This window comes from Hyperoodon ampullatus (genome assembly GCF_949752795.1).
Source record: "Hyperoodon ampullatus genome assembly, chromosome: 4".
Lineage (NCBI taxonomy): Eukaryota > Metazoa > Chordata > Mammalia > Artiodactyla > Ziphiidae > Hyperoodon > Hyperoodon ampullatus.
Genome location: NC_136917.1, coordinates 133,761,368 through 133,905,546, shown reverse-complemented (window position 1 = coordinate 133,905,546; position 144,179 = coordinate 133,761,368). Strand labels below are relative to the sequence as shown.

Below are 144,179 nucleotides of genomic sequence, written 5' to 3'. Positions count from 1 at the left end.
ATATTGGCAACTGTGACCAAAAATCACTTGTGTTTCTTTGAAGACATATTTAGAAACCTTTAAGGATTTTTTTCCCTCTCTTTATGCTGAATGGAATGACTGAGAACATGGTAAGCATCTAACAAACATCATTCACTGATGACTTGCCTACCAAAGTGTTCTGCTTCTCCAACGAGAGGAAGGTCAATGACCTACATTTATTTCACATGAGCCTTCCAGGGGAAGGTTTTTTCCTGAAATAACCTCTTTCTGAAGTTAGATCAAGGTGTTCCGTTTTGAATTAAGCATTTAAAATTAGTTGATAGACACTGTGATACACCACCTAGTCTTTAGGAATGAAGTGCTGTTCCCAGCCACTGGGAGTGCTAAAGGCAGAAGCCTTCGGTATCAAACACTGAGTTGAGATTTTGGAATTGAATCACGCGTACGTACTTGGCAAAGAGGACCCCATTGCTGGTGATAGTGAGCAACAGCTAGCCCCTGGTACTAGGTAGCAAAGCAATTGTTAAAACTTTCAACCAGTGATGAACTGGGATGATATACTGGTGGCTAGGAATTCATTAGATGGTGTTGTATATCAGGTATTTGAGAAATATGGAGGGAAATAATAAGAACAATGCAACTGGATGGCTATTGGTCAACTCAGTTGATGATCTAGGAAAAGATTTTCAAAAGCCGAGAGTGATGAACTGACAGTTATAAGCTAAGAGTGAATGCCAGAGAGATCGTCCTTGGTAGCATATAAAGAGGTATCATCTCTTATAGTGAGAGAGCTGAGAAAGCTGAGAAGCAGCCTCAGGAATTATTTGACATTGTAGTTGACTCCAAGGAAATTTAAACTCCCAGCTAAGATATTATATGGTGCCAAGGTCGTGGCCCTCGCTGGGAAAGAATGAGATTTAGAAATGTGGAATAGGGACATCTTGGTTGATGCCACCCAAACTATTGACTCTCCAGATTTCTCTTAACCTTCTGAGCCTGTGAAGGTGCCTCCATTGCTGCATACTGAGGGATAATATGCTTGCTTACTTGAAGAAGACACAGAGGTCTTTCTCTCATAAGACAACATGTTAACTCCATTACCCACAAGGCTGCTTCTACTCCCTTCCTGACACCAGACCAATAGGTAGGATTAAGTCATAACGTAATCGGGCTTTCCAGCTTTACATAGTATAACCACAAGGTCCCTTCTCTGAGCCTTTTACTTCCCCTTCCTCTGCATGCCACAGCAATCTCTGACCTTTTTACTTCATTTGGTTGGGCCATCCCTTTTACCATCCTTCTAGGAGTCATCCTATCTGCATCCTTGAACAATTTCCTGGGGCCTTCTCTAGGTTATTTAGGGTGTATTCTGGAAGAGGGCTCCCCAATCAATAAACTCTCTCTCATCCACCTTTATATTTTACCCCTTGCAGACGTGATGGTCATCATATCTCCATTTAATTTACCAGTCTTCCCCCTACAGAAATCAGACAGATATTGAAGGATGACAGTGGACTAGTGCAAACTCAACCAAGAGGTAGTCCCAACTGCAGCTACTGTGACAGCTAGAGCAGATTAGCATGGTCTCAGGTTCATTGTATGGGGTCAGACATTCTTTATGATCAGAAAAGAAGGTTAGATTGCTTCACATTTATTTGGAATATACAATAGTATGTGTTCACTGTCTTTCCCCAGGTCTATGTGAACTCTCTCATAAAGTATAGTCTGAAAAGACCTGGATGTCCCATAGAACCTCATGTTGTTCTACTCTGTTGATGGCATTATATTAATCAGACCAGAGGAGCACAGTGACTAGTTAGTTCACTGGCGGCCTTGGTGAGACACACACACTCCAGAGAATGTGAGATAAATTCTTTGAAGATTCTAGGGAGGGCCACATCAGTAAAATTTTTAGGTTCTTTCCAGTAGTCTGAAGCAAGCTGGGACATACGCTCCAAAGTAAAGGAAAAACTATTGCTTCCTGCAATTCCAACCATGAAGAGGGAAATATAACACTTTATAGGCAACTTCAGAATCTGGAGGCAGAATATTCCCCACCCAGGAATACTGTTCCAACCAGCAGAGTGTGTGACATGAAAGGCTGCCAGCTCTGAGTAGGCTCCAGAGTAGGAAAGCGCTCTGTAGTAGGTCAGGCTGCAGTTCTTGGATCATATGATCCAGCCCACAAAGTCACAAAGTAAGGCAGGGCCAGCAGCAATCTGTTATGAAATAGAAGTGCTACATCTAGTTTTGACCACAGGTAGGTCCATAGAATACAAGCAAGCTATGTAGGCAGATAGCCAGATTCCCATGTCATCCATTATTCTCATACCAGCACTGCTTCTTCAGCTCACACCTGTGGCCACATGTGGGATCCTTTATGACCAGCTGGTGGAGGAAGAAAAAGACTGAGCTTGGATGACAGTGGTTCAGCCCAGTATGTGTGTGCACACTGAAAATGAATCATGGCTGCGCTACAGCCCCATCTGAGGGAAGCCTTGAAAGAGAGTGGGAAGGAAAAATCATCCCATTGCACAGAGCTTTGGGCAATTCACCTGGTTATTCATATTGCGTAGAAGAAAAAGTAATTTGGTGTTAGAATATACATGAACCCATGGAGAGTGAAGAATGACTTGGTTGGCTAGGAAAGACCTTAGAAAGAGAAAGATTAGGAACAAGGAGATCTGGAGTAAATAGTTGCAGATTGTGGTAGGCAGAATAATGGCTCCCAAAGACGTCCATGCCATGATCCCTGGAACATGTGAGTATGTTACCTTACATGGCAAAAGTGACTTTGCAGATGTGATGAGGGTTATCCAGGTGGGCCCAATCTAATGGCACAAGTCCTTAAAAGTGTAGAATCTTTCCAGGCTGCAGTGAGAAAGACACAACAATAGAAGAAGGCTAGGAGAGATGACAACCTGAGAAGGATTTCATGCTCCATTGCTGGTTCTGAGATACAGGGCTGTGAGATAACATGTGCAAAGGCCAGAGGGAAGCCTTTTGGAGCTAAGGTCAGCCCCCAGCTGAGCCAGCAGAGACATTGAGCCCTCAGTCCTACAACCACATGGAACTGAATTCTCCCAAAACCTGAATGAGCAAGGAAACATACTCTCCTAGACCCTACAGAAAGGAATGCAACCTGCTGATACCTTGATTTTAGTCCAGTGAGACCCATACTGAAGTTCTGAAGTACAGAACTATGTGATAAAAAATTCCTGTTGTTTTAAGCCACTAAGTCAGTGGAAATTTGTTACAGAAGCCATAGAAAATGAAAACATGGATAGACATATGGGTCAGTGTTTTGCTTAGCTGATTTTAAGAAATCTGTAGATGAGATCATTATGTAGCTGTCTACTTTAAGTATCATTTCACTCAGTTAAACTCAACTTTCCTCTACTGAGCGTTTATTCCAGGCCTCCTATAAGGTAGGATTTGGTTCCTGCTCCAAGAAACTGACAATTTGTTAGAAGAGGTAGGTATTTACATAACGCCTTATGTAAGTATTACGATACAAGCAATATGTATCACCTGCTATTGCAAAGGAGAGAGAGAGAGAGAGAGAGAGAGAGAGAGAGAGAGAGAAGGAAGGAAGGAAGGAAGGGAGGGAGGGAGGGAGGGACACAGGAAGGGACAAAGGAAAAAAGGGAGGTAGGGAGGAAAAGAAAACCAGTATCGGGGAGGAAGAAAATTTCCTCCATCATTCTAGGTTTTTCTGACTAGCCAAAGAATTAAATTGACATGATACAAATCAAAAGGAGAAAATCAAACAAAAATTTAATAACATACAGACATGGCAGAAACCCAGGAAAACTGAGTCATTTGCCAAAATGGCTGAAGCCCTCGCCCTAAACACCATCTTCAGCTGAAGGCAAAAGACAATGTTGGGGATAGGTGTTCAGGACTTCAAAGGGGAGGAAAGCAATTTACATGGAGATGGAAAAGCAAATGTTTAGGAAACAAATGTTTGCTGAGCCAGGCAGAGACAATGGGACACCGAAAAGAGTTTTTAACGAACAGAATTTGCTAGGTCCCTCCCTGTCTACACACCTAGTTCATACTATAGTTACCTATGGTGATAGTTCCCTTCCTGGAACAGAGCCTCCATCTACATTCTTTTAGGCAAGAAAGGGGAAAGTCAAGGATTTTTCCTGAGGCTTTTGAGCCATAAAAGTAATCGGCCTAAATTAATTCTCATGAAAATGAGACATATTTGGGGGCAGCGAATTTTGCTCCCCTACACCAGATATGATGATAAAATATGGAAGAAAAAAATCATCTTTAAACAAATGTTTAATATTGAAAAGGTGATGCGGACTAGGAAGGCTATCCTGAAGATTATCAGTAGAGAATATAATCCTCCCCTTAAAAAAACTCACCAAATGTGGTATATACATCCTCTGGATATTATTCAGCCTTTAAAAAGAAGGAAATTCTGACATATGCTTTAACTTGGATATGCTAAGTGAAATAAACCAGTCAGAAAAGGACAAATATTGTATGATTCCACTTATACGAGATGCCTAGAGTAGTCAAATTCATAGAGACAGAAAGTAGACTGGTGCTTGCCAGGGACTGGGGGGGAAGGGAGATGAGCAGTTTTTATTTAATGAGTACAGAATTTCAGTTTGAAAAGAAGAGAAATTTATAGAGATGGATGGTAGTGATGGTTACGCAACAGTGTGAATGTTCAGCCTTAATGCCACTGAAATGTAGACTTAAAATGGTTAAAATGGTAGATTTTATGTTATGTAAATGTTACCACAATTTTTTTTTAATCTAGAACTTAAACGAAAAACCTCTCCAAGATTCATATAATTTGACACTCTCGTTATAAGTTCAGAAAGCATGATCAAATCCTGTTGAATTATGAAATGGACTGAGTCTCTTCTGTTTCCATGTGGATTTGGATGAGAAATTTAACTTCAGGAAGGGACAGGGCAAAATGTGTTCTCTTTCACTGGCAGTCACTTTCTGAAAGGAAGTGGAGCCTGAGGATGCATTCAGTTCCGTGACCCCTGTCCAACTGGAGAGCTGAGGGTCAGCGAACTTCACCTTTTTCCTCTTCCCCAAAGCCTGCCTTTCTCAGAGACACAACAGAGAAATGTCTACTGTTTTTGTTTTTTTCTTTATAGATGAGCCTTGAGACAGGTATTTTAATTTCATATCTCAGTCCCTAATCCTGAAGCCCAGTCTCTGACCTCTCTGGAGGCTGTCATTTAAATTGACTGCAGAGTAAACTTTTTTCCCTCCTGTGAGAAAGAGCACATTTCAGATACTGCTTAATTTATGGTTTCCCCCTCCTGTGTTTCAAACTTTCAGAATGGGTTTATATAAGGAAATTTTTTTATCAGAAGTGTATAAAAATAATTACAATAAACTTTGAGAATATACTTTGGTTGACTCTCTTTAAAAAAAAAAAAAAAAAGTAAAACTGAAAAAACACTCTTCTAACTTCCAGAGAGTATAATTTCTTTTGCTAATGCAGAATTAGGGTTCCGTTTTAAGTTATGCAAATTAATCGTGACCTGCAGAAGACAAATGAACATGCTCAGAGCAGAGCAAGTAGAGGGAAGCTGCGCTGTGAAAGATGTGTTCTTTCTTGAAAGTGATCCTCCCACCCCTGTGTGTGGTCTCCTATTAAACACCACTGCAGAATCTGTTTCTTTAACCAGCTTTCAAGCTCAGCCTCCTAAGTTACATAGCTAAACTTCAACTTGTGCCCAAAACCTCTTTGTAACACTTCTGAAATTTTAGTTTTTAGGTTTTGCTGAATTGAGAATCATTGCCCAAGCAATTAATCAGAGAAAACAGACATATGTTTCCTGGATAATACTAGACTACTCATGATGTAGCAAATGGAATTAGTGAAATTAAGATCCTTTTCCATTTGCTATTTATAATAATGACTCTGGCTTCAATTGTTCATATACATGTATATTTATACACTCATGGGAAATTAACTTATCCTAGAATGATTGTAGTGGGCCGTGGTATCTATTCATCTTGTCTACCCAGCAACCTTTCACATCTCTTCTTCTTCAGTAACACATTTGCTCCCCTAATCACAATACTCCAATTGCCAGGCAACTGGTCCAATGGACAATTATTTATCTATTGCTGCACAACAAATAACTCAAAACTTTGTGACTTAAAACATAAATAATGTTATATAATGGCTCATGGGTGCTTTGGGTCAGGAATTCAGACAGGGCAGAGCAGGATGGCTTGTCTCTGTAACACAGTGTCTGGGGTCACAGCTGGAAGACCTGAAGGCTAGGGCTGAAGTCAGGTGAAGACTCACTCATGTGTCTGCATGTTGATGCTGACAGCTGGCTAGAGCACCCATGTGTTGCCTCTCCGTGTGGCCTGGGCTTCCTCACAATGTGGAGGCTGGGATCTAAAGATGAGTATCCTGAGAGAGAGAGTGTATGCCAGGCATAAACTATTTCCTTTTGCTGTCCTAGCTTCAAGAGTTCCATGTCGCCATTTCTACAGTACTTTGTTGGTTGGAGCCATCACAGCCCCCACCCAGAGAGAAGGGGAGGGAACATAGGACCTCCCAACCCCCGCCCCCATCCCCTGCTTGGTGGAAGGCATGTCAGTCACGTTGTAAGATGAACGTGTGGAATGAAGAGTGAATATTTTGGTGTGACCATCATCACACCAATGAAAATATCATCTGCCATGGTAGGGCATATGACTCAAGCAGAGCCATTCCAAATATTTCCCTCAGAATGGTTGATAGATGCTGAAAGAAAGGAGCTTCCTTTTATCTTGGAGTTTCTAAGCTGAAGGGTGTAAATCAGGGGCAGCAGAAGGCAACTTCTCTACCATTTGGAAAGAATCTAAATGAAAAACTAAGGCCAAGTAAAAATAAGAAGAGAAATGATCAGAGAAGAAGAGTTCTGGTGGCATTGTCACTGTCCTTCCAGAATCTAGCATTGAGTGACTGCCATATAGCAGGTGGTCAATAATATTTAGTGAAGGAATAAATGAAAGTCTTAACAATGGAATATTACTCAACCATAAAAAAGAATGAAATAACGCCATTTGCAGCAAAATGGATGGACCTAGATATTATTATACTAAGTGAAGTAAGTCAGAGAAAGACAAATATCATATGATATCACTCATATGTGGAATCAAATCTAAAAATGATATAAATGAACTCATTTACAAAATAGAAACAGACTCACAGATTTTTGAAAACAAACTTATGGTTACCAAAGGGGAAATGTTGGGGGAGGGATAAATTAGGATCTTGGGATTAACATACACACTCTACTATATAGAAAATAGATAACCAACAAGGACCCACTGTACAGCACAGGGAACTCTGCTCAATATTCTGTAATAACCTATATGGGAATAGAATCTGAAAAAGAATGAATATATGTATATGTATAACTAAATCACTTTGCTGAACACCTGAAACTAACACAACATTGTAAATCAGCTATACTTCAATAAAGTAAAATTAAAAACTTAACATCACTTGTTAAAAAAATGAAAGTCTTAACAATCAGAACATACTGAAGGTGTCTAATACCACTAGAAATGAGAGCTCAAAATATTGGAGCTAACTGACCCATGTTCCTTCCCTGAGGCATGTTGTGTTTGTCTAAATATATCCCTTCTCCTTGAGGATGGATGGGTCTAATATTACCCACTTACCCAACCTCCAGGGATGAGACTTTTTATCCTCTCCCCCGCGAGCTGAGCACTATCTCTGCAGCTAGAACACAATTAATTTTAGTCAGTGACTATCTCTGTGGGCTAAGGTAGTTTTCCTAGAATAAACAGCCCTACTCCATGTGTCTATACCTGAGGCATTTGTTCCTGTCTACTGTAACTCTTCCTGGTTTTATATCCTCCAGTCTTTTTAGATGGGCTGTCGCCTTACCTTTGTACTGCAGATTTCCACTTAAAAGAGTTTTTTTCCAGTGATTTTAGAATTCCACCCTGGGGGTGGTTTTGATACACATCCCAGATGAGAAAACTGGCAAATACACAAAACCACCGGCAGGAGAATCACTGTAGAACTTTACAAACTACACAAATGCTAAGGTCTTGCAGTGCCCTTTCTACTGAATTAGAATATCTGGGCTCGGAGCGTGGCAATTATATTTCTAGAAAGCTCCGTAGATGACTCCAATACATACCTAAGAACTAGGATTTGCAGGGCACTTGGGACTAGAAGTAACACAAGAACTCCATGTTCCCTCTGCCCCCAAACCTCTAACACCACTTTAAAAAAAAAATTCAGGCTTCCCTGGTGGCGCAGTGGTTGAGAGTCCGCCTGCCAATGCAGGGGACGTGGGTTCATGCCCCGGTCCGGGAAGATCCCACATGTCGTGGAGCAGCTGGGCCCGTGAGCCATGGCCGCTGAGCCTGCGCATCTGGAGCCTGTGCTCCGCAATGGGAGAGGCCACAACAGTGAGAGGCCCGCGTACCGCCAAAAAAAAAAAAAAAAGTCGAACATTTATTTATTTGCCTTCATTTAGTAGTATTTTCTTTTCACTTTTTTCTTCTGGTTTTATTAAGATATAACTGACTTACAGCACTGTATAAGTCTAAGGTGTACAGAGTAATGATCTGACTTGCATGCATCATGAAATGATGACCACAATAAGATTAATGAACATCCATCATCTCATATAGATACAAAATTAAATAAACAGAAAAAAATTTTTTTTCTCATGATGAGAATTCTTAGGATTTACTGTCATAATAACTTTCAGTATATAACATGTAGCAGTGTTAACTGTATTTATCATGTTGTGCATTGCATCCTTAGTACTTATTTATCTTAAATCTGGAAGATTGTACTTTTTGACCACCTTCATCCAATTATCCAACCCCACCTCCTCTGATAATACAAATCTGATCTCTTTTTTTATGAGTTTATTTGTTTGTTTATTGAAGTATAATTGATGTACAATATTATATAAGTTTTGGGTGTATAACACAGTGATTCATATTTTTTAAAGGTTATATACCATTTATAGTTATTATAAAATATTAGCTGTGTTCCCTGTGCTGCACAATATATCCTCGTAGCTTATTTATTTTATACATAGTAGTTTGTACCTCTTAATTCTAACACCACTTTTGATGTCAAACTCTTAGGAGCACAGTTTAGAGGGACTTGGAAGAGTTGTTTCGCCCCTTCCCACCTGCGCTTCCATTGAAAGGGGCAGATTCCGCCATTTATTCCCACCAAGAAAAATGGTCTTCTTCTCCCCCACAGACTGGGTTGGAGTCCCCTAGAGATGGAGCTGGGCAGTCTGTGTACTGCAACACCAATGGGGACAATGGGCTTTCGTAAGACCTGGGGCAAATCTGATTAACTTTGTCCCCTCCCCTTTCGTCTACAGGCCAGCTTTTGGAATCGATTCCTAATGTCCCACTTTCCGCCAGGGAGGGTAAGCAGGCACATCTGAAGCCTGAAGCAGATGCATACGAGACAGAAATGCAGCCCTATAGCCAACTTTCCAGAATGTTCCTTAGGAGACACTGGAAGAAAAGTCCTCAGCTGGCCGGCCTGCCCTAATCAGGCTGAGGAGAAAGGAGCATGGAAACTCCAGAGCATAAACTGGAAGAGCATTTCGTTTAAACTTCAGGCTTCATTTTAATTTAATCTTGATTGAAAAAGGGCCAACTGGGAAACAGACAGGTTTTTTTTAATTTCCCTCTGAATATGGCCAATGAGACTGTGGATTTGGAATAGCTGTAGGGAGCAGTGGGCGTGTTGCAGCTCGGCAAGAATAGTTTGCACAGCTGCAAAAGGGAGTTTTCTGTGTGCTTGCTCCAGTCTGAGTGGGAGGGAGGTGAGGGTTTGACGTCAGCCGTGGCTCTGAGTATAGCAACCAGGTCCCACACCCTCTGCCAGTACTCACAGAGCCCTCCACCCCACCTTGGCTTCTCCCCTCCAAATATGGAGCTTCCGAAAGGTGCCAGAATTCTGCCTATGAAACGGTGGGTTCCAGCGTTTGGGCAGGGATCAGAGGCACGCTCTGTCACGTTGCCGAGCTGACTCTGAGGGAACTGAACAGATTTTGTGGTGGCTGGAGTTTTGGCATAAGACCTTTCTTTCCATCTTGTACTGCTTTGAGCTGATTTAGAAAGTTTCTCTTTTCTAAATAGGAATGTATTTTAGATGTGCAGAATCTGGTTGCCATATTCCATTGGCTTATTTGCCTCCAACCAACTTTGAAAACCTACTTTGTCCTAATTGTGCCAACTCCTAGGCCATCCAGAATGTCCAGTGTCCCATAAATCCACATGTTGAGAAGCAAAGATCATCAGTCCAAAACATTTTCTTTTGTGTGATTTTCACATCAACTAGATTGTCGATGATGTTCACGACATCACAGGGACAATGTAGGTCTAACTTGGCACGGGGCACGGTGGCAGGGAGGGGCTGTTTCCACAGAACCGTATTAACAATATGAGCATACCCTTGTCATACTGGTCTCTTAGCTCCCAGTTCATTGCTTTTCTGTTATGACTCTGCCACTAATATTAGTTACTGTACGTAATCTTAGCAAGTCATTTAAACTGCCGGGCATTCAGTTTCCTCGTTTGTAAAATGAAGATAAATTCTCCCATTACTAAGTTGATATAAAATGAAATTGTGGATGTGGAGGTGCTTAAAAGTTCAAAATGCTACAAGAATGTTTAAACGAATTCAGCAATAGAGAAATGGAGACTGTGAGGAAAATTCCAAGGGAAGCCAAGAGTTCAAAAGCACCATCTGCCAGGTGCTTACTCAAGGTGACTTCAGATTCCCCAACCCTGTGGAGAAATGGAAGAGCCACTTAGACACGTCACAGGGAAGCAAAGGAAAGATGCTTGGGCGGATCTTGCTTTTTTATGGCTTTTACTTTATGGAGCTAACGGACCAAGGAATAGCACATTCTATCCATGCCTGTGGTCCTGCCTGCTCCAGTTCCCTCCATCCCCTGCTGTCAGACCAGAAACAACTCAGATCATAGAAGTCAGAAATGCTAGATGGGAAAGGAATTGTGAAATCATTTTATGTATAAGTGGGCTGATATTTGTGTCTGTTGCTAATTCTCTAACTCCAAAACCTAAGTGGCTACCTCAGACAGTTACTATTTCTATGATCTGGACCCAGTTTTCTTACTATTTTCCTTCAATAGTCCAATGCTCTAGTCAAACTAGAATACAGTCTACTACCTAAAAATCCTACACTTCTTCAGGACCAAAAAAGGTGGGAAGGGAAGTTGACATAGAGGGAACAGAATGGGCAAGAGCACAAAGGAAGAGGATACAAATATATTCAGGTGAGGTCAGGGATGTGAACTAGAGAAGGGGGCTTGAAAAGGTGAGTATGATTAGATTGGAGGTGAGGAAAGGTAGCACAGGTAAGGACACACAGCATTTCAGAGCAAGGAGAGAGCTCAGAGCCTGTCTAGTCCAGTGATTTTTTAAACTATATTCTGCAGATTGTTGGGAGGAGTAGGGGGTAGTACCCTCTTCCAACCCCAGGGGTCACAGTGAAAAGGAGTGGGGAGTTCGGGTCAGAACAGCCCCAGTATGTGAGAATCTGAACTCCATATTGTTTGTCAATTAAAGTGACATATTTTTCTTAATCTGCTCTACTTACAAGATTTCACATGAAGAAATTGTTTTGCACCAAAGGCAAACAAGCAAAGATGATAGAACCAAAGTAATTGAGCTGGAAAGGACCTTTGTAATGACTGGAGACATTTTAGTAAAATAGGAAAATTTCACCTGTATCTCAATTCTTCTCACCCAATAACTCTTCTTTGAAGCCTCCCTTTCACAAATTTTCTCCTTTCTTCCATTCCTGATTAATGTTCAAATATAGTGTTAAAAAAGGTTGAAAAGGTATATGTGAAAACAAAGTTGATAAGGTAGGGAAATGAAACAAGAAAAAGAAGTTTCCAGATGAGATTAAAAAAAGATAAAACAGGCTACTTTCCACAACTGGAAGAATAATCCAGAGACACTTTTCAGAATGTAGATGAAGTGGGAAAGGTCCTGAATTATTGGTATAATAGGATGGATGGGGGAATAAAGTATCTGATCAAAGAATTTGAAGAAGGTAAAGTTTCTCTGCACCATTAAAGATAAATGAATAAAAACTTAGTTTTAAAACTACCTGTTAAGTCAGTTCAGGCAAATAAGCTAACATAGGCATCTTTGTAGACACAGACTTAAGAGAGGTTGTTTGCAAGTAGAATGGATACAAGGAAAATAGGAAGAAGGAGGGACTCACTCAACTTTTACTGTCTCATTAAAAAAATGTTTTTTAATACTGTGATATTTTCAGTGGATAGAGGAAAGAAGATGGGACTAAATGCCAAGTTCAAGTAAAATAACATGACATTTTCCCTTCACCCTGACACACACACACTCATTCATGGTATAGCAGTTGACTTCTCCAGTGATCCGAGAGAGAGTGAAAGAACAGTCTTTTAACGCTTCTCTTCTTGCTGTCTGTGCTCTGAATGAGGATGTGCACAAGGCAGTTTTTCCAAAATGGGGAAGCATCATACATACCAAACCTTAGCTAATACCATCCCAAGAAGTTCCCATTTTCATATTTAATTCTATGTTCCTTTTAAAGAAGGAACATGGTAGTAGAGAAGAATCTGGGGGAAAATTCTTACTCACCAGACACATCACCCTTTCTAAACAATATTTCCAAATAACTTCTAGACAGAAGACAAGCATCATTAAAAAGTACTGGAATTGTAATATTCACAAACAGCAATCCATATTCATCAAGTAGAAAGTTGTCTCTAGTCACCAGGATTGAACACATGCATGTATATACACAAAATTACCCCAGTTACTTAAAATGAAGCCTGAGTATTATCTTACTTACCAAGTTTTAGTTACAATTAGTATCCACCGATAATGTTCTACTGGTTGTCAAGAGTGGTATCTCAGAGAAAGGAGTCCAAAATATAGAGAAGAGAGATGGGGTATGGTGGCTAGCCTCCAAAATAGTCCCCAATGGTCCCTGCCCTTTTGTATTTACATCCTTGTGTAGTCACCTCCCACACTTTATCAGGATTTGTCTTATGTGACCAATAGGATACGTCAGAAATGATAGTATGTAATTTCTGAAGCTAGGTCATAAAAGACATTATTGTTTCACTGTCTCTTGCTTCGCTTACCCTGGGAGAAGCCAACTGCCATGTCATGAGGACACTCAAGCAGCTTCTGGGCAGAAACTTATGTGGTAAGGAACTGAGCCTCCAGTCAACAGCCATACTCTTCAGCTCCAGTCAAGTCAGCATCTTAATTGTAATGTCATGAGGGATCATAAGTCAGAACCATCTAGCTAAGCCACTCCTGAATTCGTGACTCATAGCAATTGTGAAGTAATAAATGTTTGTTGTTTTAAGCCACTAAGTTTGGGGGTAATTTGTTATATAGCAATAAATACAGAGGGGCTACATGCTCAGTAAAAAGGATTCTCACTTTGTTTCTGGGATGTGACCCAGAGTAATGTTTTAAATTTAACATTTTAAAAAGAAAAAATGATTGGGGAAGCTATCTATGAAGCAGCATAACACTAATATAAAACCCGACAAAAATGGCACACAATAAAGAAAAGTATAGATGTCTCACTTAAGAATATACAGGCAAATATCCTAAATATTACATAAGAAAATAGAATATAATAATATATCTTTAAAATACATCATAATCGGGCTTCCCTGCTGGCACAGTGGTTGAGAGTCCGCCTGACGATGCAGGGGACATGGGATCGTGCCCTGGTCCGGGAAGATCCCGCATGCCGCGGAGCGGCTGGGCCCGTGAGCCATGGCCGCTAAGCCTGCACGTCCGGAGCCTGTGCTCCGCAACGGGAGAGGCCACAACAGTGAGAGGCCCGCATACCGCAAAAAACAACAACAAAAAAATCATAATCAACTAGTTTGTTCCAGGAATTCAAGGATGATTTGATTCATTCATCTATGCATTTAATATATTTTGGAAAATCAATTAATAGAATTTATTATATTAGTATATTGAATGAAAAAACTATATAATTATCTGGGTAGATGTCAAAGGACTGTCAACGAAATTCAACATCTATTTCTGATAAAATACACACACATATACATAAATATACACATTTTTAAAAAAAAGATATGGACAGCAGTTTCCTTATTCTGACAAGATTTTTTTTTAACATCTTTATTAGGGCATAATTGCTTTACAATGGTTAGTTTCTGCTTTGTAACAAAGTGAATCAGCTATACATATACATATATCCCCATATCTCCTCCCTCTTGCGTCTCCTTGCCACCCTCCCTATCCCACCTCTCTAGGTGGTCACAAAGCACCGAGCTGATCTCCCTGTGCTATGCGGCTGCTTCCCACTAGCTCTCTATTTCACATTTGGTAGTGTATATAAGCCCATGCCACTCTCTCACTTCGTCCCAGCTTACCCTTCCCCTCACTGTGTCCTCAAGTCCATTCTCTGTGTCTGCATCTTTATTCCTGTCCTGCCCCTAGGTTCTTCAGAACCTTTTTTTTTTTTTAGATTCCATATATATGTGTTAGCATACAGTATTTGTTTTTCTCTTTCTGACTTACTTCACTCTGTATGACAGACTCTAGGTCCATCCACCTCACTACAAATAACTCAATTTTGTTTCTTTTTATGGCCGAGTAATATTCCATTGTATATATGTGCCATATCTTCTTTATCCATTCACCTGTCGATGGACACTTAGGTTGCTTCCATGTCCTGGCTATTGTAAATAGAGCTGCAGTGAACATTGTGGTACATGACTCTTTTTGAATTATGGTTTTCTCACGGTATATGCCCAGTAGTGGGATTGCTGTGTCGTATGGTAGTTCTATTTTTAGTTTTTTAAGGAACCTTCGTACTGTTCTCCATAGTGACTGTACCAGTTTACATTCCCACCAACAGTGCAAGAGGATTCCCTTTTCTCCACACCCTCTCCAGCATTTATTGTTTGTAGATTTTATATGATGGCCATTCTGATCAGTGTGAGGTGATACCTCATTGTAGTTTTGATTTGCATTTCTCTAATGATTAGAGATGTTGAGCATCCTTTCATGTGTTTGTTGGCAATCTGTATATCTTCTTTGGAGAAATGTCTATTTAGGTCTTCTGCCCATTTTTGGATTAGGTTGCTTATTTTTTTTTAATATTGAGCTGCATGAGCTGCTTATAAAATTTGGAGATTAATCCTTTGTCAGTTGCTTCATGTGCAAATACTTTCTCCCATTCTGAGGGTTGTCTTTTCATCTTGTTTATGGTTTCCTTTGCTGCTTTTAAGTTTCATTAGGTCCCATTTGTTTATATTTGTTTTTATTTCCATTTCACTAGGAGGTGGGTCAAAAAGGATCTTGCTGTGATTTATGTCATAGAGTGTTCTGCCTATGTTTTCCTCTAAGAGTTTGATAGTGTCTGGCCTTACATTTAGGTCTTTAATCCATTTTGAGTTTATTTTTGTGTATGGTGTTAGGGAGTGTTCTAACTTCATTCTTTTACATGTAGCTGTCCAGTTTTTCCAGCACCACTTATTGAAGAGGCTGTCTTTTCTCCATTGCATATTCTTGCCTCCCTTTATCAAAAATAAGGTGACCATATGTGCGTGGGCTTATCTCTGGGCTTGCTATACTGTTCCATTGTTCTGTATTTCTGTTTTTATGCCAGTTCCATACTGTCTTGGTTACTGTAGCTTTGCAGTATAGTCTGTGAAGTCCAGGAGCCTGATTCCTCCAGCTCCCCTTTTCTTTCTCAAGATTGCTTTTGCTATTCGGGGTCTTTTGTGTTTCCACACGAATTGTGAAATTTTTTGTTCTAGTTCTGTGAAAAATGCCTTTGGTAGTTTGATAGGGATTGCATTGAATCTGTAGATTGCTTTGGGTAGTATAGTCATTTTCACAATGTTGATTCTTCCAGTCCAAGAACATGGTATATCTCTCCATCTGTTTGTATCATCTTTAATCTCTTTCATCAGTCTTTTAGTTTTGTGCATACAGGTCTTTTGTCTCCTTCGGTAGGTTTATTCCTAGGTATTTTATTCTTTTTGTTGCAGTGGTAAATGGGAGGGTTTCCTTAATTTCTCTTTCAGGTTTTTCATCATTAGTGTATAGGCATGCAAGAGATTTCTGTGCATTAATTTTGTATCCTGCTACTTTACCAAATTCATTGATTAGCTCTAGTAGTTTTCTGGTGGCATCTTTAGGATTCTCTATGTCTAGTATCATGTCATCTGCAAACAGTGACAGCTTTACTTCTCTTCTGATTTGGATTCCTTTTATCTCTTTTTCTTCTCTGACTGCTGTGGCTAAAACTTCCAAATCTATGTTGAATAACAGTGGTGAGAGTGGACAACCTTGTCTTGTTCCTGATCTCAGAGGAAATAGTTTCAATTTTTCACCATTGAGAATGATGTTGGCTGTGGGTTTGTCATATATGGCCTTTATTATGTTGAGATAAATTCCCTCTGTGCCTACTTTCTGGAGGGTTTTTATCATAAATCAGTGTTGAATTTTGTCAGAAGATTTTTCCGCATCTATTGAGATTATCATACGGTTTTTATCCTTCAGTTTCTCAGTATGGTGTATCATATTGATTGATTTGCATATATTGAAGAATCCTTGCATTCCTGGGATAAACCCCACTTGATCATGATGTATGATCCTTTTAATGTGCTGTTGGATTCTGTTTGCTAGTATTTTGATGAGGATTTTTGCATCTATGTTCATCAGTGATATTGGCCTGTAGTTTTCATTTTTTGTAACATCAGTGTCTGGTTTTGGCATCAGAGTGATGGTGGCCTCGTAGAATGAGTTTAAGAGTGTTCCTCCCTCTGCTATATTTTGGAAGAGTTTGAGAAGGATAGGAGTTAGCTCTTCTATAAATGTTTGATAGAATTCGCCTGTGGACCCATCTGGTCCTGGGCTTTTGTTTGTTGGAAGATTTTTAATCACAGTCTCAATTTCAGTGCTTGTGATTGGTCTGTTTATATTTTCTATTTCTTCCTCGTTCAGTCTTGGAAGGTTGTGCTCTTCTAAGAATTTGTCCACTTCTTCCAGGTTGTCAATTTTTTTGGCATATAGTTGCTTGTAGTAATCTCTCATGATCCTTTGTATTTGTGCAGTGTCAGTTGTTACTTCTCCTTTTTCATTTCTAACTTTATTGATTTGAGTCTTCTCCCTTTTTTTCTTGATGAGTCTGGCTAATGGTTTATCAATTTTGTTTATTCTCAAAGAACCAGCTTTTAGCTTTATTGATCTTTGCTATTGTTTCCTTCATTTCTTTTTCATTTATTTCTGATCTGATCTTTACGATTTCTTTCCTTCTGCTAACTCTGGGGTTATTTTTTTTGTTGTTCTTCTTCTTTCTCTAATTGCTTTAGGTGTAAGGTTAGGTTGTTTATTTGAGATGTTTCTTGTTTCTTGAGGTAGGATTGCATTGCTATAAACGTCCCCTTAGAACTGCTTTTGCTGCATCCCATAGGTTTTAGGTCGTCGTGTTTTCATTGTCATTTGTTTCTAGGTATTTTTTGATTTCCTCTTTGATTTCTTCAGTGATCTCTTGGTTATTAAATAGTGTATTGTTTAACTTCCATGTGTTTGTATTTTTTAGAGATTTTTTTCCTGTAATTGATATCTAGTCTCAGAGCATTGTGGTCAGAAAAGATACTTGATATGATTTCAATTTTCTTAACTTTACCATGGCTTGAGTTGTGACCCAAGCTATGATCTATCCTGGAGAATGTCCCATGAGCAGTTGAGAAGAAACTGTATTCTGTTGTTTTGGGATGGAATGTCCTATAAATATCAATTAAGTCCATCTTGTTTAATGTATCATTTAAAGCTTGTGTTTCCTTATTTATTTTCATTTTGCATGATCTGTCCATTGGTGAAAGTGGGGTGTTAAAGTCCCCTACTATGATTGTGTTACTCTCGATTTCCCCTTTTATGGCTGTTAGCATTTGCCTTGTGTATTGAGGTGCTCCTATGTTGGGTGCATAAATATTTACAATTGTTGGGTATATAAATATTTACAATTGTTATATCTTCTTCTTGGATTGAATCCCTTGATCGTTATGTAGTGTCCTTCTTTGTCTCTTGTAATAGTCTTTATTTTAAAGTCTATTTTGTCTGATACGAGAATTGCTACTTCAGCTTTCTTTCGATTTCCATTTGCATGGAATATCTTTTTCCATCCCCTCACTTTCAGTCTGTATGCATCCCTAGGTCTGAAGTGGGTCTCTTGTAGACAGCATATATACAGGTCTTGTTTTTGTATCCATTCAGTCAGTCTATGTCTTTTGGTGGGAGCATTTAATCCCTTTACATTTAAGGTAATTATTGATAAGTATGTTCCTATTACCATTTTCTTAATGTTTGTTTTGGGTTTGTTATTGTACACCTTTTCCTTCTCTTGTGTTTCCTGCCTAGAGAAGTTCCTTTAGTGTTTGTTATAAAGCTGGTTTGATGGTGCTGAATTCTCTTAGCTTCTGCTTGTGTGTAAAGGTTTTAATTTCTCCATCAAATCTGAATGAGATCCTTGCTGGGTAGAGTAATCTTGGTGGTAGGCTACACAGGCTCCCGGGATGGGAGGTGTGGATAGTGACCTGTGTTTGCACACAGGCTTCTTGGTGGCTGCAGCAGCAGCCTTAGCGTTTCATGCCCGTCTCTGGGGTCCACGCTGATAGCCGCGGCTCACGCCCATCTCTGGAGCTCCGTTAAGCGGTGCTCTGAATCCCCTCCCCTCGCGTACCCCAAAACAATGGTCCCTTGCCTCTTAGGCAGTTCCAGACCTTTTCCCGGACTCCCTCCCGGCTAGCCGTGGCGCACTAGCCCCCTTCAGGCTGTGTTCACACAGCCAACCCCAGTCTTCTCCCTGGGATCCGACCTCCAGAAGCCCGAGCCTCAGCTCCCAGCCCCCGCCCACCCCGGCGGTCGAGCAGACAAGCCTCTCCGGCTGGTGAGTGCTGGTCGGCACCGATCCTCTGTGCGGGGATCTCTCCGCTTTGCCCTCCGCACCCCTGTGGCTGTGCTCTCCTCTGTGGCTCCAAAGCTCCCCCACTCCGCCACCCCCATCTCTGCCTGCGAAGGGGCTTCCTAGTGTGAGGAAACCTTTCCTTCTTCACAGCTCCCTCCCAGAGGTGCAGGTCCCGTCCCTATTCTTTTGTCTCTGTTTTTTCTTTTTCCTTTTACCCTACCCAGGTACGTGGGGAGTTTCTTGCCTTTTGGGAAGTCTGAGGTCTTCTGCCAGCGTTCAGTAGGTGTTCTGTAGGAGTTGTTCCCCATGTAGATGTATTTCTGATGTATTTGTGGGGAGGAAGGTGATCTCCATGTCTTACTCCTCCGCCATCTTGAAGGTCTCCTGGTCATTATTTGCAATATGATTATGTCTCAAAAACAATTAGAACTAATAAGAGAGAGTTTAGGAAGATGTTCAGATAACAGAAAATACTTAAATATCAAACAATTATTAATATATCAGAAATAGTTTACGTATTAATATAAATATTTTACAAAGTTCCAACAATAGTTTTATGCTATTGTAAATAGGATCTTTTTTAGAGTTATATTTTCTTTTTTTTTCAGAAATAATTTGCAGCTGTGCTTCTTTTTTGTTTATTTATGTATCTATGTATTTATTTGTTTTTTGGCCACATTGGGTCTTCTTTGTGGTGTCCATGCTTCTCATTGCAGTGGCTTCTCTTGTGGCAGAGCACGGGCTCTAGGTGCCTGGGCTTCAGTAGTCGTGGTGGGCAGGCTCAATAGTTGTGGCTCACGGACTCTAGAATGCAGGCTCAGTAGTTGTGGTGCATGGGCTTAGTTGCTCCGCAGAATGTGGGATCTTCGGGACCAGGGATTGAACCCGTGTCACTTGCCTTGGCAGGTGGATTCTTAACCACTGCACCACTAGGGAAGTCCCTAGAGTTATATTTTCTTAAGACTTCCATGAAACAAAAAACTTTATTGAATTACATGAAGGATTTAAATAAATGAATTTCTGTATTACATCTGCTTAGGACTATTCATATAAATTTCAGTTCTTTCTAAATTAATTTATAAATTTAACACAAAGTCCAATAGCAATTTTTTTTTTTTTTTGGTGTAGGGAATCTACATTGAGTCTAACTTTCATTTGAGGTATAAATGCACAAGAAGATTAATGAGTGGAAATCTGCCTTCCTAGAAATCAAAACATACTTTAAAGCCACAGCAATTAAAACACTCTGGATTTGAATTAAGTATGGAAAAAGAGATCAATGAAATAGAATATAGGGTCTAAATTAAAATCCACACATGTAGGGCTTCCCTGGTGGCACAGTGGTTGAGAGTCCGCCTGCCGATGTAGGGGATGTGGGTTTGTGCCCCGGTCCGGGAAGATGCCACATGCCGTGGAGCGGCTGGGCCCGTGAGCCATGGCCGCTGAGCCTGCGGGTCCAGAGCCTGTGCTCCGCAACCGGAGAGGCCACAGCAGTGGGAGGCCCGCGTACTGGAAAAAAAAAAAATCCACACATGTATAATTTGTTTTTAAGTATAAAACAGAGATGAATTATAAAATAACTGTAATATTTTAATATTTCACATTTCAGTATGTAGCATTGCAATGATTGGCTGTCTACTGTCTAAAGAAATAAGTTAACTCCATTTTGGAGAAATTTATTTTTGTATATGATTAAAGGCAATATTCATAAGTTCTTTTCTTTTTACATAGTTTTATACTCTTGAGGTGGAAAAGGCTTTTCCAAGCATGTCACAAAGCCAGAAACATTAAAGCAGAAGATTAACTTTGTGACTTTTGCTTTTATAGAAGTATGTAAAGCTGTAACTCAAATCTTTCAATATGAGAAAATAATGAAAAGTATTATAAAATATTTTCAACGTATATCGCAAAGGTTTAATATTTGTAAAATATACAGAGCTTTTATCTATCAGTTAGAAAATATAAACAAAAGAAAAATGGACAAAAATTAAACAGTTAGATAAAATACAGATAATCACTATTATCCAAAAAGATACTGCTTAAATTCAATAATAAACAAAGAAATGCAAATTTTTAAAAGCAAGATTTATTTAAACCTCTCAGAGTGATTGGAGTGGTAATATTCAGTGATCTAAAGGTGTGGCAAAATAGGTACTCTCACACTAGTTGCTAGGAGTATAAGCTGTTGCAACATTTCTGGAAGATAATCTATTAACAATTTGAAAATTTTCCTGTACATGCCTTGTGAGCTAATATTTCTAATTCTAGCAGTTTATCATAAAGAAATTATAGGACAGATGTATAAAGATATACTGTATAAAGATGTTTATTGTAGGATTAGTCATAACAATAAGTGAATGGCAATAACCTTGTGTCTATCAAAGGAGAGTTAAGTAAATGCGTCATGGTCCATCCACATAATAAAACACTCTGTAGATTTTTTAAAAGATGAGTTAGATCCCGTTGACATGGAAAAATGTCCCAACACCTTAAAATGAAATAAAAATGAAAGTTACAGAGCAATATCTGTAGTATGATTCTATTTATATTTTTAAAAATATGAGGATATATGTTAGCATAAAAACATGGAAGAATATATGTCAGACTGTTCATTTACCTGTTAGAGATTCAGGACTAGAAAATGACCTTCTCTTTCTATTGTATTGCTTTAATCTTTACAATTAAAACATATTAGATTTTTCAAAAAGATAAATGTCAGGAAAATAACAAGGTATTTGTGACAATAACTCCTTGGTTTTATATATAAAATGCTGGGCATTTGCTGGATTTGCTAATTATTTATTAGCTAATTATTACATCTACTAGAACCACTTGAAGACTGTGTCATTATTAGTGAAAATGGAAGAGATCAGCCCAGTTATTGGAATTTCTCATGTAATCTATATGATCAACCACCACAGAATCCCCTTCCCGCTGTATCACGTCCTGTTCTCCAAAGAGTCTGCATGCAATGAAACCACTAACCATGACCTTAAATAGTCAGCCTTATCTAAAGCTAGGTGAGATGACGATATGAAAGTCTGGCCTTGCACCTGGGATGTGTGTCCGTGATCATCCATGGGAGAGTCGCTCGGAAATAAGATGCCATCTGTGGAGGGAGAAAGGCACAGGCAACCTAGCTCTCCATCAATGGACCTCACCACTTTGGGTGTGCTAGGCTCAGTAGCAGGAATGCAAAAGTCTACAAGGCCAGCTGGCCAGAATTCAACATTGGGGCCAGCAATCCATGTTTTAATTTGAGGTCCTACAGCCAAAAGTCACCCAGTTATAGCCACAAAACCAACTGCCCAGCAGGGAGGATGTCCTGCCTTTCCTCTGTCTTATTTCAAGCGTTCATTTAGAGTCACAGCTGTGCCCACCAGGGGAAAAGGGTATGAGTTCTTAGTTCAGAGTCAGGTCCTGAGAGGCCCACTGCAGGTGGGGGCATGAAGTGGGGTCTGGAGAAGAGGTTTCATAGAGAAGTCTCATTGGCTCAGTTCCTCCTACCAGTTCCTAGTGCACTTGTGAGAGGGGATGCAGCTGGGCTCAGGCTGAAAATGTAATGTGGCCACAACCCATCCTAGTTGTAGAAAGAGAACTGAAGAACACACCACAGCTGCCTAACTTAGCCTTCTCTACATCCATGGAAATTTGATTTCCTGGAGTAGGAAGGTGCACTCAAGTAGCGACTAGTCTTCTTTTCTCAACCTTGAAGCTCGTGCCTTCTCTCAGACCTTCTGCCTCTGAGTTGAGCAACAGGTGTCCAAATGATGAGGATCACATTCCTATTGACTTCTCCCAAAGGGTGGGCTGCTGTTGCCAAACCTTGCTCCTTATGTCTTGTTCTGGCAAACTGGCCCAGAAGTAGAAGCCCATTGACTCGGTAGTGGATTCTAGCTGTCTCAAAGCTCAAACTTTTGGAAAATCAGTGGCTTCAGAGAGCAGTGGTTTATTTCATGCTCAGGTAAAGTCTCACATTAGTTGGGAGGCCGTCCTCTGTCTTGTAGCTTTGCTGAATGTTCCACCTGATCTCCAAGTTCTCCTTTGTAGAGCACATGAAGGATGGAGAAGGAACACTGACCTGAACTCACTAGCCTGGATGAGGCTCATACTCCACTTCTACTCACAGTTCAAGCCAGATGGTCACGTGATTCCAACCTAACTTCAGAGGAATCTGGGGAGTGTTAGAGGAACACCTGGAATAATCACTGTGCACCAACTGTCTCTGGCACATTCATCATATTGGAAATGTTTCGTGAAATCTCAAAATGGAAGAGCAGGGCAGTAGAAAGAGCCCTTGAGGGTCAGTCCAGGTACAGTGTTCCAGAGCCATTTCTGCCCCTGGTTAGCTGGGCGAACCCTCTGCTCCTCCATACTTCAGTGTCCTCATCTGTAGAAGATGAAGCGGGGTTGCATGACCAGCATTATTCCCACGTCAAAAAGACAATTCTATGAGGCTTCTGAAGACAGTACATGGATGATCTCTCAGCTCTTCACCAAGGATTCCACACTTAGAAAGCCCTAATGGAGAAAGCTGTGGTGGCTTCTGCCCTCCTGCTAGTGCCTGCCCCTCCTGCTGTCCTTTACAAGGCTATCAATTCGCAGGAGCCCGACTTTCACTGAATTCAAGCTCTTAGAGGCTCAGTGAAAAACCACAGAGGATCTTAATTCTACTAAGATGGGCAACAAATCTCTATTCATATCATTAAAACATACACAGGGATGGGGGATCCTCCTAATTTCCTAATCCAAACACCATCCATACTCCCCCTCTTAACGAACAGAAACAGAGTATCTGCTATAGGCAAGACGTTATATTTTCAAATAGTATTTTGAATTCTACGCACTACTATGGTGTTGTACTCCCTGACTTTAGGGCCCCTTCCACCTTTAACAATTACATCTCTCTTGAGAGTTATTAGAATGCATTGGCTAAGAGCATGGCCTGTGGAGCCAGATAGCCCAAGTTCAAATTGCAGCTCTAGCACTGTCATGGCTTGGGTTCCCCAGAAAGCAGACTCTGAGTTAAGGGTTTTAGAATATTGGAGAGTTATTAGGGAATGTTCCTGGGATCAACCACTATGGAAGGAAAAGGAAATAAGTAGGATTGGGCTAAGGGAGAAGTTAAGCTGCAACGTAATCTCAGTGAAGGCCTGAGTCAACCCTTCAGGATTCTGAAGCTGAGATGGACTTTCAGAATTATCCTGAGAGGGACCGAGGGGCCTGAGCTTTTGTACTTCTCTGTCAATCAGTCACTGGATATGAGCTGCCCTGGGAAGTGAGGATAACCCTAGGCTTGATGGCTGTCTTCAGCCAAGGTCATTCCCAAAGAGGGCTGAGAGTTAAGGGCTGTCTGTAGCCACACTCTCAGCAGTTGGAGGTATATGTCCTTCATCCCTGAAGAGGGATCTGAGCAGCACATCTCAACATCCCTATAAGCACTCATTAGGACTTCAAAGCAGTTCACATTCATTCCTAAGGTTACAACCATAAAAGCTCGAGGAAGTAATTTTACCTAAAATGTCCTTTTTAATGCTTCTGCATGTGATCAACTCTGATCTCTCTCCGATATCATAGAGAAAATGTTCTCTCTCTTTTAAGGAAGGCTTTTCAGAGCCCTGTCTTTTGAATTTAACCCCCAGATTCTCTGGATTCTTCAAGGTACGGGAAGAGTATGTCAGATCCCCTGCAGGGACACCCAGCCCCATCCCTGCAGGGCTGGGAGAGAGACATTGCTCAGGAGGGAGTTTGTTCCAGGTGTGGACCTAGTTGGCAGAGGCTTTGCTGGCATCTGCACTTGGCGTGGGCCATTTGCTTAGGAACAGAATTATCATTAATGAAAAAGCATCTAAGGCCAGAGAACATGGGGCCTGCAGGAAACAAAAGGCAAAGGCTATGTTGGGATGAGTGTTCCACCTTCCTTGTTGAAGTGAGACTGATAACTGGAAAGGTAATGGGATCTTTCCTTCTAAGGCTGGGAGGATATCCCCTGTATCTTCTATGAACTATCCCTATAGCTCTGTGAACTAGCCTCTACTTCTCCTCTTTAAAATGTGCATGGCAATGCCTATCTCTAATTGACTTGCTATGAAGAAACTAGGGTTCCTGTCCTGGACTCGCCTTCTTACCGCCTGGATCTGAGACTATGTTGTTACTCTGAAAGGTCACCCAGCTTTTCTCATCCACAGTCTATTTTGCCATCAGGGCAAGTCAGACAGAAATTTATTCGACATGGAAACCTCCAATTATTTTCCTTCCTTCTAACCAATAAACCTTTTCTTTCCCCCCCGCCCCGACCTAACCACTATTTTCGCTTCCCCTCCTCCAAACCATTCTGCTCCTACCCCCTCCTTGATTCTCTGCCAATGTTGATTTCAACTCCCTGCACATTTCAGTAGAAGTAGAACAGTTGTTTTCAATAACATTCCACAGCATAGGCAAGCATTTCTGAAAGCGGCTTCCTAGTTTTCAACCGACTGTGGCAATAGCAGCCTCAGGAAGAAAACGCTTTCCAGGAAGAATGCAAACCTCACTTACTCAGAAAACAATTTGAGGCTTCTTTTTCCATTGCACAAAAAAAATTATTGGGGGCTTTCCTGTGCTCATAAGGAGGGGTTTCTCAGCAAAGCACTCCATCTAGAAGGAAGTCGATCAGAGGTCAGGATGGAGGGGACATAAGATAGATTTCTGGCCTCCAGAGCTGGGAGGAAACCCAAGAAAAGCAGGAGTGCAGGCCCAGGTCTTTCATTACTGGACTGTGTAAAATGCAGGCCAAAGTGGGGCCCTCACAGTTTGCAAAACCAAGCTGCTCCTTCATCTGTAATATGAGAAGAACTTTGGAGCAGCTGCCCTAGAGTGACAGGAGAAAATGAGAAGAAGGCAGAGTTTTGAGGTGAAAGAGCATGATAATACAAGTCAGGAAAGTGGGAGGCTAGGCCAGGCTTGGCCACAAACCATCTGTCTGTCTTGTGCTGGATGCCTTCCTTGTGTTTCTGCAGATCCGTTCCCCACCCTCTCCACCCTGCTGTCTGTCCTGGGAGGCTGTTCTCTATGGTCTAAATCGAGGGCCACCTGGCCCTCTGGCTTCCCACTGGGTTCGGTGGATGGCAGCCAGTGGCAGGAGGTCAGAAGGGAGGAGGGTGGGATGGGGTATCCGTTCCCCCAGCTCTCTCCCTTCCACTCTCTAAGGTTGGCCGCTTCTCACCACGACACAGCACTCTCTCCACCTCTAGGAACCACTCCTCCCTTTGTCCTTTCTACCTGAGGGGCTGTGATGGCTCCCCGCCGTTGCGAGCCCCGGGAGTACTGAGCCATACTAATTCTTCCTGAACCCGGCCCACATCTCTTAGAGTCCGTTATTAAACACTTCTCAGTGACCTAGCTTGGGTGTGCCTTCTGGGACCCTGAAGATTATATTCCCAAATTCATCTTTATGATGTTTTTAGAGGCAGGGACTCCGAATCTCCCAGGGCCCCACAGTATAGTCTCATAGAGGAGAATGATAGATGAAAGCAGTGACTTCTTGTCCTTCAACTTGAAAACTGAGGCCCAGAGAAGTAAATCATTTATCTGGTCTACCTCCCTTAAACCATATTCTGAAGGGGACCTTGGCAGCCACTGGGGAGAGGATGGAGAGGCTGAGAGGGTGATGTGATAAGCCCCTGCCAATGTTTCAATAACAGCTCTATTTTGTCTGCTTCACAAAATGTTAGGCAGAAACTCCAAAATATTCGAGAAAAAAGATCACTGAAGAGCACTGTGTGTTAAGCAGAAGAGCCCGTATGTAGACTTTGAAATGAATGCAACCTTGCTTGCTATTTTAGTAGTAGAACCCTTAATCCAAGAAGAGCCAAAGGAAAGTGAAGCAGGAGCATTCTGCAGTGCCAGCCCATCATACTCCCGTTTTAGAATTCACTCCTCCTTAGAGCTCTTACAGAGAGGTGACAAGATGATTATGATTTTTACCAAGTAATTCCATCCCACTGCTGGCTGCAGCTAATTTAATTCAAGTGGACACCTGGCCCAGGAAGAATGAATTTATAAGCTAGGCTGAGAAAATGAGTTATTTTCTGTTGAGAATTTGAGCCAGGCACCCCCAATTGTAGTCGGATGATGTTATGCCCTGGCGCTACAGTCATGTAGCCTGGAGGCAAAGGAGAGGGTCAGGCCACCTAGAGGCTTTGGTTAGTTGAAACCATGAGGAAAGTAAAACTAAGAACCTTGTAGCAGAAGCCAGTCCACTGCCAAGGGAATAGAGCAGGCCACAGAGAGCATCTCTCTTGTTTTCATCATGTAGTCTCTTGTCTCAGTTTGTAATATCTCTGTAGACCCTATCATGCTGGCTATTTTTCCTGCCATTGGGTCCTAAGATTTCTCTCTGAATTTTTACTAACAAATGCCCTTTTCTTGTGCTAGATTGGGAATTGGATAGATAGATACATACATACATATGTACATACATACAAACATACATACATAAATGAAGGAGAAAGGACAAATCTTCCTTACAGAAGAATTCCAAATATGTGAACACATGCCCCCTCCAGCAGGTGGAACTTAACTTCCCTTTCTCCAACTGTGAGCTGGACTTAGTGACTCCCTTCTAACAAATAGAGTATGGAAAAGGAAATATAGTAGCTTCACAGTGGAGAAACCTGGCAGACAGTACTTTAACGAGCCCATCAGTGTTAATATCACCAGTGATAAGTCATGTGGATATCATGTACCCCCTGATATTTAACACCTGAAGGAAAGAGACACTTCACCTCTGTAGTGTTTTTCCCCCAAACCCGTAATTCCAGTCAAATAATGAGAAAACATCAGATAAGTCCAACTTAAGGAACATTTTATAAAATAACTGACCAGTTCTCTTAGAAAACAAGGAAAGACTATAAGAAACTGTCACAGATGAAAGGAGACCCAGGAGACATGACAACCAAAAGGAAAGTGGTATCCTGATTTGGATCCTGGAAGAGAAAAGAGATCTTAGTGGAAAAGTTGGTGAAATCCAAATAAAGTATGTAGTTTAGATAATAGTGTCGTTCCAACTCTAGTGTCTTAGTTTTGACAAAAGTACCATAGTTATATAAGATGTTAACATTAGGACAAGCTGGGTGAGAGGATATGAGGATTCTCTCTGCTATCTCTGTAGCTTTTTTGTAAATCTATAATTACTTCAGAAAAAAAATGAAAAAGATGACTGAGAAGCTCATTGAATCTCCAGGAGCACCGGAGAGTCAGGTGTGGTGGCCACAGAGCCAGGAACTGTTGCCAAGCCCACATGGCAGAACTGGGCCAACAAAGACTCCACGGCCCCCTCTGGCCACAGACACTGCAGGTTCCTCCACCCACACCACAACACCAGGCCCTCTTCTCTCTCACTGCTGCTACCACTCTCTGCCCAGAACGGAGTCCAGACAGCCCCTGCCTCCTCCCATTGCTGGCTACGCTTGTACAACCACTGCAGGGAGGTTGGGACTTGAGTACCTGACATTTCAGCTTCCATCCCTGGAGGGGGCTCTACTTCCTAAAATGGGAGATTTCCCAGACATAGGAAGGACGTTCCAATGCTCAGTGGCCAGAAAGAAGGACATATATCCATTGCAGTGATTGAGGTCATCTAATTGGAGTGGTCAGACAGGGCCCCTTGGAAGAAATAGAATATAGATAAGGCATTATTATAGTGAAACCGAATTTGGAATAAAACTCAATAGCATCTGGCACTCAGCCCTGTGGCCATGGTGTGGTTCTGACAAATAGAAAGGCATCATTCTCATGCAAACACTACATTGAACAAGCAGTACATAGAGTGTCAGCAGAAAACAACTTCATGTTTGTCTTCTACTGTCCCCCCACTGTCAGCTCTGAGGGGCCATGTCTGCTGAGTTTTACGCCCAGGGTAGGAGAAGTCTTCAAGAATTTTCTGGTCACTCCTGAGTAATACACACAACTGTAGGGTCACTTCAAGTCATAAATCACAATTTCAGATTAGCATTAAAATGTCTAACCTTATGTAATAGTCAAAATTTCAAATCTGCTTTTAAGTTGTGGCTTCTCCCCCTCCTTCAGTTTGGGTCTGAAGTCAAGGAAGGAAAGGGTCTGTCTTCTCTCTTATCTGTCCTTCCTCTGGCTTTTATGGTTTCAACCCCTCAAGAGCTGAAGTACAGTCAGGGTGAGTCGGCCAGGGGAGCAGAAAAGTTCCTACCCCCCTGGTACTCTCATAAAGTTTAGAATTTGTGATCTTATTCCCCCACATGTTTAAAGTTGACTTTTTTCACGGGCTGTGACATGGTTCTTCAGAGATCTTAGAGGTTTCTCATCTGCAGTTTCTTGGAGGGCAAACGCAACTCTTTTCTGACTGGTCACTTCCTTTTCTCCTCATTCCCTAGAAATCCAGTGTCCCTCCACTCAGGTCTTAGGTCTCCATGCCTCTCTAGACCACTGTCTCAAACAAGATAACCACATGCCAGCTTGCTCTCTGGATCCACATCTGGTCCACAAGAAACACTCATGTGCCATTCTTCCGCGACTTACGATGGGGTTACATCCTGATAAATCCATTATAAGTTGAAAATATTGTAAGTCGAAAATGCATTTAACCTATGGAACATCATAGCTTAGCCTAGCTTACCTTAAATGTGCTCAGAACACTTACGTTAGCCTGCAGTTGGACAAAATCACCTAACACGAAGCCTATCTTAAAGTGTTGAAATCATGTAATTTATTGAATACTGTACTGAAAGTGAAAAGCAGAATGGTTGTATGGGTACAGGATGGTTATATACGTATTGGTTGTTTACCCCTGTGATCACATGGCCGACTGGGAGCTGCAGCTCGCTGCCACTGCCCAGTATCATGAGAGAATATGTACCACATATTGCTGACCTGGGAAAAGATCAAAATTCAAAATCAGAAGTATGGTTTCTACTGAATGAGTATCACTTTTGCACCACTATCAAGTCTAAAACTCGTAAGTCAAACTATGATAAGTCCGGGACTATCTGTACTCACTCAATGGCCTGTACTCACTAAATGGCCTGACATCTCTGGAAATCTTGTATCTCTCCTTTTAACCACCATGAAGGCAACTAGTAGGTCTCTCTCTCACCCTTTAGATTATTCTGTGCTCCTCAGATGCAGGAGACATATATTAAGCTCTCTAAGTAGATCCCTTGAAGCTCCTTTCCATAAATTTGAAAGTTCAGATACTCCTAGATCTTCCTTTGAAGGTAAAGGTTGTGTAGAACTCATGGCAAAAGAACAGCTTTCTCTCAAATTCTTCTTCACCCATTTCCAACTTCTGACTATTTTCCACCCAAAATGCCAAGGAAGAGTTTAAGAGTCATCTAGCCTGTTTTCTATCACTTCTTTTGAAAAGATTTTATTGTGGTGAAGCTTTGAACTGTGATATTGATTGTCTTGGTGTTTCAACTGAATGTTCCATTTTAGTATCCTGTGACCTTGAATCCATCCTCAAAGCAAACAAAGGTTGCCTTCCTCCTGGCTCTCCCAGCTTGCTAGAACATCCTAACCTTCAACAGTCATGTGGGGTGAGCTGGGGAAGGGGCAGCAGCAGACACAGCCCCCTAGTGTAGAACGGTATATGGTCAACTTCTCCAGCATTGTTCTGGTGGTTACTCCTGTCCCAGAGGTCTACTGAAATACCAGTTACCTTTCCAAATGTGATCTGTGCACTAAAGCAAGACAAATATTTCAGCTTCTCCCTTACAGACTCAAACATTTTAAATGCCCAAATACATTCTATTTTTATTCCACAATAAAACAAACCTTCCTAGATAAAAATTGTTTGATGTCTATTCAATACACATTCTTCTTTTTGAGCTCATGGCCCTGAATGAGAGCTTATAGCGAGAGTACTAATACCAATAGAATGCAAAAATCCTCCAAAATACTGACAAAATAAACACAGAAATATATATATATATATATATATATATATATATGATTTTATATATATAAAGGATTATATACCATGACCAAGTGGGATTGGTTGGTTAAATATCTAAAAATCAATTAATGTAATACACTATATCAATAGAATAAAGGACAAAAATCACATGATCATCTCAATAGATACAGGAAAACATCTGACAAAACTCAATATCCCTTCATAATAAAAACATTCAACAAACTAGGAATAGAAGGGGGCTTCCTCAACCTGATAAAGGGCATCTACAAAAACCCTATCGCTAACAATATACTTAATGGCAAGAGAGTGAAACTTTCTCCCTAAGATCAAGAACAAGTTAAGGAAGTCCACTCTCACCACTCATATTCAACATTGTACTGGAAGTCATAGTAAGGGTAATTAGGCAGGAAGATGAAATAAAAGGAAAATAGATTGGAAAAGTAAAATCATCTACATTTGCAAATGAAATAATGGCTTATATAGAAAATCCTAAGAAAGCCATTGAGAAACAATTAAAATTAAAAGATTTCAACAAAGTTGCAGGTTACAAAATCAACACACAAAAATCAGTTGTATTTCTGTACATTACAAAATTAAGAAACAAAAATGAAAATTAAGAAAACAATTTCATTTACAACAGCTTCACAAAGAATAAAATACTTGGGAATAAATTGAACCAAGGAAGTGCAAGACTTCTAGGTTGAAAACAACAAAACATTGTTGGAAGAAATTTTAAAAGACCTAAATAAGTGGAAAGACATCCTATGTTCATGGATCAGAAGACTGGTTAAGATGTAATAGTCCCCAAATTTATCTACAGATTCAATGAAATCTCTATCAAAATCTTTGCTGCATTCTTTGCAGAAATTGACAGCTGATTTTGAAGTTCATATGAAAATTAAAGAAGCCCAAAATAGGCAAACCAATCTTTTTCTTTTTATAAATATCTTTATTGGAGTATAATTGCTTTACAGTGTTGTGTTAGTTTCTGCTGTACAACAAAGTGAATCAGCTATAGGTATACATATATCCCCATCCCCTCCCTCTTGAGCCTCCCTCCCACCCACCCTATCCCACCCTTCTAGGTCATCACAAAGCATCGAGCTGATCTCCCTGTGCTATGCAACAGCTTCCCACTAGCCATCCATTTTGCATTTGGTAGTGTATATATGTGCATACTACTCTCTCACTTTGTCCCAGCTTCCCCCACTTCATTCCTGTGTCCTCAAGTCCGTTCTCTATGTCTGCATCTTTATTCCTGCCCTCCAACTAGGTTCATCAGTACCGTATTTTTAGATTCCATATGTGTGCATTAGCATACGGTATTTGTTTTTTCTTTCTGACTTACTTCACTCTGTATGACAGACTCTAGGTCCATCCACCTCACTACAAATAACACAGTTTCGTTCCTTTTTATGGCTGAGTAATATTCCATTGTATATATGTGCCACATCTTCTTTATCCTTTCATCTGTCAATGGACATTTAGGTTGCTTCCATGTCCTGGCTATTGAAAATAGTGCTGCAATGAATATTGTGGTACATGTATTTTTTAAATTATGGTTTTCTCAGGTTATATGGCCAGTAGTGGGATTGCTGGATCATATGGTAGTTCTATTTTTACTTTCTTAAGGAACCTCCATACTGTTCTCCATAGTGGATGTATCAATTTACATTCCCACCAACAGTGCAGGAGGGTTCCCTTTTCTCCACACCCTCTCCAGCATTTATTGTTTGTAGATTTTTAGGTGATGGCCATTCTGATCGGTGTGAGGTGATACCTCATTGTGGTTTTGATTTACATTTCTCTAATGATTAGTGATGCTGAGCATCCTTTCATGTGTTTGTTGGCAATCTGTATGTCCTCTTTGAAGAAAAGTCTATTTAAGTCTTCCGCCCATTTTTGGATTGGGTTTACTGTTTTTTGATATTGAGCTGCATGAGCTGCTCGTATATTTTGGAGATTAATCTTTTGTCAATTGCTTCATTTGCAAATATTTTCTCCCATTCTGAGGGTTGTCCTTTCATCTTGTCTATGGTTTCCTTTGCTGTGCAAAAGCTTTTAAGTTTCATTAGGTCCCATTTGTTTATTTTTGATTTTATTTCCATTATTCTAGGAGGTGGGTCAAAAAAGATCTTGCTGTGATTTATGTCATATAGTGCTGTGCCTGTGTTTTCCTCTAAGACTTTTATAGTGTCAGTCCTTACATTTAGGTCTTTAATCCATTTTGAGTTTATTTTTGTGTATGGTGTTAAGAAGTGTTCTAATTTCATTCTTTTACATGTAGCTGTCCAGTTTTCCCAGCACCACTTATTGAAAAAGGCTGTCTTTTCTCCATTGTATATTCTTGCCTCCTTTGTCAAAGAGAAGGTGACCATATGTGTGTGGGTTTATCTCTGGGCTTTTGATCCTGTTTCGTTGATCTATATTTCTGTTTTTGTGCAAGTACCATACTGTCTTGATTACTGTAGCTTTGTAGTATAGTCTGAAGTAAGGGAACCTGATTCCTCCAGCTCCATTTCTCTTTCTCAAGATTTCTTTGGCTATTCGGGGTCTTTTGTGTTTCCATACAAATTGTAAAATTGTTTGTTCTAGTTCTGTGAAAAATGCCATTGGTAATTTGATAGGGATTGCATTGAATCTGTAGATTGCTTTGGGTAGTAGTCATTTTCACAATGTTGATTCTTCCAATCCAAGAACATGGTATATCTTTCAATTTGTATCATTTTTTATTTCTTTCATCAGTGTCTTATAGTTTTCTGCATACAGGTCTTTTGCCTCCTTAGGTAGGTTTATTCCTAGGTATTTTATTCTTTTAGTTGCAGTGGTAAATGAGAGCGTTTCCTTAATTTCTCTTTCTGATTTTTCATTGTTAGTGTACAAGAATGTAAGAGATTTCTGTGCATTAATTTTGTATCCTGCTACTTGACCAAATTCACTGATTAGCTCTAGCAGTTTTCTGGTGGCATCTTTAGGATTTTCTATGTATAGTATCTTGTCATCTGCAAACAGTGACAGTTTTACTTCTTCTTTTCCAATTTGAATTCCTTTTATTTCTTTTTCTTCTCTGATTGCCGTGGCTAAAACATCCAAAACTGTGTTGAATGATAGTTGTGAGAGTGGGCACCCTTGTCTTATTCCTGATCTTAAATATTTCAGTTTTTCATCATTGAGAATGATGTTGGCTGTGGGTTTGTCATATATGGCCTTTATTATGTGGAGGTAAATTCCCTCTATGCCTGCTTCCTTGAGGGTTTTTATCATAAATGCGTGTTGAATTTTGTCGAAAGCTTTTTCCGCATCTTTTGAGATGATCATATGGTTTTTATCCTTCAGTTTCTTAATATGGTGTATCATATTGATTGCATATATTGAAGAATCCTTGCATTCCTGGGATAAACCCCACTTGATCATGGTGTATGATCCTTTTAATGTGCTATTGGATTCTGTTTGCTAGTATTTTGTTGAGGATTTTTGCATCTATGTTCATCAGTGATATTGGCCTGTAATTTTCTTTTTTGTGACATCTTTGTCTGGTTTTGGTATCAGGGTGATTGTTGCCTCATAGAATGAGTTTGGGAGTTTTCCTCCCTGTGCTATATTTTGGAAGAGTTTGAGAAGGATAGGAGTTAGCTCTTCTCTAAATGTTTGCTAGAATTCACCTGTGAAGCCATCTGGCCCTGGGCTTTTGTTTGTTGGAAGATTTTTAATCACAGTTTCAATTTCAGTGCTTGTGTTTGGTCTGTTCATGTTTTCTATTTCTTCTTGGTTCAGTCTTGGGAGGTTGTGATTTTCTAAGAATTTGTCCATTTCTTCCAGGTTGTCCATTTTATTGGCATATAGTTGCTTGTATATGCCCAGCATGATCCTTTGTATTTCTGCAGTGTCAGTTGTTACTTCTGCTTTTTCATTTCTAATTCTGTTGATTTGAGTCTTCTCCCATTTTTCCGTGATGAGTCTGGCTAATGGTTTATCAAGTTTGTTTATCTTCTCAAAGAACCAGCCTTTAGTTTTATTGATCTTTGTTATTGTTTTCTTTGTTTCTTTTTCATTTATTTCTGATCTGATCTTTATGATTTCTTTCCTTCTGCTAACTTTGGGATTTTTTTGTTCTTCTTTCTTTAATTGCTTTAGGTGTAAGGTTAGGTTGTTTATTTGAGATTTTTCTTGTTACTTGAGGTAGGATTGTATTGCTATATACTTCCCTCTTAAAACTGCTTTTGCTGCATCCCATAGGTTTTGGGTCGTCGTGTTTTCATTGTCATTTGTTTCTAGGTAGTTTTTGATTTCCTCTTTGATTTCTTCGGTTACCTCTTGGTCTTTTTGTAGTGTATTGTCTAACCTTCATGTGTTTTTATTTTTTACAATTTTTTTCCTGTAATTGATATCTAGTCTCATAGTGTTGTGGTTGGAAAAGATGCTTGATATGATTTCAACTTTCTTAAATTTATGAAGGCTTGATTTGTGACACAAGATGTGATCTATCCTGGAGAATGTTCCGTGTGTACTTGGGAAGAAAGTGTATTCTGTTGTTTTTGGATGGAATGTCCTATAAATATCAATTGAGTTCATCTGGTCTAATGTGTCATTTGAAGCTTGTTTTCTTATTTATTTTCTGTTTGGATGATCTGTCCATATAAGTGGGGGTGTTAAAGTTGTCTACTATTATTGTGTTACTGTTGATTTCCCCTTTTATGGCTGTTAGCATTTGCCTTAATATTGAGGTGCTCCTATGTTGGGTACATAGATATTTACAATTGTTATATCTTCTTCTTGGATTGATCCCTTGATCATTATATAGTGTCCTTCCTTGTCTCTTTATTTTAAAGTCTAATAATAATCTTTATTTTAAAGTCTATTTTGCCTGATCTGAGTATTGCTACTCCAGCTTTCTTTTGATTTCCATTTTCATGGAATGTCTTTTTCCATCCCTTCGCTTTCAGTCTGTATGTGTCCCTATGTCTGAAGTGGGTCTCTTGTAGACAGCATATGTACGGGTCTTGTTTTTGTATCCATTCAGCCAGTCTGTGTCTTTTGGTTGGGGCATTTAATTGATTTACATTTAAGGTAATTATTGATATGTATGTTCCTATTACCATTTTCTTAATTGTTTTGGGCTTGTTTTTGTAAGTCTTTCCTTCTCTTGTGTTTCCCACTTCGAGAAGTTCCTTTCATTTGTTGTAAAGCTGGTTTGGTGGTGCTGAATTCTCTTAAGTTTTGCTTGTCTGTAAAGCTTTTGATTTCTCCATCAAATCTGAATGAGATCCTTGCTGGGTAGAGTAATGTTGGTTGTAGGTTTTCCTTTTCATCACTTTAAAAATATCTTGCCACTGCCTTCTGGCCTGTAGAGTTTCTGCTGAAAGATCAGCTGTTAACCTTATGGTGATTCCCTTGTATGTTATCTGTAGGCAAACCAATCTTGAAAAAGAAGGATAAACCTGGAGAACTCACTTCCCAATTTCAAAACTTACTACAAAACTATAGTAATCAAGACACGATGGCACTGGCACAAGGATAGATATAAATATCAATCAGTTAGAATGGGGAGTACGGAAATAACCTCTTATGTTCAACTCATTTTTGACAAGGGAACAAACACAATTAAATGGGGAGATAATAGTCTCTACAACAAATGGTACTAAGACAAATACATATCTACATGCTGTAGAATGAAGTTGGACCCCTACTTCACACCATATACACCATGTATAAAAATGAACTCAAAAGGAGTCAAAGGGCTTCCCTGGTGGCGCAGTGGTTGAGAGTCCGCCTGCCGATGCAGGGGACGCGGGTTTGTGCCCCAGTCTGGGAGGATCCCACATGCTGCAGAGCAGCTGGGCCCGTGAGCCATGGCCGCTGAGCCTGCGCGTCTGGTGTGCTCCGCAACGGAGAGGCCACAACAGTGAGAGGCCCGTGTACCACAAAAACAAACAAACAAAAAAAACAAAAAGGAGTCAAAGATCTAATTTTAAGACCTAAAACTATAAAACTCTTACAAAAAAGCAGAGGCATTAATGTTCATGATTTTGGATTAGGACATATTTTCTTAGATACTGCATCAGAAGTACAAGTGACAAAAGAAAAAATAGATAAATTAGACATCATCAAAATTAAAACCGGGCTTCCCTGGTGGCGCAGTGGTTGAGAGTCCGCCTGCCGATGCAGGGGATACGGGTTCGTGCCCCAGTCTGGGAAGATCCCACATGCCGCGGAGCAGCTGGGCCCGTGAGCCATGGCCGCTGAGCCTGCGCGTCCGGAACCTGTGCTCCGCAACGGGAGAGGCCACGACAGTGAGAGGCCCACATACCGCAAAAAAAAAAAAAAAAAAAATCTTTTGTGTTTCGTAGCACATCATCAAGAAAGTAAAAAGACAATCCACAGAATGGGAGAAAATTTTTGTATATCACATATCTGATAAGGATTACTATCCATAATATATAAATATTTCTTATAACTCAAGAATAAAAAGGCAAATAGTGCAATTAACAAAGGATCTGAATAGACATTTCTCTAAAGAAGATATACAAATGGCCAATGAATAAATGGAAAGATGTTCAACATCATTAGTCATCAGAGAAATGCAGATCAAAATCACAATGAGGGAACTCCCTGCAGTCCAGTGGTTAGTACTCGGCGCTTTCACTGCCAGGGCCTGGGCCCAGGTTTGATCACTGGTCAGTGAACTAAGATCCTGCAAGCCACATAGCACAGTCAAAAACAACAAACAAACAAACAAGCAAAAAACACAATGAGATACCACTTCATACCCACTAGGATGGCTAAAATCAAAAGGACAAATAATAAGTGTTGCTGAGGATGTAGAAAAATTGGAACCCTCACACATTGCTCGTGAGAATGTAAAATGTGGCAGCCACTTTGGAAAACAGTCTGGCAGTTTCCCAGAAGGTTAAACATAAAATTACCATATTACCCAGCAATTCCACTTCTAGGTATATATCCAAGAGAAATGAAAACATATAGCCACATGAAAACGGGTTCATGAATATTCATAGTATCATTTTTCACAATAGCCAAAAAACATGGAAACGACCCAAACGTCCATTAGCTGATGCATGGATAAATAAATGTGGTGTATCCATACAGTGAAACATTATACAGCCACAAAAAGGAACTGATACTTGCTACAACATGATGACCCTTGCAAATATTATGCTAAGTGAAAGAAGCCAGTCTCAAAAGACCAAGTATTGTATGATTCTATCTATGTGAAATGTCCAGAATAGGCAAATCCATAGAGACAGAAAGTATATTAGTAGTTGCTTAGGACTGAGGGACTTGGGGGTAAATGAAGAGTGACTGACAATGGGTACAGGGCTTTTCTTTTTTTTTTAATTTTTATTTACTTATTTATTTATTTTTGGCTGCTTTGGGTCTTCATTGCTGCACACGGGCTTCCTCTAGTTGCAGTGGGCGGGGGCTATTCTTTGTTGCGGTACACAGGCTTCTCATTGCAGTGGCTTCTCTTGTTGCAGAGCATAGGCTCTAGGTGCTTGGGCTTCAGTAATTGTGGCACACAGGCTCAGTAGTTGTGGCTCGCGGGCTCTACAGCGCAAGCTCAGCAGTTGTGGCGCACAGGCTTAATTGCTCCACGGCATGTGGGACCTTCCTGAACCAGGGTTCTAACCCATGTCCCCTGCATTGGCAGGCCGATTCTTAACCACTGCGCCACCAGGGAAGCTCCCAGGGCTTCTTTTTGAGGTGATGAAAATATTCTGAAGTTGAGCATAGTGATGGCTGTACAGCTCTGTGAATATACTGTTGAACTATATGCTTTGAATGAATTGTATGGTATGTAAATAATATCTCAATAAAACTGCATTTTTTTAAAAGTGCTGATGTAGTCTTTGCTATGCAAAAATACAAGCAATGCTGAGATGAAATGCAGAGGAGTCTTTAAAATATTACAAAACGCATTAAATCTTGGACTTGCTAAAAGTTGTGGTGAACAAGTTATTATTTCTGGGACCTAACATGACCAGCAGAGTAACTGTAATTAAGAGTAAAGGGATTTTCAACTAGAAGGTGGTTTGGGAAAAGCCTAGTTTCTCAGCATGATGCCAAAATGGCCAAGGCTCCCACCAGCACAAGGCCTCCTGGCTCCCACCTGCAGACCTGAGCTGCTGCCGATAAAAGGTCCTGCAAGGAGTGGTCCCTAGAGGCAAGTAATCCAGAGGGTAACTGTGTGCCTAAGGCTCATGCAAAAACCAAGAGCCCGAGGTCCATGGTCCTGGAGCACACAATACTAGGAGAATGTGAACTATTATTTTAGCCTAGGTTTCCTCCAAAGCAAAGGCTCCTCTGTGAGAGAGACAGGGATAATAAATAGGACCGGAAGTGTCCATACCAATGTTTTTATGCTCAATCTTCTGGACACTCTGAGAAGTCTCACAGAATGCATTTTACAACTGTTTACCCATGGGATGAAAGGGGGAAGTATTTATTTGTCAGCTCTACTTTGCCACTGGCCAAGGGCTGTTTTGTGGGGTTATCTCTCCCTACTTCTGGGGTGTGCAACCAAAAGTTCCCACAGGCATGCTGTGAAGACAGAGGGATCCAGGGTAGAAAGCACAAGGCACACCATACACTCATTTATAGCTGTGAACACACCTGGAACTGGTAGCCTCAGCCATAGTTAGAGGAGGAAGCCAATTTTAGAGAATTTGAAACAATGCTTAAGAGGTGTCTGATGCAACTGTCAACTAAGTTCTTTGAGGTCTCAGAATCAGGTACAGAATTTTCAAGGTCCAATGAAACATGAAAATGTGGGGTGTTTGTTCCAAAATTATTAGAATTTCCAGGTGGTGACAGCAGAGCATAAGCCAAGCCCCAGGTCCTTCTGAGAGTGGACCCTGTGTGACTGCACTGGTTGTACGTGGCCATGAAGCTGGCCTTGTCTGGACTCTAAAGTAGCAAATTACCCTCACCCTCACTCCTACACACACACACACACACACACACACACACACACACACGCACACACACACACCACGTACTCCTGACTACATCTCCATAAGAAACACTGACATTGAGGGGCTGAGTTCCCTCTTCTTTGCCTCTCCTTCAGCTCTGACCACACATCCATAGGCAAGGCAGGGGGGTTCCTGACCCTGCTGGTGTGTGCTAAGGTTTTTCCAGGCCAAGGTCAAGTCTGGAAAAAGGAGAGAATTTTTCATAAAGCTGCTTATTTTTTCCATAAGTTTCTTTATTATAAGATTCCTTCCTTACCTTAGAAATGAAATCATGGTGATGGTAAGCAGCACTTTTCTTTTTTTTCTGCCAAGGAAGGATATTAATTTGTTTTCAGTGTCAGTCCTTTGCCAATTTTGGACTTGAAAATTACTGGCTCATGAATGTCTGAAGATACTGTGCTGGGAGGAAGAAGAGGAGGTAGGTGTTCGAAATCAAGAGGCTGGTTGACGTAGGGATTGGAGGCCACTTGCATAGGCAGAGAACAGTGCAGGGTATTTTATCAGCAGCTCAGGACCCCCTACAAGATAGAGAACCATCAATACCTCCAAGCTCAAGTCTGCCCCTTGTGAGTGTTCCTGGCTTGCTCTTTCCTTCATCCATCTTCTTGCCAAGGCTCTGCGTAAGGATGAAGGGGAAAGCCCTGCCTGTAGGTAGAGTATGAGCATTTGGGAAGCTCCTCTTCTTAAAAATATGAGCCTCTGGTTTACTCAAGTGACTTAATGTGTTAATTCTTTTAAAATGCATTAAAACCCTAGGTAAGAAAATTCCTCTGTAGCACTTTGTATAGTGCCTGATGCATTGAAAATACTGTACACATATGATGATGATGATATTAACATCAAGTGATTATATCACTAAATCCTAACAAAACCCAAAGAAACAGGTGCTAATATTATCCCCATTTTTTGGCTGAGGAAACTAAAGTTCAGAGAGACTGAATAAGTTACTCATGTTACACTGCTTGGAAGCAGAGGGCCAGGATCCAAAACAGACCCAGAGTCTATTGTTTAACCACACTGCCATGTCACTAGGTCTGTGAGAATATACAAGGTCGGGCTGAGAAATGTGGAGGCCAATGGGCCAGTGAGCTTCCTAATTCTTCCTAATTCTTGCTGCACCACTGGGTAGGCAGCATTTACCTAAGAGTGCTTCAAGTAAAAACACAAAGCCCTTTCCTAACCTCTGTCTCCCTTTGTCCTCTTTCTGTACCCTCTTTTCTCCTGGCATTCCTTGTGTGATTCTGGAGGAGCCAATAGAGGAAACAGACCAAAAAGCTCCTTTCAGGACAAAATCTTGCATCTTCAATATCTAGAAGCAGTATCAACTATCTAGCATCTCACATACAGTAGGTGCCTAATAAATGTTTTCAGATCACTACGAGAAGGCAGCCTCTTCCAGGTCCCCATTAAACAGCCAGTGGTGTTCTTGAGCAGGCTAGCAAAGTCTCCAGCATTCAGCATGCCACACAGTGGGCTCCATGCCCACTTTTATTCCCACATCTCTCCCTACGCAGGTCCAAACCAAACCTCATTATTAATTACACCTCTGAAAGATGCAGGAGGTGTGTAGTGCAGCCCCATCCCCAAATTCAGGGAATATCATCTGATATATTCTATCACGTCCCATTACCTACCACCCACTCTCCAAATGTGTCCACTTCAGCCTCATAAATCTGAAGAACAGCTTCTGTGTCATCTCCATTTTACCTAATTAATGCACGACTCTAAGGAAATACCCCCAAGTGTCTGAGCAGGATCTCTGAAAGTTTAGAATCTGCCAAAGCCTCCAGATATGGAAAAACATTAGACCCTCCACTCCGAGCCCACCCCAAAGTATACCTTCTCTTAAGCAAAATTAGCTACTCTTCTGATATTACCCCTTAGTATCCACTTATTAAATCACCAGTCATTTGTTAAGAAGCACTGAATTCGTTATGAATTCAGAATTGAGACTAGGCAGTTATAGCTCTACATATGGGAGAAACCATTTCGGACTGATTTTCAATTTCCAATACTAAACAAGGCTTTGCCAAAATGTTTTATTTCATGTTTTATTTGAGCCAGCACCAAATGATAGGCATTGTTGCCTTTTAAATTGAACCCATATGCAAATCAGTAGACTATCCCAGATCCTCTGGAAGAAATCTTCCCAAGCTCCATATGAATTACATGATTAATGACTGATTCTTGACATCTGGATCTCACACTGATGTTCTTGCTGTAGCAGGCACACTCATAAACAATGTGAATTATCATTTTAAAGCATTTGTGTGTGTCTCATTCCAATATGGACACCAAATTTATTTGCCTGGAGTTGCAGATTTAACAGGAAAAAGAGGAAGGAAATCAGACTTTTTTGTTTGGCCAGGCTGGTAGTCCTAGCTCCAGAGATTTTATGGCTGAAGCAAGGAAGAGGCCAACATGGTCACAGAGCCAAGTATGTCTGGCTCTTCAGCAAAGAACAGGTATTCTCCTTGCCCAGTCAAGGGAGAGCAAAGGCCCACTTACTGGATGCAAAGATGCTCCTCAGCCTTCTTTCTCTGTGCAGTGCTTGCACTGCCATTCTGCTTCTTCTGAGTGCCCAACTGCTTAGAACAGGCCTAAGAACAATTCTGAGTTGCACAGTGATCAAGCCAACCTTGGGTTAAGACTCTCATTCCTCCTCCTTTATAAAGGGATCAAATTCAAAAAACACTTGAGGGGGCTATATAAAATTGAGGAATTCAGAAATGCAGGAGGGAATCACTTTTGGAAGAGGAGTAGAGAAGTCGTCTTCAGCAACAGTTGTCCATGGCCAGGGATGGTGGCAACAGTTGTCTGGGGCATTACATCCAAGGATCTAAGACAAGGGTAGTTGTCTCTAGGCCCACATAGGCTATGCTTCCATTTATTCTGTAGACTGTGAAATCTGTTTCCACAAAGAACAGTTAAAATTGGGTTGGGAGAGAAAAGCAACCTAGAAGAGCAGAAAGGAAGAAGGTGAGAAAAAAGCCTTTTCCGTATGGAACACATCAGGGGCATCAGAATTTTGGGGACACTTTGACCTCATCTTTACCTTTGTAAATATCCTACCCCCCTTTTTTTTCTTTTTCTCCTGATGTGCTCCACCTGTTAACACAAGGCAAGTGTTTTTCCTTAGGCAAGGAATATAAAGAAATGAGTCTGTTCAAGTTTTGTTTGGTTTTTAATATGTTCTCTAAAAAATGTTCATGTTTACCATTAGCCAATAACAATTTCAAACATACTACGGAATTTTCACCCTTCCATTCTGTTTTTAGAATACAATTTTTTGCCTAGACGTGGTAATGGATTTATTAATCCTTCACTGGGTATACAAGAAAACTCTACATCATGGCTTTAACGAGAGTTTCTCAACCTTAGCATTATTGACATTTTGGGCCAGGTAATTCTTTGCCATGGGGGCTGTCTTGTACAGTGCCGGATATTTAGCAGCATCCTTGGCCTGTACTCATTAGATGCCAGCAGCACCAGCTGTGAAATCCAAAAATGTCTCCTGACATTGCCAAATGCCCCTTAGGGGGAAGTTCCTCCCCCCACGCTAGAAACACTGGCTTTAAGAAAATCATTAAAATATGAAAAGGAGATATTAAAGTAGATGCCAATTTGAAAGATTAAATAATTTCCCAAGTGTTTCCATACTTGAAGAGTAGATCCTACACATTGCCTATCTAATTGCCATTTCCCAGCCTTCCCTAATTATATGGTGGGCTGATTCATTGATCTCTGACCTGGCAGAATCCTCTCCCAGCCCCAGAAGAGATGTCAGTCACACGAATCCCATTTCCCTTTGCCAACGGTTGGTGAAAGGATGGGAATCATGTTACTCAGTTCTAGACAATGAGATGAAAAAGTGGGGAAATATTTGGGAAGGCCTCAAGACTTTAAAAAATATTAATAAATAATAATAAATAAGATTCTCTCTAAGAAAAAGTCTCTCCTTTTCCCCCACTAGGATTTCTGCCTTTGAGTGGGACTGTATTGCTTGGAGCTTCAGCAGCCATCTCACAATCACAAGGAACTAAACAAAAGGATGAAATGCCAATAGCTTGAGGAAGGTAAAGCAGAAAGAATAAAAGAGCTTCAGTTCTCAACGACATCTTTGAACTGTTGAACCAGCCTCGGAATGTCTACCTCAGGCTGCTTGTTTGTAGAAATAATTGAACACTTTTGTTGCTTAGCTAAACCAATGATTGGCAAACTATGGTCTGTGGGTCACATTCAGGAAATAAGAATTGTTTTTACATTTTTAAAAGGTTGTTAAAAAAATTTTAAAAAGCAACCATATGCGTCCCACAAAACCTAAAATATTTTTACTATATGGTCCTGCACAGAGCAAGTTTGCCAATCTGCAACCTAAACCCCACTCGTGGCAGATGTCTTGTGATTTGCTACCCAAAGTATTCCTAACTAATAGAAGTACTGATGTCACCATTTTACAATTACAGAAATTGAAGCTGGGTCGGCCAATGGTAGGCTCAACTAGACAAGTCAAATACAAATTTGCCATTATTTCAGTTCATTGTAAAGTGAAGCCAAATTGAGGTATCACAAAAGCATTAAACCTATTCTTTAGGGCTTCAAATAATATTTGTACTATAGGCTTGATGTTACAAATCAGAATAGACAGAGCCTCTTGATGAAACTCAATGTATTCAATGAATACTTGCAAAGGGGGCCAGACTGTCATACTATCTGGAGCACCAAGGCATTTCTTGCATTAAGAAGTCAAAGCTAGATACTCCAAGGAGGAAAAGTCGTTACAGAAAAACACTAGAAACAAACTCACTGATATGATAAATTACCTCTCCTACTTGCAGAAACAGCTCTTGTACTTCCTCGTTGAATCAGTCAGAGTGAATCCTCAGTGAAAAACAGTCAAAGCCTTCCTCCACTAATTCTAGCTCCCATGTTAATCTGCAGTCGGGCCAGCATGTTCTGTCACACCTTGGTAAAGGGCTTAAATAGTGGCAAAATCTTACGTACAGTCAGAGCATCAGGTCCAGAAGAGGGTACACAAAGCTCATTGTGGACAGCCCATAACATGAGTGTTGTACAAAAGTTACAGTAAACACCTGCCAACACATAACCATGGAGCTACAACAGAACACCAAGGGATGGCAGGGCTGGGCTTTTCTCAGTTGATCCAACCAGCATTTCTTTGTCTTTGTATCCCAGTATCTGACACACAGCAGGTGGTCAGTAAGGAACAAGCACCCTCAGTCTACACCCAGTACTGATTGTGCTTCAATGTTGGGTTGGTTTGTTGGCAGAGCTTGACCATGTCAGGATCCAGATTCACCCATGTCTCCCAAGGAGCACATTTTTTCACTGGCTCAATGACTGAAGATTTTTCCATGTGCTCACATTGTGGGGCCCTGAAAAGACTGACCGGAGGACTGTTGGAGCTTTTTAGAAGAGCCATCACTGTGACAGTGGGAACAACTATGCTCCTTTCCGGCCTAGGACCTGGGGGTGTGGGTTCTAGGTTGATCTGGGGCTTAATAAGAGGTTTTGCCTTTTCTATCTTCTGGCCCAGCAGCCAGACACACAAGGCCACTGCAGTTACTATTAGCAGGAAGACCACCACTGCCAATGGTATGATGATTATCGGAAGGAGACTGCCCTCCCTGGGCTGGGTGGGTGCCCAGGGCTCGCTTTGGTGGCATCTGGTGGCCAAATGACTCTGGTAGGAGAGGCCTTGACATCCAGAGTGGGCTCTTCACCACTGTGTTGTCCCCAGGGATCTGCTTCCTGCCATCTGGTCTGGGTCAGCTTCCCCAGAGTTCCTGTCTGTGCTGTAGGTCCTGAGGAAACCACAAGCTTTTCCTGAGACCTGAAGTCACAAGGTTATCTGCAGTGACTAGGAAAGAAACATCAGGGGTAAAAGTCTGCAAAAGAAAGGGGTCAGGTGGCACTATGGTGAAGGGGAGACAACCTGTTGCTGGCTGTACGTGGGCTGCCCTGAGCAGGAATGTGAAGGAGTCATTCAGCCTATAAGTGCCAGTTAGATTGGCATGTGGCTCGAGCATCAACAGTCCTTGTTCAACATCCTTCTGAGTGAACAGAGTCGTGTCTTCCATTGCAGTGCCCTGGGCCACTCTTCGTACAAGTCTGCCATGGACGGGGGGTTCTGTCACTTCAAGTTTGGGATCACTGTTAGTCCCATTAGCAAGCTCAGTAGCATCAAGGTCCTTTCTTCTCAGCTGATGGGCCACTCTGTTGGCAATTGTCAGATCTGACATAACCCGCAGTAAAGGCTGCACCCTGATGCGCGGTGTTTGTCCTGTCAGGTTGCTTTCTGATGTAAACAGCAAGAACCGTAGCTGGTCCTCTGAGGCAGTGAGGTCTGTCATGTGGTAAGAGAGCTTTCCTGAATTCAGATCCTCCTGTCCAAAGCTGATGACCACCTGGTTTTCGACGAGCAGATACCCATGTTGCAGGGTCCATGTTATCTTGTAAGTGACTTGGGGGCTCCTCCCATTGGTCACTGCTGACAGGTGAGCACTGGTGATGGGAACGGTTGTCTGGCCTTGTGGGAGAAGTAGGTCAGTGAGGTTCACGAGGGTGATGGAGATGGGGATGACATCCAGGTGGAAGAGCTTGTAGAGTGGGCGGTGCTGGCCATCGGTCACCCTAAAGTAAAACACTCCAGAGAATGGGCTTCCATCTTGTATGAACCACACCTGAGAGTTACCAATGTAGGCTTGTGTGAAATGCTGAACAGGTATGTGTGGATGGTGAGCCATTGCCAAAAAGCCATTATTAGGATTACGGATAATCATATATCTGATCTCCTCTGGAAGACTGTCTGGATCTTCCACTTTTAGGTTTTCAGGTCCTAAAACCAACCTATTGCCCTGCAGAACTTTCATCCGAAGCCCTTTTGTCCTTAATTCTGGTGCCTGGTCATTTATAGGAGTGATGGTGATGTTAAACATCTCTTCAAGAAAGTCAGCCTCTGGCTTAGTGGTGGACTTGCTCTTTTGGTTGGGCCAAACGGCGAAGGTAAAACGATCAGCTAGTGATTCAGAGTCATCGTGAAGGTATGTGATTCCAAGTTTATTAATTACATACTGAGAGAAATTGGGTTTGCTTTTGGTAATATTCCTCTCTCCAACCATGATAGTTCCATGGTGAGGAAGAGATGTAACTTGGAACCAAATTTCATATGCAGAACGCTGAGATTTGGGCAATTTAAATAAGAGGTTGGAAGCATCCAACTTAGATTGGCCAATGAGAACTTTGTCTCCTTCCTTGACAACAGCTCCTGTTAAAAACAAACGTAAAGACCAAAGTGACGTTTCGTTAGAATTTTCAAATGACAGCTGTAAGGCTTTTTCTCCCTCAGATTTGCCTGTCCTAGTGGATAATTCACAACACCTTGGTATCTGAATTAGCACTGCTACCCAAGGCATACGAAAAAAGTAAAATTTAAATACACACGCCCACACTATTAAGTCAACATTTCACGTAAGAGAGTTTTAAAACCTTGAGATTCACTTATAAAGTGTTCATCTCCTAACTTACCTACTACTGCACTTTCTCTTGCCATGGAAACAGGTGCAGCTTTCAATACCCCCTTTCCTTTTAAGAACTTGCCCTATTTGTTATTTTCATTTTCCATCAACAGTGTTCAGTCATGGGCATGGTGAAGTCCCCATTTGGAGGTACAAATAAGAATTTTGTAAAGCTAATTTGCCATCCTTCCCCACTACAACTATTGAGGCATATGAGAGGAAAGAGCAGAGGCCCAGAGAAAGAGCACACATAAAGAAATAACAAATTTTTATAGCCATATAGGTTTTATTTCAAAGGTGGATACATTGGCATTGACAATTAAAAAGGAAAAGATGGGGGCTTCCCTGGTGGTGCAGTGGCTGAGAGTCCAGGCAGACACGGGTTCGTGCCCCGGTCCGGGAAGATCCCACATGCCGTGGAGCGGCTGGGCCCGTGAGCCATGGCTGCTGAGCCTGCACGTCCGGAGCCTGTGCTCCGCAACGGGAGAGGCCACAACAGTGAGAGGCCCGCGTACCGCAAAAAAAAAAAAAAAAAAAGGAACAGATGTATTTCCAAACTGTTCCTACTTTAATAATTAGAGATAAGGTACTGACCGTATCATGGTGGAATTACCTGTATTTGCGAGCAGATGACTCTGCCGACCAGGTTCATTAATTTCCTATGAAATAGCTATAGGAAACTCCTCAGGGCCTAGAGCTGCTGGTGGGGAGGACACTCTGAACATGAAAGAGTCTTCTGCAGTCCAGCCTGTATTTTCGTGGTCTACATGCTAGTATCATACCAGCGGCTCACTCACCTGGCCAGATAGTAAGAAAAATCAGCCCCTGGTTTGAGGGCTAATACGAGAATTAACGTATATCCTAATTGGAGGAGATACATGTCTTTTCAGGGTTTACTCTACCCCTCCTCAAACTACTGCACATTTCCATGCAAATTCAGGAACATTAAAAGTGTGCTGGGGCTTCCCTGGTGGCGCAGTGGTTGAGAGTCTGCCTGCCGATGCAGGGGACATGGGATCGTGCCCCGGTCTGGGAGGATCCCGCGTGCCGCGGAGCGGCTGGGCCCGTGGGCCATGGCCGCTGGGCCTGCGCGTCTGGAGCCTGTGCTCCGCAACGGGAGAGGCCACAACGGTGAGAGGCCCGCGTACCGCAAAAAAAGTGTGCTAACTTATTGGTCAAACCTAAGTGATTCTATTACCAAAATGATCTACTTATCAGAGAAAGAAAAGTACATTGATTCTGAGATGACTAATGCCTAAGATATATACATTATAAAAAGTTTATAATGAACCTTCACTTCCATGTCAGCATCACAACTACCAGCTTCCAACCAATCTTGCTTCATATGTACTCCTACCCACGTTTCTGCCCAAGAGATTATTTTGAAGCAAATCACAGACATCATATCATTTCATCTGTAAATGCTTGAGTATTAGTAAAAGATGACTTTTTTCAAATATTCAGTTAGTGTAGTGTTCAAATATCTCTGGTGGTCTAGTACATGTCTTTTTTTTTTTTTTTTTTTAACATAGTTGCTTTGAGTCAGGATCCTAAATCCACACCTCACATTTGTTTGGTACTTCTCATTGGTTTCTTTTAATCTATAGGTTCCCTTTCTTTACTTTTTTTCTTCTACTTTATTTGCTGAAGAACTTGGGTTATTTGTCTTTTGAGTTTCCTACATTCTGGATTTTGCTGATTGCATCCATATGGCGTTGTTTAGCATGTTCCTCTGGTCCCTGTATTTCCTATATACCACCGGTTAAATCTAGAGGCTTAACAAGAATCAGGTTCAATTTTTTGGTAAGAATGTTTTACATGTTGTATTGTATATTTCCTCTTGCATTGCATTGCAAGGCAAAATAATGCTGGGCTGCTTCTCTTTTGGATGTGTTACAATTGATAAGTGGCTTCAAGTGCTGCCAGATTGATCCAACTATCTTAAAGTTCCCCATAAGCCTATCAACTAATAGTTTTACATACTCATTGATACAATTGCCTAAACTCATTATTTTTGCAGTGGCAAAACACTGATATTATTTATCTTATCATTCCTTCTTCATTCTTATCTGTAATTCTTCTATTTATAAAGAACTTTCCCTTATCAGCTATTTGGTTGCACAGTACATGCAGGAAAGACAGGATAAGTGTTTGATTTTTTCCCTTTATATATCATTTTTCAGAAGATGAGTCCCCTGGCTCCAATCTCCAAACATTGTTCTCTTTGTTTGTTTAAGAATCATCAACTCATGAATTTTAATATATGATGTATTTCATTCCACTGCAAGTATTATTTTCATTGATTTTCAAACTGCCCCACCTGGCTTAAGATATTTTTCAAGATGTAATCCAAGTCCCTAGTGCCTGTGGCCTATCAATGTCCTTTTTATCTCATCGGATGGAGATGGGTTCTACCCAGTGTTGTGTTGTCCAGATACCATGTGGGCAGTCCCTCAACAGCAGTGATTGAATGTTCTAAAACTGCAACCACAGAAGGGAAGGCTAGAGAGAAAATATTCGACCCTTAATCCTATAGGTCACATCTTTTTCTGACCTGCTCTCTGTTATAATATCTGAACGTACAGGTAGGTTCTGCCGAAATACTTGAGTGTCCACGTCAAATGTGCCGAGGATAAATTATCACATAATTTAGAGAGAAGTTGAGTTTGTTTCATCAGCCAGTATCAGAAATGTGGCCCTTCATATCCACAGGTTCCTTATCCACAGATTCAACCGACCGTGGATCAAAAATATTTGGAAAAAAAATTCCATAAAGTTCCAAAAAGCAAAACTGGAATTTGCCACATGCTGGTAAGGATTTACATAGCGTTTATATTGTATTAGATATTGTAAGTAATCTAGAAATGATTTAAAGTATACAGAAGGATGTGTGTAGGCTATATGCAAATACTATTCCATTTTACATACAGGACTTCAGCATCCTCGGATATTGGTACCCATGGCAGTGGGGGAGGAGGGGGCGGTTGTCCTGGAACCAATCTCCTGCATATATGTAGCGATGACTGTACTGTATTAATTAACAGAGGTTTGGTGATGCATTACTCTGACTCTCTGCTTGTTACAGTGGATGTATCTAGAACCAGAAAGGCTTTTGACTAGTGAGTTTCATGGAAGAAAAGATCTATGTTCCTAGAGTGGCCAAAACTGTTGTTGAGGAGATTTTTTGTTTCTTATCCTATTCAAGGATAAAGCAAGGAAGTGCTGTCACTTGGGGATTTTAAGTAGGGAGAAGAATATATCATCTCTCAATATTTCCTAATAGAAAAAGCAAGGTCACTCGTGAGAAATTGGAGTTTCTCCAAAGATAGTAATTTCTGGTACTAACTAGTAACTTAATTCCCCAGAAACTCCTGGGGAATAAAGTCAGTTTTATTTAGTAAATCTACCATTTCTATTCCTAGCTTAAGATTTATGACAAAAGATCAATCATAAATATATTCCTCCTCCAGGAAGCGGGTGACTGTGCCATGGATTTCAGACCAGAGGATGGTTCCTTAAAGGTTCCCATTATGCTTAAGAGTCATAATATTATAAGGCAAAAGAGACCCAGTTTCTTAATATTAAAATAACAGAGTCTATTAACCAGGAGGGAAGATTTTCTTGGATGCAGGTCATTGGTGCCCATTGCTCCTTTGGTGTTAAGTGAAAATTAGCTTCCCTAAAAAAATATAACAAGTTATTAGAATAATCTAAGGTCTTCTGATATCTACTGTAAGGAGAATGATTGTCCCAGGGAAAGAATGGTTCTCATAGATGGGAAGAGTGGTGGAAGGTCAGAAATCTTCTGAAGGAAGTAACTGGGGGAGAGTCTTAAACATAGTTTTGTATTTCAGGAGCCTAGTGGAGGAGAGGTCTGTTTTAGGTTCTATTTTCGAAAAGTCATTTTAAGAGTGAGAAATTGTGGAAAACAAAGTGACTTATTTTACATGGGAGAGTGTGAGAGAGAAATGAATTAGATTCACCTTGAGCGTCTGAGCTTAAAGACCAGATAGCAGGTAACTGAAAGTGCTGAGCTAGAAGTCAAAGGGAGTAAGGGCGCCTTTGGAATGTCAACTTGCCAGTCATGCCCTGAAAGAGGTTTGAGGTGAGTAGAGTCTCTAATGTTTAGAAAACAGCTTTAACTTCACCAGCTTTAAGAGTCAGGTTTTATGGGGGTGGGGGGTGGTGGGGGTGGTGTGTGTGTGTGTGTGTGTGTGTGTGTGTGTGTGTGTGTGTGTGTGTGTGTGTGTGTGTGTGTGTGTACTGGGAGAGGTCCAGGAAAGGGAAAATAATAAGACCAAGACTTTATGGGAAAAAAGTATAGGTTCTCAGAGAAGATTAGGAATTATTTGTTACCTTAAATAGAAGGCAGCCTTAGCAACAACTTCCAACAGCTCTGCGTATTTCCACTGTGTTAAATATAGACAGATAAGCCACTCAGCAGAATACCTGGGCTCTGGGACTAAGGAGAGGGGAGGGGGTGTTTTTATTTCCTATGGATTTAGATTAGCTCAGATATTTTCTCTTTTACAGAGTCTTTCTGGAATGTCATTAGCAATTCAATGGTGCAGAATTCCAATGTAGAATGAAAAACAGAAAATTAGAAAAATCACCATTTGGCAACCAACTAGTAATAAATGCCTCAGGCAAGAATCCTAAAATGGCTGCTAAAACTAGTGAGCTAAATTGTGATGAGAAACAGGATATTTAGATAGTTCTAAAGTATCTCCTCACAGATTCTTATAGAATTCAAAGGGGAAAATACAACCTTCACAGTGGAGAAACCTAAAGGACAGCAGTTGACCAACTGATGAAAGAAATCACCATCAGTGACAGGGCAAAGCGAGCACCAGTGCCTCCTGACAGGAAGCTCTGGGAAGAACCCAGCCTCTCTCATGGCTTTCCCGCCCCAAATGCATAACGTGAATTATGAGGAAACATCAGATAAAACCAAACTGAGAGACTTCCTACAAATCACTGGCCTGTTCTCTTCAGTAAACTGGCCTGTTCTCTTCAGTGTCACAAAAGTCAACAGGACTGCGGAATGGATCCAGATTAAAAGAGACAAAAGGCTCCTGAGAACTAAATGCTATGGTTTATGCTATGGGTTTTTCCTGTGCTATAGAGGACATTCACTGAAACAACTTGTGAAATTTGACTAAGGTCTATAGATTATAAAATAGCATTGTATCAGTGTTAATTTCATGCTTCTGAAAATTATACTGTGGTTATATAACAGAATGGCCCCTTGTTTTTAGGAACTATACAGAGCTAAATATAAATGTACTAAATATAGAGGTAAATAAATATATTACTAAATACAGTAGTAAGGGGGCATCATGTTTGCAACTGGCTCTCAAAATTTCAAGTTGTGTGTGTGTGTGTAGGGAGAATGATAAAGCTAAGGTAGATAAAAGGCAGTAAACGCTAAAATTTGGTGAATATGGATGAAGAGTATAAGAGAATTTTTTGTATTCTTTTGCGACTGTTCTGAGTCTGAAATTATTTCAAAATAAAAAGTTAAAATAATTTTAAAAAGTAAATCCCATGGTGTTTTACTATACCAACTTCAAGAATGGACCAATAGTCCCTTTTCTCTGATGACTCAGTACATGCAGAATGGGAGAAGGAACCCACAAATGCCTTGGGCACTATGAAATCAAGAAGTGGTTACTGCCTATCCCAATATGGTCCACCCCTCACCACCTCCAGCTTAGTCCATTTCTCTAGGACTTTAATGAGGCTGTATTCCTACCTGACTTATGAATGGGTGGATATGTGGTTCCAAGTCCTAGACCTTCTCAGAGTAGTGCTTTTACTAGAAGGGATAATATGATAACATCCCTTGGATCATCCCTTGATTCCTATAGAACCACAAAGAAAAACATTTGTCTGAGGCTAAAGAGACATATTTGGCTCTCAGATGGCCAGGGACCCTATTGACTTTTGTGTGATGGGTCAAAGTTTACAGCTGAGAGGCTACTGAGATGCTCAGAGAAGTTGGGATTCCAGGTCATTCTGATGCTGAAAGCTCAGCCTCTCTGCACTGGTGCCGAAATGAATCTCAGAGACAGAGTTTTGGGTGAAGCAGAAAAGAATAGCTTTACTGCTTTGCCAGGCAAAGGGGGACCCAGTGGGCTCCTGCCCTCAAAAACAGTGTGTCCCAACCTGGGAGGATTTGATGAAGAGTTTTATAGCAGTAGTTCAAGCATGGGGTTGCTGACAGGATTAGGGTGTGTGCAGGGCCTGTGATGCCTTAATCTTGTCTCAGGTGGTCTCCTAATCTGGATGAGCTTCTCTGGTCCCTTTAATCTGGCCTCAGGTGGTTTCTTAGCTGCTACTCCCCTGATTAGCAATTGTTCGAATCTGCCCTTTGGAACTCAGGGAAGGTCATGGAGGCTGGAGTCTTGCTTACAAGAAACAGGGGGCAAAAAAGGCTTCTGTGCCCAGGGTCCCCAAGGGTCCTTCTCGGTTTCAATTCCTCTCCCTCCCCCCAGTGGCAGGGTTAGCTGGGAGCAGAGATGGGTCCAGAAGCCAGATCTTCAGACTTGTAGATAAGAGCTCTTTCTTTTTTTTTTTTTTTTTTTTTTTTTTTTTTTTTTGTGGTATGTGGGCCTCTCACTGTTGTGGCCTCTCCCGTTGCGGAGCACAGGCTCCGGACGCACAGGCTCCGGACGCACAGGCCCAGCGGCCATGGCTCACGGGCCCAGCCGCTCCGCGGCATGTGGGATCTTCCCAGACCGGGGCACGAACCCGTTTCCCCTGCATCGGCAGGCGGACTCTCAACCACTGCGCCACCAGGGAAGCCCAAGAGCTCTTTCTTTAGCGCTCATTACTGGGGCCATTTTGGCTCCAACTGCTTGAATTACTACCGTTCTTCCTCCAAGAAGGAAAAGGACATTCATTAATATAAAAATCTAAGTATAGGAGTGTAGTAGAATTTGAACCTTGGATTGATCAGACCTAAAGTCAAATACAAATGCTACCAACTGCCAGCTCTGTGGCTTTTATGCAAGTCATTTAATCTCATTGAGCCTCCATTTATGCACTAAAATATAGAATAATATCTCACTTGTAGATATGCATTTGACCTAATTGGTCTGTTGCCATATCAATGTTCAAAATGGCAGGCCTTGGGCATTTCTACGTCTTTCAAGAAAGGATCTAAGTCCTCACTAACCAATTCCTTACAGTTGGAAAGCTATACTCATTTTTATAGTGAATCATGGCATGAGAATATTAAGCAATCAGAAAGTTCTAAAATATGCCTAATAAAATAAATATTTTCCCGTAAAACAAAGGAATTTGTAGGCTGGAATCCTGGCACATAGTTCAGAAGCTTACTTCCAGTTGCTTTGTAAATGAGTATTAGTTCACCATTCTACGTTTGGCATTTCAATAAATATTTGTTTAATGAATAAATAAACTACTTGAAAAGTACTTTACAAAATTTAATTATAAAGTATACATTTACATCATGAAGCAGTAGAAATAAGGCAATCCAAGACATTTCTTACCCATTTGTTTAACAAAAACACACTGACAATACCTAACTTTAATTGTGCCCTAAATAATATGCCAGGCACTCTGCTAGGCACATTATGTAACTCATTTTATTTAATTTTGTTTTAGGCAAGAATCGTTGTGTCCATTGACATATTTTAAAAAAACCTGAGGCTCAGAAAATTTAAATAATTCACTCTAGCCAATAGGTGCAAGAACCCAGTTTTTAATCTAGTCCTGTGTGACTCCAGAGTTCATACTTTTTCCACTGCACTGTACCTATGTGTGGAAAGCTCAGTGAGACTGTGGTTGACCAGAAATTCACAAGACATGCTCTCCAACCCCAAGGAGTCTAGTAATGGGGAAAGTCAGTTGGTAGGTATGACTAGGGCAGACAAATGCCATTGTAGTCTGGCCTGTCTAGGCCACAGTCACTATTGGCCAGAGCTTTTAAGGATCCAAAGAAATAGCTCCACATATTGTATCTATTACAAATGGCAAGTTAAGGGAAGGTTGTATTCCAGTTCTTCACAACTGCCATTGTAGATCAGGTAGACTTTCTCACAGGACATTGAGGGAAAGAGGGTAGGAATGAGGGGAAAGGAGTTTCCACCTGGCTCCAGGCTGAGGACAATTCCTGTCTAAAAGTACATGTGGTCAGAACTGAGTGTTGGAGAATAAACTTGTCAAGCTTGGCCAAAAGCCAGGGCTAGAAAGCTCTGGATTATATCTTCATTCCAGGGGTCTTTCTAAATATAGCCCTCCATAATCCTGATAAGAAAACCAGAACATGAGTCCTTTACACTGATCTATACCAGAGCGGGGCCTAAAAGTCAATCACAGCTTTGAAACTCCCACTGGAGAAGAGAGTAACCAAATTATCTTAGAGTCAACTGGGTGAACACCAATTGTACTGAATTTATGGATGATGCCCTAGTCTTTTTCAATATGAATTTTCAACTGGGTGAAAAGGGAGGGAGCACGCAGTCCACTCGCTTGATTCTCCACATGATGGCTTTGCCAAAGGGCCAAAGTCTCTAGCAGGACAATAATTGGCCAGAAGGAGCAAGGGAAAGAGAGCTGGCCAAAAAAATCTCTATCTTGGGCAGATAATCATGGGGAAAGGAGACAGTTCAAAAAGCCAAACAGTTCAAAAAGATAAAGTCTCTGAGGTTCCGTGTAGGTTAACCGAAAAGTCCTAAAGGCTAAGGTTTGGAAAGCAACAAGCTCCTGTGCTCCTGAATGATGAGCTCAGAGAAATGACTCCTTTCTATGTGCCCTTTCTTGTTTCCACGAGGACTGGTACCATCATGTTTGCAGAGAGCAGCCGGGCCTGGAGAGTTCAAGGTTCCCAGAAGAGGTTAGAAGTCCGGGGCAGTCCAGCAAACCACAGATTAGAGGGTGCCCAGGTATCAGGCTAAACACAATGGGACTGGGGTAAGTCCCAGGAATAATTCCCCTTAGTGGAAATGGATAGAAGAGGCATTTTAGGAAACTTAAGTTCCTAAATGGTGATATCTGGAAATCTCCAGCTAGAAATGGGCAATTGAAAACCAGGTCCAAATAATTATCCATGCCCCTCCATACTGGGTCAGTCTCTGCATAAAAATATTAGAACAAAAAGCTTTTCAAGGAGCCTAGCAATATATCCACCTACAGCCCTACCTGGCAGAGAGGTCCAAATCCACATTTATATGAAAGTAGATATAGATTCTCATAGGCCTTATACCATTACAAGCATGGAGCTTTTAAAAAACTACCAAGTGAGATCATTTAAGAGGTGATTCATTATAAAAGCATATGGGACACCTTGCTTTTGTTATATATGAATGTAGTAGGCTAAAAATGTCCACCAAAGATATCAGGTCTGAATCCCTTGAACCTGTGAATGTTACCTTACATGCCAAAGACTTTGCAGATGTGATTAAGTTAAGGTTCCTAAGATTGGAAGAGTATCCTGGATTATCCAGGTGGGCCCTGACTGCAATCACATACATCCTTACAAGAGGGAGGCAGAGAGATACACGATACAGACAGAAAAGGAGAAGGCGACGTGACCATGGAGGCAGACATTGGCATGATGGGGCCACATGCCAGGAAATGCTGGCAGCTACCAAAAGCTGGAAGAGGGAAGAAGGAAGAAGGAGTTCTCCCCTAGAGCCTCCAGAGGGAGCATGGCCCTGCTGACACCTTGATTTCAGCCCAGTGAAATGGAGTTCCAACTTCTGGCCTCCAGAACCGTGAGATAGTAAATTGCTGCTGTTTTAAGCCACCAAGTTTGTGGTAATTTATTACAGCAGCCTTAGGAAATTACTACAAGGAGCAAGGATAAACCACACTCACTGAAATGGGATTTGGTTCTATCTGCTTTTTCAAAGAAAGAGCCAACAGTTTAAGAGAAAGAAACATTGTTGGGTATTCAAAGCCATTGGACTAGGACACATCAGCCAATTTTGTCTGAACAATGAATAGGTGACTAAGTGACAGTGCAATACAATAATTTCTACACATGGAGAAATATGCTAGCACATAATTCAGTGAACCGTAAGGGCCAAAACAAAACTGCCAAAACACAAACCTAGTGGAAAATGTTCAAAATGACTACTGAGTGTAGTTGCCATTGAGCTTGTCACTGAAGAGACCCCAAGAAAGCGGGGACGTGGGGCAGAAGTGATCACTAACACAAAGAAACGTGTCCTTCTCTGTTCAGCAAAGTAAAGGGCCAAAGTTTAGTGATCCCATTGCACTCTCCATTAAGTTGTAATAAATCAGCTTCTGTCCTATGGGAAATGTGTTTGCAATTTCTTAAAATGTACGTGTTGTCTTCAGAGTCTAGAAGAGGAGGTAATTAGACAAAATTCATAACCCAGAGTCGATTATATTATTTTCTAAATGTGACCCTGGAAACCTATATCTGTGTTGCAGCAGCAGGCAGAGACGAAGATGGATGATCTACCCACAACAGCACAATGGCTAAAATGCAATTACTGGCTTTATGGAAAAGCAAAAAGGCCAGGCGTCATAAACCTCAAAACCAGAACACTTTGCTTTTTAATGATTCTAAATTATCTAAACAAGTGCTGATATGAAAATCACTCAATTAGTCTTGTGCTCTACAAGGAAGAGATTAGTGCTTTAGAGAATTCAATGTATGTGCTTTGTTCATACATTCTTTGAAATGAACAATAATTTCTCTAAATTTGTAAAAAGCTTTCATTTCATTTTAAAATTTGATGATTCACCTTCTCTGTGTATTTGTATGTTTAATTCTTCAGGATATAAGATTTTCAGCACAAGTTTTTGTGGTTTAGCTTTTTCCCTTTTAGGCAGATGTAATATTATGGTGAAAAACAAGATGTTACGTGTTTATCTTGGTAGGTTGATATGGTATGGTTTGAAAATCATGAATTTATTCCAGGATAAGAAAGTATTTTGAGCTATAACATAACAAATGTTTTCCCCACAATTACTTTGCTAAAGGATGCTATTAAGCATAGTGGAGAACATCTAGATTTCTTTCACAAGCTACAACCATCCAGAGCCACTGATTAAAATGGTCATTTTTGACAGAAGCAGACTCATAGGCAGACAGAAAAGACTTGTGGTTGCCAAGGGGAAGTGGGGGAGGGAGAAGGATGGACTGGGAGTTTGGGGTTGGTAGATGCAAACTATTACATTTAGAACAGATAAACAAGATCCTAATGTATAGCACAGGGAACTATATTGAATATTCTGTGATAAATCATAATGGAAAAGAATATAAAAAAGAATGTATATATGTGTACAACTGAGTCACTTTGCTGTACAGCAGAGATTGGTGCAATGCTGTAAATCAACTATACTTCAATAAGAAAAATAATTATGATTAAATATGAAAACAGCTATAGCGGAAAAAAACAAAAACAAAAAAATGGTCATTTTTGTTTATCCATCAAAAGCAAAAAAGGGTGTAGGTTTTATGTGCAAATGGTATGATGTTTTTGCCTCCCCCAGCTGAGGGTGGTAGAGAGCTGGAAAGACTTTAGTCCTTTAAGGTACAGGTATGAAAAAGGACTCAACCATCAGGTGCCTCAAGCACTCTCCCCCTTGGACACTTAGCACGTTATGGGCTGGAACTGACTCTTGAAATTAGAAAAACTGATCTAGAAAGCTAAAAAGCAATTGAAGCCATTTGATTACATGAGCATGGCTGAACAGCTCTGAGCACCTTTTACAATGAAAATTGTTTCCTCTGTTAATATCTCTTCTCACCAACTAGACTAAAGAGGACTAGTCAAAGCACATAATATGTGTTCAATAAATGTCCTTGGTAAGTAATTTCAGAAAAAATGTCTTCATCATCTTCACTGCCTCCAAAACCTGTCCCACCCTTTCTTTTACTTCCCCAAATGTTCTGGAGCTGCTGGGGAGGAAACTGAGCCATCATAAAATGGCTGAGAGTTTGATCAAGGTCCTGTTTGACACAGGCCATAAAACTGCAGATTTTAGGAAAAGATTCACATTCCATTTGCATGTGAAGAAGGAGACAGGACCTGAAAAGAGGAAAGTCAGGGAGATAATAAGTTTCTTCTTCTTCCCAAGTCACAAATTAAAATGTGCCTTCTGAACACACAAGCTAAACGGAATTGGAATGCCTTCAGGTGAACACCAATTGTACTGAATTTATGGATGATGCCCTAGTCTTTTTCAAAATGAATTTTCTGCTTTACTGTTTTCTAATTTTATTTTTACAATAAGCGTGTGATATGTTGGTACTCAAAAAACCACACACACTAAAAGAGCCAGAGTTAGCATTTGCGTTTATATCCTTGCAGAGTTTCCTCTGCACTTTCTCCTCTCCCCACATGACTGATGTTCTTCATGACTATGGAAGTGGAAGGGAAAGACAGGGTATTTCAATGAAATTTATTCATAGAAGTTTAGAAATTTAGCCAAACGTATCCTGCAAAAGCACCTCAACTTTGTACAGCAGCTCTCAGCTGCTCTGGTGAGCCGTCCTGTCACTGGGTCTTCCTTGCTCTGACCCTCTGGGGTGGGATATTTGGAGCTGCCCCAGCCCCAGGCCTCATTGTGTCTCCAGCCTGTGCTCGGCCCCAGGATGAAGTACTGCTGAATCCAGGCACGAGGCCACCTGACATTTTCCTCAGCCACCTCCTCTCCTCATCACTCAAGGAAATGTATTCCAGAACGCCAGGGACTCTCCAACAAAAGGGAAACAGTAAGCAGGTTACAGGGTGAAGTAAATGTCATTTTCTTCTAATGACCTCATTTCCATTCATAAAATCACTGCAGCACATTAGGGTAAACACAGCAGCCAATTCCAGTGTCCCAGAAAATTGCCTGCCCCGTGAAACTAGTCCTTTGGCTACTATGAGAGGAAAGGAACTTCTCACATTTTCAAGGGCAAAAAGATAATCACAGCAGCCTTAGCTACTATTTATTTAGCATCTGCTACATGTGGGGCTGTGTGCTAAACGTTTTGTATTCACTTTCTCTGTTAATTCATTACGGCCAAGAGGAAAGTAGTCGAGACCCTGAGTTCAAATCCTGACTCTGCCACTTCTCAGCTGTGTAGCGGCGGGTGAGTCGCTTAACTTCCCTGTGCTTTAGGATCCAAGCCTGTAAAGTGACATAATGAGTGGTATAGAACAAAGCTTAGAATGGCGCCTGGGACATGCGGAATGTTCAAAACGATTTCAGTTGTCATTACTACTATTTTCCCCCTTTTACAGATGAGGAAACTGAGGATTAAAAGATATGTCATTTGCCATAACTCACAGAGTTAATCCAGATCTTCCGACCTTAGAGGCCAAGGCACTGTCCTCAGTCATCCATGGTCAGCAGTGGATCAAACAGCAGCAACAGGGCGCCCAATTCCTAAATTATATTCTCTCTCCACACTCACACACCAAAGGCAGAGAGCGTGGGCTGCCGTGCTGAATTCCTACAGACTCGAAACATATCTTAGACGCTGCTTTGGGGAGACAGGAATTGTCACATCCAGGAGTGCACTTGCATAAACGGCCTGATACACAGTCTGATGCCTCGTATACCACAAAAGGCGCTCTCCTCTGTCCCCTGAGTGAAAGCACTGGGCCAGGCCGCTGGCACGGCATGCTTTGGAGAGGAAAGGGCTGTGTGTGGTGAGAAGGGCTGCTTTCCTGGTCCACTCGAGGAGGAGAACACACTCCTCTCTCCCCACGCCTGACTTGTGACATCGCCCAGGCTGTGCCTCCACACTGGAGCCTGCCCCTGCCTCCACGAGGACCGACAGTGGGTTCTAATGCCCCTCATCCCAGACACCCCTCTGCAGGCCCTTTACAGCCCTGAGCCCCAAGGCAACACATCACCCACAGACTACCACCTGCCATTGATGATATGTTTTCTTGACTCGCCTCTTGGTTCGTAAAGTAGAAGGAATAATGAGCGGAAAAATAAAACCTTAAAATCATTGGATTCCAATCAATCAAGACTTTGCCTGCCCTGTGACCTTATAACTAGCTAGGGGCTTTAATTCCTGCTGACAAATGTGTTGTCTGTGAGGGCGGTTTGTTTTTACAGGAAAATGTACTCAATGTATCATAAACTATTTTGTGATTGCCAGGCTAGCCCACCGTGGTGGACTGTTCTATTGTTTCAGTGTCTCCTCCCTATGAGATGGTTCTCCTTCCCTAAACCACTGACACCAGGCTTGCTCACGTGACATTCTTTAGTCAATGAGACGTGAGCACAGTGATACATGGCACTTCCGAGCATAAACGTGTGGAGTTGTCGCATGCTTCCACCATCACTTCTTTTCCCCCTGCTGCAAATACAGCAATGCCCAAGAGAGGGGTTGCTCCTTCAGTGTGGACCCTGGAATAAGGGACAGATGTGACCCGCAGCTAACCCACAGGCCATGTACAACATACGTGAGAAATAAGCTTTTGCTGTTGTAAGCCATTGAGACTGGGGAGTTGTTTGGTACTGCAGCATAACCTAGTGGATCTCGGCTACCATATCCACTAAAGCCTATTTAGACCATATTAATCTAAAATATTATATATTTGCAATGAAAAGTAGTGGAAACTAATGCTTGAAATGATCATCATCAAAAAATATATATTTTTTAAAGAACTAGGGCTAGACGTAAGGCATCTTAATATGACTGACATCATTCTTGCTCGTATTCAAAATGTAAGCTGAACCTGGGCAGGTTTTGATGCCTTTGGGCATATTAAGCCCCCACACACAATGTACTTTTCACCCTAATCCCTATTTTCTTCCTCCAGAGTTCATCTGTGAACTAGAGAATTTATACTTCCTCTTTTCAGTGTCACTTTCAGAACTTATGCTAACCTCATGATCTGTTCCCTTAAATGCACCCCAGACAAAGGCAATAGCAAAGCAAAAGCTCAATTCAATTCTGCCACATCACCCTGGAGAAAAATGGTTCAACAGTTAAAGGGCAGACATGTGGTTTACTCTGGCTATTTCCTCTAAACTTGACTTTGGATATTTTATTCCTTAGTCATGTAAAGCTATAGACAGATCAGCTATCAGCTCCCTGTACACACAGTTTAAGAATGGAAAAAGAAAGCTGAATGGCAAGCAAGAAAAGTTATATGCAAGAAGATGGTTTGGAAACATAGACATTTAGAAAATGAAATCACACAGAAGCAAACATGACCAGTCAGATTCCTAGGATGCAAAAGTAAAAAAAAAAAAAAAAAAAAATCAAAAGACTTGAAGGCTTATGCATTTAAAAGAGGGCATGTGGATGGTGGTAGTGGTAAAGCACCAGTGAAGTTGGAAACAGATGGCTCTGGGTGCAGCTTAAATACACACCCTCTCCTTACATATGCACATATTTATATAAACACAACAATACATGAAATTATGTATATAATTTTACATATTAAGCATAAATGGACAGACATATCCTGTAGGATTTACTCCTGCAACTCTGCTTTGGGTTTCCTTTTAAATTCATCTCTAGTGATAAAAGGATCCCTTCTTATTTATTAGACACAGCGTTTGAATTTGCTTGGTGCTTTCTGACAATTGTGTTCCATCCTGTGCTCACTACAAAGTGTCCGGTTTTAAAACCAGCACAGCGGGAATGAGTAACTGCCTGGGCAAACGGGCACGTCTGCTTGGCTTCACAGGATGAGGACAAGCGAGGGGTCCGCCCTGCAGAGACGCCCAACCCTGCCCAGCTGCACGGACAGATGTCAGGACTCAGCAGATGCTGCGTAAACATGGAAACATCCTCTGTGCTGTTGTCAGAATTGACTCGCACCAACCTCCCGAGTCTAGGGGAACTTAACAACTGTAAAGGTTATAGTTCTGTTTCCTGCACTGTCCACATCATTGGTCACAGCTCTCAGGTCACGAGCTGAAAGGGGCTTCATGGAACCTAAGTGAAGATTGAAACATGCATGTAAGTATAAAGCATATGAAGGCTATGGTTAATGAAATGATCTTTACAGACCCCTGAAAACTGGAAAACACATAGTTATGTATGGGGGGCTGGCTAGCTCGAACTTGAAATTGGGCTATGAGGGGCCAACAGATCCATGCACCTGCTGTTTGTGGATGTACTTTGCTACGGGGGCCAGAGATGAAGGAGGAAAATCCCATGAAAAGAGCCCCTCGGCCCCCGCAGTCCTGCATGTCTAACTGATCTCGAGAGAAAGAAGGCAAGGCCAGGCGAGTGACACCCAGCTCGGCTCTGAGCACAGGAAGGGGGCGCCGGCTAAACTTGGGAGAACAGATGCATCCTGGCCTGACAGTGGCTGCAGGTGCTCAATGGAGTGTCCATCTGTGGATGCCTGGGGGAGAGGTTGGCTCTGAAACAAATGGTAGCGGTCTCCAGAGGAGCCCCCAGATGTGCAGTTTGCATGGACAACGTGGGGAGGGAAGGGCCTGTGTGGATGTTAAGGAAAGAAGAACCAGTGAGTGGTCAGTGTGCTAATGTGACCTCATTGATAACTAAGGGCCAGAGGGACTTGGGGACATTCAGGTTAGCGCAGTGCTTCTCAAATACTCTAGTGAAGGATCAGTGTTTCCCACCAAATCCATTGTGGATCAATAATTTTATAAAATACAATAAAATGTCGCAACAATGTCAAATTGCTATAAAATTTTCTAAAGACCTCCTTTCACTTCCCATTCTTATCAGTTCACAGACTAGAGGTCCATGGACCACAATTTGAGGAATATAGGGCTAGAGTTTCTATCACTTTACTTTGCATGGGTTTAGGGAATATCCCCAACCTGATAAGATGGCAGATCTGAGAGAGATTTACAGTCATCCTGGCCCAGAATCTCACCTTCTCTTTTCTGTTTTAGCCCTTGCTAAAGGGCTTTAGCATTAGGTCTTGCACAGGGGCCTTGCACTAGCTCTTGGAGTCCGCACTTTATAAGTTGTCTATGAAGTTGAGCCAATCACCCAATAATAACTAAGCCTCCTAAATGACATTCATTTTGCTTTCCTGACTCAACCATTATAGCCTTGGAGAGTGAGGGCCACTGACTGCAGTATTTAAACCACATTAGGTACTTAAAGGCAGGACCTTGACTACAGCTAATACACGAGGAAGCCAGTTTTCAGTAAGATTTTCAAACATGCAAAGATTGTTCTGAGCCTTTAATTTAGAGGCTCCCTTTAAAATACCTGACAACAAAACCAAAAATAACAAGTGGGACTACATCTACTCAGCAAAGGAAACCATCAACAAAATGAAAAGGCAACCTATGGAATGGGAGAAAATATTTGCAAACCAATATCTGATAAAGCGTTAATATCCAAAATATACAAGGATCTCATACAACTTAGTAGCAAAAAACCCCAAATAACCCAATTTTAAAATGGGCAAATGACTTAAATAGGCATTTTTTCCAAAGAAGACTTACGAATAGGCAACAGGCACATGAAAAGGTGCTCATCAACGCTAATCATCAGGGAAATGCAAGTCAAAACCACAATGAGATATCACCTCACACCTGTTAAGATGTCCATTATCAAAAAGACATGAAAGAACAAATGCTAGTGAGGGATGTGAAGAAAAGGGAACCCTTGCACACTGTTGGTGGGAATGTAAATTGGTGCAGCGATATAGAAAATAGTATGGAGGTTTCTCAAGAAATTAAAAGTAGAACTACCATATGATCCAGACATCCCACTTCTGGGTATATATTCAAAGGAAACAAAATGATTATCTCAAAGAGAAATCTGTACTCCCATGTTTATTGCAGCATCACTCAAAATAGTCAAGGTATGGAAACAACCTAAATGTCAATCAGTGGATGAATGGATCAAGAAAATGTTGTAAAATGTGATACACACACACACACACACACACACACACACACACGATGGAATATTATTCAGCCTTAAAAAAGAAGGAAATCTTGTCATTTGCAACAACATGGATGAAGCTAGAGGGCACCAGGCTAAGTGAGACAAGCCAGACAGAGAAAGACAAATACTGCATGGTATTACTTATATGTGGAATCTTAAAAAAAAAAAAGTCAAACTCATGAAAACAGAGATTGGAAAGTGGTTGCCACAGGGCTGGGGGTGAAGGAAATGAGAGTTTGCTAAAAGGGTATAAACTTTCAGTTTTAAGATAAATAAGGTCTGAGGATCTAATGTATAACATGGTGATTATAGTTAACATTGTATAATTGAAATTTGCGAAGAGAGTAGAACTGAAAAGAAAAAAGTATGTGAAGTGATGAATGTATTCATTAACTGGATGGGGGGAATCTTTTCATAATGTATACATAAATCATCAGGTTGTATATTTCAGGTATCTTACAATTTTATTTGTGAATTATACCTCTATAAAGCTGAAAAACAAAAGATAAAATAAAATAAAATACCGGAGCTCTTGAGATAGGCACTAGGTCCTGGGGCTCCTGAGGGGTAGGCAGGAGTACCTGGACATATCAGCCTCAGGAACACAGTTCTGCCCCAGATTCAGGACTGCCTTGGTACAACCTTTGTTGTCACACACAAAGATGCTTTAACTCCCTCCCACATTTCTCTTAGTTCTTGCTACTGAAAGTTTTGCAGTCACTGCCACCTTCTAGCTTCTGCAGCTGGGGACCCAGGATGTGAGGTCAGCCCGGGGAGGCCAAGAGGAATTATTCTGTATGCTTAGTCAACATTACAGAAAGTCGTAACTGAGGCCCACTCTCTGCTGCCTGCCAAGGTGGCCCCCATCCTGTCAAGTGGATTATACCTCTTTTGTGTGCAGTTTCTGGGCTCCCCAGCATCCAACTTCTCATCTTCAGTTGTGATTTGCAACTCTTCCCCAACGTGCCTTCTTAACTATTTCCTTCTTATAAAGGACTCAACTTTTCATTTATTCCTTCACCTCAAGGATTACCTTTGGCAGGTGTGTGTGGGGGGGGGGGGTAGGTGGGAGGGACTCTTTCAAAGAATCATTTCATTATCTTATTTAGCCTTTTGGGGTAGAGGCCACCAGAGATGTTCCAGGCCAAGAGTACTTTTCTCTCAGCCAGGCTATATTAACCCCTCATTCCCTTGTCGAGCTTCCTAACCCAGAAGAGTGTCTAGTTGCTAGTCAGCAGTCACCTGGAGCATGCTCAGTCAGAAAGGCTAGCTGGCCCCATGTTGCCACTGCTCCATGAGCATCTCTTGCCGTCAGCCCAGTTCACCAAGAGCCATCATTCCCACCGCCGCCACCCCATCTCCTTTCATCCAAGCATTGATACTTTCATCCATGAGCTTCAAGCACTTAATTTGGGAAAGGGTTCACGAAGGTCCCACCTAAATCTATATTCCACAGAAGAACTGTCCTACAAGGAGTGTGGTAATAAAAGGACTCTAACCATATCTGTTTGGCAAGCTGTCACTCCATATGTAACTCTTGGAGATTTGAAGAGCAAATCAGCGTTAAAGACTCTAAGTCTTGGAGTAAAGACATCTTTTTCACCCTTCTTTTAAGTACACCTATTGTGTTTATTTCATGAAAAACAACCACCACCATAACAGCAAGAGTTTCATGGTCACCAGGCTAGGAGGTCTTGTGCATCTCTTTTTTTTGGCGGTACACGGGCCTGTCACTGTTGTGGCCTCTCCCGTTGCGGAGCACAGGCTCCGGACACGCAGGATCAGAGGCCATGGCTCATGGGCCCAGCTGCTCAGCGGCATGTGGGATCTTCCCGGACCGGGGTACGAACCCGCGTCCCCTGCATCGGCAGGCGGACTCTCAACCACTGCGCCACCAGGGAAGCCCATGTGCATCTCTTCAACAGACATTATCAAGTGCCTTGTATGTGACAAGCCCTAGAATAAGGAGTAGAGATATACCAGGAAATAGCACAAACACAGTCCTGCCTTTTCTTTCAGATGTCATGGTAATCCTAAGAAGTATGTATTTGTTTCCTCATCACTAAGAAGGGATGATAAGGCTCGGAGAGGTTAAGCAACTTGCCTAATGGTCAAACATAGGTCTCACTGACTCTGAAATGAGTATTATTAAAAAGTTGACACTATATTGCCTACACTATATTACTTTGAGCTCAGTGCTGAAATGATATCTGAGTTAGGAAATGTGAGGAATCATGCAAGAAATCTGAGAGATTCTGCTCTCCACCTTCCAGACACAGCCTGCCTCTTCCCTGGGCTTCACATCTGGACACATCTTATGCTGTCCTCTCGGGTATGCTCACCCCTGTTTGTTGTCACCCATCGTAATGCTACTCACTCTGCAGGGGCAGCCTAAGACCCATCTGGCCAACAAGATCTCCCTCACCACTGCAGTCTATGGGAAATTTTCCTCCCCTGAACTCAAGTAGCTCACCCAGTCTGCGCCCTCACTGGACGTTTAGCGTAATATATTTTGCATGATTAGTGTACTCTCGAATATAAGTCTCTTATTTCCCTACTTAGTAAGCCTTTATTTTTTTCCTTGAAGATTGACAATCTTTTCTTATAGCTCTCGGTTATCTCCTGCTAAGCCTTACAATATTCAATCCAGTGTTTCAACACCATCTGACTAAAAGGTTTTATAAATCTCTGCTCTCTCTTTAGCGATATGCTGTGACTTCCTTCTGCTTTCTTCTCTCCCTCAATTCCCACCATGGAGGACAGATGGCCCATTGGTGAGACATGATTCCCTCTGTATCATAACCAAACCCCAAGGGGATTGAAGTCACACAGTTTGCTATGAATACCCTTCACTAATCGGTTACTTAACTCTAGGTCTGTGTAAGCTTACATTCTAGACTAGTTTGACAAAGCTCTCAAGGTCAACCCTTCCTCAACACTCTATGTACAAGAGCCAAGTACAACTTGGATACACAGAAAGACTAGGACCTAATGCCATAGTTTGTTCCAAAATGCCATCACTAAAGATAAACACATTCAATGGTGGCATTCAAGGTGAAAAAAATTGGTTACAAAATTCCTTTCTGGGGAATAAATTTTCCTGAAAGAAACAGAATATAAACACACACACGCATACACACAAATATATATGCACATATATATGTATGTATGTGTATTTATGTGTGTATATATACAAAATAACAAAATGAAAATACACATCGAGTGAATTTCTTTTCTTAGTTCACACGCGCAAGAAGTTTGTTTAGAACTATAGTTCTTCCTGCTTTAAAATAACTGAGCTAAAGAGTGACTCTCAAATTTGGCAGGGCATACGAGCTATGACTAACCTTGAAACATTCACCCACTAAGTATCCTTATCACTACCTTGTCTAACGCTACAAATTCTTACAAGTCTAGAGCCAGGGCCACTTTTTAGGGCAGTATATGCAAAGGAGGTAGTATCATGGCCACGGGCTGCTGGGCTGGTGGGGAAAGCCCAATGGGCATGGGATCACTGAGGGTGAAAAAAAAGTTGGCTAATTCTGGGTTGCAGTATTTCCATAACCCAAGAGAGTAAAACACACAAAATTTCCGTATAATCATTTTTGTTTATTAAATTGCTATGTATCTTTTCCTGGTTGTGTATATCAATCCATCAATAACATTAAGAAGGAGACAAACTAAATAGCCACCATGATGGTCTCATTCTCAGGGAACTGATATTCTAAAATAGAGGCAGCCCTGGAACACAGGCACGTACAGAAAGGGCAGGAGCTGTGATCTGAGCACAGGGTTTGGGGTTGGCATCGGCACTCGGTCTTGGGGCTTAGGATTCCTATTAGTTACATGACTTTGAACCTGTCCAAGCCTCAGTGTTTTTTATGTGCCAAATAGAGATGATCAAAACTTGATCACAGGGCTTCCCTGGTGGCGCAGTGGTTGAGAGTCCGCCTGCCGATGCAGGGGACGCGGGCTCGTGCCCCGGTCCGGGAAGATCCCACATGCCGCGGAGCGGCTGGGTCCGTGAGCCATGGCCGCTGAGCCTGCGCATCCGGAGCCTGTGCTCCGCAACGGGAGAGGCCACAGCAGTGAGAGGCCTGCGTACCGCAAAAAAAAAAAAAAAAAAAAAAACAAAAAACTTGATCACATTATTTTGTTTAAATCCTTCTCACAACTCAGTTCAGTAGATAAAAAATATCAAACACTATAAAAACATAAATATTAATAGTATTTGAATATCTATTCTAGAATAGGAATAGATTTTCTCCTATTATAGTTCTATCAAATCCATAGCTCTATAAAAAGGAATAGATTTTCCCTGATATTTCAGAACATACAGGTCAACTCAAGTCTGACAAGAGCAGCAACAGTGGACAGCTGACAGCTGGAGTCACCCCAGAGGTGGGACACAGAGTGCCTCCCATCCCCCCCGCCAAGGGGCTGGCTAATAGATGAGGGCGGCAGAGGTCACTCAGGGTCTGCTCCCAGCAGGACCTGACATGGGGGGTCCTGAGGGAAGAAGATTGGGGCATCTGTCATCATCATCCCTGCAGCTTCACACAGCATCAGGGACCAACATCCTGGGGAAGCTGCTGGGCCATGGGCCAGACTGAGCAAGGCTCAACTGTGTCCTGGAGAGAGGATGAGATGTGGTCTTCAGAACCATGTCCACACCTACGAATTCTGATGCAGAACAGAGGGGGCCACTGATACTTGGGGATGTTAGGGTAGGAAGAATGCCAAGAACAACTGGACCAAGTGACCCATAGTGTCCATCCCATCTCTAAAATCTGTGGCTCTATTGTTCTCATTCCACACCCATCCAACCTCAGATCAAATGTAAGGACCACCTGATGGAAACATACAATAAAAATCCATTTTCCTTCCTACTGGCCAGGAGCTGGAGTTGGAAATAAGTCACAGTCTGGGGATAAAAGGCGACACAGAAACCAAGAATAACAGACCTAATGAGCTAGAGGGAGCTGGAAAATGAAACAGCTCACTTTGGAATCTGAGGATAACGTGCAAGTTCCAGTGGAGCGTTCTTGGATACAGGATACGGGGAGGCCAGGGCAGGGCAGATGCAGCGCATGTTGGGAAGGGAAATGAGATGGTGGCTCAGGGCTGAGTCCAAATATTAAACACAGGGCTAAGAAAACTATATGTTTTGCATAGTTCCACAAAGGTGACAACACATTTTTCTTGCTAAACTAATATTCAGTAAAGCAGGTGCCAGAAACTCAAAACTTTCTAAGCTGTAGCGGCTCCCCTTTAATCTAATAAAACTGTCTTCAATTACTAAACCAGAGTTTAGCCAGAATAGATGAAAGGTATTTAATCTTTTGCAGCAACCAGATTTACTCTGATTTTAGACCCTCTTTTTAATAGATTGCTGTATTTTTCAGAATTTTAGGGTGCAGTAGTTTGCTTATTTTTGAAAACACTAAATGGCACCCTAATTGCCTTGAAAAACCCAATAGAAGAATCACACTTATCCTCAGAGAAAAATTATGGAACATAAAAAGGCTTCAGAAGGGCTTCCCTGGTGGCGCAGTGGTTGAGAGTCCACCTGCCGATGTGGGGGACACGGGTTCGTGCCCCGGTCCGGGAAGATCCCACGTGCCACAGAGCGGCTGGGCCTGTGAGCCATGGCCGCGAGAGGCCACAGCGGTGAGAGGCCCACGTACTGCAAAAAAAAAAAGGCTTCAGAAGAAAAGAATCTGGGTTAACATATTTTCAACTGGATTTTGATAAGATTTCTTTTTGTGAGCTCAAATGCTTAAAGCACCTAAAAATTTCAAAATTTCTCCTTAAAATTCTTGTCTTTTTTTTTTAAGTTACAAACAGTAACCTTTTTCTCTAGGGTTACAATAGAGGTATGTAAGCTTTATCTATTTCCTGGTTGCATAGCCAAGTTATATCATCTCTTTAAGCCACAAATTCTGCCAACTGACTGTGAATATATCACCTATTTTGCATAGATGTAAGGATTAAAAGACTAGTACAATGCTAGCCCCATGGATCTCAGTCCTGGCTGTACTTCAGAACCACCTGGGACTTAAAAAAATAATGATGGCCAGGACCCATTCCAAAGACTCCCATTCAATTGGTGTATGGTGAGGCTGAGACACTGGTATTTTTTAAATCTTCCCAGAGCTTGAGAACAACTGGCTAGAGTAACCATGGAGGGGCCATAATTAATAAAATGATTAGTGTCTTTTTCCATCTATACTTGACTGAAAATGCGTATCAGTTAAACAAGTTACAATGCACAGGTTTTTTTTTAAACTGAAATATAAAATTTTATTATTTCCTGTGCCGTCTACCTCAGTGCTTTTTTTGGGAAATAAGTTTTAATTTTTTTTCCTCCTTTTTTATTACCCCTGCCATTGGCCAAATCTTTTTCTATTCCTGCAGTGAGGGTACTGAGCCAGAGATGCTACCTTAGATCTTTCCATTCTTGGCAAAAAGCAGTCCAAAGGCTTCAGGGCCCCGAAGCAGGAACTCAGTGAAATCCTGATGGTCCCCCTGATACACAGCGTTTTATATTCAGAAATGAAAACCCCAAGATCTAGATGGTCAGGACAGAGCCTGGCTCTCCTGCTTCTTTAAGGACCCTAAGGAGAGAGCAGGAAGAAAGCGCACATGGAACATAAAGATTCCTCCCCGCATTGCCCTTCACCAACACGCCCTCTTCTGAGGAACGGGAGATAGGAAAGAGAGGGGTGGGGGAGACCCAGCCTTGCTTTTGCGAAATTCCTGCAAAGAGACAATTCTTTCTGGGACTTTGTAACTGTTGTTGATATCACTCTATAGTAAAAGATGATACTTTATACCACTCAGGTAGAACTCTCTAAATAAATTGAAAAACACTTAAACCCAAACACCCAATGAAGTTAAAATCTTACCTGGAAAGATGCTCAGTCCTCTGTTTACTTCTAAGCTAATGATCAGAGCTCGAGCTGTGATACTAAAAATTTGTCGTGGTGCAAAGTTCAAACCATCAGTAACCTGAAAATTAAAGCCTCCTGACATTGCTCCTTTAAAAGAAGAAATGACATTCTGGTCAATTTGGTTGTTTTGCAAAAGCCACCCACTTTCACCTTCTCTCCCACCTGATCCCCCTGCAAAGTGACCCCTATCAATTTGAGAGTATGTTAATAGTCACTGAGCTCACCAAATCAAATATTGCCAAAACACAAAGTTAAAAGAACATCAATAAAGCTCTAAAATGCATATTCCTGCCTCACCCCCTCCTGAGAGAAATAAAAGAAAGCAAAGATGTGACCTCTAAGAAATTTTTTAAAAATTTTAAAACATGTTCATCACCTGCATTTTATTATTTTGGCATCAATTTATACCAATAAAAGTAATACATGCATGCAATGTACACACACACACACACAGCCCTTAGCAATTTCTGAACTACTGATAACACTTGATAATAAGAAAAATGAAAACTAGAGGGAAGTAAATAACACTTAGCCCCTCCCCCCAAATAATTTCCCATTATTCATCTATTTCAAACTAGCTGTTTTCTGCTAAGAGGGGAAAGAGAAAAGTGGAGAAAGACTCTGCCCCAGTTTTGTTAAATTCCTGCAAGAAGAGAATTCTACTCCCATACTTCTGTCAAGGGATCAATTAGTGATACCAGAAAAGTTATAAATTAACTTATGTGCGAAACAGAAGTTGAGTCGGACCCCCTATTGATCCTGTTCCCGGGAGTGCTTTACCAATCTGACTCCCAAAGCACCAGGCAAGATCACCACGCAGACAGCCTGATGATCACAGTCCCCCCACCCTTTGAAATTGTTCATCCAGCAGTAAATCTGCAGGCCCACAGGTCTCTGCATCATGTAATGGGTAGAAATGCCCTCTTTGTTGCCCTCCGGGACATGTGGCAGGGAACAAAGGAGGCATGGTTCACTCTGCAATTACCTACTACTCCCGTAATAACATGATTTAATAAAGGGCTGGTTGATGGCTTAACGGTCTCTCAAGGCTCTGTTATCTAAGCAAACCCAGGGAGTTCTGATTCCTCACCAAAAAAAGGTTACAGCCTTTAAAATTTTTTTCCAAAACACTCGAGTCATATTTTTAAAAACAGCAAAAAAAAAAAAAAAAAAAAAAACCCACAAAAAAACAGAGAAAGAGAATAATTCTGGGTCTGCCTAATTCAGAGCAGAGGCCCACAACGAAATGTTATTTTTCTTTGTCTGCTCGTTTTGACTAGAAACAGCACTTTGAAAATTGTATTTAATTAAATGTGAAATTAGGGAGAGAATGCTTTCTGCCATTAGGCACTTTGAACATTTCATGAATCTGGAAACAAAACAGAAATGGAATCGGAAGGAATTATATCAAAACAAATACTAGAATAGTGTACTGGGTATGCCCTAACTATCATACTAATTATGACCAAAGAGGGGGAAGGAGGGAAACATGAAAGCAGCTGTGACCTGTGGATTTTCTATTGTACAACCTCAGATCTTCCTGACTTGACTGTACTTTCAGAAGGGCAACCTGAAATCACTTAGCTCCTCCACTTCTCAGCTCTATCGACCTACTTAGGTTGCTCTGTGGAATAATGAATTAGATTAATGGCAGAGTACTTTGCAAATATAAATGCTAAGAGAGACTAATTAAACCTAAGCCTTTGTTTGGGGCTGCTGATGGACAGATGTAGCAGGGAGAACCAGCTGGTTTCAGCAAGAGACTCGTCCGCAGCTGGGCTCCAGCCACTTGGAAGGCTATTATTGCCTCCAAGTCCATTTACAAAATGTAATGATTCACTCTCAAAGAGCTTGACTATAATCCTCCTTCCTGCTTTTTAAGGAGAAATTATTTTCTCTACTTGCCAAAAGCAAATATTGACCTGGTAGTTTAATAAATAAATCAATCCAGAGAGCTTATTTATATTTTAATCCTTCACTGCAAAGGGTAACTTCAGTTCTTCAACCTACTCTAGCCTTCAATGGGTGGCAGCTAGTGGAGAAAGCCCAGCTTTACGGTCAGACCAACTTATATCTTTCTGAGCCTCAGTTTCTTCATCTCTAAAACAGGATCATCACTTCCACTCACACAGAGAACTTCTGCAGGTTAAATGAAATGGAACATGTGATTACACCTTCTGCAGTGCCTAGCATGTGTCAGAGAGTCAATAACTCCTTTCCATTGCAAACTGCATCGTTTTAGAAATTCCAAACCTCCCCTGTGCAAGTCTCTAGAGTAGTTCTCACCATTTTGAAAATAAAATAATTCTTGCATAGAGATAAAAAACTTCCTAGGGCTTCCCTGGTGGCGCAGTGGTTGAGAGTCCGCCTACCGATGCAGGGGACGCGGGTTCATGCCCCGGTCCGGGAAGATCCCACATGCCGCGGAGCAGCTGGGCCCGTGAGCCATGGCTGCTGAGCCTGCGCGTCCGGAGCCTGTGCTCCGCAACGGGAGAGGCCACAACAGTGAGAGGCCCGCGTACCGCAAAAAAAAAAAAAGAAAAAAAGAAAAACAAAAAAGCCTTCCTAGTCCCTTGCCTAATAATACCTGGATTTTTAGTATCTACTAATCAAAACCATACATAATTGGCAGAAACATCCTGTCACTTCAATGTCCCTTAAAATAAATTGTATTTTACTAATGAGCGCATCTGCATGCAATTAAAAAATAAAAACACACATATGTGGAAAAGATCATTCAGTCTAGAAATAATGCTTTGGTACATATGTGGGTGGACTTAGGATCTTGTTGCAATAAAACTAATCCCCAACAGGTCCCCGGGCTACAGGTTTGGTACCACTAGATGACAGCAGTCACATAGTAAATGATTTTCAGATTACCTGGGGATTCTTTGTACTTAACTGCAAAGATAATCAGGAAATCACTACATTTGAATTTAGAAGATTTTAATCTTTATTTTCTTTACTGTGTTTTCCAAGAAGATAATTAAACATGGCTGGAAAGACATGGCTTTTAGCTTTTCCCATCATGTGCCCCCAGCTCATGCTCCCCCACATTTCCTCCTGCAGGCTGGGAATGGGTGGCTTCCTCTCTGCGACCACTGACAAGGGTAGCCTGGAAACAAAGGCAGGTTAGATCACCCCTTCTGCAGATTTAAATCAGTGGCTATTTGGCCTACTGATTTACTGATGACCAGAAGGAAGAAAACAAAGTCCTTTAATGTCAGGGTCTCTTAAATTTACAGTTATATTTATTCATTCATTTGTGTGTTCATTCATTTAACAAATACATTTGTTGTGTTCACTAATGTATCCCTTGCATTTGGAACATTACCTGGCACATAATAGGTATTCAATATGATTTCATTCTTTCAATAAGTTTGTATTAAGCACCTACTATGTTCCAGGCACTGTGCTGAGGATATAAGCGCAAACAAAAGAAAGAGCCTATTCTTCTAGCTCTTATACTCTAGTGGGGAAGACAGACAACAAACAAATGAACAAATCAATCTATACTGCGATGTCAGGTAGCCAGGGTAAGGGATAGTGGGTGACGGAAGAGACGCTATTTTAGTGTGTGGTCAGGAAAAGGCTTTCTGAGAAGCATATATATGAGCGCAGGCCTTACACGACAGTGTGAGTAAGCCACGTGTGAGTTACAGGTACTCTCTAATGTTTGCCATTATTGACCTCACCAAACTGTGTCACTTTTTAAAAAATTACAGAGTTTGCAAAATTATTAGATGGCTTGTGGTTTTCCTTCAGCAGCTATTAGGTTTGACTACATGTTAACCTCTGATTGAAACACATTTTAGTTTCACGTTGTTTTTCTCAGTGACATACCAGTGTGTACAAACACTAGCTGACCCTCATTGATTTGAGCCTGGGTGAAGTTCTGCATGCTTCGGCCAGGAAAGGACTTGAGAGCCAAATGCCCATTGCTGGGTGGAGAGACCAAGTAGGCAAGGTCCTGTGGGGAGGAGTCCCCATCTTCTGCACAGAGTTCACCACTGGTAATCTCAGTGAGAGAATTCACCCACACCTTAAAAAGAAGAGAATCACAGATCTTGAAAGGACCAATTCCAATCATATAACACTAGTAAACTGAATAGCTATGAGACCCTGGCCCCTTGCACAAAGATTTAAAAACTGAAGCCATTCACCGAGTTTTTAAAGCATGAAGATTCTTAATTCAAAACAGACAGATAATTAAATGCCAGATGAAATACAGAGCATGTTGTAGTGTTTATTTGATTTATGAGGTTTATGAAGTTTCAATAAAAAATAGGATTCATCGTTATTTATTCAAAATTAATAATTTAAACGGCATATGTGTTTATATAAAGTATAAAAGCAATAAAAGCTGATGGTTACTAAGAAAGAGAGGCCTTTTTTTCGGTACGCAGTGAGAGGCCCGCGTACCGGAAAAAAAAAAAAAAAAACAACAACGACACACCAGGTCTGATGGAATTAGGCTGTTTCGAGTTTCTCTAATCCTGCAGTCACGTGATATTTCACCAAAACAAAAGATGTCGGCTTTATCACTGACTAGATTTTCTCATTTCTCTCTGTATTTATAAATGTCCTCCTCCCAGAAATTCTGTGCACATTCCCAAGCTTATGTGTCATCCTTTGCTCTCTGACTAGAACCTGATCATCTTCTACACTTGTTACCAACTTGCTTAAAAATTCAATCCTAAGCAATTTACTAGGTAATTGCTCTGGCCTAAGGGGCTGTTCTTCTCAGTAGAAAAGGCAGTTTATGAAATAACTTACCTGTAACTAAACAGAATTTGAGATAGGGAGATTAGAAAGTACATAGGATTCCTACATTTACCTACCAGACGTGACAGGCCATTCGGCACATTTCTCAGTTTCTCTGTGCCTCAGTTTCCTCAATAGTGAACTAGAAATAATAGAATGATTGTGTATAATGAGTAAGTTAAGATCTGCAAGTGCTTAGAAAAAGCTTTATCTGGCACATCGTAAGCAATAAATATTACCTTTATGTTACCCATCTTCTTCATCAGATTTGGCTCTGAGGATAGATGTGATTTCTTCATATTACTTAAAAGTCATTTGGAGTTTAATGACTACCACTTCCTTTTTTTAAATATTTATTTATTTGGCTGTGTTGGGTCTTAGTTGAGGCGCACGGGCCTCTCTCTAGTTGCGGTGTGCAGGCTCTCTAGTTGTGGCATGCGGTCTTAGTTGTCCCGCGGCATGTGGGATCTTAGTTCCCTGACCAGGGATCAAACCCATGTCCCCTGCATTGGAAGGCAGATTCTTAACCACTGGACCACCAGGGAAGACCCTGATTACCACTTTTAAGGCTATTCTTTTTTTAAACTTTTTTTTAAATTGGAGTATGGTTGATTTACCATATTAACTTAATTTCAGGTGTATAGCAAAGTGCTTCAGTTATACATATATTTTTCAGATTCTTTTCCATTATAGGTTATTACAAGATATTGAATATAGTTCCCTGTGCTACATAGTAAATCCTTGTTGCTTATCTATTTTACATACAGTAGTGTGTATCTGTTAAGCACATACTCCTAATTTATCCCTGCCCCCATCGCTTTCCCCTTTGGTAACCATAAATTTGGCTATTCTATAATATGTGCTGTACATTTTGTTTAATCCCACAGCATTCCTCCATAATTTGAGATAAATAGTTTATCCATTTAATGATTGTGTTGTCAATGGATGCTCCTATATCTTGGCATTTGGAATATGCCCACTGAGGATTTTTCAGCCCTAAACTCTAAGGACATCAATTTTTTAATAGCTACCAGAAATGTTAATCAACCTAATGTTCAAATTATAAAGTTTTGGTCTTCACTTAATCCATGGAAAGCCTACAGTTTCTATAAAATACACAAGTTGGACTGCTTAACAAAATTCCAAGTCCAATCATTCAAGTTTTTCACCTTTTACATATTTAAATCCATCTGTGCATTTTATTCTCATTTTTTCAGGAACTTGAACTGATTTGGAAATGTACTGCCATTTCTCTTCCCATGACTCGTAGATACTCATTTTTTCCGACACCATGCATACGAAAGCTGGATGAAGCATGTTTTCCACTGTAGCTACTCTTCTGTGAAACACGGCTTTTGCTCCTCTTGCCTCTGGAAGACACCATCTTCCAAAACAAATGTAAAACCTGCCACTGAAAACAGGAGCTAGTAACCTCAGGTCTCCACTTCCACTCAAACCAAATTTAGTTCAATTAAAAGGTCCATTGCTTTCGGTGAGGCCTGATTTAATGCCTAGTCCTTGGTAACGGAAACTTCAAATGGGTGGGGACAAGAAAAACAAAGACTCCAAACTTGAATTCAGATTTCAACATGACCCAAAGCCCAAGAAATAATGGTTTAAGGAGTTAGTATCTGAAAAAAGTAACACTTGAACCTGGAATGATATATTTTTTAATTCACCTTTAACTTAAATAGGAGGTTAGTGGGACTTAGAAAAATTATGATCCAATATATCCAAATTATGCTCTTAATATTTAAAAACCCAGACCTTTGTTTTGAGTTTCATATGAGAGATGTGAAATATCTGTGAACTGACTCTCCCACTATTTGACCCCTTCAGGCCTTCAGGCCTCCAAGTCACCGGTTCAGACTTTGCTGCCTTCATTCTTCCACTGTCCCTAGCTCTCAAAGCTCTTTTCAGTGATGGCAAGTGCTTATGGGAAACAAGCAAACAGTTCTACTTCTGGTATGCACAGCAACAACAATAAAACAAAATGTACAGTATCACTGAAAGCAAAAGTTGAAAAATAGAAAACTGAAGCCCCCTTGTGGACATCAATACATTTTATCGGGTATGCATGAAAATCACTGGTCATGCTTGAGTACAAAAGAGAGTATGTTCAGGAGAACATACTTCTGAGAGTAAAATGCAAAGGATTTACCAGACGTGGTCTAACTCCAATTCCTAACTCCAGTTGGTCGTGACAGAAATGATCTCCTGTACCACTGAATGGCCATGATCAGCCAGCCACAAGTCCTGTGACTTAAGGCAATTTGTTAAAATACTTTCAATACACTTGAAATGATGGGCCCGAGGGGTTAACGTTCAGATTTCTGCCTCTGAATTCCCATCCAGAGTCTGAGATGCTATTAGCAGCTCTGACCCTATCCTCCCACTTCCTTCTCGCGGGTAGACTGCAGATGACCCTTCATGCTGTCTCCTCTAAGCTCCAATGATAAGTAAGGAGAGTGAGCAGTCACGTGGGATAGTCTGAAGGTCTTGAGAAAATGTTGTTTGCAAGTCAAAGCCTGGTGGCGCAGTGGTTGAGAATCTGCCTGCCGATGCAGGGAACACGGGTTCGATCCCTGGTCCGGGAAGATCCCATGTGCCACAGAGCAACTAAGCCCCTGCACCACAACTACTGAGCCTGTGCTCTACAGCCCATGAGCCACAGCTACTGAGCCCACGTGCCGCAACTACTGAAGCCCACGTGCCTAGAGCCCGTGCTCCACAACGAGAGAAGCCACTGCAGTGAGAAGCCCGCACACTGCAACGAAGAGTAGCCCCTGCTCGCCACAACTAGAGAAAGCCCGCGCGCACCAATGAAGACCCAACACAACCAAAATAAATAAATAAAAATAAATAAATTTATTTAAAAAAAAGAAAGAAAGTCAAAGACACCAGAGAATCTGAAGACTATGATGGTTAATTTTATGTGTCAACTTGACTGGGCCACAGGGTACCAGCTCTTTGGTCAAATATTATTCTGGGTGTTTCTATGAGAATGTTTTTGGATGAGATTAACCTTTAAATGGGTTGAGTAACACAGATTGTCCTCCCTCAGGTGGGTGGGCCTCACCAATCAGCTGAAAGCCTGAGTGGAGCAAAAGGACTGATCCTTCCCTAGCGTCAGGGCAGTAAAGTGAATCCTTTCCTGCCTGACTGCCTTTGAACTGGGACACTGGCTCTTCCTGGCAGCCTTTATATGGGAACTACACCATCGGCTCTCCTACGTCTCCAGCTTGCCCACTCACCCTACAGATCTTGGGACTTGCCAGCCTTCATGATCACAAAAGCGAATTCCTTATAATAAACAAACAAACAAGTAAATAAACACACACACACACACACACCTTATTGGTTCTGTTTCTCTGGAGAACCCTACATAATACAGAGGGCTTATTAATTCATATTTAGGACTGTTTTTGCCCCAGACTCTGCCACTGTCTAACTTGGTTATTTGGGGCAAGTCACTTAACCTCTGAAGCTTTCTCTCTTCTTTAAAATGGAAATAACAGCAATACTTGCTTTATCTACCTCACCAGGTCCTTGGGCTTCTTAACTATAACCATGAAGGAAGAGATAGTAGAGCATCATGGTTACGAGCAGAAACCTGCATTCTGGCTCTGCCACTTACTGCCTCCCAGCAGCTCTTCCAGGACTGACATTGGGCACATGTCTGAGCCTCTCTGTGTCTCAGATTCCTCATCCTTAAAATAGAAACTATATTCCATAGAGTTGTTGAAGATTAAATGAGTAAATAAATATAAAATGCTTCGAACAATGCCAGAAACAGAGTAAGTGCTAGGTAAGCATTAGCTACCATTAAGATTATGTAAATGATAGTTGTTATTACTGTTTGCTATGCTCTGAAATCTAGAAGAAGAAAAATCACTGTCTGAAATCATCCCCTACATTTGAAACTTTTGCCTGGAAAGAAGTAACTAGTAACCGTAGCTTTGGAGAAATTATCTGTTTGTTGGAAAATGTACTCCCACAGCTCTGCTATTTTGATGAAATGCATACTCTTTATACACTAGTTTTCAGAAAGTTAACAAGCCTAATGTGTGGCAGTTCTTTTGTATAAACAGTTATCCATTTGTGAGAATAACTTGCATTATGTTCAACACACACAGTTTTTCCAGGAAGTTTTCTGTGTTCATTTGCCGTTGTTATTACACATTCTCATGGATATGATAGAGATATCATACTCCAATAAAAAAAAATTAGGGGCATAAAGTAAAGAATATCTTAGATGTCATAAACTGCCAATACAGGCTCTTGAAATCAGCAAGACCAATTCCTGACTGTCTCTTGGCTCTTTTTCATCAGGTCTAAATTACGCTGACATTGATAATAGACACTAGTTATATCATAAAATTTTAGTGCAAAAGATTTCCTTCTTCTAAAATCCTTAAACCAGTTCCATTCACGTTATGCTATATATAACAGGAAAACAATGTTGTAATTATATACCCTGGTCTACATCCCTTTTTCTTCAAATATTTAAAATTTTATAATTTAGGTTCTTCCTTTTCTGTATTTGCCCTCCCCAACATGACTTTGGGCCATAAGAGCAGAACCTAAAGCGAATCAGCCAGGTTTGCAGACAATATACCTGGTCCGTCCACCCCTATCTCCTTTCCTGCTGGACACAGCAAGGCAGATGGGCAGTGGATGGGCAGGCAGGGCTACCCTGGCCAGCAGCCCTATGATGATGGGTACTCACAGGGAGACTTCAAAGCTGAGGACGGCAATCTGTGCTCCTCCACTAAACACAGAGACCTCTGGCATGTGGTAAAGTACCCTGATGAAGGGGTATAGGGGGGAGGCGGTTGTTACAGTCTGCATTAACTCTGTTATAACCTTCCAGTACCCGTTTCTAAATAGAAGTTTCCAAAAATGAACTCCTAGGACTTTACTCAACCTGTAAAAGCGCAGGTGTTCCTAGAAACAGGACGAGTAATTTTAAAAAGTGATTTATCCGTATAAAAACATTTAGCTTTGCTAGATCAGCGGCATACAATGTTCTCTGATTAACACCCAAAGTAAGGAATACCTTTTACAAAACAACCTATTACTCATATGCATATATGGATATGTGTGTGTTTCAAATGACGCAAAAGTTTCATATAACAATTCTGCCCTCGCTACACACAGTGCAGTCTGATGCTACCTGTTCTATTCTATTTTATTCTATCTAATTTGTTTTTAAAATGTTGGTCCTGATCCACTCAATTAATTTCACAGTCTATTAATAGTTTGCAACCTGGAGTTTTAAAACACTCTTCCACATCATTCTCATCGTGGATAGCAGAGTGTGGACTCTGCTCAGACTACCTGGGCTTAAAACTCACTCTCTTACTAACTGTATGACCTTGACCAAGGGACTTAGCCTTTCTGTGCCCCACGTCTACTGTAATCCTCATTCTATGTCAAGGGTTGTGAGAGAATTGAATGAGAAGTCACATGTGATGCTTTTAGAAGTGAGCCCGGCTCACAGCAGAGGCTCAATAAATGCTGGTCCACTTCCCCATCCTCACCTCTAGAAGGCCAGTGGAATGAAACTGTCTAGTGTAGGGGGTCCTTATGCCCAGAAACCAGCTCTCACCATGGAACCTAATGTCTGACCACTCTCCTCCCTCCATCTGCTCTGGCCACTCTAAGCTTCTCATGTCCTCAAATATGCCAAACCTGCTACAGACTCCCAACTTTTGCTCTGGATTATCCCTTTGCTGGGAATGCTCTTGCCTCAAACATTCATATGGTTCCTCACTCCCCAACACAAGCACCCCTACACTGGCCTTTATTCAGAAAAAGAGCTAACAAAGCAGGCTTAAGACTGCCTTTCCTTAGAAAGTCCTGCTTGCAAGTTGGCACTTGGCTGGCATCAACAATCTGGGAACTCGATTGTCAAACGGTTTTCTGTACTGATATAAAACTTTCCCTAACTAATAAGAATGGCTCACTGTATCTAAACAGCACAAACAGTGTGGTTTGTGCAGGACTCCTGCTTTCCTTCTGGGAATCCGGGACTTTGGGTCATCCTAGGCAGAGGGCGCCTACCTGACCAGCTCCCAGTAAACATACTGGGTACTCAGGATCTAATGATCTTCCCTGGTAGACAGCACTTCCCACGCATTGTCACAACTTGCTGCTGGTGCATCCTGTGTGACTTCACTGGAAGAGGACTCTTATAGCCTGACCTACTTTCCTCTGGACTTCACCCCACATGCCTTTTCCCTGTGCAGATTTTGCTTCTTATCTCTCACTGTAATAAATCTTAGCCATGAGTTTGACTATATGCTGAGTTCTATGAGTCCTTGCTAACGAGCAAACCTGGAGAGTGCTTGGGGACCCCTGACACACAGGGCTCCATGCAAACATCCCTTCCTTGAAGAGACCCTCCCTCACTCCACACTCTCTGCAAGGTCAGCATTCTCTAACCCCATCACTCTCTAACCCCATCACTCTCTGTCCCTTTAAATGCTCTGCAGAAAAATACAGCAGATCGTCACTCTATTTATCACATACTTTTATTGTCTTCTCCACTCAACATAAGCTCCACAGGGCACTTAGACATTCAAAATTTATTGCCCCTACTACATGCCTGGCACTGTGCCAGGCACTGAGGGCAGCACAGGAAAAGGACAGGAAAGTCCCTTCCCAATGGAGCTTACGTTTATGGGAGGTGGCAAACAACAGATTGTTTATTTGTTTACTACAAAGGAGAATAAAGCAGGGTCAAGGGACAGAGGATGGCCTGGTGCTCTTTCTGCTGGCGTGGCCAGGGAAGCATCTATGAGAGCAGCACGTCTAGAAGCCTGGGGAGCCAGAGTCCAGCCAGGATTCCCAGAGGGGGTAACATGCCTTTGCTTAAGGAGCCCTGGTACTACATTCTGCACCGGATGGCTGGAGTCAGTGAAATCTAGAAAGCTTCTATTCACAACAGTCCTAATTCAAAAAAAGAAAGACTCGTTTTGGCAAATGAGCCTAAATCTTTCTTGATATAGAAAGATTTTCATTGATAGAGCACCATGACCAGTACCTACAACTGAAGAAACAAATTCTTGAGATCCCTTCCATTTTAAAACAATCAAGCAAATCCTACCAAAACTATTTCTACATGTTTGCATGACTAGTTAATATGTCCTACCGTAGTACCTAGTCACCTCCAGATTTTAGACACACTGACTTTAAAACCAAAACTATTCATATGTTTCTCAAAGAGAAAAGGTTCCCCCAGTGTATACCAGAGTACGTCCATCCAATAGAAAAAGGTGGCTCAACACTCCCTCCATCCGTCTAAGTGCAGCTTCACCCAGAGAGTGTCAAGCAAGGTTTACAGTCATAAAAACCACAGGATATTAGAACTGGGAGGGACTGACAGATGACCAAGGAAAACACACACACATACAGACACACACACACACATATACATACACACTCACACACCTTACCCTGAAACCTGCTTATGGTTTTGCTATTGAGGAAGGTGAGACCCAGAGAAATTTTGCTTAAATTGGGCAGTTTACAAGCCTTAAACTCTGGTCTCCTAACTTTAATCCAGAACGTTCAAAACAGAAATGAATTTCTTACTAGATAAATAAACGAACAAGCTCAGAAAGGGCCAGTGTCAAATGACCACATCCCTCCAAAGTTGTACCCTTCCTGGCCTGGATCCAGGCTATCTAGTGAAGAAGATAGGAATAAAGGAAATGGCTCCTACTCGGGCTATTCTTCCTTTTCCTCTTGAGAGAAACACTCTGGTATCAGGGATGGGGGAAGAGGTCGGGGCAAACTGCCTGAGCAAGTTCAAGGTTCCCGGTAGACTGTATTTCCCTAATTTTAAGGGAAGACAGAAACAAAGTCTAGGTTACACTTTTTTCTCCTTACAATTCAATGTTCTGAACATCTTAAACTGACAGGTACATTTAAATACAATAAAGCTATTATTAAGTTGATGGTGCATCTGACAATCCATGGTACCTCCCAGCCCACAGTGGGGCTTCAATTCCTTTTCATAAAGAAGCCTGAGAGTTCACTATCTAATTCTTTGTTCTTCCTCTCCCTCTGCCAACTCCAGCTCTTCTCCCATATCTTTCTAGATCCTAGGTCCCTCCCCTGGATCTTTCTCATCCTGCAGTTCTGCATCATGCAGCAAAATGCCCAAATCCTCTGCCGAGGTTCCTGGGCAAACACACAGATGTCAGTACAACTGCTGCAGACCTATTCCCTTAAGTCCAGTTTAGTAGAAGCAAAGGGCACAACAGCTCTGGAGACTTCTTCTTACTAGTAAGACAGCCCTGATCACACAGATGCACTGAGAGAGCCTGAGTCCGTCACAGGTAATGGGGGAAGTGCAGAGCACAGTGGCAAGAGAGTCAGACTTGGGCACACTCGGCTTCAAATCCACACCTTCCCTTGTGACAGCCTGGGGCCTCAGGGCTCCCATCTATAACGAGGTTATAAATCACAGCAGTTCCTTTGTAGGGCTGTGAAAATGACACCAATATGGAAGATGTCCAGTCTCTACTCAGTAATACATGTAAACTTTTATAACTGTGTTTAATAATAATTGACCCCTACAATTCATCATGCTGGTCTGCAGCCTACTTCTTAGATCGCTTTGCTGAGAATGAGTCAGTAGGTATTAATACAACAAGAATAAGTGTGAGGAGAGGGAGAAAGGCAGCTGAAAACAGAGGGGGGCAGCCCATGAGGTTGACCAGCTGGAACACACCATCCCCAGGCTACCTGGGTAATGACTGTGAAGTAAACCAAAAGATAAAGGGACAAGTTCCAAAGGTCCAAGTACCACTAATTTTCCCCTTAAAATGTAGAGGCTGCATAACAAACCAAGCTGTAATATAACAAAAAGCACTAAAAAGCCTATTCCGAGATCCAATTATTTTGAGCAAATAATAGATTTTAAAAACTCCAGTGATTGGGACTTCCCTGGTGGTGCAGTGGTTAAGAATCCGCCTGCCAATGCAGGGGACAGAGGTTCGATCCCTGGTCCAGGAAGATCCCACATGCTGCAGAGCAACTAAGCCTGTGAGCCACAACTACTGAGACCTCAAGTCACGACTACTGAGCTCTCGTGCCACAACTGCTGAAGCCCGCGCACCCTAAAGCCCGTGCTCCGCAACAAGAGAAGCCACTGGAATGAGAAGCCCATGCACTGCAACGAAGAGTAGCCCCTGCTCGCCGCAACTAGAGAAAGCCTGCATGCAGCAATGAAGACCCAATGCAGCCAAAAAAAATTTTTTTAATTAAAAAAACAAACTCCAGTGATTTTTAGCAATGTAACATTTCCTAGTTTGATTAGCCCCTGGTGGGCTCCTGTGTATGCCTGCACAATCATTTAGTTGGTGCTGGGGTGTTTTATAATTAAGGTCAAAGGCTTACAGTTCCTTATTTCTTTGTTGTTCTCCTTGCTTTCTTCCTGTCCCTCCCTGTCACCCACCTGGCCACCACTCTCACCAAAGACCCTTTCTCTCTTTGTGTCGACCACCAGCCAGACATCACGGGTGTGCTGCACCATCTTGTAGCTTGGTGGTCTAGATCCTTTGCCACTTAGAAAACAGCATTTAAGATTACTGGGTGAGTCCAAGATATTCTTCAGCATGTGAATGAATAAATAAATTGTGATATATGGCCAGATGGTGGAATATTATTCAGCACCAAAAATTGGGATGTTAAGCCATGAAAAGACATGGAGGAAACTTAAATGTGTATTACTAGATGAAAGAAGTCAATCTGAAATGTATGGGATCTGTATGATTCCAATCAAATAACATTCTGGAAAAGGCAAAACTATAGATACAGCAAAAAGGTCAGCGGTTGCCAGGGGGTGGTGGGTAGGGGATGAACAGGCAGAGCACAGAAGATGATTAGGGCAGTGAAAACACTCTGTATGACACTATAGTGATGGCTACATGTCCTTAAATATGTGTCCAAACCCACAGAATGTACACCACCAAGAATGAACCTTAACATAAACTATGGGCTTTGAGTAATAATAATGTGTCAATACAGGTTTATAAATAATAACAAATGTACCACTCTGGTAGGGGATGTTGATAATGGTGTAGGGTATGGATGTGGGGTGGGGGCAGGGAGTATATAGGAAATCTCTGTATCTTCTGCTCAACATTGCTGTGAACCTAAAACTACTCAAAAACTAAAGTTTATTAAATAGTTACCCCCCCCAAAAAAAGATTACTGGGTTAGAATAGCACAAGCCGTAACCAACAGAATGTCTCGGTAATAACTAGCATTTATTTAAAACCAGGAGGAATATGTCAACTATACATATGTAGTCATATATCTTATTATTTAACAGTAAAAATAATACAAAAGAAAATCAAATTGGTAGTTCTATGTTATTATGATAAATCCAAAAGCATGGAGCACTTACCTGGAGGATTTTATTGGCTATTATTACTGGAGCCTCATCATTTACTGATTCAACAGTCACAGAAAGAGTTTGAGGCAAACGCTGTTTTCCAAGCTCTGAGCTATTTGCAAAGATAGTGAAATTGTCAAGAAGGTCCTCACTATCATCATGAACATAGGAAATCAATTCATTTTCTACCTGTAACCAACAACAAAATATCACCAAACTACTGAAATATAATTTAAAAATATGAAAAAGTGCTTTAAAAGAAATCCTGATTTTTTTATATCTAAAACACAGAAGCATGTGTTCATCCCATGAAGTATGATTCTGACAATCAGAGTGCAAATTATGATGGATGGTCTAATTTTTATGAAGCAGTGCTGCATCCCAGAAATAAGTTTCATGAGGAGCAGAGTGATCAAGCAGTGTGGGTTAGTAAAGAGAATGCTGGACTGGTTACCAGAAGACCTGAGTTCAAAGGCTATTTCTAACCCTAAAATGTGTTGTAAGTGACATACTCCACCCTTTCTTCCAATGGAGCAATACCCATTAAAATTCAGACTCTACTTGTTTATTTAGAGTGACTAATTTTTGAAGTTGTGGATTGTTTTATTGGACGATTCAGAATGTCGGACTTACGCTCTGAAGTTTTCACCCACTGATTGGATTTCTGCTTTTTGGAGACACATGGACCAGGGCAACTATTAAGTTTCCCCAAACTTCTCTTTTCTGAGCTAAGCAGGCATCACTCCCTTAACTGCTCTTTGTACGCAAGGTTGCACCTGCTACCTCCTAATCCTGCTCCTCCTCCTTCAAAATACAATCATTTCTGATGTATCTCTTAACAGATGCTACCCATAGCTAGCTATCATACATCTCCTGAGGACAGAGTATAATGAAATATATTGGAACTGAATTATTCTATCAAGCCAGATTTCTCTCACTGTAATAACCAAAATGAAAATGTTAATTTTTTATCCCTGATAGATTTCATCTTTCTAATTTCCATTCTGAAATTCCTCTTGGATTTTTTTTTTTTTTTTTTTTTTTTTTTTTGCAGTACACGGGCCTCTCACTGTTATGGCCTCTCCCATTGCGGAGTACAGGCTCCGGACGCGCAGGCTCAGTGGCCATGGCTCACGGGCCCAGCCGCTCCGCGGCATGTGGGATCTTCCCGGACCGGGGCACGAACCCGTGTCCCCTGCCTCGGCAGGCGGACTCTCAACCACTGCGCCACCAGGGAAACCCCCTCCTCTTGGATTTGTGATAGGCACTGATTTGATCAGAACGCCTTCCATGTCTTTAAGGCTCTGATGGAAATACGGAAGAGCTCAGGATTGAAATCAGAGACCAGGAGAATTTTAAAGCTAGAAGGAACTTGGCTTCAGTGAATATGTGACCCAAAAATACAACAGAACAGAACTTCTAAAGCCCGACAGGAGTAGTTGAACTTCTCAGAAAGTCTCTGGGGTTGTGTTTGTTTTGATAAAATAGAGCCAACATTTTTAACAGTTCAACTTTGCCCATTCCTATGGCGCACTTCCTTTGAGCAAAGACTTTTGATCTCTCAGAGGTGTTTCTGACAAGAGTTGAAAAGTTCATGAACAGTCTCAGGGGAAAGTTGTGGTCACTTGAACACAGGTGCCTGAGAATGTCTTTGGAGTTCTGTGGGAAGAGGAATTCCAGACCGTAGGCCTGACCACATGTTCCTGGAACATTCTGCTTTAAGCTATTTGAAAACAATTGTGGAAGGTGGCACTCATCAGAGGGCAGGAGAAATTCTAACCTAATATGCTTTAGGAAGATAGCATTTAAATAGAAGACACCTTTTCCGTATCTTTCCTGGAGAAACACATCATTTCCTCAATGAAGTGGTACTCCCCCATGTTATTATTTAAAATATCAGTTAGTAGGTATTAATCTAAAAGCAAAGAGAAGGTTTGGTGGGAATTTGTCTATTCCTTGTTCTAATACTAGAAAAACATCTGCTGACTTGAAATTAAAGTAGATAACAAACTTGTAGAAAATCTTAGAAGATTAAAAAGCGTTTGGGCTTCCCTGGTGGCCCAGTGGTTGAGAGTCTGCCTGCCGATGCAGGGGACACGGGTTTGTGCCCCGGTCCGGGAAGAGCCCACATGCCGCAGAGCGGCTGGGCCCGTGAGCCATGGCCACTGAGCCTGCACGTCCAGAGCCTGTACTCCGCAACGGGAGAGGCCACAGCAGTGAGAGGCCTGCGTACCGCAAAAAAAAAAAAAAAAAAAAAAGTGTTTGGCCCCCTGTCATAAGTCATGTTCAGGGTATATTAGGTCCCCTCTCTGTTCACATCCTCCCGCTCCCATTACTCAGGGTCAAAGGTGAAGGCGAAAGCCCTCCCACGCTGGACCTCCCTAGCCTCACCTCCTGCCCACCCCGTGTGTAGCTCTAGTCACACTGTTCCCCTCACAGCGCTGTCTGTTTGCTCGTCCCTCTGCCTGAATGTTCTTCCTCTATACCCACCGAGCTCACTATCCATCACCTCCTCCAGGTCTCTGCTCAATGCTGCCTTCTCAGTGGGGTCCCCCCGACCACCTTATTTGAAACTGAACATTAACACACACACACACACACACACACACACACACACACACACACACACACACACACCACTCAAGTCCCTAGCATCTTCTCTCTCCCTTTCCTGGTTTATTTTTCTCCATAGCACTAACCTTCGTTCAACTATTTTATTATATAAATTCACTTATTTATTTTATTTATTCTCTCTCTCTGCCTCCTTGTTTCCCCCACTAGGAGAAAGGATCCATAAGGGCAGGGATTATTGCTGGGTTAGTTCACTGCTTTATCCCCAGTACTTAGAACTAGGATACCTGACCCATCATGGACACTCAAAAACTATTGCTGAATGAATGAAGGGCAAAAACGGCCAAGGGCTCTCCTTCTCTGAGTCACTCAAGGTTACAGCCACAAGTTGTTAGGTGTCACCGTAAGTGAAAATGATCACGTCTCCAAACCTAGAGACCTCAGAAGTCCTAAAGGAAGAGAAAGTGTAAAGGGCTCATCTGAAGAGCAGGAACACACAACCTTGACTGTGAACAAGGCTACACGATAACATGGATACTACAGGGAACACACACGCTTAACACAGATTTCAACCAACCATGCTTAAATATGCACTTCTTACAAAGCGCAGACAACAATGAATGGGCTAAGACAGACCAAAATTTAGTGCTCAGTCTCTCACCCAGAGCGCACGAGGTGAACAGAACTAAATTCAGCTCACACGAGAACAAGTGGTTCTCTCGGACAGTCTGTCCAGCCTTTGAGAGGGAAGCTATGATTAAGAGATGGCTGGGGCTTCCCTGGTGGCGCAGTTGTTGAGAGTCCGCCTGCCGATGCAGGGGACGCGGGTTTGTGCCCCGGTCCGGGAAGATCCCACATGCCGCGGAGCGGCTGGGCCCGTGAGCCATGGCCACTGAGCCTGCGCGTCCGGAGCCTGTGCTCCACAACGGGAGAGGCCACAACAATGAGAGGCCCGCGTACCGCAAAAAAAAAAAAAAAAAAAAGAGATGGCTGCACGTAATCACTAAAGAATCACCTTCCCTGGGTCCCCAGTTGAGAAGCACCGAGTTCTAAGGTCTTTTCCACCCTCAGCAATCTCTGCTTCTCCCCATGGCTCCCTAATGCCAGCTGGTTAAATCTAACCCTGTTGACGTGTAACTCAAGGCTCTGCGCAGTCTGGCCCCAAGCACCCTCTGGCACTCCTCTGCCCGTCCTAGAGCCTTGTGGACCATTCCTCAGCCCCCAGGAACCATGCCCCTCAGTGCCTCCATGCCCTTGGCCATGCAGTCTGCTTTGCTTGCATTGCTTTGTTTTCCGTCTCCACCTCCGTTATGTCCTTGCTCTTTCTCTCTCTCCTCAAAGTCTAGCTTAAACTTTATTCCCTCTGTGAAGGCTTCAGTTACAGTCAAATGTGACCATTCTGCACTCCTGCAGTACCACTGTGAAAGTGCTACGTGAAAGATAAGAAGAGTGTGCCTTAAAGTTCATGTGCCTGATTCCCCCACAGCATTTCTCGAGGGCAAGGAATATGTCTACTTATCATGGTAACCTCACACAGTAACTTGAACAGAGTAGGTTTTTAGTAAACGGATTCAAGTCACTTGATGAGGTGAAATCCTCAGAAGCAAAATGAAGCAGCACACATGGGTTCTTAGCTAACTGGACAAGGACACCCAAAGATGCTAGGTAGCTGTTCATGGTTTCCAACCTGAAGAGTGCGTATTCCTAGGAACTTATAAAGGAAATAATGGGGATCTGCAAGTTACTTTGCAATATTTAAAAAGAAAGGATGGAAATCATTCTTTTACCACAATAATACCATTCTAACCCAAAGCAAAGAAACCTGATAGCAGCCCAGAGTTAAGTCTGGTTATTTTATGCTTATTGGACATCAGATTGTCAGTTGTGTCCAGCTGCTTGATTGCAGGGACTGTGCCATTGCAGCCATTGACAGCACTATGCTTAGCATAGGGCACAGCACAGAGTAAGCACTGATTGTTAAGGGAATGAATGAATGGAAACATCCACTAATGATTGAAGCATGACTGTATTAGATCCCTGGGTGTTATACTTTGAGAGGGTATGGTGTGGAGCTCCTCTAGGACTGGGCAGCCAGGATGGTGCAGGGGCTAGAAACCTACAACATATAAGCAAAAGCTAAAGAAACTAGAGTTCTTTAACCTAAAGAAGAAAAAATTCAAGGGACTTTGATAATTTTTCCTTTCAATATTTAAAGAGCTTTTATGAAAGGAGTTATAATTTGTTCTGTGAGCTACCAGAGCCAGGACCTAGGAGCAGAAGTTTCTAAGTGGCAGCTCAGCATAAAGAAATTTCTAACAACTGGAGTGTCTTTAAAATGGAAGGGCGCATCTCAGGAAGCAGTGAGTTCTCCATCACTGAGGATATTTAAGCAATGACTAGATGACCTCTCTATGGGGTTACTGTGGAAGGGCTTCTCCATCTGTTGGGAGGTTGGACCAGATACCTCCTAAGGTCCCATCACTCCTGAAAGTCCATGAATCTAAATGAAAAATAGCCAAGTTTTTTCTCTTATCTAACATTCCCAAAACCAAACATATCAGCTGAGAGTTATTACCTGTTTTCTGGTAAATTTCATTAGCTTTACTCTCGGAAAATGAGCATTTTCAACATAACCGTGTTTTGGTGGTTTGAGTAGAACAAATTCACAGTCAAGTCCCTCAAAATGTTTGCTTGGAATTTTGAAGTAGTCTTCTGGAAGTGCTTTGGAACCACCTTCCTGGACTGTGAAATTTTGTACCTCCAGAGGAATCCACTTAGGGACAACATCCACCAAGATTTCAAGTCTACTCACAGCTTGGAAGCCATTCATCACATCCAGTAAAAAACAGTCCTGTTGTTGGTCAGGACTTGTCTGTACATAATGGATGTAACCATCATCAATGTCCTGTTGTGTAAAAATCAAAGGTGACTTTTCATCTGTACCCAAGCTGCCCTCTTCTGATAAAGATCTTCGGAGGTATCCATGCACTGGCGGAGTTCTAACAATGAACATTGCCTCTGAAGGACTATCATCTTCATGCCCAGCCTGAGTGCACATTCACAACACACAGACACAAAAAGAAAAACATTAACACATGAAAGAGTCAAGACCCTTGATGAACCAAATTGTTTTCTATTAATGTCCACAAATGGCTTAGGTTACAATCCAGGCAGATACACAGTTTAAGCCCGGGTCTGTTCTGGGGACCATGCTAATATTTTGAATTTCAGCCCTGGTCACAAAGGAAAAGCAACATTTGAACAGCTACTAATGTACTAACAAGGCATCATCCACAGTGGCAAGAAACCTAGGACTCAGAAAGTTGTGCTGAAAGAAATAAAATGGTATAAGGAGAAGGAATAAAAGATGGTAGAAGAAATAGCAGCTTACTCACTGAAACTGCAAGACTTTAGAGGAAAGCTTATTTTTAAACTAGTTCAGCATTTTCGATATACATTTAATTTACGGATTCAGCAAAATCCATCTCAAAACTGTCATTGTTACTGATTTATAGTCACTGAACTCTATACGCCCCCTTGTGGTGAAACTTTAACTCTCTAAGACCTTGAAAAAGAATTGAGGGAAGCTGGTAGGTCCCGTATTCCCTTAGTCAAAACCCATTATTTAGTAAACTGCTTCTGATTTGAATTCATTTCTACTTGATGTTATTGGCTGTATTTAGCAAGCAGGCAAACTCGTTTGCAGTTCTGAGGGTAGATTCAGAATAGCCTGCATTTGTGGCCAATTGTCATAAATCAGTTTACATACCCTGCACAGATTACTCACTCTCTCCTGACTCTCAGCAGCAGGGTTGTGCTACTGGAAGCTTCCAAGTTGGAGCCTCAGGAAACCAGTCAGCTTCTGGTATGAGGTCTCACCCCTGGCCTTCCACTGGTCTAGGCCAATTGGATCCATCAATTTCAAGAAATTACACAAGGCCACATTCAGAGCTAAGGAAATAAACTGTGTAATATAGTATCCTCTTCTATTTTAGGGATCCTTTTTATGTCTGTTAAATTACCCTACTCGTTTACACCCTGCTTCACCACATTACAAATATAACTCAGACCAAATGAAATACTGGCAGTGTTGCCATGACAAATGAAAAAAGTAATGACCTCTTCATTTACTATAATATACACATTCTGTCCTCCTTCTGAGGTCATCCTACACCAAACATATTTATATTCCATTATTTATATTATTTATATAATATATTTATATATTTATAGGATTATTTATATTCCATTTCTCCCTATAGCACAATTAGCAGTATCAAAATCATGAAACCTTCTAGCTTTTCTTCTCAATGGCATCTACATTTTTAAAAAGTCATTCCAAATACCAGGAGAGAAATCAACACAAAAATACCTTTCAGAAGCAAACAGATCATTTGTCCCTGCAGTTCTAGGAGAGTGAGGATGCTTGGTGCTGGGACCACTACCTACCTGGAGCCTTCCTCTACTCAGTTTTACTGGTTTTCCTTCTTCAACCACAAGGGTCTTGCTGTGCAGAATTTGGGTGTGATGTTGGTGGCTTTCCGAGTCCACTGGCATGTACATGCCCACTTCTAAATATGTATCTTTAACTTTCACCGTCAGGTTGAACACATCGAAGCTGCCACTGCCGTCATGTCTATCAATCACACGTCCTTGCTTCAAGTCATGCAGGGAAAATGAGCCGGGCCCTGAGCTGTTGACCAGCACTCTGCCATGCTTTGGGGGACACGGGATGTGGAATCTGATCTCGTGGTCTGTTCTGACATCTTGGTTTGTGGTGACACTGAGGTTGGTTGTCGTGAGGCTGCTGTCCTTTCCTCTCTGTACCAGCAGTCCTGTGTTGTTGGCTATGCGGACATAGGGATCTGACATGCTGACCTCGAGGAGGGATGAGGTGTAGTGGACACCAACTGTCACAAACAGCACAAAGCGGGCCGAATCTGCACCCTGATGCCTGAAGAGCACACGCCTTTCCCGCAGGTCTTCTTGCCTGAACTGGTAGAGTTTCTGAGACGGGTCACTGGCTTGCACCAAGTCCCCATTCGGGATGCCCCGCCAGGTGTAGAGCAACTGCCCATCATCAAAATCTGCATTGGGGGCTTCCCTGGTGGCACAGTGGTTGAGAGTCTGCCTGCCGATGCAGGGGACACGGGTTCGTGCCCTGGTCCGGGAGGATCCCACATGCTGCGGAGCGGCTGGGCCCGTGAGCCATGGGCGCTGAGCCTGCGCGTCCAGAGCCTGTGCTCCGCAGTGGGAGAGGCCACAACAGTGAGAGGCCCGCGTACCACTAAAAAAAAAAAAAAAAAAAAAGAAAATCTGCATGGGGGTCATGGTAACAGAGGTTAGCTAGGGTCAACAAGCGCTGGCCGTTCCGCACGACGTGAAAGACCTTATCCTCCACACACACTGGTTTCTCATCGTTCTTTAACTCCACAGAAACGGTGACTTTAATTTCTGTAGACAGATGCTCTGTATCAAAATCCCTGACCACTCCCTCTTGGCCTGGTCCTGCGGTGGAGGCCATGAGGAAATTCGTCACACTGGGTCTCAGAGTCATCGTGCACATACATGAGCCGCTCACCCAAGATGTCTTGATCAGTGAACGTGGTGATAGTGTCATGACTTCCCAGAGAACCTGAAGATCAAGTCAGTTTCAGCTTCCCATGTTGAGGACTCTTGGTGATTTTATACTGGAAAGTCTGACTGTCTGAGGTGTGAGCAAATAACTCCAATTTTGTGACTAATTTCTCTTCTCCTTCTTTTACAAATAATCCTCTGTTCGTTACAATAATGCGCCTCTTATCTGCTTTAAAATTTATTCTGAATGTATAATCTTTTGATTCGATGTGTTCTGCAACCATCAAGAACCTAAAAACGTCTTGTGAATGTTCCCTGGGCCTCCCCTGTGGTTCATAACTTATCTTAGAGTCTGTAACGTTTTGTTGGCTGAAGACTGAGTTTGTTTTTAGAAATTTTGTGCCAAGTAGCAATTTTCCTTTCTTAGGTGGGGTCAGTAACTTAAAATGAAGTTCCCTCTCAGCTACTTCCACACCCTCTGTCACAGCCTGCAAATGATCAGAATTTAATACGTGCCTGTTTATTTTACTGATCTCAAGAGGAACATTTTTCACAAGGGTAAACTTCAGCCATTGTACCATAACCGGAAACATCAGCTCTTCACTGCTTTTTCCTTCTATGTTAACTTTAAAGTGATCCATAACATTTTCTAGCTGCAACTCTTTGAATGTACTACAGTACCGGACCTGACCCCAACCAACGGAACGCTGAGAGAAGGTACTAGTTTGTTTCCACTCGCCACTTGACCCCTGCCACTGAATCTGGCCATACCGAGGTGGATGAGTGATAACCTAGCGGGTGTCCACCTCAGGGCCTTCACCATTAACCTCCACCAACAAGTTGCTCTGTGTAATCAGAACCGTGCCACCCTGCCGTACGACCACACCGGTTCTACTGGCCACTGCAAAGTCCCAAGGAACAGCCATGACCCGTAACACCACTGTATTGCTAACCAGCTCTCCATCACTTGCTCTCAGAAGGATCCGGGAGTTGTCATGGCCCCTGTGCACATACAAAATGTTGCCATCTCTTAAATCCCCATATGTAAAACCATTAATGGCTCTCCCAGGATCATTGGTGTTTTCTAAAAACCCAGCATCTGAATTGAAGTTGCCAAGAACTGAGAAACTAAGACTCAAGGAATCCATGTCTTGGTCTGACACATGTATGATATTTGGAGTCAGTCGTTTCTTAGAGTTCTCAAACATGAGAAGCAAGTATCCTTCGGGGAGCTTTAGATTTGGGGGATCATTTACTGGAATGACAATAATGTTAAACACATATGAAACGTGTCCTTGAAGATATAATGCCACTTCCTTCTTGCTGTTGGAAGAGACTGAAAATGTGAAATAATCCCTAGGTTCTTCTGAACCATCCTGGACATACCAAACTTTTCCTTGCCCCAAATCTAACAGAGTAAAAGCCTTCTCCATTTCTTGTTCGGGGGAAACATCTAATCGAAGGAACCCATGAATAGGCATCTCCTTTATTTTAAATAGTATCTGAGACGGATGGATACCCAAATCCTTCAACTCCACATCCACCTTCATATGCCTTTGTTCCAGTAGGGCTTGCCCACCTTCTTGGACCTTCAAGTTATTCAGAACCAAGAAATAGCTACTGGCTTCTTGAAGAATAGGCTTGCCTACCTCAGGGTCGGCCGTGGAAAGGGGAACTTCTGCCTGATGCAGCTTTTCTGTGGTTGTTACGGAAGGGTTTTTGTTATCACCGCTCTTCATTTTACACCCAGCAGATATATCTTTGGAAATAAGGGCATCCTTTAATGCTTTCTTTTCTGAGTTGGCTTCCAAGCCTCTTAAGCACCCTTTGAAAGAGATTCCTTGAGCAGATTTCCTAGGCACAGAGGCAAGTTCTAACCTTTTAACTTCTTCTCCCTTGCGGCTATCAAGAACTCCCACGAAGAGAGGGCCTTCAGATACAAATGGTTTGCTTTGTAAAGGCAGCAATGTCCTTACTCCCTGTTCATCCACCATCAGGTCCAGATACCTTTTCAGTGAATCTGAGTTGAATAACGTGCCACTGGTTGTCACTAACTAAGCAAAAAGAAGAGAGCGGAGTGTTACTCTTATTCCTTCCTACATGAGCCTTCAATAAACCTTTAACTATTTCCAAAGCAACAAAATCTCCTTCTCTACCTGACTGAAATAAAAGCAAGGCTTGTTGAGTTCCAGTCTGCAAAGCAAATTCAAATAGCCCATCCCCTTGCACCCTCCATTCTGGGAAGGGGACATAGGACCTGGAGCTAAAGAAATTGATGGCTCCATCCTCTGCTGCAAAAAATGCATCATTGCATCCTAGTGACACCTCATAAACTTTCTTAAAACCAGGGTAAGATCTAAGGGGTGTAAGGATCTGCCTCTGGTTAAACACCACATCCTCCATACATCCACGGAAATTGGGCACCTCTCCATCTAGGTACGGGACATCAAGTCCACCATGGCCTGCTATGCAGATTCCATGCTGACAGTGCAAATTGTGCATCCCGCCGGTCATCTGGCCAGTCATCTCATAATGTTTGTCAATAACCAGAGAGATATTATCCTTAAAACAGTACAATTCCACTAAATGCCAAACCAAGTCATCCACATGAAGTCTTTTCTGAGAAAGGAGCACTTGTTCACCTGTCCCCAAATTAACTCTCACCTGAAAGAGAAAAAATCATAATTAATCAATCTCATCTCAGAGTGTTTTATTGAGAAAACAAGGCCATTCACAAAGAGAAAGAGAGAAACTTGGACATGGAAACTCTTCCCACATTTATGGACTACATATTGAGGTTAAAAAATTTCAGAGTTGGAACAGTTAAGACATGCTGATAAAATTGGAAAAGATCTCAACACTTACATATGGCACCTGATTTTATTCTAGTGAAATAACAGTAATCAAATGGATAGCTATCTTGTTCTCTTTTCTCTCACTGTTTTTCCCTCCAGTAACTAAAGGCTTATACATGTTTAAAGATTTTGTTTTTAATCTTACCCGTAAGTTTCCCGATAGAAGCTCTAATTTATACAGTAGTCATTTTCCCCAGCTGCAAGAAAAAGTAATCCTTGTGGTTTGCTGGTTTGAAACTCTAATTGAAGAGATAACTCAGAGGAAACTTCTATGATGTTGAGCCCATAGCTTTCACCATAAAAAGATGCTGGGGGGAAAAAAAGTTAGTAAATTTATTACACAATGTCTATTCCACTTATATTGTCATCTCCCTTCAGAAGACACCCTGCCAAAGATAGCTGCCTTGCGAAAGCCCTGCTTCCTGGGGTGGCCCACAGATCTGTTGTGGGGAAATAAAGTCTCAGTGTTCTCCTGCTCCAACTCAGGATACCTCTGATGGGCCAGTCCCTCTTCAGAACTCTCAAGGGGGCGTGGCCGAGGCTTCCACTGAAACTGAATTGCAAATCTACTTCTCCATCTACCCAATTCTGCTTCCACAGGGGTTAATCCCAAGTCACTGGCGGTGAACCGGTGTAACAGTGGAAGGGAACACGTTAGCCAGGACTGAAATATCAACCTACGAGAAATATAGGGCAAGTAGTAACTATAAGGACAATGGAATTGGGTGTCTATTGCTAAGTCTGAATGAAGCTTTGGAAAAGATCAGGAAAAACTAGGAGAGATTAGTTGACAATTACAAGCCAGGTGTGAAAGCCAAAGGGCTTCCATGGTAGTACATAAAGTCTTTCTCATCTCCTACAGTGGGTGGGCAGGGGAAGTTGAGACTCCCGCCCAGGAATTAGTCATCAGAGTATTCAGCATCAAACTAAGTCAAAGTTCCAACCATGTCAGGCTACCTCTGACAAGCCTATGGCCTTGTTTGGTAAAGAATGGAACCTTGACAAATGGAATGGGGACATCTGGATTGGTGCATTCAAATATCCTGGGTCCCTAGACCCCTCTGAACCCTCTGAGACTGAAGAAGAGACCTATCCCCCTGTTAAGGTGATATTCCCCTTGCTTAAAGAGGATGCAGAAACCTCTCCCCACAAGGAACATGTAACCTCTGAAGATACACTCCCGTCTCTCTTCCTGACCACTAGGCCAAAAACAAAGCCTAAGTCATGATATAACCTGTGTGGAGACATTCTGGGCTTGATATGGGAGGAAAAGGACTAGACCCTAATGGAGCTGCGGGACCTACCCAGAATGTAGTGCCAGCAGCTGGGGGAATGCACATGGGACTGAGGGTACCTGATCAAGGGGGCAGGAACATAAAGTTGAAAAAGGGAGAGTTTATACTAGATTTGGGGACACTCTCCAGGGATGCAGGATATAACATGCTAGCACAGACTGCTGGAAATGCTGTGAACTCACTGCTAAGGTGGATCCTGGAAGCATAGAAAGTGCAGGGACCCACTCTAAGTGAGACACACATGACAGAATGGCTCTGACGGATGGATGGTGGAAGTAGAGATTCAAGGGATGGTAGTGGTACGTCCAGGATCAACCATGAATAGGACCAGAAGGCGCAACGAAATGGTGGCCTGGAGCGCCATGTCATCCCCATTCTTGCTCCAGCACCTTTTCCTCAGCTCATGCATCTGGCTGCATGGAGGAACCCCTTATTGCCAGCTGTTGGAAGGGCAAAACCCCTGAGCTTGGTTCGTGGCTGAGTCAGCTTCATCACATGCATGCAAGCTGAAAATGGACTCCAACTGCACTACAGGTCCTCTTAGGGGTGGCCATGAAAAACACTGTTGAGGGAAAATTCTCCAAAAGGTAGAACTGTGAGTGGTACACCTAATCGCCTACTTTATATGGAGAGAGAAGAGGCTTGAGGTTAGAATAAATACAGACAGATAGGTAGTAGCAAACAGCCTGGCCAGATGGTCAGGAGTCTAGAATGAGAAAGATTGAAAGAGCAGGGCCGAGGAGGTCTGGGATAGACGCGTGAGTGTCAGCAGGAAGCAGGAAGATCTTTATATTGCATGTTAATGCCCACCAGGAAACATCCACCACACACAACAGGCACTAAACAACCAGGCAGACAAAATGACTTGGCCAGTTGCCATCAGCCAGCCTCTGTCATTGGCCAGCCCTATGCTGGCACAATGGGTGCGTGATGAAGTAGCCAGGGTGGTGAAGGAGGAGTCTATGCCTGCACCCAACAGCCTGGGCCCCCTCTGACCAAGGCTTCCCTAGCGATGCTACTGCTGAATGCCCACCGTGCCTCCCACAGAGTCCAACACCAAATCCCCAGTAGGTTACCATCCCTTGAAGAGGGTGTGGCAAGGTGATGTCAATGAAACCCTTTCTTCTTGGAATAGCCAGTGATTCATTTCAACAAAAACAGACATATACTCTGGGTATATATTTGCTTTTCTTGCTTTCAGGGCAGCACCAGGCACTGCTCTGAGAGCTTCTGGAGTGTTTAATTCACTAACACGGGATACCGAATAGCATCACATCAATCCAAGGCACACCCTTTACTCCAGAGGAGGTGTGGTGATGGGCCTAAGACCCTGAGACCCGCTGGTCCTATCACATAGTACACCACTGAAGCTGCAGGCCTGAGAGAGTGTGGGAACTGCCTGATGAAGGCACGGTTGAATCACCAGCTCAGAAGGAATACTCTATCAGGGTGGGGTTCCACCCTCCAGGACATAATCTACACTTTAAGTGAAATATCTTTACATGGTCTTTAAATTAAAAATCTTTACACACCTCCTGCTATGTCTCCAGAAGTATAAGCTGTGGGTCTGAGAACAAGGGGTAGATCAGGAGTGACCTTGTTGACTGTCACTCTCCGTGACCCACTTAAGGAATCTGTGTTCCCATCCCCATCAGCCATAAATCCACGGTTTCAAAGCTCCTGGCTTCCAAAGGGGAATGCTTCTACCAGGGGACACAGGAAGATTCTCTCTATATGATAAGTTACAGCTGCTGCCTGGACATTTCAGTCTCCTTATATCAAGGAACTAGCAGGCAAGGAGAGTCATGCCTCATCTGGCAGGTAATTGAGCCTGAGTCATCAGCAGGGGGTAGAACTATTGTTACACAAAGGCCTCACAGAAAAATATGCTGGGTGTCCATGTGGTCCCCTTGGATGCCTCTTGGTACTTCTTTGGCAGTCAGTAAATAAACGCAGTCACCCTGTCCTGAGACGAGTGCGTTGACAAGAGCACAGACCGCTCGGGGATGAAGGTCTGAGTCCCATCACCAGGTGGCCACTGAGACCAGCAGAAATACCAGTTGAGGGTAAAAGGATTCACTGGATAAGGAGGAACATGAAGATGATCACTCAGGTACTGTTCCCAGGATTTACATGAAGTGGATCCAAGTGATGCAAGGGGTGGACTGTGGTAGACTCCGTGATACACCCACTACCCTTCGAGAACAAAGGACTTTCTTTCTACCCTGGCTGCTATGAATGCTGCTGGCAGATAGCCCCCAGCATCTTCTGAGCCCCCCACAAATTCAGCTGTTTGCATTGAGACTACATTGCAGGTTGACTCCTCTTCCGAAACCAGTTCCCTTCTCTTCTATTCTCTTCCTTTCCTCAAATCTTGCTCCCAGGAACATTCCCTCATAAAGTTCCTGCATGTTCATCTCCATGTTTGATTCTGCTTCCTGAGGATCCCAACCTGCAATGTCTGCTTCTCTTTTATTTATTTATTTTTTTTTGCGGTACGCGGGCCTCTCACTGTTGTGGCCTCTCCCGTTGCGGAGCACAGGCTCCGGACACACAGGCTCAGCGGCCATGGCTCACGGGCCCAGCCGCTCCGCGGCATGTGGGATCTTCCCGGACCGGGGCACGAACCCGTGTCCCCTGCATCGGCAGGCAGACTCTCAACCACTGCACCACCAGGGAAGCCCTGCTTCTCATTTTTGTTCCTACAACACTGCGCATTCCTTTGTCCTAGCATTCACCATGGTGTATTAAAATTACTTGTTTATTCATCTAGCTCCTGCACTAGTCCATAAGTTTCCTATGATCAGGGACCATATCTTTTTTACCTTCCTCTCTCCAATACCTAGAACAGCGCCTGGCACACAGGTGGTATAATGGATTTTGTTGGTGTCCCATTTAGATCCCTTTTAACAGGTTGGTGCACGCATCCTCCAGCTGATTAACTGTGTTATCCAGAAATTTCAGTGAAATTATACCCTCTGTCCCGGGGTACAACCTCTAGCCAATGACTGAAAGAGGTGTATAAAGTATGTAGAAAACTGTGTTGCTGTTCATATTTCAGAGCTTTCTCTGGGATCAGGCTGAGATGAGACCACATCCTTGCTTGGTTTCTTTTCCTGCCCTATCCTGCTTCCCTCACTTCCTTACAGTTCTCTCCTGGTAGCACTCACTCAGTTTTTCACTCACACAAGAATCCCTCCCTAAGCCTCTCTCTCTAGGGAATCCAGTCTAAGCTAGGTAGATAGCGAGCAAGCATTTACTGAACCAAACTGAACTAACCTAGTAAACCCTCATTTTATAGTTGAGTAAACTCAGGCCTAAAGAAGCTTATGGACTTATGTAAAGTCAGCAGTTAATTAGAAACAGAGCTAAGACAAAAACTAAGCATTCCCAATCACCAAGCCAGTGTTTTTACCAAGATACGAGGTTGATACAGAGATGAACATGATCTCTTACAGACTTTCCCAGATACGTATAAGCCCCCATTCTCTCGTTAAAAACAGCCATTAATAATTAAATTCAATAAAACTAGAATGTAGGGACATGGTCATACAGTTTAAAGAAGCAGCTACAAACCCACTAGCTATCCTACTTTATCCTCCTGGCCTTCCCATTACTGAATCCCCCGACTCCAATTTCTGACAGACTTAAAGGGTGTATTGTTAAGTTTTCAAAACCAGGAAATGTTTTCTAAATCATAAAATCTACTGCTGAGAATGACTAAGTAACCTTAATAAACAACATCCCTTATATTTTCCCACATTTCACCTCTGGCACTAAATCAACTCCAGTCTCAGCTGGTGGCTAGAAATTTCCATTGCCTCAGGGGAAAAACAGGGAAGCAGGCTTAAAACTTCTGGTTTGACAGCCTGAAGCCAGTTCGGGTCCTCACAAACCTCCAAACTGAGCCTAATTTTTGTGGCCCCTAGTAAATGCCTCAAAATCACAATAAAAGGCAATAGAAGCACAAGTAAAACTGGTTCCTAGAAAAAGAAAGGCGATCTGGACCTGCAGTGAAGGAAAAGCTGTGTTTGGGCATTTTATAGGAATGTAACAAATCAAGCTGAACAAAAATCAGAGCAACTTCCTGGTTTTGTGTGCTTAGATAAAAGGTGAAATGTTTGAATAGAAACCAAAGTTTGGCAGTGAGGTGGGTAAGATACTTTGCATGAAAGTTAAGAACTATTTCTCTGTAATTTCTTCCAGGTTGGTAATTATATGATTCATTCTATCTATCTTAGAATTGGTTCCCATTCCTTCCTCCAAACTATATGTTTCTGGTTTTTTGTTTGATTTTGGTTTTGTGTTTAAGTTTTTTTGGCACCTACTATGTGCCGGGTACTATCATGGGTTAGATTGGAGAATTAATAAGACAAAGGGGCTTGCAATCTATCCAAAGAGAGAGCTGCTCAGAAAGAAGCGTGTATCCGAGAGATAGTAGAAAGTTGGTACAACAGAAGCTTGATGTGGGTCCAGTGGCGGTATGAGGGTAGGAGCAATCTAACTATTAAGCGTCTCTCCCTGGCAGATTTCAGTGTCCCATGCCATGGGCATATTCTGTCCACATATACTGCTTGTTTGGTCCTGGGGATTTAATGGTGACTGAGAAAGACTGTAAGTAAAGCAAGTACAGTTGCCTGATTATTAACTGGGAAATGCAGACCACAACAGAAGCACTGGGCCTTGTCAAGGAGGGTGCAGGGAGGAAAGGCGCTTCAGGCAAGGCATTGGCTGCTAGGAAGAGCTGGTGAGGGCTGGGGCAGGGGAAGAGGAGAGAAAAAAAGGGAGGAGAGATAGAAGAGAGGTGACTGCAAGGAACCAAAAGCCCAGTCTGGCTGAGCACAGCAGAAGGAGGGGGCAGCCAGGGCAGAAGCTGCAGAGGCAAGAGGGGTCAGGGGCAAACACTGTTGTGTCCATCTGAGGCCTTCCTTGAACTGTCAGTTCCAAGTGAGTGTGTACAGTCACACACACATACACACACACACACACACACACACACGTATGCCCGCCTGCAAACGCACACACCCAGTGCCTGGTTACTCCTTTCAAGGCTCTTACTATAACCTGATTACCTTCTTAATTCGTTTTCTGGGTTATTATTCAGCCCCAATACCACACCACCCCAAACAGAATATAAGACTCCGAGGCCCGGAGCCTTTGCTGGTCTCGACCGCTGCTCAGCTGGCAGTGCACACAGCAGTGCTCCGCACATTAGGCACTCCGTAAATGATGGCTTTGGAAGCCAAGCTAAAGAGTTCAAACTCTTTCGAAAGAGGGCCGTAAAGGGATCAAACAGGGAAATGAGATGGTCAGCTTGCAATTTAGAAGCTGACTCTGGCTGAAAGGCAGAGAATGGACTCAAGGGGATGGTGGGTGTGGGGAAGCAAACAGCGGGGGGAGGTGGGTGGGTTCAAGAGATATTTAAAAAGTGGGACTGGGCTTCCCTGGTGGCGCAGTGGTTGAGAGTCCGCCTGCCGATGCAGGGGACACGGGTTCGTGCCCCAGTCCGGGAAGATCCCACATGCCGCGGAGCGGCTGGGCCCGTGAGCCATGGCCGCTGAGCCTGTGCGTCCGGAGCCTGTGCTCCGCAATGGGAGAGGCCACAACAGTGAGAGGCCCGCGTACCACACACACCCACACACACACACACACACACACACACACAAAGTGGGACTGTCACAAGAGGGAAGAAGAGGCCAAGGGGGCAATCCAGATTAATATCCAGATTTCTGGCTGGGTAGCCACTTATTAAGAGGCGGACTCTGGGAGGGGAGCTTTCATTTTGCGTTGTTTTGCTGTGTATATATAACAAGAAATTCTCAATGAACGTTTGGGGAGCAAATGGCTGACGGACCACCTGGATCCCCATGGGCAGGAGCCCACTTACGGGGGTGGGGGGCAGCTTACAAACGGTACTAAGAAGGCTGAACCTTACTCTGCAGACAGTAAGGAAGCATTATGGTGTTAGCTGGGAAAAGACATATCGGTTCTGTGTTTTAGAAAGATCAGTCTGGTGACCGTGTGAGGGCAAAACATGAGTAGGGTGGAAACTAATTAGGAGAGTATTTCAAAGAAAGATTTCAGAACTGTTTGCTTTCACTGAAAATTAGAATTGCTTTTTCATAATACAGTATTTTTGGTAATTTTATTTTGTGCCTTTTTATGTACTGATTTTCTTCCAAATACGTTCTACAGATGATATAGCGTAAGTGTAGAAGCTTATTTTTTTTAATTAAAATAAAAAGCAACAAAAACAAAACTTCTTTGCTAGAGTACTTGCATTATACAGACTCCTAAGATGACATCCTACGAGGAGGGCTAACGTTATAAAACAGCTCTTACTCATGCTGTATCGTTTGAGTGGAATAACTTCACTTGGAAAGGAAAGCCACATTTCGCCCCACAAATCTATTCTTAAGAGTTTCAACAGTGTTTTACTGTGGTATCGACGGCATGTGCTTTGTCAAACTGAAGTTGAATATTTATTCAAGAGATAACTAACTTTATCCAGAGCACTCTAAGAAGAAAACTTACAAATATGAAACAAATTAGCACAAACATCTAACATGCCCTGGAGACCCGACCTCCTCTATTCACTGAAAGTAAATCCCAACAGGGAAAGTTCTAAGAGCCTCTCCCACGAGAGTTAGGTCCACTAAAATTTAAGTTGGGAAAGAAAATCAATGAGCGAATAGATATTTGCTCCACGGCTGCAGGATGGGCAGTTGACTGGAAGGGTGGGAGGGGTCCCTGGCATCACATCTCTATGCTAAATGTGTTGCTGACACAGTTGGGGGGGGGTGTGGGAGAAGCCGGTAGTAGGCCCAGGGCCACCGTGAGGATGGAAATCTTAGGTTTCCAGGTAGAGCCTGAGCAATCCACAGCCCTGGAATCCTTGCTAATGCAGAACAGGATCCACCGGCCTCTCATTTTTCATTCATCCCCCAAACATCAGTCTCCATGCCAACTGCTCGGGTTGCAAAGAGAAAACCAGCACTTGCCCTGCCCATACCCCCTCTCAATGGGGCAGTCTCTAGGCCTGCTGCAAATGGTCATGCAGACTGCGTCCTGCACACCTCCAGGGGGAGCTACTCCTGCAGATGCTGTAGATTGCTGTAGCACCTCCTGGAATGAAGCAGTGAGGCTGTCCTGGTCCCCAGCCACCCCTGGCTGAGCCGACAACTCCCTCCTTAGTGACCACAGAGCCTGTGTCCTAATCGTAAATGTCCCACATGTGACATTTATACATTTCTATGTTTGCTCCCCCTGTCTGGGAGTTTTCCAGGCCTGGCCACAGGCTTTGGAGTGAGTGCTGGAGCCAGGCTCACGTGCACAGGAACAAAACCTTCCCTAAAGCTCCCAGCTCCTCATATTCCTCTCTGATGGCACTGCCATCTTCTGACCATCAGAATTAAATGGCCCTTTATATGATCCCTTTTACTAGGACAGACACTCCCTCTATAAGCTTCCCATCGCTGCTATAACAAATTGCCACTAATTTAATGGCTTAAAATGACACACATTTATTGTCTTACATTTCTGGAGCTCACTGAGCTAAAATCAAGGTGTCTGCAGGGCTGCATTCCTTCTGGAAGCTCTAGGGGAGAATCTGTTTCCTTGTCTTTTCTAGCTTCTAGAGACGGCCACATTGCTTGGCTTAGGGCCCCAGCCAGCAATCACATCACTCCGATCTCTGTTTCCATCACATCATCTCTTTTGACCCTCCTGCCTCCCTCTTATAACACCCTTATGATTGCATTTAGGGCCCACTCAGATAATCCAGGATAATCTCCCCACCTCAAAATCCTTAATTTGATCACATCTGCAAAGTCCCTTTCACCCTGTAAAGCAACATGTTCCATGTTCTAGGAAGTAGGATGTGAACTTCTTTGGGTGGATGTTATTCCGCCTACCACAATTCCCAGGGGTGCTCAATCACTCAGTCACTCATATTTATTGAGCGCTTATCATTTTTAGGTACTGGACTAAGTATACAGAATACAGAGCATTAGAAATAAAGCAGTAGCATTAGAAAGGACCCCAGAAGCAGAAGGCATGAGTTTTGTTTGTGCTTTGTATGGCCTCTATAGTTCTATTTTTAAATTAAAAATTTTAAATTGTAATAAAAGACATTTTAAATAAAAACCTGGACTTTTTGACTTCCCTGGAAAAATCAGCCACTTGGGCCATCCTGGGACCTATTTATTCCCACAGCACAACAAGCGTGATGGGTGTGGAGGCTCCAGCTCCCAGCTCCCTCACTCCACGTCACCTCCTGCCACACCACCGTTGCTTGACTCACCATGACCCTCGGGCCACTGGAAGCCTTTGGGTTTGGGCGCCACAGCTTCAGGCAGAAATGACAAAGTGGCATGCCACGGTAGTCACTGCAGAGCCAGAAGGAAATGTAATTACAACTTTATGGGTTATTTTAGTCTAAAAAAATAAGAACTGAGGCTTTATTCATCTCTACTTTACAGATTGATTGGCCTCGTGCCACAGGTGGCATGTGAGACTGGCAGTGTGTCTTGTCTGCTGGGTACACAAGTCTCCCTAGGGGAGTAGCGTGAGTTCTACAAGGTGGAAGGATGGACAGTGGTGCCCTCACTCCCTCTCTCTCCATTCAGGGACACACCACACGCGGGTTTGCCTGCTTAACTGGGTTTACAATTATATTATCTCACTGTAATTAAACAAACCCTCACAAAAAGGATCAATTGATTAAAACAATTCCTACAAACAAGCCATACATTAGAGATATATACAAATAACGCAAGGACCAGTAAATGCAAAGGAACTGGTGGTGGTGGCCCTTCTCCTCTTTCTGTACAAGCTCATTAGCCCTGTTACAAGGTCAAAGCAATAATACACTAATGAGATCTGATAAGAAGGTAGTCAAAAAATGAGAAATCATTGAACTATTGACAACATGGGTCTAGAGCTAAGAGTATATTATACCTTGAGAAAATTGTTACACAGTACTCTACTGAGACTTGCTTTACAAATAGAGATATGCTGGGGGGGGGTGCTACAGATATTCTTACTGAGACAATCTGCTTTACCAGACAAAGGTGACTTCCTGCTGTGATGAGACTCCCTGGGGACACATCACCCTGTGTCCTGTAAGGACTGAAAGCAGCATTCACGTAAGTCTTTGACAGAGTCTTCAAAGCAACAGCCTGAATCACCCAAGGAGGTAAGGAACAAACCTAAATTTAGATTACACATCTGGCTATTCAAGAAAAGTGCCCCAGGGCTTCCCTGGTGGCGCAGTGGTTGAGAGTCCGCCTGCCGATGCAGGGGACACGGGTTCGATGCAGGGGACACGGGTTCGTGCTCCGGTCCGGGAAGATCCCACATGCCGCGGAGCGGCTGGGCCCGTGAGCCATGGCCGCTGAGCCTGCGCGTCCGGAGCCTGTGCTCCGCAACGGGAGAGGCCACAACAGTGGGAGGCCCACGTACTGGAAAAAAAAAAAAAAAAAAAAGTGCCCCAAAGCAGCTTTTGGTAAGACCTCGGTATCTGATATTTGTCATGCTATTAGCGCCAAGGGTGAAGAACAGTATATATGTTAAATTATATATGCTATGTTATTCTTTATTCAATAACTCTCCTCTAACCACGTTCCGTACCCCTCAATGCATACCTAACCTGATGCTCTTTGCCTCATGCCCAAGTTAACTGCACAGATGAAGAGGAAAGGAGAGTAATGAGTAGGAAAGGAGGGACATGAGCATTTATCAAGTAGTTCCCAAGCAGGTCTTACACATAGTTTATTCAAGTCTCTCTGAAGAAGTGATTATCGTCCCAGTTTTACAAATGCAACATCAAGACCAACAAAAGTAAAGTAATTTCCCCAAAGTCACTCTGAGAATGCATGGTGGCACCCAGATTAAAGCCCAAGTCCACCTAACTCCAAAGCCACGGGCTTTCCATCCCTCTACACTGACCACTTGGACCCCTGGCCCAGGCCCCATCGCCATCCAATCTGTCCCCCAATGCCACTCACTGCCCTCTCAGATCTCCCCGGCCTGCAACCAGCAGCTTCCCTCTCAAAGCCACCGTCACAGCGTCCCCACGCGTGGGCCCTAGTACCCGATCCACCCTGCGCGCCAGGCCAGGAAGCGGCCGGGAAGGGGGCAGAGAAAGAACCAGGAGAGAAAGGAGGAAGATAAAGAGGGAGGAGCTCGGAAGGGCCCCCACACATCAGGATTGGCGCAGAGCCGCTGCTGGAGCTGGAAGGAGGGCCGCGCAGGGGTGAGAGCGAGACGTCCTCCACCCACCACCGGAATGTCGTCTAAAGTGAAGTAAATAAGCGTTCAGAATTGAATCCGAATGCCACAAAGATTTACAAGGCCTTTGATTGAGAGTCTGTTCTCCGGTCTCGAAAAGTCTTTTGTTAAGCTGAAGTAAATCTCAGAGAGCGGGCGCAGGGTGGTACGTCCAAGTGTCGAGCTCAGTTATGTAAAAGTCTCAAAACTACGCTTTTATTAGTCATCTTTGACTTCTGAAAAGCGCCATGGAAATATAAAGCACTTCCAGCGAAGTAGGTCCAGAAAATATAAGCGGACGCGTGGAGGGACCTAGGGAACAACAGGCCGCCACCCAAGAATTTCGGCGAGGAGTTTAAGGCCCCCCGTGACAGTCACGTGCAGCCGAGAAAGGGCCCGAGCAGGAGCGGGGCTGAAAAGGATGAGAAGGGAGGACAGCAGGAAGCCTTCCTTCTGCCCGTCCGAGGGACACCAAGAGTCCGGCCCTGAAACCCCCAATCCGCGGCGAAGGCCGTGCCGAGGTCGGCGCAGGGCCCGCCCCCGAGTCTCGCGAACTGGTCGGGACCCGAGGGGCCGGGCCTCGCGGGGCGGGAGTCGCAAGCTTTCCGCGGAGGAGCCGGAGGCACTGCTCAGAGCCGAGCGGACCCCTACCCCGGCTGCCCGAAGGCCCAGCCTGAGAGTCCAAGTCGCGGTCGCCGCGGGGCTCACCCGGCCGCGGCGTCTCCCGGGAGCCCCGGAGTACAGGGGGCTCCACGCCCGCGCCCCCCGAGCCGCCCGCCCTCGCCGCCCCCTCCCTTCTATGGGGCTCCGCGCGTGGCCGGCCGGGGAAGGGAGGTTGGGGGGCGCGTACCTCCGAGCGCCCCGCGCGCCCCGCAAGAGCCCCAGGCAGGCGGCGAGCAGGACGAGGCGGCAGGCCCAGAGCCACGCCATCCCGCCGCGGCGACCCCGCGCTCGCTCCCGAGCGGCAGCCGAGCTACCTGCGCCGGCCCCTCCCCGTCCGCGGCCGGGACCTGGAGCCGACCCAGGGGGCGCCGCCCCCAACCAACGCGAGGGGCTGGGCCGGGGCGGCGAGAGCCGCTTGCAACCCGCAGCTGTTGTGCCGCATCACGCTCTGCCCGGCTCCAGGGTCCGCAGCGCGGCCGAGGAGGGCCCGCTCCGGGGCCCCAGCGCCCAGGCAGGGTCGGTAAGCAGAGAGTACGTGTCCCCCGCCTTGCCCGGCGAGTTCTGCCGTGGAGTTGAGCGTAGAGCGGGCGCTGTTGAGAAATGGAGGCTGGAGGGAGAAGCCTTCCTGGCGGAGGTAGGACCCAACTTAACACGGCTTTAAGGCAGCAGAGTGAGCCCCTGTTTATTGCTGAATCCCCAATGCATACCTGGTGCATAGGCACCGGCAGTCGCGTTGGATGAATGAGTAAGAATTAAACACAAACTGGACCTCTGTTTTTTCCTTCTTAAAACGTGGAGATTGCACCAAATCTCTAAGGTCCTTCCAGCTTTACCATTCTCACGTTCAAATTCTAAACAAATGGAAAGTCTCTCCACAAGGAATGTATTAGCACAGAGAATGACCCCACCCAGGGCTGGCTCTGTGTAGCTTGTGCCTCGTGTCGGAAGGCCGGGCTGATCCAGGCATGCGGAATTTCTCCTGGCAGGCTCAGGTATCCACATAATTGTAAAAGCACAAGCAGTGCAGAGCAAGCTTGCCCAGAGAGGCCGCAGACTGTCACCAGTGTCCCCAGGGAGCCTCTACTCAAATGTCATCCCTGGTTAAGAACATAAGCTTGGTACCTTGAGAGACGTGAAGGCAAATCCCAGCTCAGATATTAATAAGTGACCTTGGTATGTGACCCTGGGCAAATCTCTTAATTGTCCCACCTTCAGTTTCCTCACCTGTAAAATGAAGATAATGATGCTGATCTCATAGGTGGGTTGTGAGGTTTATCCAGCCCATGAGGACTGAGTGTTAAGCATGGTGTCTGGCTCATGGTAAGAACTCACTGGGCGGTCTTGTTATACCTGGGAGCCCAGCTAGGCCCACAGGGCTTCCCCAGCCAGTCTCTGAACAACTCTGGCTAGACACACTCCTGAGAATGAGCCACCTTTTATCTTTCCTTCAGGATGGAGGGCTGTCTCATTTTCCTTCCATGGCCTTAGCCATATGTACTGCTGAAGGCGACACACATTATCCATATTTGCAATCTTCAGCATCCCCCCACTGCTCATAGTCGTGCTGATTTTCTTGAGGCTGAAGAACCCTGGACCAGGTGGGTGGGAGTGATAGTTCTGCCTCTAGATGTGTGACAGCTTCTATTTCCTCTCCTATAAAATGCAAGGGTTGGATTAAATGATCTGTAAATTCCCTCCAGGTTCAAAATTTTATGATTCTGATTTGTCATCATTGGCATCAGGACAGCTCTGCCATTTAAATAGAGCCCTTTTAACTAGTGCACAGAGAAACATGAAATGTTTGAGTTTCTGTACCCAAATCAGTGATTGCCAATAAACTTGGAGCTTTTAATTTAGAGAAATCATTCAAAGGGTCAAAAAGAGACTAGGAATCATCTCCCCGCAGAGCACCCCTTGCCCCTCTTCTTTAAATTAGTTCTAATCTATCACGTAAATGCTTCAAGAAATGAATGAAGTCTCCGGCCAATTTCCATAGCTCTTAAGGTGGCTCTAGAATAATGAGAAATTAGCATGCTCAGCTGGTAGGGAAAGCCCGATGATAAATATGGTGACTCTAAGGGTGTTTATAGTGTCTGATCAGGAAACCCACCTATGTAACAGTCGCTCAAATCTAATCATCTAGTCATTCTGACTGACACTCACCTGCTATGCCCCAGCAACAGGAATTATTCTACTCAAATGTCAATCTGCACACTGTTCACTCAGAAAGGAAGGTATAAAGAACAGAGCATGAATATAGAGATGGACATTCATTCAACAAATATTCATTGAACTCTACCAAATGCAAAAGGGGCACAAAAGATGTCATGGTGCAGAACAGAGATGAATTAGAGGTCCAGCTTTCAAGGAAGTTACAATATAGAGAGGAGTTGGGACTTCCCTGGTGGTCCAGTGGTTAAGACTCTGCACTTCCATTGCAGTGGGCATGGGTTCGATCCCTGGTCAGGAAACTAAGATCCCGCATGGCACGGCCAAAAACTAAGATAAAAAATAAAAACATAGAGAGGAGTATAAGGCAAGTATAGCAGTAATTTTTTTTTCTTTTTTTTTTGGCGGTACGCAGACCTCTTACTGTTGTGGCCTCTCCCGTTGCGGAGCACAGGCTCCAGACGCGCAGGCTCAGCGGCCATGGCTCACGGGCCCAGCTGCTCCGCGGCCTGTGGGATCTTCCCGGACCGGGGCACGAACCCGTGTCCCTTGCATCGGCAGGCAGACTCTCAACCACTGCGCCACCAGGGAAGCCCAGCAGTAATTTTAATAAAGGTACATTAGAAACTGGGCTCAAGACTCTTCTCTGGAACTGTCCAAACCATACATCTTTGGTGATATGACTGGCTTGAACAGCCATGTCTCACTTACATGACCACTCGCCCTCTGACACACATGACTGGGGCAGGGTGGGTTTCTGGTCTAAGGAGCATGACCCTGGAGAAAAGAGTGTCAAAGCTGATTCCTTCTCAAAACTTTCAACCAAGAGGCATTAAGAATGCAATGATCTGGTAGTGATCACAGACCAGTAAGTCATGTGGAGATGGCTCCTTAGTGAGCACCAGCCAATGACCCATGTCCACAAAGGTCGTGAAGGGACCATGAGTCAGGAGAGGAAGCTATCTGCCTCTGTCTTGGTCTTTGCAGAGAGAGGATTGGCACCATGTCCCAGAGAAAAGGTGATTATGAGGGACAGTCAGAGCAACAGACAGTAGCTGCCTGTTGACTTTCGTAGTCCCATGAAGCCTTAGCTGTACTTCCTGAATTTTGTTTCCATGAGATTCTCCTGGGTTCTTTTGATAAATCCACATTTTCCTGAGCTAGTATACAACTCTAGCTTCGCAAATTCAGGTGTGCATGAATGATAATTTTCTACATTTTCCCAAAACTCAACTTGATTTCTGTTTTTTGTTTGTTTGTTTGTTTTGCGGTACGCGGGCCTCTCACTGTTGTGGCCTCTCCCGTTGTGGAGCACAGGTTCCGGATGCGCAGGCTCAGCGGCCATGGCTCACGGGCCCAGCCGCTCCGCAGCATGTGGGATCTTCCCGGACCGGGGTACGAACCTGTGTCCCCTGCATCGGCAGGCGGACTCTCAACCACTGCACCACCAGGGAAGCCCTTGATTTCTGTTTTGACCTCTCAATTTGCTGTGGATGAAAAACTGTACCTCAGTCCATGTAAGTTTCTCTCCTCCATTTCCCTGTGTTGTGTTGTGTTGAAGTGCCATGGGACTTATGTAGTGCCAAGACAGCGATGACTGGGAGAAGGGGTGTGGCAGTTCTCTGCTCCTGGATGCCTTCACGTGAGCACCCATGAAATTTTGCCATTTGCAACAACATGGATGGACCTGGAGGGTATTATGCTCAGTAAAATAGGTCAGAGAAAGACAAATATCTGCTATCACGTATATGTGGAATCTAAAAAATAAAACGAATGAGTGTAACAAAACAGAAACAGACTCACAGATACACAGAACAAACTAATGGTTACCACTGGGGAGAGGGAAGGGGGGAGGGACAAGAGAGGGGTAGGTGGATTAAGGGGTACAAACTATAATGTACAAAATAAATAAACTACAAGGACATATGGCACAGCCCAGGGAATATAGCCAGTATTGTATAATACCTGTAAGTGAAGTATAACCTTTAAAAATTGTGACTCAGGCTTCCCTGGTGGCGCAGTGGTTGAGAGTCCGCCTGCCGATGCAGGGGACACAGATTCGTGCCCCGGTCCAGAAAGACCCCACATGCCGCAGAGCGGCTGGGCCCGTGAGCCATGGCCGCTGAGCCTGCACGTCCGGAGCCTGTGCTCTGCAACGGGAGAGGCCACAATAGTGAGAGGCCCGTGTACAGGAAAAAAAAAAAATTTTTTTTTTAAATTGTGACTCACGGTATTATATACCAGTAACTTACATGATATTGTACATCAACTATACTTGAATTAAAAAAAGGAAAGAATGACCTCCTCAAAATAAATAATAAAAAATTTAAAAAACTACGCTGCCACACTAGTTGGTTTGCAAGGAACAGAATCCCACTAAAAGGGCCTTAAGTAGAACAAAAGTCCGTGTATGATGAACATGAGGAGAACAAGAGCCCTTTTTGGTATCTGAGCTAGACTTTGAAGCGTGGGTCAGTGGAGGTTACCTGAGAGCCCAGGAAGGAGGACATGAAGGCCTTGAGGTCTGCTTCTGTAGAGAGTGAGCACAGAAGGCAGTTGGCAACCGGTTAATAAAAAACGGGGGATGCTGGTGGTATAAAGAATATACCTTTACAAAACCTTCATGTTGTACTTGGTTCTCATTTCTTGTTTTGCTGTCAGCAAGGAAGAGCTTAACGTCGAAGGAATATAAAACATTTTGGAATCACATGACTTGATGCAATTACGGGGGTCAAACCACTGTCTGGATTTCGAAACTTAAAAAGAATGAGAAGCCTGGGCTAATGGGTCTCTGAGGCCCCTGTCAGCTCTCACATTCCATGATGCCTTGAACAAATGAACTTTTACAGAGGCCTCTCATTAACACAGAACACACAAAGATGACTCTTGTCCATAGCCACAAGGGGAATTCTTGCAACCTTCCCACAGCTGGGGAATCCTCTGCTTCCGACGGCCTCGTCTCCTGCTTAGCTTCACTCAGAACCAAGGCTCCATCAGGCCACAGGCTTCAATGTACAACCACCCCCCAAGGGGTCCACACAGCCAGCTCGGAGTGGTAAGCTGCTCCCCGTAAGCTGACTACAAGGCCCCGCGTGGGGTTAGGCCTCACACGGAAGCTCTGCACTGAGTCCCAGGGTAGTTTATGGCCATTTAATATGTTTACAGGATGCCTATGTACTTCTCAGCAACTGGAAAATCACCCACTGAACAGCCCCAGGGGCTCACACACAATACCGACAGGCACCAGGCCTCATTAGGGGAAGACATGTTTCTGCTGAACTTGCATTTCCAGCACAAAACTGTGTTCTGGTAACCGTAGTTAAAGAAATAGAATAAGCCACAGGAAACTATTTTTGGCTACTTTAGAACTAAAAAATTGATTTTAAATTGTTGAACTCTGCTTTCCAAAAAACGATTTAGTGCTGCATTTGGCCTCCCTCTTACGCAAGTTACAGATGTGACTCACGCCTGCCTTCACAGGTCAGTGGGACTTGAAAAGAAAAGAATGCTAAAAGACCCCTCGGTCACTTGGCTTCTCCAGATCCAGATCCAGAGGATTTTCAAGTCAGAAATAAAGAGCATCACTAGCTTTTCTGGAGCCCCGTCTCTGCCCACCTGCTCATGACCCTGTGTATGGTGCTATCTGCAAGAAGTAGAAATGGCCAAATGTTTTATATCTTCATATGGTATTCAGTCCACATAATATACTGGTATCGACTGACCATGGGGGAGACAGCAAGTGAGCAGCCTAAGAGAGGCACCAAGAGATCCAGGGAGGCGTTGTTTCATGGAGGATGAGGGAGTCAAGAGTATTCATCAGGAAGGTTCAACCATGCTAAAGACATCAAGAGAAGTCAAGAAAGATAAAGTTCGTCCAGTGGTTTTGGCCACCGGGGTAAAGCTAACCTTGACGAGAGTAGCTTTAAAACTCAGCGGGAGACAGAAGTTATTCAGCCCTGAATGGTTGGGACACAAAGAAGAGGAGACATCACATGCAGACAGAGCTTCAAAGGGTTTGGTTAGAAGAGTAGGAATGAAGTTAGATTATTGGGTGAGGGAATCAAATACCAGGAAAGGGATTTTTAGGATTAGAGTTTGCGTTTAGGTGGGGAAAAATAGAGAAGGAGAGATGGAAGATTACAGGACAGAGAGGGGGAGCTGGATGGGTCCTGGAGAGGCAGGAAGGACTGGGGTTCAGATGCAAGTGGAGGTTTGTCCTGAACAAGAGGGGAGGAGGGGAGGATGAACTTAGGCATATGGCAAGTTTATAGGTCAGAGCACAGGGAATTGAGCTTGGTAGACTCAATTTTCTCTATGAAATGGGACGAAAGGTGTCTACTAACTATAGGTGAGTTCAACACAGGCTTGGAAGACTTGGAATTATCCTTTTTTAAAAAATGTATCTCCCCTGGCCCCCGCCCCACTATCCCCTTTGGTAACCTTAAGTTAGTTTTCTCTGTCTGTGAGTCTATTTCTGTTTTGTAAATAAGTTCACTGGTATCATTTTTTTTTAGATTCCACATGTAAGTGATATCACATGATATTTGGAATTATCCTTGATCTGATCCTCCTTCCCTTTTCTTTGGTTATGTAAAATTGTTTATAAGTAGGTGGACCATGACTCCTTGTGTGTTGGACAGAGTCCTGGTTTATGCCTACAGTATTGTCCCGGTGTAATTATTCACCGTATCCATTCACTCTCAACAGTGTCGCAGTATGAACAGTAAGTTATAGATAGGTAGGTAGGCAGATAGATAGACAGACAGATAGATAGATGACAGATAGAGAGAGAGAGAGAGAATTTGTGTTTTTTCAATCTGCACCATTGAGTCATTTTCTCCTGTGGTGCACAGCCCTGCATCCAGACACAGAGGTGGCAGGGTTGGGATTTCTCTAGGTTGGTGAAGTGGAAGAGTAGGAATTCAAGAGATTTGAAAGTTCTGGTAATTGGGTAGCATGGAGGTAATGACATCCATCAATGCTGCTTCTGTGACTCACAGGTAAGAAGACAGGAAACGTTTGCGATTTTAGGCATCTCTCAGAGGAAAAGCCAACGTCCTCCCAATTCCCTACAAGGCCCACGTGACCTGTGCTCACCTCCAGGCCTCTACCACTTCCATCTCATTTACTCCTCTGTGGAAAAGAAGACCACAGCCTCAGAAGTTACAGCGAGGGCTGCACTGCGGGAAGGAGGGAGGGAAGTGCCTGCAAGGTGAGTGAACACCACAGCCCAGATCCTTAATACATCAACATTACAGACTTTCTTTCGTTTTTTTTTTGTTTGTTTTGTTTTGTTTTGTTTTTTGCGGTACGCAGGCCTCTCACTGTTGTGGCCTCTCCCGTTGTGGAGCACAGGCTCTGGACGCACAGGCTCAGCGGCCATGGCTCACGGGCCCAGCCACTCCGCGGTATGTGGGATCTTCCCAGACCAGGGCACGAACCCGTGTCCCCCGCATCGGCAGGTGCACTCTCAACCACTGCGCCACCAGGGAAGCCCCAGACTTTCTTTTACATATGGAAAAGAATCACCTGCCACCACCTGAGAATTGCCTTAGCATCAGGAGGGGTGTGGGGATTTCATGATATACAGATGGGGGTGGAGGGACTTCTGATAAGCAGGGGAGGGGAAATCTCAGGGATACCAGAGGAGGGAAAATACTGTCGTTCTGAATTAGCAAACTTCAAAGGGCCATATGAAGGAGTGACGATTGCATACTTTTTAAGGAGATGGCAGTGCTTCCTAGTCAACCGTCAGCAACCTTCACTTTACCAGACTTTGCTTTCTTTCTCTAAATAGCTGTTGGTGAAACTTGAAACTCTGAGGCACAAGAAGATGCCAAGTATGTCTGGAGTGGATTCCTAAGGAAAAGTCAATGCCATAGCAGACAACCACCCTAAGTACATTCCCTGTTCTGGGCCTTGACACTCGTTGTGTCCTCTGCCTGTGATGTTCCTGTGTTCTCCTGGTCCATTCCTCTCTGCTTACAGGTCTCTGCTTAAGTGTCCTCAAACTACGGAGGCCTTCCGTAGTCACCTATGGAAAATAACTCCTCCATCCCACTTCCCCTGCTTTATTTTTCTCCATAGCATTTGTCACTGCCTAATATGTATGTGTACACCTTTATTGCCTGCCTTTCTACACTATAATGTGAACTCTGTGTGGCAGGGACTTGGTTTGGTCCCTGCAGTAACCCCAGTGCTTGGGCCATAATAGATTTTCAATTACTATGTGTTGAATGAATGAAAAAATAAGTGAATGAGTGGTTACTTAGAGTATTACTGCAGTGTCTGTTTTAATGGAATTTTGATACGTCCTCATGATCAAGTTGGGGAGATACTCTATGAGAGTGACTAAATCTTGATTCTTACAATATAAGTAGGTGAGTTGCCTCTATCTCCCCTCAGGAAAATCTCTTGGGCTGTTGAGCTATGCTCAGTTTCTTGAGATGAAGGGCAAAAAACAAATATTAACATTTAAAGACCAAAAACAAAACAAAACCCCATGGAGCAGGCAATATTGTCAAACCCACATTGCAGATGAGAAAACTGACACTGAGATGTGGAACAGTATTTGTTCAAGATCATCCAGCCGATGAGTCTCAGTCCTAGGATTCAAGTCTTCTAAGGCTCCAAATTCCATCCTGTCCTTATAGCCCAACGCACTTCCCTTCCGGTAACACAGAAAGGAAGTTTTTTGGGGGCAGTTGTCTCCTTTCACTGTCTCCATTTCCCCATCTCCCAGATTCCTTTCAGGAACTCCAGCCTGGACTCCTCATCCCTGCTCCCCTGCATCTGGTCTTATCCTGCTCACCAGTCACTGCATCCAGTGGTGCGTCTCCGTTCTTACCTTCCCCAGCCTTCAGTAGCATTCAAGATGACTACTCCCTCCTTGAAACCCTGCCCTTTCTTGGCTTCCATAAAGCACAGGCTCCTGGTTAGCCTCCTACTTCAGTAACCTCACCTACACGGTCTCCTTTGCTGGCTCCAAGCAATCTCTACAGGCTGCAGTGCCTTAGAGCTCAACCCTGACTCCTCTTTTCTTCTCTACCTGCAAACTCTTTCTCACCCCCATGGTCTTAAGTACTACATGGAAATGACTCACAGATTCACATTCCTAGTTATGAACTTCTCCCTGGATTTCAGCCTTACTTTTGTTTCCAAAAGCTTTGTTTTGGGTGAAATGTGTCTGTCCCTGCACTCCAAATTCATATGTTGAAATTCTAACCCCCAATGTGAGGGTATTTGGAAGTGGGGCCCCTAGGAGGTGATTAGGTCATGAGGCTGGAGCCCTCATGAATGGGATTAGTGCCCTTATAAGAAGAGACATGAGAGTTCTTCTCCTCTCTCTGCTCTCTGCCATGTGAGGGTACAATGACAAGACAGCTATTTGCAAACCAGAAAGTGAGCTCTCACCAGACACTGGATCTGCCGGCGCCTTGATCTTGGACTCCCCAGCTTCTGGAACTGTGAGAAATAAATGTTTCTTATTTCAGTCATCCAGTTTATGGTATTTTTTTACAGCAGCCTGATCTAAGACAAGCCGACTTACCATCTTCTTCTGGCTGTCTGATAGATACCTCAAAATTAACGTGACAAAACTAGAACCCTTTATTTTGCCCTCCCACCCAAGCCTGATCCTCCTCTCATATCCCTCACCTCTGTAAATAACACTACCATCTACTTCGTGGTTCAAGTCCAAACCTTAAGCATCAATCTTCATTCATCTCTTTTCCTCACATCCAAAGTTCTGCAGTTCTGCCTCTAAACATGACCTGCTTCTTTCCATCTCTATGCTACCCTAATCCACCTCACCATCATCTCTGTGCTGTACCCCCAGGATCTGCACCAGTGACTGACACATAGCAGGTACTCAATAAATATTTGATGAAAAAGCGAATTTGAACTCTTTTTCAATTTAGAGTTATCAGTTTATTGGAGAATACTTGCGATCCAGGAATCGTTTCACAGCAGAACTCAGAGACACCCAGGAAAAATTTAGAAGTCAGTGAAGTGTACACCCTAATACCCCTAAATGCCAGTCCTGCCCTTGCTCCCGTGGGACCCTTCTACTCCTCTGCTGTCTTCATGGTTTCTCATAATGAAAACCTGCTCTGAAGAAAGTAGATGGAATAGCCCATACAAAAGTGCAAATCAGTGACAGCCACTTCAAGGACTGGTCTCCCAGAGCATTTGGGAGCAGGGCCTTAAACTGAAGACATAAAGTATTAAAGCAGACATGAGCCAGTGGGGCTTTTCTTCTAGTTCCTCTAAGAGACAGCTCTGGAGACTCAGGGCCATGTGAGGCACTTCCTTTGGCCAAGGTTGGATTCAAGATTAGTGCATCAGCACAAGTCACACAGAAGTCCCCTGTAGGCCACAGAGTTACAGGAAGAGTTGCTAAAGCTGTGTGGAAGTTAGCATTCTGCGTGACACCATGAAAAATAACTGCTTTTCTCTCATTCCTCTAGCCCTGTAACCCCATTGTCTCTCTTCCTAGTCAGCGACTGGGTGACAGCTTCTGTTTTTACATCGTGAGGAAGAAGGACACGAATCTAGAGGGAAACAGATGTGAGAAGATACAGGCTGAGGAGTGAGTCTCCTTCCTATTTCTCTTCCCCCTTCTACTTGTAAGAGTGTCTGGCCTTAAAGCCAAGTCTCTCTGAAGCCAAAGCCCTCAGGCCCTGTGCCCTAGTGCCTCTGTACCTGCAGCATGGTGCCAGGTACTTTGTTAGAGCGTCTGCAAGGCATGCGCCATCTTCAGCTGCTCGGAGGTTGTCACCTGAGGAAGCAATAGCCAAGAAGTAGCTGTGACATAACCACAGCGTCTATTCAGGGACACTGCTGCTCTGTGGCTCCTCACTGAAGCTTTCCTAGGCTTCAAGAGATCCGGCTGATGGTGGCTCACTCCATCACTCACTTCACATCCATGGGGGAGCCCAGGGTTCCCCTCCTCAGGAAGCCTGTATTCCCAAATGAGACTTCTGAACAAAATGTCTTGACCAGCTCCATGTGCCCAGAGCTGCCCCTGGAGGGCTACTTGCCCTGCTGCAAACTGGCCTAAGTCCATTTGGTCATTCAGCAAATGTCTGGTTCTTTTTGGCTGGATTCTGGAAGCTAACTCACTGGCGGTTCTAAGTGGGTGGGGTTAGACTTTCGCTTCACTGTAACCTCACTACCAGGTGATAGAACAACAAAAGGGACAAATTCCACCCAGAGTCCTAATGCAGTCCCCAGTCTGTGTGTGGCTCTCTGCCCTTGCCGCACGATCGCCCTCACATGAAAGGCCCATTCCAAGGTGTGTGAACAAGTCCAGTGACAACGTCCTCCTTGTAGCCAGCAGAAGCAGGGACAAAGGGATTGTAGATCTGGAAAGCAGATATTAAAGTCCTGGGCTTGACAGATTCTTAAACATCGTTCATTCAAGGACAGCGAGTCCTGTACTATACTCCCAATCAAACTCTATCTCACACCATGACTGTCATCACTTAAAATTATCTGACATTTCTTATGCTAATTAACATGGCCTCTTAGGTCTTATTTCAGTAAGAACACTTTAAGAGGCAAGAAATCAACTTGAGGTTTAGATTGCTGTTTAGGATTCTCCATGACTAATTAATAGCCCTGTGAGTTTCAAAGACTGTTAACCACCTCTGGGATGAAGATTAGAGTTAATTTGTACACAAAGATCACACCATTTATACAAATTATTTTAAAGTAAATTAATCCAAAGACAATATTACATTAACTCTAAAATAGGAGTAAACACTAATGCTCTTACTCAAGGAAGCCCTCATCTTCCTTCCAATATAAAGCAACTGGCAATCAATACCTCTCTTTCTCTCTCTCTCTCTCTCTCTCTCTCTCTCTCTCTCTCACACACACACACACACACACACACACACACACAGAGAGAGAGAGAGAAAGAGAGAGAGAGAGAGAGAGAGAGATCTTCAGCGTACTTCATACTTCTCTGCTTGCATTGGAAGGAACTGAGAAAATTGGGCAACAGCTGTGCACTTTCATGAAGGCTCCTATTTCTCTGGCTCAGCAAAACTTGTGATTTAGACCATTTACTCTCCATGGAGCATTTCTCACTGAGAACCTAAATGCAAGAAGCATGACTGGAAGGTTCAGAAAAGACTATTTGGTCTTTGCGTAAGTTTGAGGTTTCAGAGTCTCTAGATGTTGCTGTGAAGATGGCACACATGAAACTTGCAGTGCGTGAGTCTAGGACCCTGGGATTGAGGGGCCGCTGCTTCCTGGTAACACAATAATACCTGGGCCCCAAATAAAGGCTCACGATCCTCTTCCCCCATCCAACCACCAAGCGCCCTCCCCACCAAACTGCTGTGCGGGGCTCATTCTCCCTCTCCACTCGCATACACCTTACACTCTACTCTCACTAGTCCGGCTGTGTCCTGATAATTTGAGTGCCTTGCCTGCCACTTTTTTAATGATGCAATTATGTCTAATATTCTAGATAGCTTCATGGCATCTTGCATAGCATAGGTGCTTCACAAATATTTGTTTCCATTTTCTCTATAGCTCATTTATTCATTTGTTCAATGATATTTAAACTCAGGGTGGAATATTCAAAGATGACTTCAAAGGGGAATTTCAAAAGGGAATTTACAATGTTTTGTTAGTTTCTGGAGTTCAGCAAAGTGATTGAGATATATATATTTTTTTTCAGATTCTTTTCCATTGTGGGTTATTACAAACTAATGGATACAGTTCCCTGTGCTATACAATAGGACCTTGTTGTTTATCTGTTTTATATATAGCAGGTGTGTATCTGCTACTCCTAAACTCTTAATTTATCCTTCCTCCTCTTTCCCCTTTGGTAGCTGTAAGTCTATTTTCTATGTCTGTGAGTCTGTTTCTGTTTTGTAGATAAGTTCATTGGTATCATTTTTTTTAGAGTCCACATATAAGTGAAACCATATGATATTTGTCTTTCTCTGTCTGATTTACTTCGCTTAGTATGATAATCTCTAGATCCACCCAAGTTGCTGCAAATGGCGTTATTTCATTCTTTTTTATGGCTGAGTAGTTTTCCATTGCATACATATACCACATCTTCTTTATCCATTCATCTGTCAATGGACACTTAGGTTGTTTCCATGTCTTGGCTATTGTGAATAGTGGTGCAATGAATATTAGGGTGCCTGTATCTTTATGAGTTAGAGTTTTCTCCAGATATATGCCCAGGAGTAGGATTGCTGGATCATATGATATCTCTGTTTTTAATTTTTTAAGGCACTTCCATACTGTTCTCCATAGTGACTGTACCGACTTACATTCCCACCAACAGCGTAGGAGGGTTCCCTTTTCTCCACACCCTCTCCAGCATTTATTTTTTGATGATGGCCGTTCTGACTGGTATGAGGTGATACCTCATTGTAGATTTGATTTGCATTTCTCTAATAATTGATAATGTTGAGCATCTTTTCAGTTGCCTGTTGGCCATCTGCCTGTCTTCTCTGGAGAAATGTCTATTTTAAAGACAAGCGTAGTTTTATAGGAAGTGTTTCAGGCTAAAAGCTAGCCCACCTCTTCCCAAACATGTCTCTTGGATAGATAATAAAAATGGTAATAATAACAATAAAAACAACTGGTATTCTTAGAGTGTTTACTTTTTGTCAAACACTGTTGTAAGTGCTTTACTTATTTAATCCACATTATAACTTTATGAGATAAATACTATTAATATCCGCATTCTGTAGATGCCATGGTACCTGGAATTCTGTTGTTAGAGGCTCATTTGCTAGATTTAAACCACATCCTCCTTCAGGCAGTTCTCTCATTTTAAACGTGCGTATCCCGCAGCATGATGATGCCCAGAAGTATTCCAGATGAAAAAGGAAACTTGTGTAAATTAGTTAACAAAATACCTCCCCTCTGAGTAGTCTGCACTCCGGTGGAGCTGGGGACGAGGTTTTGAAGAGAGACAGGTGCAGAGAAAGAAGGCAGGATGTACATCTGCGTCATATCAGACTGGGAGCCCGGGGTCCGGGGTTTAACTGGGAAATGGTTGCAGATGTTGGCCACAGCAACTTTTGTGTCTTTTGTGTCTATGCAGTTGTCCATTGAGCCCAGGCTAAACAAGAATTTAGGGAAGGAGAATTTGAGCCTTAGAACAATGATCTGACTGATGTCTAGACCCCAACATTCAGTACACAAGTGGTTGTCACTGGAGGGTGATTTTTGCCCCCCGTGGACATTTGGAGATGTCTGGGGATACTTTTTGTCATGAATGGGCAGAGGGGTAGCTCTCAGGGCCACTGTCATTTAGTAGTCAGAGGCCAGATATGCTGCCACACATGCTACAGTGCACAGGGCAGCCCCCTCGCCACAAAGATTGTCTGGTCCAAAATATCAACAGTGCTGAGGCTGAGAAACCCTGCAATACATCTGGACCTGCGACGGAGAGGTCTTCTCTGGGCTTCTGGGCAGTGACGACTCACGGGCGCCCTCCAGTGGCCAGTGTGAATCACGAGCCTAAATCCCAGTGCGTGTCTCCAGGTTGCAATCCTTCCCTCACTGTCTGCTCAGATTTCTTTGGAAGAGCTAGAAGGCATGTCCCGTCCTTTACGGGGCTGTCCCCTCCTTCCAGGCACAGGCATTTATGAGAAAGCATGGAGCATGAGGCTTCTCCCTTCATGATGAAACTCCTCCAGTCTTCCAGTCTTGTAACTTTATGGGAGCAGCTTTAAGTGGTAAGAGTACACAGTCCCCTTCCCAGAAGAGGGAGCAAGAGAACCAGGGAACTCTTTTTTGCTTTGGTGCCAACTAACCACCCCTACATTTGTGTTTTCTCTTTCTCAGCTCTTTCAGCCTCTTTTCATCTCCCAAGTCAGTGTGGCTACTTGTACTCCCATAATTAGTGGTGGTCTCCTGGGAATATCTCTGAGTTTTAGCAACAATAACGACAACAACCCAGTTGGTGTCTCCGAAGCTGATGAACCCCCTGACTCGTGTGTAAATCTCCATGACACCCTACTGAAGTTCATCCCCCATTCGCCAATTAATGAAGAGACATTAGTAAAGCTTTTGTTTCCTACTCCTATAGTTTTTAAGCTCTCAGATAATTGCTTTGACCCTTCCTTTGGGCCTGTATAAAATGCCAAGATTCTTGGGAAAGTGTAAGCCCGAGAATCACCCTAGGTTCTTCCCCTGGCAGATGCTGTGCGAAGCAGTTTGCCCTCCCAGCCCCCAGAACGTGTCTACACGTGCCAAGCTAAGTCTGCGCTGATTGTCGATCAGAGCACTCATCCTGGTTCAGTGAGGGGAGGGGCAGTGCTTCCCAGCTCTTAGGGGGCTAATTCTTTGGGCCAAGTGGCTAATAAAACACCCATGTAACAGATATTGGACTATTGGCCACAGCCCTTGGCAGGCCTGTCTCTCCTGTCAGCCACGTCACTTCTATTGCACTGGGGCATGTGAGCAGGTCTGGCAAATGGTTTGCCAGTGGGTGGGAAGCTCTGAATCCATCTCCTTAGAATGCCTCAAAGATTCTTCGCTCTAAGTCAGCCTTGAAAAATAATGACCAAAATGGTTTGTTCATCCCGCCAGGAACCTGACCACTGACACTTGAGAGGAAACCAAAGAAATCAGCATTATTTACTACCTTGTGAAGTTTACATCACTCTGCTTTCTTGAAACTGCATGTATGGGAGGAATAAAGGCAAGGCTATGCTTAGTTTCAAAGCCTTTACCTATTTTCTCAAGTCTTCTCCCTTGCTCAAGCCTTAACTCAGCACAGCCGCTGATTCTAGAAGTGAACTCACCCTTCCCGTGAGAGCGTCCTGAGAAACCATCCATCAACCGTGCTCTGTAGCATCAGTGTATGCATCTGCGTTCTGTTCTCATGACAGCGGTTAGCAAGAAGCATCTCAAGTTCTCCAAGAATCGAAGCCTAATCCAGGAGAATCTAGATAGTCATCTTAAAAGCTAATTAACCTAACCACAGCTTTGATCACTGAAAAAAAATCATTTCTCAATTTCTAAGAAGCGAAGCTTCTGAAAGAGTTGCCATTAGGTTTAGGGTCTTGAAATGGGATGTGCCGCTTGAGGGCGCCATTAGGTTTGAAGAAAAGAGCTTTGTGCTACTTTAAAGTGCCCAGATACATGTCCAACAAGTTTTATGAAATAAGACTGAATTTAGGTCTCGCTTCTAGGAAAAGGAAGGGAAACAGTAATCTATTGTCTTTAAACTCAAGAGAGATTAACCAAAATTCAGTTGACAAGTTCTAAATTCCCTTTTACAAAGCTGCCTTTCCCCAGCCAAATGAAATAAAAAGGGATATTGTGTTAAAAGATGCCCTGTGTATTTTTGTAGAAGAGACAGTTGCTTAAGATCAACATTCCAATGTGAAGTGAGAAAAATAGTGGGAACAAATTGCATAATAGGAACCTTCTGACTTTAAACTGGAAACCTAAGCAGTTTGGGTTCCATGGGGAAAACTTGGCTTTACTTGGGTGTTTGAAAACTCCCAGAGAAAAGAAAAGCTGATAAGTAACCCTGGCTTCCTTATCAGACTTTGTCTGCATGATGCAGATCCTACTTTCAGCAGGGGATAGTAGAAAATGACAGGGAAAGCTGAAATTCCCAAGCTAGGGGCTGCAGAGGCTCCTGGAGGAAGGAATGCATAAAGGCTCTAAAATGAATTTTTGAATTTAATAGAGTATGTCAGTGTTAATGCAGATTTTCCAGAACAGGACATTTACTAGGCAAATAGTCTATAACAGAGAGCTAGATAAGACAGCAGAGCATCATCGATCCAAAGTGGACTTTCCCCTCCCTGCCTTCCGCCCAGCCCAATCTATTCAACCTTTGGTACTCAGTGCGAGCTCCATGGTTTCCATAGAGCTTTATTTTATTTTTTCAGATAATCATCTCAGTGCTTAGATTTTCTCTTTCAATTGTATTGCTCTGATTTTTTCATATATGAATCCAGTCTCTCCCATTGGACTATAAGACCCTTGAAAACAGGGGACAAATATTATATACTTGTAACTCCTATTGCCCCACCCGGGAACATTTCAGGCACATAATAAAATGCTTTCTACTTTACTGAGTTGTCCCAAAAGAAATGAGAAAAAAGTTTCCTTCTATTTGCTTGTCTTTAAAGGAGGAGAAGGTGGTTTCTATTGGTGAAAAGTCTTGAGGATGTCAAGATCTAAAAAGAAATGCTGATTAAAGTTTAAAAACACACACATACATTACATTCCTTGAGGCTTTTCTTTTAAGGTAAATTACTTGCAGGCAACGTAACAATCCAAGAGCTGTATTTTCGGAGAATGAATCTAGCGGTATCGTAAAGATTGACCAGAAGGGGGAAAACCCAACATCCAATATTCGTTACTGTTTATCAAGTGCTAACTCTGCAAGCCACTTCATATTTACTACCTTTAAACTCCAGGAATCTTGCTCAGAGAGAATTAAGCAGCTCATCAAAGGCCTGCAGTGAATGGCAGGTAGAACTGAGGCTCAAGCTCTGAGCATGTGAATCAGAGTTTGTGGTCCGTCCCCTACAGCGAGTCCTGACTCCCTGGGATAATGGCTGTGGGTCTTGTGAGCTGCAGACCAAGGAGGCACTCAGCAAGAGCTGGGATATAAGAGAGATGTGATACAGCTCAAGCCCTCCTCTGCCAGCTCAGCATTCATGCGGGCTGTGAGCACAAACCCCTCCCTGGTGTGATCAAGGCCCTGGGGGCCAAGCCTTGCGGGTGCTGTTTTGTGACCAGACAGAGGCTTCCTATCTCTCTATGGTCTCGTCTTATTATTAGCAAGCCACCTGGAGAGCTGGGTTGCATTTCCAGCAGGGCTTTGCCCATAATAGACACTCAGTATCTATGGAATTGAATCTTCAGGAGACAAGAGAAGTCTAACTACAGTACGACAGTAGATCTAGGAAGGAAGTGTGGATTCAAATGGCAAGGCAGAAAGAATCTTTAGAATTTTTCAACTATTAGATGTGAGAGTGAGGAAGACTTTTATATGATTCTAAGTTTTCATGTCCAGGGGCAAAATATTAAGAAGAGATGTGGATAGAGGGGGATTGGTGTTAGGGGCATGATCAATTTAGATTGCTGAAAAGTCATCAGGTGGAATTGTCCAGACGCAGATTAAAATTGTGGGACTAGTACTTGGGAAAGAAGCCAACCAGAGATGCCCATTTGGGAATGTTCCTGCCCGTCCTGTTGGCCATGACTTACAAGTCATCTCCAAATTGATTACTGTTCGTTTCCTCTAATACTGTTACATTGGTCCAAGTCACCATCACTTTTTTTTTTTTTGCGGTACGCGGACCTCTCACTGTTGTGGCCTCTCCCGCTGCGGAGCACAGGCTCCGGACGCGCAGGCTCAGCGGCCATGGCTCACGGGCCTAGCTGCTCTGCGGCATGTGGGATCCTCCCGGACCGGGGCACAAACCCGCGTCCCCTGCATCGGCAGGCGGACTCCCAACCACCGCGCCACCAGGGAAGCCCACCATCACTTTTTATAGATGCATCTTAACTGGTTTGGCGGTTTCTGGTTTTGCACCCTCCACCCCTCCTGTCTATTCTCCCAACAGGCACTGTGGTCCTTCTAACACATAATTCAGATCACTCTTCAGCCAGAACGCTGCAGTGACCTCCCTTCTCACGCAAGTAAAAGCCAAAGTCCTCACAAAGGCCTGCATGACCCCACCTGCTGGGTACCAGCCCTGTCTTGACGCCGCCCTCCTAATTCTCAGAACTCGTCTTCCTCTGCTCTTCCCTGCTCCTTCAGCTGCAGCAACATTACCCTCCTGGCTGGACCACAAGCCCACCAGGCTCACTCCTACCCCAGGGCCTTTGCCCTGGCTGTTTCCTCTGCTTGGGGCACTCTCCTTCCGATGATCCTCAAGGTTCTCTCTCTTCCCTACTTTAGGGCTTTAGGACTTTGCTTCAAGGCCATTTTCACATTAAGACTTCCTCCAGCCTCTCTTTCGAATGACAGGAACCCCACCCCTCATTGGCTCTCCTTTCCCTGCTTTAATTTTCTCCCCAGAGCTTATCATCCTCTGACATTTTACATATTTTCTTTGATTGTTTATTAAATTGTTAATTGTTTATTGTTCATGTCTTACCACTAGAAGCTCTGTGTGTGTGTGTGTGTGTGTGTGTGTGTGTGTGTGTGTTTCGGCAAGCATTAAGAACAGTACCTGGGGGCTTCCCTGGTGGCGCAGTGGTTGAGAGTCTGCCTGCCGGTGCAGGGGACACGGGTTCGTGCCCCGGTCCGGGAAGATCCCACATCCCGTGGAGAGGCTGGGCCCGTGAGCCATGGCCGCTGAGCCTGCGCGTCCGGAGCCTGTGCTCTGCAACAGGAGAGGCCACAGTGGTGAAAGGCCTGCGTACCACAAAAAAAAAAAAAAAAAAAAAAAAGAACAGTACCTGGTACATAGTGAGCAGTTAGTAAATGTTTGTTGTAAAAATGTTGAATTATTGAACCTGTGCATACTAACAGCTGGAGCCATGCGATTGCCAAGGGCAAGAAGTAAAGAGAGGAGAAGAAGACTGAGAGCCAACCTTGGGCACAGAGAGGCCGGGTGTGTGTCCCCCCAGGGCTGCACAGCTGAACTGGGACATAATAAGCTCATCCTCTGACTCCTGGACCAGCCTTTAGCCAAGATACCAAACAGTCTCGTCTCCCAGAGATTTGGAGCCCCCGTAAGGGTGACAGAGGTAGAAGGAGGGAGCACTAGGGATCACATGTCAGACCCCAGACACCCTTGAAAAACATAGAGGATTAGTTTTCAGTCTGTGGCAATGGGCACCACTAAGGATCTAGTGATTTTGCTTGTGGAGGCTGAACCAGGGATTATTTTATTACCGCTATAGCCTTGTTGTACCTCCTAGAGAAACAAAATTTCCTTTAAAATAAGGCAGGAATAAAACTAGTCCCCAGATGGTAATTGTCACCCAAACATTAGTTAATTTATTGAAACATCTCAGTAACTTACTAAATTGCACCCTGGCAGCGTGAGAAGCTCAATGTACTTTCTCCAGGAGCTTTAATTGCTACCAGAGATGTCTAAAAGACTGCGGGTTAGTATTGTTTAACGACGTGGTGACTACCCCGTTTCCCCTGGCTTTCTCCTAAAACTCATCTGGTTATTTCCCTGGAAATTTGACTGTATTGTCAAAGTGGTCATGTGTCTTGAATCATGAAAAGTGGCCCATTGTTCTCTGTCCAAATCCACACGATTATTTCATAAGATGTCAGCCCATCACTGAATTCCTGGAAAACTGGTTCATTGAAAGAGAGCTGTGTAGTTCATTGCCTGTGACCCTCCAGACACAGCTGTCAGGCTTGATGCTCAGCCAACCAGCAAGATTCCACTGCAAATATCCACTGATTAGCTCTGCAGTGAGGCAGTAAATTGGAAAGCCGAAGAGTAGAACCAGATCAGTGGAAAATAATTGCCCATTCATCAGTGAATCTAGACATGAGAAGACCTCCAGAGAGCATCATTAGAAAAATGGCTACATCTTTGCAAGCATCAATACCACTTTTATGTACCAACCTTCATATGTGCAATGACCTTTGATATGATCACCACCATCACCACCATCAGCAGCATCCACAGAGGCAGAATGAATTCATTAAGTTCCCACAGTCGGTATAGTGCTGTTCTGATCACCCACAAAACGTACTGTCCAGTGGCCCTTTAGATGTTCACTAAATCATCTATGATTATTGTCTGAAGCTAAAGATGCCTTTCACAGGGACCAGCTTCCACCTGGCTGATATGTTTTGTTGCAATTGTTTTTTTAACCTTTCAATAACATGATTCATGCTTTTATCATACACAGGCTACTTTGGAGTCCCTGACCAGGAAGAGTAATAAGAAAACTATCTGAATACTATTTTTGTGAATATAAAAAAATGTGTTCTTTACAATAACTCTTTGAGGGGGCAGGTATTATTTTTCCCAGTTTATAAATAGTGAAGCAATCTCAAATAAGGTATGTGTCTTATTGACTTATAATCTTGGATAAGTGGTAGAGTCCATGTTTGATGACTGAAGGGGAAAATAAAACCCCAGAGAGACATAGCCTTTGCAAAGGATTACCCTAGTGGTTTGAAAAGAGAGAGAAATAGCAAACTCTTCCTCTGACTCCTGGCCCAGCCTTTGGTCAAGGTACCAAAACAGTGTCATCTCCCAGAGATTTGGAGCCCCAGGAACGGTGATAGAGGTAGAAGGAGGGAGCACTTTTCAAGTCAAACTCTTGATTTGAAAAGACATTGTGGACACCAGAGTGTGTGTACATGTGTGTGTATGTGTGTGTGTGTGAGAGAGAGAGAGAGAAATAGAATGAGAGAGAGAGACTGAGAATGAGTTCACATGTGCTGATTCAGAAAGGGAACTGAGCTCAGGGATACAATAAAAGTTTATGTGGCCAGAGAAAATGAAAAAACTGGTCATAGGATCCCTGTAAGCAAAGTCTCTGACTGAATGGGAACATCAAGTCCCCTGAGGAGCAGAGAGAATCAGAGCAGAACCCACATCCAGAAAGGAAAGAGGATCAGACTAGAAAGAAATGCCCACACAATCATTTCAGGCTCTGAATGGCCTTTATATAAACTTCTGCACATGGGGTAATATCCCCACAGATCAAAGCACCACGGCTACCCCAAACATCAAGCCGGTGAGTGCCTCACCAGATGCAAGCAGAACATGGTCCTGTGTCCCTCTATGTGTCAGGTCCCTGAAGAACAGAGAACAGTGCCTCACAGCACCCAGCAGACCCATTTCCCAAGGATTACTTTAAATCACAGGTTGCAAAGGGCTGTGTTATCCAGCTGCATTCTCAAGCTGCTGAGCCGGCAATCACCACCTCTTCGGCAATATCCATATCACTCAGGGTATCCTGGAAAGCTCTCTGGGTTCAAGATTCATCCCTGCTGTTTATTCATTGTGTGATCTAAGGCTCGTTGAGCCTCTGTGTCCTCTAAGACCTCTTGGCAGCACTGAGGCAAGATCAAATGAAAAAAGAGATGGAAAAATTACTTTGTAAACTGCAAAACACTTGTACTCTTGATAATTCTTTCAATTACAACATCTCCCAGCACAGGCACACTCAGCCACAGCAGTAGATGGATGACACAGATGGACCAAGGCTGTAGAAGTGCTTGCTCTCCTTCCTATTGCACCGACGACTGTTCTAAATCTACATATTAACCCATTTTCTCCTTACAGTCATGCCAGAATGTACTATTATTATTCCCATTTTGCACATGGGGAAACTGAGGCGCGAGGCAGTTAAGTAGCCAAGTCCAATGTGTCCTAGTTAAGAAAGTGACAGAGCCAGGATTCTAATCCAAGCAGTCAGAGTTCATGCTCAAAACCACTAAGTAACACCATTTCATCACAAACCATAATTGGCCCAGGAATAGGGCTACAGGTCAGTCATAATCAGCCTAATGAGAGCTGTTTCAGCTTTGGCATGTGGACACAGAGAGAAGGAAGCTCTCTTTCCGTTGGAACCAGCTCAGTCTGGAGCCAGTGGCAACCACTGCGACTGACCACACAGAAAAAGCTGTCTGCAGAATGAAGATCTCATACCGGGTGCGTTGGTTAGGGAGGCTACTACCAACCCAAATAAGTTTATCTGGGGCTTTCACAGTAGTCCAACATCAGTAATCTTGACTGAGTAGCTCACCTCCAAGCAGCAACCCTGTGACCCATTTTCCATGTTTTTGATCTTAAAAAAGCTGGATGGTTTTCTGTTGTGGCATGCCACCTGACAGCTCTAGATTTAGTTCAGATGTGTGGTTGAATAAAAGACAAGGGAGGTGTGGATAGAGGATCCAAAAGTAGGAGTTAGAGTTCTCCATTATCCTATCATCACACTAAGGATGTCTAAGGAAATGCCTAATGTCAAAGAGAAAGGAGTTCGCTGCTGGGCATCCCCCTCTTTACAACTTTTCTCCAGCTCTCTCCTGGCTCCCAAATTCAAGCCACCAGCCTCTAGTAGGAGGCAGGTGATGATCATTAGATCTAGGTCTAAATGAGAGACCTAGACAGATGATTCTGGCTCTCTGAAAACAAAGGCAACAAATGATTTGACCACTTGCATTCCATTTTAAAACAATGTGCTGGACACACACCAAATCTGGAGGTACTCATTACCATGGTGAATAAGACACAGCCCTGCCCTGTAAGAGAATCAGGAAGATGCTGTATAGAAACAACAAAATGTGATAAATCTACAGTAGACATCTGGGTAAAATGCTTGAGAAACCAAGAGGCAAATGAGATTGAGAGCCTCTCAGAGATGTTACCACCAACAAGCCCTTTGCTGGATCTTTGAAGGAAATCCACAGACAGCCCAGGGGTAAGCTCGTCAACATCTCACCACGCCCTACTGAATGGCAAAAGTCTTGCCCCTTGGATTCAACAACACCAGAGCTTAGTTCAGATAATACCCCTCTGATGCATCATGAATATCAAAGTGTTTCTTGGAGGAGATATGGAGATATATGTATATGTATAGCTGATTCACTTTGTTATAAAGCAGAAACTAACACACCATTGTAAAGTAATTATACCCCAATAAAGATGTTAAAAAAAAAAAAAACAGATCAGAATCAATACTCACTGACTCCTGAGCTTCCCTGAAAGCCAAACTCTTCTGGGACCATTTCCCCTTTTTTTTCTCCTCTGATTCACATCTCTGAAAAAGACCAAGAGCTATTTTTTTCTTTTTACCTGTGACTCAGTGCTGATTCATTTCTTCACTATTTCATACAATTTCCTTTGTTATTCTCTTTGGCTGAAGCTTATCTACTTCCTATAATTTCCTGAAGTTTAGATTTCCCCTACCATGTCACTTATTCAATTCAAAAAGGCACAGGCATCTCATAATCGGATCATTTTATTAATTGCTATCGAAGTATGAGATCAAGTTTGAAATACTGGTTGTATAAAATGAAACTTCAGCCTCTATGAAAATGTAACTCACTCCAGCTGACAAATTAGTTGGTGCCCAGGCCCCATCTCTTTGCCTCCTGCTTTCTTTCACCCTTCTACAGCTAAACAAGCACCATTAGTGTTTTGTGTGCGGTGATGGCACAGCAAATCGTCACACTGGGACACTTTTGGAAGTGAAAGAAGGTGCTAAAATCATCAACAAGCTTTGGTTGAGCTACAACGTGTATGTATTAGGACTGCCCTGGGCAAACCAAGCTATAAGATCATCCAATTATTACGTTTTGTTAGGCATTCCTATGGTGGCCATCATCTTGGCCAGTCAGCCTGATGACTTAGTTCGGATGATAGAGAAAATATTTTCCTTTTCAGCACAGTTGGGACTTTCCAAGCAAAGGAAACTAAAAATTGGGTTCAAACGCAAACCTTGGGGAGGTCCCTGGTGGTCCAGTGGTAAAGGATCCACCTTCCAATGCAGGGGACGTGGGTTCGATCGCTGGTTGAGGAACTGAGATCCCACGTGATGCAGTGAAACTAGGTCCGTGTGCCACAACTACTGAGCTCCCATGCCTCAACAAGAGAGCCTGTGTGCTGCAAACTACAGAGCCCATGTGGCCTGGTCTCCGTGCGCCACAACTAGAGACAGAAAACCTGCACACCACAATTAGAGAGAAACCTGCGTGGCTCAACGAAGACCCAACACAGCCAAAAATAATAATAATAATAATAATGAAGAAGAAGAAGAAGAAGAAGAAGAAGAAGAAGAAGAAGGAGAAGAAGGAGAAGAAAGAAAAGAATGTCATTTATTTTTTTTTTAAAAGGCAAACCTTGGAAATTAAAGGGTGTTAGACTTGAAGCCAACAGCTCCTATTTGTAGGGTAACCAAACTTATCTCCTCAGGAGCCAAATGCTTGCTTGCACTCCAGGGTGGGGACTTTCCCCTTTACTTCCTGAGAGAATTGGTTTACATTCAAAAGATTGTACATGACAGGAGAGCAAAGTCTTTTCTCCCTCTCTCAGAAGCAGAGTTTCAATTAATTGCTTTTTTCCTGTGTATGGATCAGACTTTCTTGTTTCTCTGCTTGTCTCATAAATTTTGTTGAAACCTGGACATTTCAAATAATATAATGTGGCACCTCTGGAAATCAGATTCTCCCCTCTCCCCAGGGTTTGTTGTTGTTGCTTGTTGGAGTTGTTGTTTGTTCAGTGACTTTTCTGAACTAATTCCATAAAATATGTATTCGTTGTCATGGCTTACCATTGAGGTCGCTGCTCAGTTAGCTTTATAATCAACTAATGACTGAATGGAGAATTTCTTAAATGTCTGAATGAATAAATATCCAGTCTTTGCCAAGGGCCTCTGTGTGCAGGTTGAAGCTTGTCTTCCACATTCAACCAGGCAGTTTATAACTCTGCCTTAACCTTCATTTCTTACTTACACAGAGCCTCAAGGTCAACCAAAGGTGAGGACACAGGGCCTTCTAGCATCATTCATAAGCATGCACGCAGCCCTACATGTGCATATAGTTGTCTAGATTTTCAGAAATAAGTTAGAGCTTTTCAAAGCACCGATGGATAATTCATTATTCAGTGTTTCATTTCAAGCTTGTGTTTAATCTATTGTTTGCCTTAATTGTTATCCGTCACCTGAGGCAGCTGTGAGGTACCTGTACTTGCTTATAAATGTTTTCAACAAATGATGCAGGGAAAGGGGTTTAGCCTTGGATGAGCTCAAGTCAAGTCAAATAAAGAAAAGTCTTCTCAGCTGCACAGCACAGGGATATCAGCTTGGTGCTTTGTGACCACCTAGAGGGGTGGGATAGGGAGGGTGAGAGGGAGATGCAAGAGGGAGGAGATATGGGGATACATGTATATGTATAGCTGATTGCCTTTTTATAAAGCAGAAGCTAACACACCATTGTAAAGCAATTAAATTATACCCCAATAAAGATGTTAAAAAAAAAAGAAGTCTTCTGATTGAGGTCTTCTGGGGAACCACCAGCCAAAGCAAATAATAACAGTTCTCTGGGAATGAAGTTTTGAAAGAGCTCAAGCTCCATTCTGCTGTCTCTAATACCAACATGCAGACCCTGATTTTTCAAGGCTACCACTGAGCTGGGGAGCAAGGGATGAGAATAGGGCACATTAGATGCCACAAACCTCAGTTTTCTTACTGAGATTCAGTCATTTTTCTCTGCTAAATGATCCACAGTTTTCTGCAAGCTTTTGGTTAACATCTAGATTTCTGAAAAAGTTTATTTTATCCCAATCAAATTCCAGCAAGTTACTTTATGGATGTCCACAAGCTGATTCTAAAGTTTACATAAAGAAGCAAAAGGCCCAGAACAGCTGACAAATTATTGAATGAGAAGAGCAAAGTTGGAGGACTGATGCTACCTGACTTCAGGACTCACTATCAAGCTACCAAGACAATGCTGTATTGGCAAAAGAACAGACAAATGATCAATGGAATGGAGTAGAGAACCCAGAAATAGACCTATGTAAACATAGTCAATTGATTTTTGACAAAGGAGCAAAGGCAATACAGTGGAGCAAACACAGTCTCTTCAACAAATGGTGCTAGAACAACTAGATATCTAGACACAGACCTTACAACCTTTACAAAAATTAACTCAAAATGGATCATAAACCTAAATGTAAAATGCAAACTATAAAACTCCTAGAAAATAACATAGAAGAAAACCTAAATGACTTTGGGTACGTTGATGCCTTTTTTAGATACAACACAAAAGACACAATACATGGAAGAAATAATGGACAAGCTGGACTTCTTTAACATTAAAAACTTCTGTGCTGTGAAAGACAATATCAAGAGAATTAGAAACAAGCCACAGGCTAGAAGAAGATATTTGCAAAAGACACATCTGATAAAGGACTGTTATCCAAAATATACAAAGAACTCTTAAAACTCAACAGTAAGAAAAAAAATAACTGGATTAAAAAATGGGCCAAATATCTTAACAGACACCTCACCAAAGAAAATGTACACATGGGAAATAAGCATATGAAAAGATACTCCATATCCTGTCATGGGGAAATGCAAAGTAAAACAATGAGATACCACTATACGCCTATTAGAACGGTCAAATCCAGAACACTGACAACACCAAATGCTGGTGAGGAGGTGGAGCAACAGGAACTCTCATACATTGCTGGTTGGAATGGAAAAAGGTACAGCCACTTTGTAAGACAAAGTGGTTTTTTCTTTAGAGGTTTCTTACAAAACTAGACATACGGTAGTGCCCTCTATCTGGAGTTTCTCTTTCCATCATTTCAGTTACCCGTGGTCAACAATGGTCTGAAAATATTAAACAGAAAATTCCCAAAATAAACAATTCCTAACAGTTAAAATTTCAGGTCATTCTGAATAGTGTGATGAAATCTCATGCCATCCTGCTCTCTCCCACCCAGGACGTGAATCATCCCTTTGTCCAGTGTACCCCATACATTAGTCATTTAATAGCCTTCTCAGTTCTCTCAGCTGCTCTAGCAATGTGATTGTGTTATTTTACTTAATAATGGCCCCAAAGCACAAGAGTAGTGATGCTGGCAATTTGGATATGCCAAAGAAAAGCCATAAAGTGCTTCCTTTAAGTGAAAATGTAAAGTGCTTTTTTTTTAAGTGAAGAGGTGTAAGTGCTCAATTTAAGAAAAAAAAATTGTATGCTGAGGCTGCTAAGATCTATGGTAAGAATGAATCTTCTATCAGTTAAATGGTGAAGAAGGAAAAAGAAATTCATGTTAGTTTTGCTGCTGAACCTCAGACTGCAAAAGTTAACAGCCACAGTCCTTGGAAAAAGCATTAAGTTTTAAGATATTTTGGGAGAAAGAGAGAGAGAGAGACCACATTCACATAAGTTTTATTACAGTATATTGTTATAAAAAATTGTTCTAGCCTATTATTGGCTATTGTTGTTAATCTCTTACTGTGCCTAATCTATAAATTAAACTTTATCATAGGTGTGTTTGTACAGGAAAAAACATAGTATACCTAGGTTTTGGTACTCTCCAAGGTTTCAGGCATACATTGTGGGTCTGGGAATGTATCCTGCATAGATAAGGGAGTACTACTGTACTCTTACCATATGATTCAGCAAGCATGCTCCTTGGTATTTATCCAAAGGAACTGAAAATTATGTCCTCACAAAACTTGCACACAGATGTTTATAGCAACTTTATACATAATTACAGAAACTTGGAAGCAACCAAGATGTCCTTCAGTAGGTGAATGGATAAATAAACTGTGGTACATCCAGACAACAAAATACTATTCAGCACTAAAAGGAAATGAGCTATCAGGCCATGAATAGATGTGAAGAAACTGTAAATGCATTATTACTAAGTGAAAGAAGCCAATCTGAAAAGGCTACATACTATGTGATTCCAACTATATAACATTCTGGAAAAGTCAAAACTATGGGGGCTTCCCTGGCGGTGCAGTGGTTGAGAGTCCACTTGCCGATGCAGGGGACACAGGTTCGTGCCCCGGTCCGGGAGGATCCCACATGCCACGGAGCGGCTGGGCCCGTGGACCATGGCCCCTGAGCCTGCGCATCCGGAGCCTGTGCTCCGCAACGGGAGAGGCCGCAACAGTGAGAGGCCCGTGTAAAAAGTCAAAACTATGAAGACAATATCTAAATGCTACCAACAAATTAACAATTTAAGAAAAGCAGTCTGCTAACTGAACAAAGTCTACAAATTGGGAATAAACAGCCCAGAGGCAGGTTATAATTTCTAGTGTGGTGTAACAGTAGGAAATAGTGGGAAACATTTAATAAGGTTGAGTTAGGGCCTTATTTAAAAAAAAAAACAAACTTGATTTCTAGGCTTGGAAATGTGCGCTTAAATTGGTGTACACTGGAAAACCACTGAATATTTTTGAGCAGAAAAGTGGAGTGATATGAGTTCTGCTAGAAAAAGATTAATCTGGAGATGGAGTGGAAAATAGATGGGAAAGGCTGGGGGAGGGGGAGTGGAGGGCAGGCAGACAACTTACAAGTCTACAGCTCTATTTTAGGTACGAAATCATGTGCAGGATTTGGGTAGAAGCTTCAAACAGGCATTCAATAGAAAGGAAGCACAAGGCACAATAAAATGCAGATGCATCAGTACAAAAAAACCACTATACTCCTTTTGGGGAAAAAAACATACATAGGGTCCAAGTCAGCCTGAAAGTTTAAGAACTGAATGAGAAAAGCAAGTTGGTTGTGAATGCTAAACAACTTTGGAGCTGTGCCCCCTGCCCAGCCCTATTGTGGAAAGGCGGGTTTCACACACTTAACCCCACACCCACACAGGTGTACCAAACAGCCCATGGAAAAGAGCTCTAAGGACCCAAGCAAGCTAATAATGAGTCATGCCCAAGGGTGGTCCCCCTAAGTGAGAAATCAGTCTTGATGGGGCTGGGAGAGAGACTTCATAGAACTCTGCCTCATGCATAACCCTACTCTCATTATATTGACAGAATCTCCCAAGCTCAGAAGGACCCAAAGAGTCAACACAGGTTCCAGACTAGCTATGAAGTGCGTCCCCTAGTTTCCATGTCTCAGGGTTTCCAGACCCAGAGCTTCCAACTTTTAAGCCTCACTTCAATTCTCTGTCTTTAAGAAATGTCATCTCAACCCTTTTTCACTTTCCTCTTCCTCATCCTAGCCTCTCTCCCCAAAACGACTCACCCGATCTCTGCCCTGTTCTTTCATACTTTTATTCTAGATCACAGGATAAACCAACTGATGCAGACACTAGTGATACCCATGGTCTCTCACCCCACCCCTGAGTTCACCTGCATCTGCAGTGAGCAGTCCTGTCCATCGTGCCCACATTAGGTACACCCATCCTGCTGTCTTCTGACTGGGGCTTTCTCCTGTGCTTTAGGAGCTTGCTCAGCCCTTGCACACACGTCCTGGGTGACCCAGAGATTAAACACCCCCAGAGCAACCCTCACCACCAAGGGATGGATGTAAGAGGAAGTATTTGGTTTTCAAATAGTCCTCATGTGCATTTCTCACATTTCCTTAGAGAATCTTCAGCTAGAGGGAGGCCCGGTCGCCAACAGCAGTAATTCTCTCTTTAACAGAACTTTTATTGGCTTTTCTCCCTTCACTGTCTGACTTGCTCCTCTACCTTCTCCCACCTTCCTGGAATCAAGCCCCAAATAAACTGCCTGCATCAGAATCCTTTTCTAAGGGTCTACTTTGGGGGAAAACCCAAAAGAGACATTACATATTCTATCTGTCAACAGGTCATTGTGTTATTAGATTGCCCGTTTAGATTACACTTGAGTGCTTACAGATGCCTTCTCTAGAGAAATAAAAGAATAATCTCTTAATATAAAGGTGTGACACTTGAGTTGGTAATTTGGGGCAAAATTGTATACCATAGAGGAGATACTTTGAGGTACATGGCACCTATAAATACCCCCAAACATACCACCTAAACTCTTACTTATGAGCTTTTTGCCCCATATGAAGATGAGAACATGCCCTTCCCTACTTACATCAACAAACACAGTGGAACAAACTGAGATTCCATGCCTAGACAAGCTGTATTGTTCATTAAAGATATAAGCTTCTTTTTTCCACGAGGATCAATTTGAACTGCAAATGATGAATGTGGTAAAGGCTGAGGGAAGTAAATATTGGCACCATTAAATACAACCATTGACTGATGACCTTCTGTGAACGAAAATGGTCAGGCAGCATTCAGTGTATGTTTACAAGCCCTATAATTTAATTTAAATGGAAAAACTTTTAGGGCTTCCCTGGTGGCGCAGTGGTTGAGAGTCCGCCTGCCAATGCAGGGGCCACGGGTTCGTTCCCCAGTCCGGGAGGATCCCACATGCCACAGGGCGGCTGGGCCCGTGAGTCATGGCCACTGAGCCTGCGCGTCCGGAGCCTGTGCTCGGCAACAGGAGAGGCCACAACAGTGAGAGGCCCGTGTACCACAAAAAAAAAAAAAAAAGAGAGACTTTTAAAAGCCCTAACCATCTTATAGTTTTCATTGTATTTATATAAAGAAATCTTTTTAAATTAATTTTTATTGGAATATAGTTGCTTTACAATGTTGTGTTAATTTCTGCTGTACAGCAAAGTGAATCAGTTGTATGTATACATATATCCCCTCATTTTTATATTTCCTTCCCATTTAGGTCACCACAGAGCAGTGAGCAGAGTTCCTTGTGCTATACAGTAGGTTCTCATTAGTTATCTATTTTATACATAATAGTGTATATATGTCAATCCCAATCACCCAGTTCATCCCACCCACCCTTCCCCCCTTGGTATCCATAAATCTGTTCTCTACATCTGTGTCTCTGTTTCTGCTTTGCAGTTAAGTTCATCTGTACTATTTTTCCAGATTCTACATACAAGTGATATTTATGATATTTGTTTTTCTCTTTCTGACTTACTTCACTCTGTATGACAGTGTCTAGGTCCGTCCACATCTCTGCAAATGGCACGATTCCATTCCTTTTTATGGCTGAGTAGTATTCCATTGGATATATGTATTACATCTTCTTTATCTATTCCTCTGTTGATGGACATTTAGGTTAATTCCATGTCCTGGCAATTGTGAATAGTGCTGCAATGAACATTGGGGTGCATGTATCTTTTCAAATTATGGTTTTCTCCAGGTATATGCCCAGTAGTGGGATTGCTGGATCATATGGTAGTTCTATTTTTAGTTTTTTGAGGAATCTCCATACTGTTCTCCATAGTGGTTGTACCAATTTACATTCTCACCAACAGTATAGGAGGGTTCCCTTTTCTCCACACCCTCTCCAGCATTTATTGTTTGTTGATTTTTTGATGATGCCCATTCTGACTGGTGTGAGGTGATACCTCATTGTAGTTTTGATTTGTATTTCTCTAATAATTAGTGATGTTGAGCATATAAAGAAATCTTGAGTATAATATAGAAATAAACTGCAGTTACCTTTAAAATACATTATACCCAGCATAGGGAGAATGGTACAGTAAAGGTCCGGGCATTAGCAAGAGTGTCATTTTTCTTTGTGTAAATTTATATTCCTACATTTTACGTCATTTTTTCATCTTCTGGATTTCTTATAATCCATCAATCCTTTAGAATATTGTGTTATATTTATACGCTGAGCAGCTAGCATATTAAAAACACAATGCCAGACCCACAGAGATGTGTTGGATATAGTTCTGGTTTTCCACAAGCTTATGGTCTAATAGGGAATTGAGCTAATACGAAGGATTAGATTTTCAAATCAAATTTACATGAATCAGAGATCTTATGCAATATCAATCTTTATTAATAATTCAAGGATACAACATTTAGGAAGCACAGACGAAACAGAGAGAGGTCTGGCCTCTCCCACGTGGCTCCTCTTCCATCCTCCCACGTCAGACATGTGCTTTCTGGCCCAGCACAGATAAAGTTTCTAAGTGAGAGCTGTGGGTCACCTTACATAGCAAGGAGCATAGGTGCTATGACATATCTTCATTTTATACCCAAGAAAGTTGTATAATTCATAAGACATTCTCCAGGAAACCATGCTTAATAAGCCCAGAGATCACAGATATGTTTCCCCAAGCAAACCAAAGACATTAGTTAATTTTCCAGAGACCTAGTTTCTATGTTGACAAGGAGATTCAACCAGGTCACGTGCCTCCCTTTCCTTCCCTTGGGAGCATCCCATAGTAACAGGGAGAGATAAATGCATCACAGGCCAGCTGCTTTGACTCCTTCCTCCCCAGGGAGAGAGGGACATATGCCCAAACAACTACAGACCCAACAGAAATCAGTTACTGTTATAAGGGATCAGGCAGTGATGGGTATAGAATTCAGAGGATAGTAGAGCATTGAAAACTCTACTGTCTATGAGAGTCATCGTGTACATTTTAAAGTATCTGAAATCGTGTCTCCTACTTATGACATGTATATCCAGGGAGCCCCAGAGACCAGTTGTGTCCAATATTGGAAGATCTGAACCAACAAAATGGAGATATGAAAGTCTAAAACATTCAAGGACAGGAGACTGGGATGAGCAGTTAAGGGGCTGAAAGCTCTGGTTTGAAAGGCAAGGGCTGTTAGATTGTGACATTCCTTAGGTAACACCTTTAAGAGGGCTGTTCCTCCTCTCCATCTCCCCTTCTCTCTCCCTCTCCCTCTCTCTGCTTTTCTTCTCCCCTTCTCCTTCTCCCTCTTTAATTCAGTAGAGGTAGGGGTAGGCATAAATATATTTTATGTCATATTATAAAAATAGTTTAAATCTATTTCTTATAATATAAATAAGCTCTAAATTATATATGCACAGATGTGTGTGTTTCTATATAACAATTGATATTGATTCTAGCAAATACTTACTGAATGCCCCTTATGTGGTGTCAGGCACTATTCCTGGTGC

General features: G+C 42.8%; 1 protein-coding gene across 1 annotated transcript; it reads right to left on the bottom strand.

The window, feature by feature from the left end:
* Nucleotides 1-45,149: 45,149 nt before the first annotated feature.
* On the bottom strand, nt 45,150-111,093 carry LOC307051301 (chondroitin sulfate proteoglycan 4-like; the record flags this gene model as incomplete). Its single annotated transcript, XM_079701609.1, is given in 22 exon segments — nt 45,150-45,580; nt 45,583-45,762; nt 45,765-47,195; nt 48,059-48,104; nt 48,108-48,215; nt 63,014-63,253; nt 63,255-63,346; nt 72,202-72,333; nt 76,090-76,288; nt 87,434-87,610; nt 92,568-93,038; nt 94,442-95,079; nt 95,309-95,523; nt 95,525-95,634; nt 95,638-96,360; nt 96,364-97,575; nt 97,577-98,233; nt 98,570-98,596; nt 98,599-98,732; nt 110,839-110,863; nt 110,865-111,041; nt 111,043-111,093. Coding segments are annotated over 22 exon segments (7,476 nt in total).
* Between the last annotated feature and the right edge of the window lie 33,086 nt (nt 111,094-144,179).